Genomic DNA, 143,181 nt, shown 5'->3' on the forward strand with positions numbered 1-143,181 from the left:
GAAGCCTGCTGCCAGTAGATTGTAATGACTCCTGCCCTGAAGTACGGAGTCTTCTTAGACTTCTCATAAGGCTCCTGTCCTTCAGAATGACCTATACTCTGGCTTTCCATTCTTCACCTAGTCTGCACCAACACCTTTCAGAACAGCCAGGGGTTGGTACAGACCTGGCTTCTACATGCAAATTGCATGCCTTCTATGTCTAATATTAATAAGACATTGATCTTTGCTGTAGTTGGAATTCCTTTGTTGCCCTGATTACTGCCCTCCTATGATAACACCCTGGCGTGAAGGTTTCCCTGGGTGGAGTGGGTGTTTCTGCTCCTGGGAGGAAGCACGTGAGCCACAAAGGAGATGCAGGTACTTGCTCCTTATAATTCAAGCTTGGTATGTTGAAGACTTTCTCAGAAGCACAAGGCAAAGCTGGCTTCTGACAAATGGAACCCGGCCAGCAGCTTCTCAGGGGGGCTCAGTAAACAAACCTGCTCATTCTAAAGTCCTAACTCTATTTTCTTCGTCTCTTCTAGTGAAGAGATAAGGAGACTCTGATAGTCCCGCTACAGCATTCCAAGCTTATCTTAGCTGCTGTCAGTAGGACAGTAGCTTGGTCAGGAGCTACAATTAAAGGATGAGAAAGGTACTCTGGCCTCCTCCCCTCCTCCCCTCAGGCTACCAAGGTGGTGGTTACAATCTTTAATAATAATTCCCAAAGGAATCAGGCTTTTTGCCCACAGGTTCAAGCATTCTTCCCCCTACATTCCATTGCAATTCTTTGGTTTGGTTTTGTTTTTGTTTTTCCAAGGCAGTGCCCCTCTACGTAGCCCCAGCTGTCCTGGAACTCACTGTGTAGACCAGGCTGGGCCAGAACTGATAGAGATCACCCAGCTCTATCTCCTGAGAGCTGGGAGGAAAGGCATGCGCCACCACACTCAGATCATCTCAGTCCTTCTGAGGACATTTTCGTAGCAAAAGATATCAATGATCAGTGACCGTCTCAACAAGAGTCCAGCCTCCACCACTTAAACTTCCTGAGCCTCCTAACTTCTTTTGATTTCATCAGAGCATTTATTTTCTCGAGGTCTGACCGACTACTCCTTTGCTACTCTTGCTTTTTCCGAACTCAGAAGGACAGAAGCTCTCAGCAAGGACAGCTTATGTCTTTTGGCAATCTGTCTCTTCCATCATTCTCTTGGCCCAGATTTTAGCGTGTTCTTCCCTTTTCCTAGTGTGCCGTTTCTTCAGAAGAACGCGTTGGTGTTTGGGTTGCAGAACACGTGGAGTGACAAGATGCTGGATCTAGGTTCTTCATTCCTGGGAAGCAGCTCTTTCTTCCTCCTCTTCCTCCTCCTCCTCCTCTTCTTCTTCTTCTTGTGTGTGTGTAATTTTTTTTTCTTTTTCTTTTTTTTCTTTTCAAGACAGGGTTTCTCTGTGGAGCCCTGGCTGTTCTGAAACTCATTCTATAGACCAGGCTAGCCTCAAACTTACAGAGATCCGCCTGCTCTCCCTCTAAGTTCGGGGATTAAAGCCTTGTTCCACTACCACTCAGCTGGTCATTTTCTTTTAGAGAGACTGCTAGCTCTTTGGGGCCCCAACTGCAGAGGCACAGTAATATCTGTCAGTACAGGAATATCCCTCTTCTCCCCTCTTCTTTTTTGCACAATACCAAGTAGAAAACACTCAGATTGGAATTCACAGTGCATCCTCGGGCCACTTACACGCCTTCTCTCCAGCTCTCCTTGGTCTATAGCAAGCACGCACCAACAGCGGGCGCACTCTGCCACGAGTCTTGCTTCAGGGAAGGACTTGCTTGTCATTCCCTCCACAGACTCAGACCACACAGCCCTTTCCTTCCTCACCTGGAGCATCAGCAGCTTCTTCTGCAGCCATGAGTTTCTCATGGAATGTGCCGAGCTTGTGTTCACCATCCACTCCAGTGAGTTTCTGACAGTTGGTGGCTGGGAAGGGAATATTCAACTTCATCTTGTGTGTGTGTTTTATTTTTTGAGACAGGGTCTCTCTACGTATCGTAAGCTAACTGGCCACATGTAGCATGGGCTCACCTCAAATTCTTTTTTTTTTTTTTTTTTTGGATTTTCGAGACAGGGTTTCTCCGTAGCTTTTGGTTCCTGTCCTGGAACTAGCTCTTGTAGACCAGGCTGGCCTCGAACTCACAGAGATCTGCCTGCCTCTGCCTCCCAAGTGCTGGGAATAAAGACGTGTGCCACCACTGTCTGGCTAGACAAGAGTTCTATACTGAGCTATGTTCCTAGACCTGTGTGTATATGTGTGTGTACTTTTAAAAAAATCCTAAGATCTATCCTTTATCTTATAGCCTCAATTAACAGCGATTAACTTACAGACTTGCTTTCTTTTCCCAGTCTATTCCATCTAATTATCATTTCTAGGTTCCCTTCTAAAATTCAATTTTTTTCCTAAGCCATTAGGTAGTATGTGCTAAAGGGTGAAATCTGAAACTTGTGTAATTTTGGTGTACACAAAATTAAAACTTCCTATTATGATTAAAATTTTTCATTACTATAAAATTTTTTAAAAATAAAAATCCTGGGGCTGAGCTGGGAGGTGGTGGCACACGACTTTAATTCCAGCACTCAGGAGGCACAGGCAGGCAGATCTCTCAGTTTGAGGCCAGCCTGGTCTACAGAGTGAGTTCCAGGACAGCCAGGGCTACACAGAGAAACCTTGTCTCAAGAAAACAAGACAAAAAATAAAAAATAAAAAAATCTAGGGGCTGGAGAGATGGCTCAGTGGTTAAGATCACTGACTATTCTTCCAGAGGATCCAAATTCAATTCCCAGGACCCATATGGCAGCTCACAGCTGTCTAGCTCCAGTTTCAAGGGATCTGACACCTTTACACAGACATACATACAGGCAAATACCAATCAATATAAAATAAGTTTTAAAAAATCTGGCAAAATGTGGGCAACCAATATGACAAATATTCAATTATTATATACATATATTATACACATACAAATAGAAAAAGGAGGAGGAAGAGATTTAGATATTTCGGAGACTGGGGAAATAGCTCAGTGGATAGTGTTCATTATACAAGCGTGAGGATCAAGTCCTCAGCATCCGTAATTGCCAGGCAGGCATGACGGCCCACCTGTAATCCCGGCGTCCAAGAGACAGAGACAGGAGATTCCTAGCGCACACTGGCTAGCTAGACTAGCTGAATCAGTGGACTCTGGGCTCAGCTAGAAATCCTGCCTCAATATATAAGATAAAGAACAATCAATGAGCCCCCTTTGTCAACCTCTGGCCTTCACATACACACACAAACATGTGCTCAGGTACCTGTATACATACACGCACAGCCCCACACATATGAACCCACATGCATATATACGTGTACTGCACATATATGTATACTCTCACATATGTGAACACATTTACACGCACACCACACACACATGCAAAACACGATTTATATTTTCATGTTTTAACCACAGTTTCCATAAAATATTGCCATAATACACAGAGACAAAAGTACTTAGTCACCACACCATAATGTCACAGAGGAAATCTGGAAACACCTAAAGGTTGAGCGGGATCTGTTTTCAAAGGATTATTTATATTTCCCCTTGCACATCTATCTCACTTCCTCTTCTTTTACTTCCCTATAAACACGCAATGGTAGTTTTCAGTTCTGAGGGCTCACCAAGCTCTTGGGCACTAGGGCCCCATTTATGTTTCCTCTGTCCAGAAAGCCCCTTTCTCCAGAAGCCAGCTGCATGTCAGCGTGGAGACAGACCTTCCTACTTGTTCCGAGGTCTCTGTTAATCTGATACAAAGTGATTACTGTCTCCTTCAATACCCTGTATTGTGCCTGAGAGAAAGCAGCCTCTCAGAAGGGGCAGCCATGTACAGAACAAGATGGGCCCATTAAACAATGAAGGTGATTACGTACTGCTTTAAAGGTATGTCCAGCTCATGTTTCTTCACTGTGTGTTTTCTTAAGATTATAAGAACAGTTACAAGAGGTGGAAAGTCCACTCACTGCATATTTTAAAATAACAAGGATATTATGGGATGTGTAGTATACTAGCTTAACACTCCATGGTTAACCATGGTTAACGCTCTGGGTTCATCCAGGGTCCCTGCCTCGGCATACAAGGTCGAGAACAATTGAGAAATGCCCCATTTGTCAGCCTCTGACTTTAGACACAGGCATGCGCAGGTGCTCATGTATCTGTGTCCACACAATTGAAAAGGTGATACATTCTCTCTAACTGGCTCTGCGGAACACTGGAGGATGCAAAGAGGAATAACATAGGCACACAGGAGGATTATGGTCAGTCCTCCAATAGAGCTGTGGGCAGTGTCCCTGAGGGGCAGAGAGGAGAACGCAGAACCTTTGAGTTGTGTCTGATAGGTTGTACCATCAGGCAAGAACATACACAACAGTCTGCTACAGTGACACCCATCTATAATCCCCATACCTGGGTGGTAGAGGCAGGAGAATAGAGAGTTCAAGACAAGTTAGACTAGCCTGTGCTACATGAGATCCTGTATCAAAAAGAACGAGCAATGGACTACTGAGGGAAGGTGTTTGCCACCAAGCCTGACAACCTGAGTTCAATCCCTGGAACCCATATGGTGGAAGGAGAGAACCAGAAAAAAAAAAAAAAAGCATATTTCCAGCTGGGAAAGCCGTTCACACAAGTAAACAGAGGGCAGGGGTAGTGTGTGTTACCAGGTTAAATACACGGGGGTAAGGAGGGAGATTAGACAAACTATATTATTTCCTTTGTTGGCTTCTGTGTGAGGTCAGAGGACAGCTCGTGGGAGCGGATTCTCTTCCTCCGCGTGGGTCCGAGAGCTCCCGTGCAGGTTTGTTGTCCTGCTTAGCAGCAAGACCTTTCCTGTGGAGCCATCTTGCCAGCTCTCTATTATTTTCACTATAAAGCCAAGCACACTTGGTTTTCATTGTTTCCATGGGAGATTTATACAACAAATAAACTAATTTGAAGACACCAAATAATAGGGCTGCAGCCTGTTCGAGTGTGAACACAAGGGAGCTCATGGATGATACCCCTGGAGCTGAACAGGACCAAATCCTTGCAGTTCAGCATGGCAGGCGGGAAGGGAAGGCAAGAGGGGGTGGTGAGTGGTGAGTGTTTCCAGACCAGCTTTCCAGGGAGGGATGTTGCAACAGCCCTGCAGGCTCAGCAGTAGTTACTCTGACAGTGGGCAGAGAGTGGAAAACAGCTTCCTGGGTTGCAGGGGCAGCGGTGGAAAGAGCTCACTGGACTGAACAGGGTGCTGTGCTTTCTGATCCAGTACAAAAGGCAGAGAGATACGAAGGGGAGATTTATCACCAATGGCTGGCCAGGCCAGGTACAGCAGGTGGAGGGAGCATTTGGGCTTTGTCAGAGCACTAAGCTATCCAGAAGGTTCACACAGCGAGAGTGTGTGCAGATTTCAGTTTTAGAAAGGCATGGTGGCAGAGGCCTGGAAGCCAAGTACTAGGACAGCAGGGACTAGAATGAGCATCAAGCCAGTCTGGGCTATATAACAAGACCCTGTCTCAGATCCCCTGAGTGAATTGGGAGCATTGGGACCTTGAGGGAGGGTTGAAGCAGGAGAGGAGAGGCAGGGATGGGAGCAGAGAAAAATGTAGAGCTCAATAAATATCAATAAAAAAATTAAAACTTAAAAAAAAAACCTAGAGCCTGTCTCAAAATGACAAAAAAAATTTCACTGATTGTGGTAAAAACCAGATGATGATGACAGACTTAAATATTTGACAGGCAATTCAGAATATTGGCTCTCAAAAGTAATTTAAAAGTTTATCTTAGTGACAGACCTGGTAGTACATGTCTTAAGCACTCCTGAGGCAAAGGCAGATGGATCTCTGTGAGTTAGACAGTAACCTGGTCTCCATGAGTTCCAGGCCAGCTATGACTACATAGTGAGACCTGGCCTCTAGAAATAAAATATAAAATAACAGTATATCAGCTGGGCAGTGGTGGCAGTGCATGTCTTTAACCCTAGCACTTGGGAGTTAGAGCCAGGCAAATCTCTGGGTTCGAAGCCAAACCTGGTCTATAGAGCGAGTTCCAAGACAGCCAGGGCAATAGAGAAATCTGGTCCAAAAAAAAAAAAAAAAAAAAACCAAAAAAAAAAAACCCCAAAAAACCAAAAAAAGTATATCCAATTGCAAATCTATTTTTCAAGCAAGCTTTTTTGAGAAGATTACATGATGTATTTCATTTTCCTCATTATAGATGGGAAACAAAAGACATGGGAACAGCCATGACAGAGCAGAAGAAACAGAACCTGCTACTGGGGTATTTGCTCAATAGACAGTTATCCATCAACTACTATATACAAGACTCTATTCACTGTGGAATTTAAGAGCAAGACCCAGAGAGACAGCAACAGAGGCAGAGATAGCACATTCTTAAGGCTTAAAGATACTGATTGCTAGGCTCCTAAACTATGCTGTGTGCTCCTGGAAACGCCGCAGTTGAGGGCTGCTGGCCTCCTGTCTGAACAAACCTGTGGAAAACATCTCGCAGATCTGCTTGCTGGGCTGTTCCCTATCGCTTCTCTCTTGCCGACCTTTACCTCAGCCAGGTTGGAGCCACAGATAAGACCTTGAAAGAGATTTGGAATGTCTGTGTACTCAGAGGAGGGTGTCGGGAGAGTGCGGGAGAGGGCATAGTCAGAAGAGGGGAAAGCAGTGGGAACAGATGAGACATCATAACCACGACCTCCAGTACACTGCAGAAACTGGCCTCCCATGGAGCAGCTTCAAATGCCAGAAAGAACTCACTGGACAAAGTCAAAGTCTACTCCAAACTGCATGACCGCGGCCAAGCTGTCCTTAAGGGTTATATCTATAAAAGGACGCAGAAGGCATTGCATTAACGGGGGAGTTAAGGGCTGTATGTGAAAGTGTTTTGCAGAGTAAAGTATGAGGTTGTCATTGCTCTGAATCTCACAAGGTACCCAAGTCTGAAGTCATGAAATAACATCCTATGGGCAGACTTCCCCCAAGCCTAGCTCTGGAAAATCAACGGAGCAAACATTTAACTAGTAAGACGACAGCATCTCTTTGACGGGGAACCCCTTTGACTCCCAGATGCCTGGCAGTCCAGCTCGACATTGTTTTGCAGATATTTATGTCAACTTTAGTTTTTGTTTGCTTTGTTGATGCCTGCTCCCTTTGCTCCCTCAGGAGCTGGCTCAGCAATACTGGGAATTGAAAAAGAAAACTAAGCCAAGGCATCACTGCAAAGGGTGGTGCTACACACTGGTGCCAAAGTCAATCCTAGCCTCTTGGAAGTTTGGGGCTAGAGAATCTCAAATTTAAGGCTAACCTAGGCTACATAATGAGTTCAAGGTTAGTCTGGGCAACTTAGGGATCCCCTATCTCAATACGAGAAAGGGAGGCTAGCTTAAGTCTCTGGGGTAGCAGGCTTGACTGGCAGGCACAAAGTAAAGTTTAATTCCCAGTACAAAGCAGGGGAAAGGAGTTCAAATCAGCCATGCAGTATACTGGTCAGGCCGTGATGAGTCCTTAATGCTAAACAGCCATCACTGCCCTTCTAGCCCACAAATGTTATTTTTTGTTGTTTTTTGAGACATGGTTTCTCTGTGTAGCCCTGGTTGTCCTGGAACTCACTCTGTAGACCAGGCTGGCCTCACACAGAGATCCACCTGCCTCTGCCTCCTGAGTGCTGGGATTGAAGGCGTGTGTCACCACTGCCCAGATCAAATGCTACTTCTTAAGGACCTGCCTCATAATGTGAAAGATTTACAGATCCTCAAACTATAACTAGCCATACCACATTACCCAAAATATTATCTATTACTAGCCATACCATATTACCCAAAATATTATCTATAACTAGCCATACCACATTACCCAAAGTATTATCTATAACTAGCCATACCATATTACCCAAAATATTACCTTGATTTCTTCTTTTTGTTTTTTTTTTAATATTTATTTATTTGTTATGTATACAATATTCTGTCTGTGTGTATGCCTGCAGGCCAGAAGAGGGCACCAGACCCCATTATAGATGGTTGTGAGCCACCATGTGGTTGCTGGGAATTGAACTCAGGACCTTTGAAAGAGCCGGCAATGCTCTTAACCTCTGAGCCATCTCTCCAGCCCCCCCTTGATTTCTTTTTAAGCACGGAGAATTAAGAATTTAAGCCCTAGTTGCCCCAGAACTCAACCCACACCAGGTTGGCTTCGAACTCAGAGAGCTACCTGCCTCCAGAGTGCTGGAATTAAAGGCATAAGATTTATACTGTTTATATTTAATTCATTTATGCATATGAATGTTTTACCTATGTGTATGTCTGTGTACTACATGTATTCCTGGTACCTGGAAGTCAGAAGAGGGTGTCAGATCCCCTGGAACTAGAGTTAAGGATGCTTGGGAGCCACTCTGTAGATGCTGGAAATAGAATCTGGGTCCCCCGAAAGAGCAACACGTGTTCCTAACTATTGGACCATCCCCCAGGACTTATTATTATTATTTTTGAAATAGTCACATTATTTGTGTGTGTGTGTTGGGGGGTGTGGGTGTGTGAGTGTGTAGGTGTGTATGTCTGTGTGTGCAGATGCACTCAGAGGCCAGAAGAAGGCACCTGATCTGTGGGAACTGGAGTTGCATGCAGTTATGAGACCCCTGAAGTGGGGTGCTGGAAACTGGACTGGGGTGCTCTGGAGGAGCAGCAAGTGCTCTTAAACACAGTCACACTATAGCTCAGTCTCTTTCTTTCTTTCTTTCTTTCTTTCTTTCTTTCTTTCTCCAAGCTTTCTCTGCCTCCCCAGTGCGGGGATTAAACTGTTTGCTGCCCAGCACCTTGTTTTAATTTATTCAGTGCTACTCATGGTGCCATCCTCCCTGTGACATCACCATCCCCAGCGTGCCTGTGAGACAGGCAAATGTTGACTTTTTACCCCGGATGGCCTGGCCTGGCTGAGAAGCCTTCACCGAGCCAAGCGTCTCTCAGGTGTACTTCAGGAGAATCACCTGGTAAACAAGCGTTAAGTGAGTGTTCCACACTTCTCTGTTTCACACTCAAGCAGGCGGTTGGGGACGGGAGAGATGGGTCCGCGGGGGAAGGTCTGCTGTGGAATCGCGGTGTCCTGAATTCCATTCCCAGACCCCACATAAAGTTAGGAGAGAATAGACTCATCACAGCTGTCCTCTAACCACCACATCTGCCCTGGAGCCTGCACACACAATACATACATATATGCAATATAAACCGACAAATAATTAAATGAATAAAAGTAAGATGGGTAGCATAAAAACATTTATTAAAAGTAATACTTGAAATAAGAAAGGACGTCGGGCTTTCCCCTGATGTGAGTCTACTTGGCTCATGGGCTTGCCCAGGACAATGGCTTTGTGTTTGTCGCTCTATAAACTGGAATGTGCCATCTCTGCTCCCAAGATAAAGATGTGCTCATCTTTATCTCCCCATCATCGTAAAAGTCTGCGAAGGCTTTTATGTATGACAGTTTAGTTTGGGGAACTAGTGGAGGCTGGAGACTTGGGGAGTTTCTTCAGCCCCAGCCAGAAGCTTCTTTGCACGGTGGTCGCCCTGGAAACCCTGCTCCCGGAAAAGCACCTTTTCCTACTTTGCACGAAGACATTGCACCCTCTTCTGGCTTCGTGGGCAACAAGCAAGCACTTGGTACGCAAACATACGTGTGGTCAAAACACCCATACACACAAAATGAATAAAAAGAAAACAGGTGTCAACTTCAAACTGTGTGAGGGGTTCTAAGACAAAGGCAAGCAGAAGCTTCACCGCCTCAGACGTCACCTGTTCCTATGTTTCCTTTCAGTGGCGCCTGCCCTGTGCAGCCTGAAAGTCTGAAAGTCTCCTGCTTTCATTTGGGTCCTCCCTTTAGCCACTGGGGCCACTTTACCTTCTTTTTAAACACCGATAATGAAATAAAACAGTTTATCTTAGTGTCTGTTGCGGTTTGGATATGACCTCAACCCCGAAGGCTCGTGTGTTTAAAGGTTTCGATTGAGAGCTAACAGGCTTTCGGGAAGAATCATGGGCGATCTGACCTCCTAAGTGGACTAATCCACAGATGGATTCAGAGCTTGACAGTGATATGAGTCATGAGGGGGGGGGGGGGGTGGATAGAAGGGAGGGCCAGTCGCAGGCATCCTTTGAAGGATATGTAATTTCCTGGACCCGTTTTCTCTCCTTCCTCCATCCCATGCTCCCGGCAGAGCAGCACGCCTTATGGCACCGTGGCCCCGTACCATGGCACCAGTGACAATGGACAGCAATCCTGAAGCCAGGAGAATAGAGCCTTCCTGCGGTCATGTGTCTGCTCAGATAGTGTGTCACGACAAGGGGTGACTAATCCAGCATGTGTGGTGTGATTTCAGCGCCAACCCTTGGCTCCGTTCTGATGGATATAATCTGCTGAACAACCTCGGAGGACGGAGTTGCCCACTGAGTCATCTGTTGTCCCTCATCTGCAAGGCATCCAAGCCGAAGAACCATTGCAGTATGTTTTCCTTAGTGGTGTCATTGGCACCTGAACTCAGGGTGCCTGAAGATTCCTCCTTCAGGTCTCTGATCAGGTGTCTGGTAAAGCCAGTTAGGTCAACCCTAATTATCAGTGCCCTGCCACCTCTGGTTTCACGGGTGTTTTTCCTTGTCTTTAAACCCCCAAACCAACTCACAAAAGTCAGAAGCCTTACAGACCTTGGCTTTCTAATTCTAAAGCCCATACCCCCCCCCCCCCACCGGCCCCCTCCATCTCCAGGCAGCTGCCTTTCCTTTCACTATCTCCCTCAACCTTTCCCTAAATATCCTCAAATAGATTCTCCTTCTCCCTAGAGCTTTGTCTTCTAGGCCTAATTAAAAACAGTTCACAGGGCATTGGGCTCGCCTCACTTAGGTGAATTCTGGGTCGGAAAAGCAGTCAGTACAGGGAGCTGCAGGGATCTACACCGCCATCTGGTGGCCTGCTGTCAAATAGGTCTTGTGATACCTAGGATGCTACTGGCATCCTAGCAACAGGCGCTGGAGGTGGATGGACGTGGGCGGAAGACAGCTCCCTCAAAACCAGCATTTCCCCTGCCTGTGATTATCTTATCCTTGCACGGGCTTTTTGCTTTCTGTTTTTTTTTTCCTTAGAATTCTTTGACTCCTTCCTTTTCCAGGGACTGAATCCACGGCCTCACGCATGCTAAGCGAGGGCGCACTCATCATCACGGAGCGGGCCCAGCCCGTTCACTCTTTGCTCTCTGCTAAATCTGCACCATCTCTTCTTCCTTTTCGACTCTCAGCTGATAACCTACTTATTAGTTCATTGAGAAAATAGAAGCAAAATAAGAGAAATCCTCCATATTCAGTACTAAATCTTCCGGTTCCAATTCCATGCACACTCTGAGCTTCTTGTCAAAAACAAATACGCTGTCGCCTATTCCAGCTAAGCTACACCTTCCCGAGACAGCGGGACTCTCTTCCTCCTATCTACCCAACAAGTCTGTCTGGAAACCAGCTCCTTTATGGAAGCAAAGGTTCTAAGACCTTTTAAGATCAACTCGTCTGAGGATGACCTTGAACTTCCAATCTTTCTGCCTCCACCTCCATTGTGCTGGGATTGCTGGTGTGGGCTGGCCTCGAACTCACAGAGATCTGCCTACCTCTGCCTTTCAAGTGCTGGGATTAACGGCGTGTGCCACCACCTCCCACTAAGGTATTTTACTCTGTACATGGTTCTTTTTTTTTTTTAAGATTTATTTATTATTTATACAGTGTTCTGTCTGCATGTATTCCTGCAGGCAGTTGTGAGCCACCAAGTAGGAATTGAACTCAGGACCTTTGGAAGAGCAGGCAGTGCTCTTGACCACTGAGCCACCTCTCCAGCCCTCACCACCCTCTGTTTACGTGGTACTAGGTATCAAACACAGGACTTGGTAAATGTTGTGCAAAGTATCACTTAGCTACTTCTTCAGTTCTTCTGCTTAGCTTTTAGACTACATTACCCAGCCTCCCTTAGCAACATACACATTTAGCCTACCAGGAAGGCCTTTTAATTTCTCTGCTTGGCCTTTTTCTTTGGGGTGAGCAAGGTATTACCATAGCCCAAGATAACCTGGAACTTACTCTGCAGGCCAGGCTGGCCTCAGTCTCATGGTGACCCTTCTCCCTCAGCCTCCTGAGTGCTGGGCTCACGGTGTGAGCTCCAGGTTCTGGCTTTGGGGCCATCACTCTGTCTGGGTGTCTGCATCGGCTCGTTGTCCTTTCTCAGCAGTGTAGACACTGGCATGTCCTTAAAGCTCGGGACTCACCTTTTTCTACCCCAACTCCCAGTGGCTTCCAGTAGCTCCACGGCTTTGAATATCAGAACCAAACTGGGTCTCTATTTGGGCCTCACCTCTGGGCTGAGGATCTGATACTTCTTTACCTAGAAGTCTGTCAGGAAGCAGACTGGAGCACTTCCGGGTCCTGCCCTAGTCTATTCAATGGTCCTTTCTACAATTTCCTCTCTGGGAACGGAGTCGGCAGTCCAACATCTGGATAACCTTTGCCCCCTTGTCCAGCCCATTAGCACATCCTTCCTATCGACTCTTACCACTTCCCCTAACCTAGCCACATTGGCTCAAGTAATTTTCTCTCTGCCCTGTGGGTCCTAGCGTAACTCATCTGTTTCCTTGTTTGCCTTCACATAGTCTGTTCAAACAACAGCCAAAATGATCCCTTAGAAACATAAATTTGATCTCATTTCTCCCATTGTCAGAACTCCTCCATGGACTGTCTATCATATTTGGATCAAAAACTTAAGAGCATCTTAGTGGGCTGCAGGTCTACGGAACTGGGTCAAGGTCACCTCTGTTTCCCACAGCTCTTCTCCTTGGTGCACCAGGGTAACCTTGCTGGTGTTTGTTTAGCCTAGGGCAGTGGTTCTCAACCTGTGGGTCCCGACCCCTTGAGGGTTGAATGACCTTTTTACAGGACTCGCTATCAGATATCCTACATATCAGATATTTACAATTCATAACAAACAAAAAAGTTCACATAGCAAAATCACAGTTATAAAGTAGCAACAGGGTAACCACACATGAGGAACTGCAGTAAAGGGTCACAGCATTAGCAAGGCTGAGAACCTGTGCCAGGCAAGCATTTTACCACTAAGCCATATCCATAGTCCTCCTTGTACTTTTAATTTTGACACAGGGTCTCAAATCTAACTCCAGGGCATCTGATGACCTCTTCTGGACTCCGAAGGTACCTGTATGTACATGACACACACACATACAGACATGACACACACATACAGACATGACACACAGACAGACATGTACACACACATACAGACATGACACACACATACAGACATGACACACACATACAGACATGACACACACATACAGACACGACACACACATACAGACATGTACACACACATACAGACATGACACACACATACAGACATGACACACACATACAGACATGACACACACACAGACAAGACATGTACACACACATACAGACATGACACACACATACAGACATGACACACACAGACAGACATGTACACACACATAAAGACATGACACACACATACAGACATGACACACACATACAGACATGACACACACACATACAGACATGCACACACACATACAGCCATGACACACACATACAGACATGACACACACATACAGCCATGACACACACAGACATGACACACACATACAGCCATGACACACACACATACAGACATGACACACACACATACAGACACGACACACACACATACAGACATGTACACACACATACAGACATGACACACACATACAGACATGACACACATACAGACATGTACACACACATAAAGACATGACACACACATACAGCCATGACACACACACATACAGACATGCACACACACATACAGACATGACACACACATACAGACATGACACACACATATACATACATGTACACACACAGCTCCACCAAAAGGCAGCTCACACATACACAGCGCACAGTGCAGTGGATTTTGGCATATTCAGAGTGGTGCAACCACCTTTCTTTTTTAAACATTTACTCGTGTTCTGTGCTCGAGAGCCTCAGCATGCATGTGGAGGTCAGAGGATAACTTTCTGGAATTGGGTCTGTCCTTCCACCATGTAGGCTCTGGAGATTGGTGGCTAGTATCCACACTGAGCCATCTTTGGGCACAACCTGTATCTTACTTATTTTTGAGACAAAGTTTTGTTCCATAGCCCTGGCTGGCCTGGTTGATGTCGCTTTTGCTATTCAGTCTTGCCTGTTTTGATAGATAAGGTTTCAGTGTACAGTAGCCAAGACCATTCATACACAATACGTCTGACTGCTTTGAGGCTGGAGCATTCAGAGCTGCGAACAGTGGTAGCCAAGAATATATGGTCCACAGAGCATACCATATCCACTCCCAGGATCCATCCAATAGAATATGCTAACTCGGGCTGTGTCTGTGAAGTGTTTATACCCCAGGACCTTTACACACTGTTTCTTTTATATGAATAACTCCAGATTGCCTCATAGCTGGCTCCCGGGCATTCTGTTTCTGCTCAAATTCTTCCTGAAGAGACTTTTCCCCACCAGACCACAGCACAGCACCAGAATGACCAAATGTCCCTCCCTCCCATTTTCTATATTATCTTGACTTATTTTCCACTTTAGACTTTCTTTTTTTCTCATTCTTTGGTTTTTTGAGACAGAGTTTCTCTGTAGCTTTGGAGCCTGTCCTGGAACTAGCTCTTGTAGACCAGGCTGGCCTCGAACTCACAGAGATCTGCCTGCCTTTGTGTCCTGAGTGCTGGGATTAAAGGTGTGCGCCACCACCACCCGGCTCATTTTAGACTTTTTTAGGCCCTGAACTGGAATGTACATTCTGTGAAGACAGTTACAGGCTTCAGTAGTGCCTGTCACATAAATGAATGGGGGGGGGGGAGAAGAAAAAGAAAAAAGAAAACAAAGTCATGTGAAAACAACTGGATGAGCAAAGGAGCCCTTGAAAGAAACAAGTCCGGGAAGAGAAAAGCTCTTTAGTACCCTCAGCGGTTTCATCAGAGGAAAGAGGCCTGAAGACAAGACCAGGGAGGGGCTGGGATGTGACTCACATGGTAGAACGCTGCCTGCAGCTCAGTGCCACCACCACATACACAGACCTGGAGGCTCTCACCTGGAATCCCAGCACTGGGGACAGATGAAGAGGCGGAAGGATCAGAAGCTCAAAGTCATTCTCAGCTCTACATAGAGTTTGAGGCCAGTCTGAGATTCATGAGACGTTATCTCAAGACAAAATAAGGGAGGAGTAGGGCCACAGAATGGCTCACGAGGTTAAAGCACCTGGTTGCCACTAAGTACGACAACCCAAGCTCCATTCCAGGGACCTTGTGGTGGAAGGACAGGACAAGATTACCACAAGTTGTCCTCAGACCTCTGTTAGTGAGCCATGGCACACGCCCCTACATGGTCACTTAAATAAGCACAATATAATAAAAATTTAAAAAGAACAAAGAGCAGTTCTGATTCCTACCATGATTTATATAAATGATGCTTCGGAGTGATTTCACTTCCATGTTATTCACCAATATCATTATAAGGAATTATAGAGGGTTGAGGAGCAAGGATGTTCCAGCTTCTTTGTTTTTAATTTTCTAAATTGGTATCTCTTTCTGAACAGCTTCTTTTCCTCCCTATGTGTTTGACCCATTACTCTTGGCTCATCTTGACTTCTGAGGTTTTGCCCATGATGATATTGGACACACTTTCAGCTAGTACCGGGCCTTGTGGGAAGTAAAACCAGGGTTGGTGAGATGGCTCGTCTGGTAAAAGTGACAGTCACTCAACCTGAGTTCAATCCTGAGACCCACATAGTAAGGGAGAACCAGCTTCTGAAAATGGCCCTCTAACCTCCATATGGTCACAGTGGTACATGGGCTCCTCTGTCTATAGTTGGGAATAAATACAGTAAAATTGCTGTTTTTTTTTTTTTTTAAATTTATTATGTATTCAGTGTTCTGCCTGCATGTATTCCTGCAGGCCAGAAGAGGGCACCAAATCACATTACAGATGGCTGTGAGCACATGTGGTTGCTGGGAATTGAACTCAGGACCTCTGAAAGAGCAGGCAAAACTCTTATCACTGAGCCATCTCTCCAGCCCAAATCGCTGTTTTTAATTGCTGGTAATACCACCAACAAACACTTTAACCTTTATTTAGCCTTAATTCCTACCAAACTTCTATATTAGTATAATTTGAACAGATATATATTTCTTTTAAAGTAAAACAAGAACAGAGAGGGTTTGGCGGCACACACTAGTAATCTCAGCATTGTGCAGTGGAGCAAGAGGCTGGCGAGTCTGAGGCCAGCCTGAGTTACATAGTGAGATCCCGACACAAGCACACACCAGTGATGCATCTTACCTTAAGACGAAGCCTCAAAATAAGAGAACAGGGAGTTTCTTTTTCTTTCCGACACTGGGTAGCATACGCTAGCCTTGGACTTGCTTTCTACCCATGGTAGGCTACAACTTCTTGAAATGGAAAACAGAGTAACCCCCTTATCTTAAATAGCAAAACCCGATTATTTGATAAACGGGAGGATGAGCCACAGCCAGGATGGGCAGGAGGGGAGCTTCTTGGTGGGGAATTGGGGCGGGCAGAGTGCGGAGCAGTTATGCTTTTGGTTAGTGACAGAAACAAACACTTTAAAAAAGGAATCTCCTACTGAAAGCCAACCTCCTGGCACCTCATGCCCCCCGCCCCCCGCCACTTGCCCTGGTAGAAGAGCCTAATGGTCACCCAACATCGACTCATGTCCGTGGTACTGCCTGACCAATTCACAAAGCACTCCGCCCTCTGGCACCACCCCCAACTTGTGGGGGGAACCCAAACTTAGTGATCGCCACGTGTCCTGCCAGCTCTTCTGAACCTCACTGGTACGAGCAAAGCCAGTTTCTCTTGCCAGAGAAATGGAGAATGGAGGTACTGTTTGTGCCATCAGTCCCGGGCACTGATTCTTCCTCCGGCCCTTGGCTTCTCAGGCTCTGTGAATGGATTTACTCTGTTTTCACCTCTCAGCTTCTGTAAACGAGCATTATCTGCTCACCTGCAACACTGGTTGTAGGGTAAATTCACCTGGATATGCACTGCACAGCTGTTTCTTCCAGTCTGAGGAATCCCTTTCCGGGAGGAGAGAGAGGGCTGAAAGCTTGCCCATAGGATGCTAAGAAAGCTTGTGAAACTTAAGACTCAGGAGGGCCTCCCTGAGGTCATTTAAGCAGTTGCTGGTGGGCTTAGGGGGCAGAGGCTGCCTGCAAGTTGTACAGGGAACTCCAATGTCGCGTCTTCCGTGAGAGTTCACCCATGCTGGTGTGCTTTTGATGATGCAGCCATACATGCAGGCAAAAACACCAATGCAAATGAAAGCAAATAAATTATTAAAAGAAAAAGAAAAACAAACCCAGGTTTCACAATCAGCATGCCCTGTTGCTCTTTGTGAGCTGGCTCCCCAAGGAAAACAACTTGACGACAGCATGCTATAAAGACACGGCAGAGCAAAGGGCCACTTACGGTCACGTCCGTAGCTCATATACTAAGTTGACTGAGATTGCCCGCTATGCAAGAACAACATACAAATCTGTGACGTATCCCATATTAAAAACAGTGTGAAAATAGAAGGGAGGGAGAAAATACAAGAGAGGGAGCAAAGGATGGGGGGGAGGCGACCATTGTGGAATGACCGAAGAACAGTATACATATGAAAACAATGAATCCTATTTTTTACAAATAATATATGCTAATAACAATACAAAAGAAATCACTGAGTTCCACGTCTTAGCTTGAAAAGCATACTAAAGGAGACAGCTGCTTTCCTAAGGATGACCATTGAGACTTCAGGAAAAACATCCGAGCCTGTAGCAGAAATAGTCTCTCCTACAGGCTAAAGCAGTGACGGCTCCTCTGTCATCACTTACACACCTTACATGATGATCAAGACAGGAAAAGTTCAGCCAGACGGTGAGCACTGAGGCTATCAACACCGGCACACCAGTTTGGTACCAACGGGACGGACATTAAACCTCTGTTACTCACGTTGTGTTTATTGGGCTCCATCTCTCTGGTGTAGTAAGACTTGACCCTTCTTCAAATTTCTCTTCAAGGCACAGCTTCCTGTAAATTGTAATTGGTTTGTCAGTTACTTATTCTGTCGAACTAGACTCCCCAAGAGGATATTCTGCAACTTAGCCCCTGGTCAACTGAGCACTATGACAGTGGGTGATGAATTTCCACACATTCTAATAGTGTCTTAGAATAACTCAGTTCTGGGGTCCTTGTTCAATGGCCAGGGGTGGGCTCCTGGAAAGAGGGAAAAGACGATGAGTATGGTAAAAACCTCTAGATACTGAGCCATTTCTATGTCTCCAACTAACAGTTTCCCCCATCTGCAGAGTGAGCAGGGAGTTAGCTGATCTTGCAGACACAAATTCTGTGATTTTTTTTGTCTTTATGTTATTTTTTATGTATATTAGTGTTTTGCCTGCATGTATTTAGTTTACTGTATATATGCTTGATGTCCAAGGAGGTCACAAGGAAGTGTCAGATCTCCTGGAACCCAGTTCCTCTGCAAGAGCATCAAGTTCTCTTAACCAATGAGCCATCTCTCCACCCTCGCCAATTCTGTGACTTAATCAGCTAATTTAGTCACATAAGAGTTTATTAATTTATTTATTTTTTAAAGGACAAATCTTTTTATTTATTATGTATACAATATTCTGTCTGTGACCAGAAGAGGGCAGTAGACCACCATGTGGTTGCTGGGAATTGAACTTATGACCTTTGGAAGAGCAGGCAATGCTCTTAACCACTGAGCCATCTCTCCAGCCCCTTCACATAAGAGTTAAAGTAAGAAGGGCGATGGTGGCGCACGCCTTTAATCTCAGGAGGCAGAGGCAGGTGGATCTCTGTGAGTTCGAGACTAGCCTGGTCTACAGAGCTAGTTCCAGGACAGGCTCCAAAGCCACAGAGAAACCCTGTCTCAAAAAACCAAAAAAAAAAAAAAAAAAAAAAGAGTTAAAGTAGCGGGGGCTGGAGAGATGGCTCAGCAGTTAAGGGCACTGGCTGTTCTTCCAGAAGACCCAGGTTCAAATCCCAGCACCCACATGGCAGCTCACAATTGTCTGTGACTCCAGTTCCAAGGGATCTGATACCTTCACACCAATGCACATAAAATAAAGTTAAAGAAAAAAAAAAAGAGGTAAAGTAGCCAGGTGGTGGTGGCTCATGCACTCGGGAGGCAGAGGCAGGCAGATCTCTGTGAGTTCTAGGCCAGCCTGGTCTACAAGAGCTAGTTCCAGGACAGGCTCCAAAGCTACAGAGAAACCCTGTCTCGAAAAAAAAAACAAAACAAAACAAAAAAGAGTTAAAGTATTTGGAGAACTACCCCCGCAGCTCCCGGTGTACTTAGAGATTTGGTTATGCTGTGGTCGGTGACTCTCCCTTGAGAAACATGCTTGTGCTTTCCGGTGTGTCTTCTTTCTCCTAACCCTATGCTTAGAAGCTTCTGAAATCTCTTCAAAATAAACACACAAAATACTGCTTCAATAGCCTCTTCTCTTGTATAGATGCTTCTATAGTATAGACTAGGTCTATAGTATTCTGTCATATGGATGTAATATGCTATTTATCCACCAACTTTTTGTTGTTGAAATTTGAGTTGTTTCCAGTTTTCATTTTTTTTTCTCCCAAGACAGGGTTTGTGTAGCCCTGGCTATCCTGGAACTAGCTCTGTAGCCCAGGCTGGCCTCAAACTCACAGAGCTCCACCCGCCTCTGCCTCCTGAGTGCTGGTATGAAAGGCGTGCGCCACCACTGCCTGACACAGTTTTCAATTGTTGCAATTAAAACTATGAACAACAACAGATTTAGAATGTTTGAAACAGCCCATGTCATACCCCTTTAACCCCACCACTCAAAAGGTGGACCTCTGTGAGTTCGAGGCCAGCCACGTCCACAGAGAGTTTCAGGACGGCCAGGGCTACACAGTGAGACTATCTCTGAAACAACAAAATGAAGTCTTTGAAAGCATCTGCCTCCTTTTACCCTCACCTGCGCTCAGATCATTTCCGGGAGTCGCAGCAGTTCGAAATCACGGCTCTGCTGAGCAAGCCGTCTGTTTCCTCCACCCCTCCTTCTCCTGACCTGGACAGCTGGCTTTGAAGGTCAGCTGAGATCAGTAAGTGAAAATGCTAGTTTGGTTGGAGCCTTAGGACATACTGTCCCTCTGACTGTCTCTCCCTCTCCATTCCTCCTCTTCTTCCTCCCTTTGCTTAGTGGGTGTGTATGACTAGTTATGCGGCCGGTCTGGCTTCAGACCTTTGACCTTCCTGCTTTAGCCTCCAGAGTGCTGGGACTGAAGGCATCTGTCACCACACTCGTGACTCAGCTTTCTTGCGTCTTCTTATCTTCTGCTGTCTTCCTCACGACACTCTCACTTCTTACCATCTGTGTCACTCTCAAAAAGCAAAGCAAAGAAACCTCACGCTGCCCTGGTAATTCAAATAAATAAGCTTTTCTTTAAAGGTGAGGTGCCAGACTGCACAGGGATGACTCATGCCTTTAATCCCAGCACTCGGGAGGCAGAGGCAGGCGGAGCTCTGTGAGTTCGAGTCCAGCCTGGTCTACACAGGCTCGTTCCAGGACAGGTTCCAAAGCTACAGAGAAACCCTGCCTTGAAATACAAGAAAAAAAAAAGGGGGGGGGGAGGTGTCAGGACCAGCAAGATAGTTTAGTGTTTAGTGGGTAAGGGTGCTTGCTGCCAAGCCTGACAATCTGAATTTGTTCTTTTTTTTTGTTTGTTTTGTTTTGTTTTGTTTTTCGAGACAGGGTTTCTCTGTGGTTTTGGAGCCTGTCCTGGAACTAGCTCTTGCAGACCAGGCTGGTCTCGAACTCACAGAGATCCGCCTGCCTCTGCCTCCCAAGTGCTGGGATTAAAGGCGTGCGCCACCACCGCCCGGCGACAATCTGAATTTGATCCCCGGAACCCAATAGTGGAAGAAGGAACCAATTCCTACAAGTTGTCCTTTGACTGACACATCCACAAGGTGGCAAGCACATGCTCGAACACACACTGAATAAATCAACCCTGAGATGTGAAAAATAAACACTTAAAGTTAAGGTCTGAGGATCATAGTGGTCAGGGACAGCCTGAGCAATGTGGTGAGTCCCTGTCTCAAAACTAAATGCAAAAGGTGGTATGGAGGTTGGGGTGGGGTGGGTGTATAGAGCTATAGCAAAGCAGGGGACACTGGCCCAGCAGGTGTTCAATCCCCAGTACTGCGTGACAAGGAAAAAAAGTGGTTAACTCAGAATAACTCCTCGCCTCTGTGCATTAAACCTGGAGGGAAACCAACACCATTTTGCCCAGGGCAGTTAGCTGGCTTTTCATCCTTTCTCAAACACTTGATGACTGGATAACCCATCGTTTGCTAAGAAAAAGCCAGTTTTCCTCTGGTTTCAGAGCCCCTGGCAGGTGTCTTTCATGCCTAACACAGTTCCCTCTCTGCAGTCCAGCTCTGCTTGGGTTCCCTTGAGGCTTGCTCTCAGTCAGATCTCTCTGGGAAGTTACTTTCAACAAGCTATTCTCAGACAAACCACTCTCTCTACCCCACAGTTGGCTTAACATACAAAGCTGTCCTGATTCCTTCACCTGATTACATTTCCCTTGAAAAGATTTACGGGGTCTGATGGCACCGGCCTGTAATTCTAGGTCCGGCCTGTAATTCTAGGTACTACCTGGAGCCCGATGCAGGTGGATCTAAAGTTCCAATCCAACCTGGGCTAGAAGGGAGTTCAAGGCCACAGAGAGCTTCTGTCTCAAAAATTAACAAGACTGGGGATATAGTTCAACGGTGTAGTTCCTTGCTGGCATAACCAAGGCTGTGGTTTCCATACTCTTACAAAGATTTCCCTCTATGATCTATGCTATACCCATTTAAGCTAGGATGCGGAGGTCCAGGAAGGCGGGCAGTTTGTCTGTGTGCTTGGCTGAAGACCCTGGGAAGCAGGAGGTGCTCACTAAACACTGATGGGGGCGACCCGGAGAGCAGCCTCCACCTTCCACCCACCGCCTCCCCCGCCTCTCACCCACCATCCCCGCAGTTGTCCGGGCCGAGCTCCGCCCAACCGCCTGCGGCAGTGACAGCGCAGCCGCCGCCACCGCCACCGCAGCCGTTAGCCCCGCGCAGTCGCCAGCCGACTTTCCGTTCTGAAGGGTCCGTTGACGAGGCAAACGTGCCCGGCGCCCGCTGCTCTACCCAGCACGCTCCAATTACCGGGGAGGCATGGGTCCCCTCAGGGACGGCGGCAGTGCCTGCTCCTCACCTGGCCACCAACCGGCCAGCCGCAGTCTGGAGTCCTCGGGAGAGCCCCGAACGTGCCAGCGCCCCGAACTTTCACGGGGTAACCGTCCTGGGCCCCGCCACCCTCCGCGCCACCGTTAGGAGTGTGGTGACATTGCTGCTTTAAGAGATGTCGGAGCCCCTCGCGCATCCACGCCCCCCCCCCCCCCCCCCCCCCGGGACCTCGCACAGACATCCCAGCGAAAAGAGCTCGGGGATCCTGCAAAACCAACGTGTTCGCCTTCGTCTCTGAAAGGACTCTGGTGTCGCAAAGGTCTGCTGCCCCGTTGGTGTGTCGGGCAGACCAAATGACTAGGTTTGGGATGACCAGGTTTGGAAGACCAGGGTCGCAATGACCCGGAGCCACGGAACAGGGGGCTCGCAGGAAATTTTATAAACATCGAAGTTGCACTTCTCACAAAGGGTATTGCAATGGACAAACCCACACTTGCAAAGGTGTGCAACTGAGGAAATCACTAGGAAACTTCAAATTAAAGCTATGTATGCTAGTAGGCCCGCTCCAAAGGCTGAAACAAGAAAAGGGGGCCCTGGGAGGGGAAAGAAAGGGATGTCAAGAAGCAGAGGTGAATAGAACGCTCATACATTATTTTGGCTTTTTTAAAGACAAGAACCTTATGTAGGGGCTGGAGAGATGGCTCAGAGGTTAAGAGCATTGCCTGCTCTTCCAAAGGTCCTGAGTTCAATTCCCAGCAACCACATGGTGGCTCACAACCATCTGTAATGAGGTCTTATGCCCTCTTCTGGCCTTTGGGCATACAGACAGAATATTGTATACATAATAAATAAATATTTAAAAAAAAAAAAGAACCTTATGTAGCCCAGGCTGGCTCCAAACTTATCGTGTAGTTGAGGCTGGCCTAAAATACCTGATCATCCTGCCCTCACTTCCTGAATACCAGGGTTACAGGTATGTGCTACCATGCTTAGCTTTGGTTTTGGCATTTAAAAAAAAAGATTTATTCTGTAAGCAGGCAGTGGTAGCACACTCCTTTAATCCCAGCACTCGGGAGGCAGAGGCAGAGGCAGAGGCAGGTGGATCCCTGTAAGTTTGAGGCCAGAACGGTCTACACAAGTTCAGGATAACCAGGGCTACACAGAGAAACTCTGTCTAAAAACAACAACAAAAATTTTATTCTGTGTGTGTGTGTGTGTGTGTGTGTGTGTATGAGAGAGAGCGAGAGAGAGGGCTCACTCTATATCATAGACTGGCCTTAAACTAGTAGTAGTCCTCCTGCCTCAGTGCTGAATTATAGGCATGAACCATCATATCTAGTTCATGTGTTGTTAATGGGTATATAAACCAATAAATGGTAAGCAAACAAACAAACAAAAGCCCACTTTGGAAAACTGACAGTATTTATCTGAGCAGAGCATAGGTCTACACCATATCACCCAGCGATCTGTCTCACATATATATTCAGCAGAAATTATACATATGCAAGCCAAAAAATAGGCGTTAGAAGGTTTGTGACAAGGTCTTTGACTCTTATTTAAAATTTTTCATTACATTTTGTGTATGGGGGGGGCTCTCAGAGGACAACTTGTGAGAATTGGTTTTATCCTCTCACCACGTGGGTTCTGAGGATTGAACTCAGATCACCAGGCAGGGAGGGCAATAGGTTCCATTTCTAATGAGTCATCAAACTAGCCTTAGTTCTTGAGTTCTTGAAAGAGACGTATGCAATCCTTCTTTCGAGACAGGGTTTCTCTGTGTTACAAACAGCTCTAGCTGTCCTTAGCACTCACTCTGTAAACCAGGCTGGCCTCAAACTCACAGAGCTGCCTGCCTCTGCCTCCTGAGTGCTGGGATCAAAGGTGTGTGCCACCACCAGCCGGCTATAGTTTAACAGACATTCACCTAGCCAAGCAAGCAAGTCTTCCAAAGAGAGACTGGGGTGGGCTGCCTCTAGGGAGAACTGGTGGCCTCATGGTAAATCTGCATCACGGATTTTTTTTTTAAGTTTTAATGAATATTTATGAAGTGAGTTGCCTGTTCACAGGCTGAGGTCATTTCCCTCAAGATTCCTAAGGAAGGTCACGAAGTAGGGTGAGTCAGAACCGCAGTGTAAAGGGCAGTCTGATGGAGCTGAGCTCTTTGAGGTTGGTGCACATGTGGTTGGAAACACTGCGGTTCCTTCGTTTTTGATATGGCGGTGCAGCCGTTCTGCAGCCGTTCTGCAGCCGTTCTGCAGCCCGAGGAGAATTAACCACAGACGGACAATGAACTTCAGGAGACACAGCTGAATAGCTGTGGCTATCTTGCCTTTTTTGCGACTTCTCAAGATCCATTCGTGATTGTATGGATGAACCATCGTATGGTTGTCAGTTAAGACATTTTGTTTTTTTTAAAAAACTGAACCTTTATCATAGAAAAATGGGACTAAGGGTACCAGGCTTTTCCTTTTGGGCCACCAACCAGCTCCCGAACCATGACACAGAGATTTATTAGTTCTGAATGCTTGGCCTAGCTTAGGCTTGTTTCTGGCTAGCTCTTTTAACTTAAATTAACCTGATTCTCTTTATCTACCTTTTGCCTTGGGGCTTCTGTATATCTTAACTTTCATGGCTTCTCTATGTCTGTCTGTCTATCTGTCATCTGCCTGGCTTCTTGTCCTGGGCATGGCCCTCATTTTCTTCTTCCCTTGCCACGCACCGCGCTCCCGTGTCTGCGCTCTGTGCGCTGGCACCCAATTCACGAGCTTCGGGAAAGGGGCTGGAGGTTAAAATACACAGACACACAGAGAGACAGCGACACGGGTCATCCTTGAATTCCCCAAGAATGCCCCCTTTATTGTGTTCAGGGGCAGATTATATAGAGATAGCCACGCCCCAGCCAAACCCACCAGAAACCACTCTCCTGCCATCAGGAACTCCTGAAGGTCTCCTGCTCAGAGCAGCTGTAGGCACTCAGATCAGGGGATTACAAGAAATTCAGGATCTGGGGGCTCACTGCTCCCAACATTCCCTCATTCTTCCTCTCTCTTCTTTTGAGCCTAGATTTCTCTTCCTATCTATTCTCTCTGCCTAGCTATTGGTTGTCCAGCTTTTTATTAGACCAATCAGGTGCCTTAGGCAGGCAAGGTGAAACAGATGCAACACATCTGTACACAATAAAACACAACTCCTTACACTGTAAACAAACACAGCATAGACAGATGTAAAGCATCTGGTTAAAGTAATACTCTACAACAGCTAAGTTTTTAAAGTTTATGCTTTTAAATTATTTTTGATTATGTGTACTGTGTGTCTGAGTGGGGTGTGTGCATGTGAGTGTGTGTGTGTGGAGTGTGTGCACATGAGTGTAGAGGTGTGTGTGCCTAAGTGGAATGGGAGGATGTGAGTATGTGTGTGTGTCTGAGTGGGTGCGTGCACGTGAGTGTATGTGTGTGTCTGAGTGGGTGTGTGCACGTGAATGTATGTGTGTGTGCAAAGTATGTGCATGTGAATCTATGTGTGTGTCTGAGTGGGTGTGTGCACGTGAGTGTATGTGTGTGTCTGAGTGGGTGTGTGCACGTGAGTGTATGTGTGTGTCTGAGTGGATGTGTGCACGTGAGTGTATGTGTGTGTCTGAGTGGGTGTGTGCACGTGAGTGTATGTGTGTGTCTGAGTGGGTGTGTGCACGTGAGTGTATGTGTGTCTCTGAGTGGGTGTGTGCACGTGAGTGTATGTGTGTGTCTGAGTGGGTGTGTGCACGTGAGTGTATGTGTGTGTCTGAGTGGGTGTGTGCACATGAGTGTATGTGTGTGTCTGAGTGGGTGTGTACACGTGAATGTATGTGTGTGTCTGAGTGGGTGTGTGCATGTGAATGTATGTGTGTGTCTGAGTGGGTATGTGCACATGAGTGTATGTGTGTGTCTAAGTGGGTGTGTACACGTGAATGTATGTGTGTGTCTGAGTGGGTGTGTATACGTGAATGTATGTGTGTGTCTGAGTGGGTGTGTGCATGTGAATGTATGTGTGTGTCTGAGTGGGTGTGTGCATGTGAATCTATGTGTGTGCCTGAGTGGGTGTGTGCACGTGAGTGTATGTGTGTGTCTAAGTGGGTGTGTGCACGTGAATCTATGTGTGTGTCTGAGTGGGTATGTGCATGTGAATCTATGTGTGTGTCTGAGTGGGTGTGTGCACGTGAATCTATGTGTGTGTCTGAGTGGGTATGTGCATGTGAATCTATGTGTGTGTCTGAGTGGGTGTGTGCATGTGAATCTATGTGTGTGTCTGAGTGGGTGTGTGCACGTGAATCTATGTGTGTGTGTCTGAGTGGGTGTGTGCATGTGAATCTATGTGTGTATCTGAGTGGGTGTGTGCACGGGACTGTAGGTGCCTTCAGAGGATAAAGGTGTCATCAGATCCTCAAGGAGCCAGAGCTAAAGGCAGTTGGGAGCTGACATACATGGATGCTAGGAGCTGCACTCTGGTTCTCTGCAAGAACAGGATGTGCTCGAAACTGTTGAGCCATCTCTCCAACTCCCCCACAGTTTATTTTCTAGACAGGGTTTCTCTGTGTAGCCCTGCCTGTCCTGGAACTTCCTTTGTGAACCAGGCTGGCCTCTTGCCCTCTGCAGCAGTACTGGGATTAAAATCATGCACCACCACCTGGCACTGTTTTTTTTTTTTTTTTTAATATGAACGTTTACTTGCCTGTGTATGTACCACATGCATGTCTGATGTCCAAGGCGGCCAGAAGAGGGTGTCAGGTCTCCTGGCACAGGGGTCACAGGTAGTCGTGAGTTGCTATGTGGGCTCTGGAAACTGTACTCCTGTCCTCTGCAAGAGCAGTGTGTGCTCTCCACCTCTGAGTCATCTCTCCAGTCCCCTAATTATTTTATTTTTGAGACAGGGTCTCTCTATGTGGTCCTCAATGGCCAGGAACTCTCTCTATAGATTATGCTAGCCTTAAACTCACAGCGATCTGCCTATGTCTGACTCCCAAGTGCTAGACTTAAAGGCATGTGTCACTATAGTCGACTCTTTCTTTCTCTTTTTGATCACACGTGTGTGTGTGTGTGTGTGTGTGTGTGTGTGTGAGTGAGTACCCGTGTGCATAGGTGGCATGACGAGGTCAGAGGACAACTTGCAGGAGTCATTTCTCTCCTTTCCTGTGGTCCTGGGGATTAAACTCGCTTGTCAGGCTTTGTGGCAAGCACCGCCATATAATGAGCCTGTTATTTTTAGTCTTTGATTAGCATATGGCTATGGGTTTTCCTAGGATATTTCAAACGTACATATCATTGTGCTTTGCTTATATTCATGCTCCCCGTTCACCCCTTCTTGGGCCCCTCCCCTTTCCTTAGTCTCCTTCCTGTTGGTTCCTTGTCATGAACAGGTTTTCAGGTAATCCCAGCATACTTGGGAGGCTACACAAAGAAGCCCTATCTCAAACACACACACACACACACACACACACACGCGCGCACACACACACACACACACACACACACACAGAGTCAGGCACTGGTGGCACACCTCTTTAATTGCAGCACTAGACAGGCAGAGGCAGGCAGATCTTCCTGAGTTCAAGGGCAGTCACTACAGAGTGAGCTTCAGGACAGTCAGGGCTACACAGAAAAACCCTGCCTAAGAAAAAAACAAAACAATCAGAAGTTTTTTTTAGGGAAATTGGAGAGATGGTTCAGTGATTAACAGTGTGTTCTGCCCTTGCAGAGGACCCAAATTTGATTCCCAACACCCAAACTGTGTGACTCAAAACTGTGTGAAACTCCAGCTACACAAGGCTCTGAGGGATTCAATGCTTCTGCCTCCATAGGCACCCGCACTCACGTGTACTTTGGGAGGTAGAGAGGCACGTCTCTGTGACTTTGAGGCTCCAAGCCAGTAAGGGCTGCACAGTGAAATCTTGCTTCAAAATAAATAATAAACAAAAGTTTTGTTTGTTTGTTTGTTTGAGATAGGGTTTCTCCATAGCTTTGGATCCTGCCCTGGAACTCTTATCTGTAGATCAGGCTGGCATGGAACTCACAACAGCCTCTGCCTCTGGAGTGCTGGGATTAAAGGTGTGTGTCATCACCACCCGGCAGGGCTGAATTACTAATTTGGATACATTCCTCTTGGCCTCAAGTCAGCAGATATTTACCTGAGAATCACTATTCTAAACCGCTCATAAACACTGTGGGGACTTTGAAAGGAATCTCTGCTTTCTGGGAGTGCATAGGTTAGGAGGTGATCCAAGAGTCATTGCTTGGGAGCAGTCTTTGATATGGCTAATTAAATATTTGTGTGTGTGTGTGTGTGTGTGTGTGTGTGTGTGTGTGTATGTGTACCTGAGTGTATTTATGTGTAACACATGCATGCAGAAACCTGAAGGTGTCAAAAGACAGCATTAGATCCCCTGGAACTGAAGTGAACAGCATCGTGGGTGCTGAGAACTGAATCAGAGTCCCTGCCTCCTTCAAGAGCACTAAGTGCGGGCTGGAGAGGTGGCGCAGTGGTTAGGAACACTGACTGCTCTTCCAGAGGACCTGAGCTCAATTCCCAACACCCACCTCTCCAGCCCATAATATGGCTAATTGTTAGAAAACCCGAGAATACCGACAGTCAGGTGTGGCTGCATACACCCAGGATCACAGGAGTTTTAGGTCATCCTTGCCTCTACCTCCCAAAACTGGGTTTTTGTCCAGTTTCTCTAGAACAGAGGAGTAGCTCTTCATTGCTAAGTACAGAAGAGTCCTGGCCACCTGGGTCAGGTGACTTTGGTAGTGGGGACTGAGCCTGAGGCAGAAGAGTCCTGGCCACCTGGGTCAGGTGGCTTTGGTAGTGGGGACTGAGCCTGAGGCAGAAGAGTCCTGGCCACCTGGGTCAGGTGACTTTGGTAGTGGGGACTGAGCCTGAGGCAGAAGAGTCCTGGCCACCTGGGTCAGGTGGCTTTGGTAGTGGGGACTGAGCCTGAGGCAGAAGAGTCCTGGCCACCTGGGTCAGGTGGCTTTGGTAGTGGGGACTGAGCCTGAGGTGTCTTCCAACTGCTGAAGTATCAGTTTGACACAAAGCAGGTGCTGAATGATGTCAATAACCGCTTATTGGAATTATTGGGGAAAATTATAACGGAAGCCAGGACTTTTAGCTACAATTTGTGATCGGCCAATAACTGGCATACTTAACAGACATGGAAAGTAAAAGAAGTCACCTTCGTCCAGCCAGCAGGTCCTGCAACAGTGCTGGCTTTGCCTAGCACCCAGGACCTAATCACTATTACTTCATGGGCATAGCTGGCTGGCAAGGCAGTGTTAGCCACAATAGTGGCTTTCTGATCCCTGGACCACAGTGCAGTGCAGTGTACTCACCAAGTCGATGATGCCACCAATACTTTCTAAGTTCCCCTGGTAAATGACTTTAGTAGTTGAATTCTTGGAGCCATTTTTTTTTTCTTTTCATCTCTTCAGTCCTTTATTTTTAAAAACAAACTATCTTTTTTCATTATACATACCAATCCAAGTTCCCACTCCTTCCATTCCCTCCACTTACCCCTCTTAGAACCATTTCTAAGATGCTGCAGGCTCTTCTGACAATTTTGTAAGCACCTAAGCCCCTGTATGAAAACTTTCCCTACGTAAAGCTCTCTCTGTTCACTGCAACTTGTGCCCAAAACCAACAAAAAGACTGAGTCCTGTATGTAAAAGAGCCTTTATTCTTATTCAAGTCTGAACTCAGGCTCTCCTTGAGAGAGCCTTGACCTCAGTTGGGGTGAGTTTTAATCTTAGCAGAAGTTGGGGTGAGGGATTTCTAAGGTTCAGGACCCCTGATAGGCTGACATTTGCCTAGGGGTATCTTGATGAAGGGAGATAGGTGTGCTGGGCTGAGGGACAGCAGGTGATCCTATCTACAACAGTTGGAATGTTAGGAATTTCCTTTGGAAGGTCTGTTCCTGGGTGGCACCAGGGCCCTCTCAGGTTGTGGTCTTTCTTGGAACCAGGTATTGCCTTAGGGTAAACAGTTACTGACACTCTTTTGAGCTTGTCACAGCTGGGTCCTATATTCCCCCCTTCACAAGTACCGATGACAGGACTTGGGACAGGCTTGCCCAGGGTTCTTCTTTTTTTCTTTTTTTTAAAAGAATTATTTATTATGAATACAGTGTTCTGCCTGCATGTTTACCTGCAAGCCAGAAGAGGGAGCTAGATCTCACTACAGATGGTTGTGAACCACCATGTGACTGCTGGGAATTGAACTCAGGACCTCTGGAAGAGCAGTCAGTGCTCTTAGCAGCGGAGCCATCTCTCCTGCCCTTGTCCAAGGGTTTAAGGGGATGGTATTGGAACCTAAGTACCATTAGCTAACAGATTTTTTTTTTAAGGGCAGTGACCATCCTCTGCTACCAGGCCTTGTAGCTTTGACCTCTGAGTACAACCAAGTTATAATCCTGAATGTCCTCTTTGGTTCTGTGTTTCGGCATAAAGTACCAAAGTGTCTTATTTTAGAACCATTTTAGTTATCAAATCCATTAATTAACAGTCCTGGGCCTGTTTTCTTGGTATGTCAATGGGCATTATAGGTAGTCATTTTGCACCCCATGCCAGGGAGTTCTCCCTTGTTTCAGCATTTCAATCCATTTTGGGCAGGGAGCGTGGGACGATGAGTTCTTTTCTGTAACTACTTTGAGCTGACATTGGGGTGTTCTTATCAGGGTTCAAGAAGGCTGAAAGGCTAGTCGAAGGTAAGGAGGGAATTCAGGCAATGGGTCATTCATGAGAAGCATCTGCCTGGCTGACTGCACTGAAGAGACAGGGAGCATTCACACGGGCTGGACTGGGCCACCTCAGCTTTCAGCACCGCCAGGGCTCGCAGTCATTTGGAACAGGTTGCAGTCAGCAGTTGATGCTTGGATGCATCTGTCAGCCAAGTGGAAACCTGCTGAGAAAAGTTTGAACTAGGAACAGAAGTTAACATTTATGAACTTAAAGGAAAATATTACATTTGAAACTTTCAGGCCCACAGTCTTAGTAAGTGGGAAGGGGAGGAGTCCCAAGACCAGGAGAGAAAAATAGCATCCTCAGGAAGAGACAGGTGGGGAAAACTCAGGCTGAACTTACCTGGAATCCTTTTCACCTGTGAGAAGTGGAACCAGTTCTTTTTCCTGAAGCCTATATGAATTTTATTTTACAAAAGGACATAAAAATTTTATATATTAGTATTGCCAATCTTTTTTTTTTTTTTTTTTTTTTTTTTTTTTTTTTTTTTCTTTTTCGAGGCAGGGTTTCTCTGTAGCTTTGGAGCCTGTCCTGGAACTAGCTCTTGTAGACCAAGCTGGCCTCTGTACTGAAATCTACACTGTAGAAAAAGCAGGTAATGGGTATCTGTCAAGCAGCAGGAACGTCTGTTCCTACCTTTGTATCCCAGCAAAAACAATAGACTTGGGTTAGAAGCATGTACATTTTTCTTCTGTCCTGAGAACCAGCTATAGATTGGACAGAGACATCTCTGGCCTGATGAGAAATATCTTTAAGTTTATATTTAGAAGGCCACTAAAATAAATCCAAAATCTTGAGCTTGTGACTGAGCAGTAAGTAGTCTCTGCTCTACCAGCCTTTCAGAACTCTTCAGTTTTACATCATAGAAGAGAAAAATAAGCAAAAACATTTTTATATCTTAAATTATCTCCATATTTTTACAACTTGTATTTATATCTGAAGTCATTTTCTGAGACCCTTACACTTCCGACACTTAGCACCTAAGTTCCTGTATTAAATTTTTTCTATATAAGGCCCTTTCTGTTCAATGCAACCCACTCTGCCAAATCTAACACACAGCCAAGCAGTCGTAAGTGCACTCATGTATGCTTACACCAACCTCCCTCACTTGTCTCCCCATAGACATCCAATGCACTGATATCTCTTGTATTGCTTTTCGAGACAGGGTTTCTTTGTGTAGCTCTGGCTGTCCTGGAACTCATTCTGTAGACCAGGCTGACCTCAAACTTTTCTTTCTTTCTTTCTTTCTTTCTTTTTTTCCCTTTTTTTCTTTCTTTTTGGCAGTGTTAATTTCATCTCTAGGCTTCTGAGGTCTTGTAGCTATTTTTTTTCATCTCCAGATATAAAAGAAATTGTCAATTATTGTTTCAGAAGGAGTGGGAGCCAGGCTTCACAGGACCAGGGACTTTCCTAGAGTCCAAGGGTCTGATTCAAGATCTCATGTTCTTCTTCTTCTTCTTCTTCTTCTTCTTCTTATTATTATTATTATTATTATTATTATTATTATTTTTTTTTTTTTTTTTTTGGTTTTTCGAGACAGGGTTTCTCTGTGATTTTGGAGCCTGTCCTGGAACTAGCTCTTGTAGACCAGGCTGGTCTCGAACTCACAGAGATCCGCCTGCCTCTGCCTCCCGAGTGCTGGGATTAAAGGCGTGCGCCACCACCGCCCGGCTTCTTCTTATTATTTTAAATTTAATTTATTTTATGTAAGTGTTTTGCCTGCCTGTATGTCTGTGCACCATAGGCATGCAGTGCCCAGACAAGCCAGAAGGGGGCATCAAATTCTCTGGAACTGGAGTTACTGGCAGTAGTCAGCTGCCATGTGGGTCTGGGAACTGAACTCAGCTCCTTTGGAAGAGCAGCCAGTGCTCTTAACCACTGAGCCATCTCCCAAGATCTCACGGGCTTATCAATCAAGGTCTTATCTGTTGGCTAGGGGAGGGACTCGGCAGAATGCTTGCTGAGGACCCTGGGGCTGGCTTCTCGGTGCCACGGGAGGATGAAAACAGTACTGCCCATGCTGGTAGACTTGGACTTGTGCTAAGGAACAATCCTTTCAGATTTGGTTCCTGACTCTGGCTTGCTAACATTGCTGCCCCTGAGATGCCAAAAATTTCTACTTTGGCTTATTGGATATAATCCAAGGGAAAGTAATTGTGCTTTTTTTTTTTTTTTTTTGCTTTTGCATGATTTATTTAACTATCATATGGACTAAAGTACATATTCTTTTTTAAAAAAATGTTTTTAACTTTATTTTATATGCATTGATATGAGATGCCCCGGAACTGGAGTTACAGACAGTTGTGAGCTGCCATGGAGGGGGCTGGGAGTTGAACCTGGGTCCTCTAGCAGTCAGGGCACGTAACTGCTGGGCCATCTTTCCAACCCCAAAGTATATATTCTTAAGAATTTCTTAAGATTTTTGAAAAATCTGACATTTTCCTCCCCTTTGTTATAAACACGTGCTATAACTATTTATAGCTTCATAATCATTTCCCCATGATAATTCTGCTACCACAAACCATGTTTTAAACTACTTCCACAATGATGCTAAAGAGAAGTGTGGTGTCCACTCCTGTCCTGGGCTGCACAGACATGCTCACGCAGGTGTTAGTGAGGGTGCCTGTTGTAGGAGTTAGCAGATTTGCTGTATCTGGGGTAGGTATTAGAATAAACAACCATATTTTTAGAAGTACTCTGACCTTGAGGAGTCCTTGTGGAAAAGAGTGACTGCTTGCTGAAGGGGCATTGCAGCCATTCTATGACTTTGGTCACACGATGCATCAGATGCTCCTGAGGCTCCTGTATTATTGCGTATTGCAAACGATACACAATAAAGGACTAGAGCCATGAGGACACGCGATGCTCTCCTTTAGTAAGATGTAAATTAGATTAGGGACCTTGGTATGAGGAAACACTTTGTGTATTTGTGTAATTTTCAATAAATACACTTTTTTTTTTTTTCGAGACAGGGTTTCTCTGTGGTTTTGGGCCTGTCCTGGAACTAGCTCTTGTAGACCAGGTTGGTCTCGAACTCACAGAGATCCGCCTGCCTCTGCCTCTCCCAAGTGCTGGGATTAAAGGCGTGCACCACCACTGCCCGGCTAATAAATACACTTTTGTATGGCTGTTTGGGGTTCAGTCCATCAGAAGCTGGACCTTCCATATAGGCCTTAAGATTTCATCTTGGAGAGCCTTCATTCTTCAACCTACCCTCACTACACGGTGCACCCCGTGTATAGGTGCACAAGTGCGTGCGTGTGTGTGGATGTGTGTGTGTGTGTGTGTATGTGCGTGCCCGGGGAAGCCAGAAAACACCCTGGGGTATCCTCAGAAATGCCATCCTCCTCTCCTTTAAAATGCGGTCTCTCGTTGGCCTGAGGGTCACTGATTTGGTAGATCGCCTGGTCAGCAAGTGGCAGGGATTTCCCTTCCTTTGCCTCACGGCACTGGGATTGCAGGTATTCACCATCTTGCCTGTTTTTTTTTTTTTGTTTGTTTGTTTTGTTGTTGTTGTTTTGATGTGTATTAGTGTTTTGCCATGGGAAGTTTGAGTCTCTTTAAACCGGAATTACAGACGGTTGTGAGCTCTCTCATGGGTGCTCTGAATTTGAACCCGGGTCCTCTGGAAGAGCAGTCAGTGCTCTCTAAGGGCTGAGTCATCTCTCCAGCCTCCTTGCCCGGTTTTTAATGTGGATTCTGGGTATCAAACTCAGACCTCAGGTTTTCGAGGCAAGCACTCTACTGACTGAGCTATCTTCCCCCAGTCCCAGTATCTAGTCTTGAAACTACCCGGGCTTAGAAAATTCTGGAAGAATCATGTAAATATGAGGTTTCTTTGGATAAGTAGAAAATGCCAGTTGTAGACTCTTAACCGATAGCCCTTGTAGTATTCTCTGGTGGAATGATGAAGCATGGTGCTGTAATATGCAGGCAATTATTCATTATTACTATTAGTATGTGGTGTTGGGGACTGGGACTGTCCGGGTCCTTTCCCAGTCTCCTCAAGCACTGTACCACTGAGCTACGCCCCTAGTTCTATTTTGAACATTGCAGTTTTTAGACAATGTTAAAGCATGCCTGAAATATAGTTCTATAAAAACCTGTGGACCAGGAAAAAAAAGTGGTCATTTGTGTTGGGAGGCGAATGACTCCACACTGCAGTGCGGGCACTTTTCTCAATATTCCAGACCGAAGCTCTGCTTAGCTTCTGTCCACACTCAGGCTGCAGGGTAAATGCGCTTAGATGTCAATTCCTTTATTTATTTATTTATTTATTTATTTATTTATTTATTTATTCGAGACAGGGTTTCTCTGTAGCTTTGGAACCTGTCCTGGAACTAGCTTTTGTAGACCAGGCTGGCCTCGAACTCACAGAGCTCTGCCTGTCTCTGCCTCCTGAGTGCTGGGATTAAAAGCATGCATCACCACTGCCCGGCGAGGTCAGCTTTTCATAAAAGTGTGATTTCCATTTTTCAGGAAAAGTAGCTGGAGGGGCAACCTCGTTCAAATTTTAAAGGCCTCTGGGTATTAAGGAAAACCCAAACCTTTCAAACTAGTAGAGACTGAATTGGTAAAGTGCTTGCCTAGCATGTGTGAACCTTGATGTCTATGCACAGCACTTCACAAACCAGGCTTGTAATCCCAGGCCTAGGGAGGCAGGGACCTGAGGAACGGGGTTCGTCCTTGATTTACACAACCTCCCCTACACAGTGAGATCAGACCAGTGGGTTACACAATACTGTTTCCATGGAAACTAATCAAGCCAGGAGCATTTTCGTAGGTTGACCGCTTCCCAGGAAGGCTTGGGAAGCAGACCCATTTCTGAAGCTGTGGTTGAATAGACCTGGATGGTTAAGTGAGTATTTAAAAAGAAGGGTGGGTCATAGCCAGGGGGTGGCACACGGATTTTCAGGACGCAGGGGCAGGGGGGAGTTTGAGTTTGAGGACAGCCTGATCTACAAAGCAGCTAGAGAAACCCTGACTCTGAAAACAAAAAATAAAACCTGGTAAGGACACCTTTAAAAACAATATTCTTTCCTTCGTTCTCTGTATTCACTTCAGCAGGTGTTCACCATCTGTGTATTCGCTGCCTGTCCCTGGACACAAGAGAGTAAAATACGGTGCCCATGCAGAAAAGCTTCGGAGTAACTTTTGTTTTTCAGACCAATTTTTTTTGTTGCTGTTATTTGTCTAACTTTGTGGCTTTGGCAGTCCTGGAACTCGCTATGTGGACCAGGCTAGTCTCATAGATTCGCCGCCTGTCTCCCAAGCGCCAGGACTAACGGCGTGAGTCATTTCGCTAGGTTGTTTCCACTTTCATCCATCACTAACTCGGTGCCAAATTTAGTTCAGGCTTGCTTCCCATTCTCTGGGTAGTCGAGAATGACTTTGAATTTCTGACCATCCTGCTTCCGCTTCCATCTATCCAAGCGCTAGGATCACAGGTGTGCGCTACCACGCCTAGTTTTGTTGGGGATCCATCTAAGGTCTTCTAGATCCAGCCCCACTCGATTTTCGTCCTTTTTCTACATATAGAGATAAATCTAATGTTTTTCTCTTTCTCCACTTCATTCTCATTCCTTTTAGAGAAAAGTAAAGTCTGGGCTCAAAAGTTGAGTCTGAATATCGAGTATATTCCAGGAAGCCAGCGTGCACTTTCCCTCCGGAGTAAACAGGAAACTATCGATCCCTTGCAGGAAATGACCTTGTGGGAGGGCAAAGTAGGTGCGCGGGTTTCCCTCGCTTTCCCTGAGTTCCCTTCCGAACTCATTTCCGGGTGTCAAACCATTTGGTCCTTCCCTACAAAAACAGTGCCGGCTGGCTCGTCCGTCCACCCTAGAATGCTTCCCCGAGAGCCGGGCCAATAGGCCCGTACCTTAAGTAGACATTTTTATGCCCTTTTTTACATCACGGCCAACATCTACCAATCAGTAGCTGGGGAAGGCGGTACCAAAATAATCTTCACTTCCTCCCCAAATGGCCACCCTTCACTGCGTCATCCTCTGATGGACTACCCACACGGCCAATCCTCCAGCACCCGGGGCCCAGCCCATTCTCAACCTCGCCAATCGGAACGAAGGCGAGGCACGGATCTTTTGCCCCTCTTTTGGAAATTCCTTGACGCGGTGCGTCTGGGACCAAGAAAGTTGACAACTTTCTCCAGTCCGTCTGTCCTGCCAGCCTCCAGGTCCGTCTCGGATCCAGTTCGGTTCCCTGGCGCCCACCCGGGATGGCCCCGCGGTCCCCGTCCCAGCCCGATCGCAGGGGTTCGCGGGCGCATCCCCGAGCCTGCTCCGCGCCCAGCCCGGGACGAGCGGCCCGCAGCCGGGGGCGCGGATCTTTCCATTCGCCGCCGCTCTCCTCCCTCCTCTCCTCCGCGTTCCGGGCCGGGCTGACACCGGGGTGGGCGGAGCCGAGAGCTGGCTGGCGCCTCTTAAGGTGGACTAGACGCGTGGCTGGGCCTCCCTGACCGTGCGGCTCCCGCCTCCGACCCCGCTCCACCCGCTCGCTCACGTCCCGGCTAGGAGCCTAGCTTCTCCACACTCCACATAGTTTAAGGAATTAGCCAGGAAATAAAATGAGTATTTAAACTGAAAAGGGGAAAAAAAAAGGTCAAGGAGATATGAACTACGCAGAGAACTTTTATTACTTAATCACTTGCTTTCTTTTTCCAGGGTCTTAAGTGCCAGGCTTTTTGTCCCCCCCCCCCCCCCCCCGCGCCCTGCTTTCTAATGTGCAAATAGGAGCTCAAATTTTGTCTGATGAACATACAGATGAATCATTTGTATGTTGGTTGTACGTCACGCCCCGGATGGCAGTCACTAAAGGAAGCAGGAACCCAGAGTCTAGTGGCTGCAGCCTACCCCTTGTGGTTGACCAAGGGTTCCTAGAGGGAGCTTAAGAGAGGAGGTGATACCTTTGTAAAATGGGAGAAAATCTGCTTTCTGGATTTTATTAAAAGACGTTGTGTAAATGAAAGGTGCAGATATTGGACAACAGTATATACACAAAACCTGACAACTCATCTTTAGTATTTCTTTCACGGTAGTTTTTAAAGCTCTGTTGTATAATTTCAAACACAAAAGTAGAGAGACTGAATTCTTAGTTTTATTAATATTTATTTATGTATATATGTGTATATTCACATTACATGCATACAGGAGCCAGAAAAAGTCAGAAGAGGGAATTAGGTCCCCTGGAACCAGGAGTTACAGGCAGTTGAGTCCCTGGATGTCAGTGCTGGACAAGAGCAGCAAATAACGGCTTAGCCATCTCGACAGACCTAACTTTATTTTTTAATTTATTTTTGGTTTTTCGAGACAGGGTCTTTTGGTAGATCTGGCTGTCCTGGAATTCGTTCTGCAGACCAGGCTGGCCTTGAACTCACAGAGATCTGCCTGCTTCTTCTGCTTTCTGAGTGCTGGGATTAAAGACGTGCGACACCACCACCACCCCACTTTACTTTTAATCTTGTTAATGTGCAGGGGGATAAGTACATGTGTGATTGTGTGCGCCTTCAACATGCAGAAGAGAAAGTCCAGATCTCCTGGAGCTAGAGTTATAGGTGGTTTGAGAGGCTGGACTTGGGTGCTTGGAACCCAATTTGGGTCTTCTGCAAGAACAATTATTTACTCTTAACCATCTCTCCAGCTCGAGGATAATGTATTTATATTGTTTTTTTTATTTTAAATATATTTTATGTGCATTGGGATTTTGCTATGGGTGTCGGGTCCCCTGGAACTGAAATTATAGATAGTTGTGAGCTGCTACGTAGGTGCTGGGAATTGAACCCAGGTCCTCCAGAAGAGCAGTCAGTGCTCTTAACCACTGAACCATCTTTCTAGCACTTAGGTTTTGTTTTTCAAGACAGGATTTCTCTGTAACTTTGGCTGTCCTGGAACTCACTAAGTAGCTCAGACTAGCCTTGAACTCATGGAGATCCACCCGTCTCTGCGTCCCTGGTGGTGGGATTAAAGGCGTGCGCTAGCACTGCCACGGCTATTTTTAAATTCAGTAAGCAATATTTGGCCAATGTGTTATATACTTTCCTCCTTTATCAAAATTATTTTCAGACAAATTTCAAGTATTTCATTGCCGGGCGGGAGGCAGAGGCAGGCGGATCTCTGTGAGTTCGAGACCAGCCTGGTCTACAAGAGCTAGTTCCAGGACAGGCTCCAAAACCACAGAGAAACCCTGTCTCGAAAAACCAAAAAGAAAAAAAAAAAATTTCAAGTATTTCATGCTTAAGTACTCTAATACACATTTTAAAAAATTCTTTAAAGATAATGGAATTCCATTAACCCATTATTTATTTTTAAGACCTATTTTATTTTAGATTATATGTATGCCAGTGTTTGTGTGTGAGTACTGGGGTCCACAGGGGGCAGAGGTGTCAGATGCCCTGGAGCTACACTAACGTGTGGTTCTGAGTTGGCCAGCCTGGGTAATGGGAAGGGAGCTTAGGTCCTCTGGAAAAGCATGTGCTCCTAACTGTGGAGCCATCACTCCAGCCCCACACAAAATTATTTATCTAGTTTTTTTGTTTTGTTTTTTTGACATATGCTGGTCCTGAGTTTACTACCTACCTACCTGAGGTTCATCTTAAACCCCAAGTCCTCTTGCCCTGCCTGACATTACCAGTATGTGCTACCAAGACTGGCTCCCTTAACACATCTCAAGTGTAAGAAATCCTGCCAGTAAGCAGCGTGCAATGGTACACGTCTCTCTACTGACTGCGTTTGGGAGTCAGGGATAGGTAGATACCTGTGAGTTCAAAGCTATGCAGTGAGAATCAAAAAGAGACAGAGTTTCTGTGTGCAATGGTTCTGGCTATCTTAGAACTTACTTTGTAGCCCAGGCTGGTCTCACAGAGATCCATCTACCTAGGCCTCCTGAGTGCTGGAATTAAAGGCATGTGTCACCTTTAACCAGCTGAAATTTGAATTCTTGATATTATCAATTGAAATTTTTTTTTTTTTTTTTTTGACACAGGGTTTCTCTGTAGTTTTGCAGCCTGTCTTGGAACTAGCACTTGTAGACCAGGCTCTCACAGAAATCTGCCCATCTCTGACTCCCAAGTGCTGGGATTAAAGGCCACCAACTGTCCTATTTCAATCAGAATTCCCCCCTAAAGGTTCACATCCTGTATTAATGGGCGTGTGTCTTGGTTCATATCCCTGTGGATGGCTGATCAGTCTTTTAAGCCCTTTACTCTCTGGTTCACACCTTATCACATAGAGGAAGTCATGTAAGGCTTCTGAACACTATGAAGTAAATTCTATTATCTTTTTCTCTGATGAGGAAACTGAGTCAAAAAGCAGTTACAAAAGTAGTGATTTACCTAAATTCTCAGTTAGCAAGCTTCAAAGCTGATGTATGAGTACATGAGCCTCATGTACCACGTTCCATACAATATATTAGTCTTTAAAAAACGTCTATTTGAGGCGGATGCTGGTGGTGCATGCCTTTAATCCCAGCACTTGGGAGACAGAGGCAGGCGGCTCTCTGTGAATTCGAGGTCAGCCTGGTCTAAAAGTGAGTCCAGAACAGCTATGACTGCTACACAGAGAAACCCTGTTTTGAAAAACAAAGACTATTTGATCAGAAGTTCAAAAACATCCTCTGCAGCCGGGCGGTGGTGGCGCACGCCTTTAATCCCAGCACTTGGGAGGCAGAGGCAGGTGGATCTCTGTGAGTTCGAGACCAGCCTGGTCTACAGAGCTAGTTCCAGGACAGGCTCCAAAGCCACAGAGAAACCCTGTCTCCGAAAACCAAAAAACAAAACAAAACAAAACAAAAAAAAACTCCTCTGCTATGTAATGACTCAGGACTAGCGTAGGCTACATGAAACCTCCTTTCAATAGGACAAAGAAAAAGCTTCTAAGGAAAGCGACATTAATTCCTCGTGGAGAACTGCAGGGCCTGGAGGGATGACTGCTTAGGAGGAAGTACCTCTCTCCCAGAGGACCTAGGCTTACTTCACAGCATCCAAGGAGGCTCATAACCCCCTGCACTATCTCCAGGGGTCCGGTGCTCTCTTCTGAACTCTGGAACACCTGACGTCACAGGTACACAAAATAAAACACATACACAAAATAAAAACTGAAAATCTTCATTTTTTATTTATTTTTTAGGTTTTTCAAGAGGGTTTCTCTGTAGCTTTGGAGCCTGTCCTGGAACTCACTCTGTAGGCCAGGCTGGCCTTGAACTCATAGAGAGCCACCCGCCTCTGTTTCCTTAGTTGTCACCACTGCCCAGCAAAAACTGGAAATCTTAAAAACCAACCACATGCGTCTTATTACGGAAGGATGGATCCTTACATTTTAATTTTGAAAAAAGCAAAACCAAACTGATGAGAGTGTGGACAGGGGCTTGGGTGCCACACGTGTGGTGGGCAGAGGACAACTTTGTTCTCTTTCCAGGGATCACACTCAGGTCACCAGGCTTTCATGACAAACGCCTAAACTGTTTGAGCCTTCTAAAAAGAGGCTCTTGATCCCCCGCTCCCCAATCAACACCATCCTTACCAGAAAGCAGAGGGGGAAGGAATGCAAGCGCCTCCTCCTGCTTTTGGTCTTAACAGAACCAAGCCAGGCTTGCTGTTCTTTTCCCCTTCTTTTTCTTCATGTATTTATTGGGCACGTGTGTCAACGCACGTGGTTCCCTACACGTGTGGAGGTCAGAGGACAGCGTGTTGGAGTTGGTTCTTCTACTGTGTGGGTTCCGGGAATCAACTCTGGTCAACATGCTTTTTGGCAGGTGCTTCTCACTGGCCCCTGAAAACTACAGATCATTACATTAGCAAAACCCACATAACCACTAATATACACAGTAAAAACTGAAGAAAATTAAAATAAAAACTACTTAGCGTATTTATAGCCATGCATGCATATACACACACAAATAAGTATCACACGTTTGTTTGTTTTTTGAGCAGCCAGTGTTCTTAATCACTGAGTAATCTCTCTACTCCTAGAAACATATTTTAAAAATGCCTATTTGATCATATTAGGCAAATTATTATATTGTAATTTTACTAAAAAACAGTTTATGTCTATATGCGTGTGCCTGAGTGTATGTTATGTGCATTGTGAGCATGTAGGGGCCCGAGAAAAGAAGAGGTCTCAGATCCCCAGATCTGGGGTTACAGAGTGTTGTGAGCTGCCACGTGTGTGCTGGGACCTGAATCCATATCCTCTGCCAGAGAAATGTTCTTAACTGCATCTCTCTAGCTCCTGAAATGTAATTTTCTTATTCAAATACAGACGTATAAAAGCAACTGAGCTGGGCGGTAGTGGCGCACGCCTTTAATCCCAGCACTTGGGAGGCAGTGGCAGTTGGGCGTCTGTGAGTTCAAGGCCAGGCTGGTCTACAAAGCTAGTTCCAATAAAATAAAATTATTTTTTGAAAGGATTTATTTTGGCTCACACGGAATGAAGTAAAATGACTCTTTGAAACGCCAAGCAATATTCTATTATGTAGAGTTACTATAAATTCTTTTTTATTTAGTTTGCTTCTATAAAGGTGCTACAACCAGCTGGGCAGTGGTGGTACACAACTTTAATCCCAGCACTTGGGAGGTAGAGGCAGGAGGATCTAAGGTGGGTTCAGTTTGTACACGTGTGGGCCCTGCACATGAGTGCCTGTGTCCTTAGAGGTGCTCGGTTCTTCTGGAGTTACAGGCAGTGAGTACTGGACATGGGAGCCTCTATGAGAGCCTACGCTTTGTATTTATCACGTCTATAGACCCTAGCCTTTCCATTGTATACTGCTTCTACCTCGAACCCCTGCCCTACAAATGGGATACACCAGAAGTGCTGAAACTTTAGAGAAACCATCCAACACAGACCCAGGAAGATATGCAGATGCAGGCTGGGCCTGGAATGGAGTTTAGGCTAGCCTCAAACTTGTGACAACCCTCCTGTCTCAGCCTCAGAAGTGTTGGGGATTATAGATGTGGGCCACTATGTGGAGCTCTTTTGGTCTGTCTCATGGAGCTCAGTTGGTGGAATGTTTGCCTCAGTGCTTAGTAACACTGGATGGATGGGTAACACTGTGTGCGGGTAACAGTGGACAAGTGGGGCTGGAGAGATGCCCCGCAGTTACAAGCGGTCCTGCTCTTGCCAAGGAGCCGAGTTCGGATCCCAGCAACCATAATCAGGCATCTCACAATCACCATCACTCCAGCTCTGACCTCCAAGAACACCTGCACCCCACACAGAGATACATAATTTAAAAAATAAAATATAAAAAGTTATCTTGAAACAAAAGCACCAACACCAGAGCAACTGTGCCCACAGGCCTGTAATCCCAGCACGTGGGCAGGTTGAGGCAGGATTAGAGCTTAAACATTTTTTTTTGTCTGCATGTATATGTATTGTATGTGTGCCTTGTAACTATGGAGGTCAGAAGAGGACATTAGTTCCCCTGGGACCGGCATCATAGATGGTTGTGAGTGCCTTATGCAGGAGCTAGGAATTGAACCTGGGTCCTCTGGAAGAGCAGGTGCTTTTAACTGCTGAACCAACAGACCAGCCAGGATCAGAAGCTTAAAGGTTTTTTTCTTTTCTTTTTTTTTGAGACAATGTTTCTCTGTCCCGGAACTCCACTCTGTAGACCAGGCTGGCCTCAAACTCAAGAGATTCCTCTGCCTTTGCCTCTACATAGTCAGTTTGAGGCCAGCCTGGACTACCTGTCTTATAACAACCTCCCCCTCCCCCAACTGACTAGTAGTATAGGCTGGCCTTGAACTCCTGATCTTCCTGGTTCCTTCTCCCCAGTATTGGGACTGTACTTGCCACAATATAGGGCTTGTGCTTCCTTGGACCAACTGAGCTATCGCTGTCACTTCCTCTTTCCTTTTAAAAACAGGGTCTCAGAAGGTAGTCTAGTTGGCCTTGAACTCCAGATCCTCCTCTGTAAACACAAGGAGTGCCCCCACGCTGGAGGAAATGCATCCTTAAAAACTGGACACTGGAGTGTGGGGAGGGAAACGGCTTCACCGGGCTTCACTCCTGGCAATTTGAGAACGGCTATGTTTTCACCATTCAAGCCAATGATGTTCTAGGGGTTCTGGAGCCATTTGCGTTTAACACCTGACTTAAAATAGTTCTAGTCTGAGTTATGTGAACTCAGACACAGACAGTATCTTCCAGCCATAGTTACGCTCCACAAGACACAATGACAGTGCTATGCGGAATTGCTAGAAGACTCAAAGGTGATAAGACATGCAGAAGTGTGAAGGTTTAGTGCCTGCACATTGCACGTGTGATGTAACCGTATGTACACAGAACTTAATGGAGCAGCATATATTTAGCCAGAAGACAAATGGCATGACTATCTAAAAGTAGTTATCAAACTGCAATCTTTTTGAGTAATTCAATTATTAAATAAGCAATTTTTTTGCCTTATCATTTTATATTAGAACACAACTGGAGAAAAGTAAGCCAGAGGCTGAAATATGTAGCGTGTGACTGGATGGGTAGAAGAGATAGGCTACCCTGGTGGTATTTCCTGTCCCAGAATGGAGATTATTCTGTAAGGAGTAGAAGGATGTGCTGAGAGAACATTCCGTCCCTCCTGTGGCAATCAGGATAAAATGTTTTCTAGAAATATGGCTTGACTTTAGCACAAAGGTCAAAAATGATAATTTATAGGCATGTCAAGGAAAAAAACAACCATACTTTGTACCCTTTGTATATGTACGGTTTTAAAGAGCATCTCCACATAAATCGTTTCCCTCGGTGACTGCGACATCCATATTAGTAGGCAGGTCAGAGTATCCAAGTCCCCTCCTGGGTGACTCTGACTCCAGAAACAAGGGCCTTGCACGAGTTAACGGAGCCAGAACTAACACAAGACTCCATCTCCCGATGCTTATTTCTCTACAAGCTCGTCTATCCTTTTATACATCCACTGACCCAAGAAACAACCACTGACCTCCAGGATAAGAGTAAACTTTAACTTCACGCTGGTCTCCATAACCCTTTATAAGCTGTCTGGAAGAGAAAGAGAAGCCATCAAAGACGTTTGAGAAAACCGGGAATGCTCATCTAGGAGGAGATCATAGTACAATGGGAGGTCTGCGTGGCCGTTAGCGTGGACGCTGGCACCGGCAGTGCCCGGGAGCCTAGGGTCAGCGACCCGCGGAGTGCGGGGATCCGCGCTCCTCCTTAACCCGCGCCGGGAGGCGGTGGCCGCGGCGGCGGGAGGGGGAGGGGCGCGAAGCGCGGCGCCGAGGCCGGGGAGGAGCCGGGGCCTGCAGCGGAGCCGAGCCGAGCCCGAGCCGAGCCCCGACGCGCTCCGTCCGCCTGCCGGCTCCCGGGAACCCCGACCCGCCGGCCGGAGCTTCATTGGTGGCAGCGCGGGGAGCCCCAAGCGCGGGGAAGCGCGGCGGACCGGGGACGCGACTTGGGAGGCGCTGCCGCCCTAGAGCTGGTGACGGGAGCCGGGACCGCGGCCTCCGGGACCCTGCTGCCCAGGCCGGCCGGGCGGGAGCGAGAGTGCGTGGACCCCACCCTCGAGACAACCGGCGCCCGGACCTGCTCCCTCTCCCGTGGGAGGGAAGACCCTCCCCACTGCCGGGACCGCCAGAAGAGATCGCCGCAGGGCACGCGCTGTCCCTCCCACGCTGGCTCTGGAGGAGACCCCCAGAAGTCGGGAAGGGTAGTGGGACTTGAAGGACCCGGAGTGAGACCGTCTCCACTCCTCACCGCACTCCAGACAGTTCGGGACTTTGGAGGCAGAGGGAAAGGGAGCCATGCCTGTGGAGTAGGCACCCCGCATCCCACCCAGTACTCACCGCCGAGAGGCGTCCTGACACGCACAAGCCAGGACTCTCCGGGGAACCGGCAGCAATCGGTTCCAGTTTGCTGGAGAGTGGAGGACCTCGCCCCTCAACTTCTGTGCACCTAGACAGTGGACCCGGGCAGAGCCCCTCCGCTCAGATCTCCAGCAGACGGAAAGAGCCTTCAGCCCCTGAAAGAGCCAGTTTGGGGGAGAGGGGGATTCCCCCAAGGGGGAGGAGACAACTCCTGGTTGGGAGAGGCTCCTCCCCTCCTCCCCAGGGTAGCAGGCAGGGTGTGGGGGGTGTGCCACCTTCCCCAGGTAGGTCCACCCTCTCCCCCTCCTCCTCCTCCGACTCCTCTTCCTCGGGGGACAGAGTTCCCCGCTCCTGCTTGGGAGGCTCCGCCAGGCGCTGGAAGAGTCACAGAGGATGAGCCCCGTCACCTGCCTGTGAAGAGGGGAATCCCTGCAACCACAGACTTCTGTACCAGGTGGTTTCCTCCGGTGGCTGGGGGAACCTTGGAGGCAGGTTAGTGCTTTCTTGCATCTTGTCTCTGTGGTCTTTACGCACTAGTAGTATGGAGGGCTGAAATGGTGGATCTTGGGGTTCATGCCGGTGGAAGGTAGAGTCCCCTGGGGGATGTTTTCTGATGGACCTTCTGCACCGGAAGCCACATGTTGTTACAGAGACTCTGAGAAACGGGCTTTTTAGGTAGGTTTCGGAGACCAAAGGAATGGGCCATTTGCGGTCCCTAAAGAAGTGGATGCTCTCTCTGCACTGAGAACAGACAACAGGTGCGTTTCAAGGACGCCATGGTTACTGTGAGGAATGCAGGACACAGCACAGCCAGAATCCCACAGCACTCTGTTTGGGTCTTGTCCTCTACTGAGTGGACCTGCCCTTAAAGTCATGGGGCATCTCGTGTCTTGTCTAGGGCATGCCTACGTCAGCTTAATGGCCAACAGAGGTCTTTCAGTCTGTGACAATGACTGTTTGCCTGACTGTCTATCTGTCCCCACCTATCTCTATCTTGGGTACCAGGAGGCCCTTCTGACATCCCTGCTTCAGGTTGGATGTCTGCCCTCCATAAGAAGGGTGAATTCACATGCCCGAAGGTGAGAAAAAACTGTCAAGGGTAGTGCACACTGGTGGACTGAAGTCTTCCCCAGATACTGGTTCAGCCTCAAGTCCTATATTTGCTGACAGTTCCTCCGGAAAAATCGGATTGTGGTTTAGAGGCAGGGAGTGTTTCCTAGCGCCCCCCACCCCCCACCTTGTTTGCAAGAGTTGACCACCAGGGAGGTCTGACCTTCCGTGGAGTTTTTAAAGAGCTTCCTCCAAGGAAAACATCTACCGGTCTCATCCCCCACCCCCACACACCTTGTCTGCAGGAGTGGACCACCAGGGAGGTCTGACCTTCTGCGGAGTTTTTTTTAGAGTTTCCTCCCAGGAAAACTTCTACTGGTCTCATCATCTCTCTTCCTGTTCTCTTGTTTAGTTCTGGGTCCCAGGAACCTCGTGGTGAAAATTTTCACCCTACCTCAGGGAGTCATCAAAATCCAGAATCTTTAGAGAAAGCAGGACAAAAGACAACCAAGAAATTTTTTCTGGTTGAGCCTGGACTGTGTCTGGAGCGAGCTGAGTTTTTACCCGAGGTCACGACCTGCGGGCCTGCTCTCCCGTCTGGTCAGTGGACTGTGCCTCATCTTCTGTATGGGGCTTCCCCCTCTTGGGTTTTCAGTGTCTGCCTTCCTAGATGGGCCATGAGCAGATTGCCTAAGTCTCTATCCCGTCACTTGACCCTGGAGGTTTCTGTAGTGACGGTGTGTGATTCAGGGCTGGAGTTGACAGGTCATGCTGTACAATGATGTGCATGCTTCTCAGTGGAAATGAACGTAGCTCGGTGTCTGTTTTGAGTGTGTACATGGAGAAGGGTACATTGTTGTGTTCAGACTGCTCTCGGATCCCTTAGCATAGTCTCCCTCCCCCACCAGTGGGAATTCTCACGGCCCCCTCTTGGCAGCCATCCCTGGCAGCAGGGCAGCCCTTTCTCAGGTTGGGCCTGTTGCTTCCGGGACTGGTAGGAGAGCCTCATCATGGGTGCCTCCAGTTTTAAAAAGGATGAGGGTCCTTTACTTCCACGTCTAGCACCGCCTCGCCTCCTTTTGAAAAACAGATGTCTGGTGTAGCGGGGTTTGTTTCTTACACAGCACTTCACCAGACGCTGGGGTGCAGCTTCTGAACGGCTCAGTGTGACCGACTCAGCGCCAACTGTCCTGTAGCTGCTCCAGGCGGACCCACTCATTCAACTGGCTCTGCTGGGACAGGACTCCGTGTGGGGCTGGTCGGATTAACTGTGATGTGGACTGTTCTGTTTTCCAGACTGTATCTTAGGCTTGCACCTAAATCCCCTTGAAAGACAGTGATGATATTTCCCCATCCCTTCATCCTTGGAGGTTCCCCATCTTACATAGCCAGGACTGGATTGATAGGAACTTGAAGGAAGCTTGCGTTGGAAATTCAGACGTCCCTGCAGCCTGCAGCTTTGCTCCAGCTTTGCAATGCGACCACTGCACCTTTGATCTTTCTGATGCTGCCTCTACTTTCTGCTCTAATTTCTACGTTCTCTTTTCTTTTTCAAAAAAGACTTAATTATTTTATGTATATAAGTATTTTCTCTGCAAGTATGCACACCAGAGGGGAGGGAAGCATCCCATGGGACTACAGTTATAGATAAACAATTACAGATAGATGTGAGCCACCATGTGGGTGCTGGGAATTGAACTCAGGCCTTCTGGAAAAGCAGCCACTGCTCTTAACTGCTGAGCCATCTTTTCAGCCCATAGTATTCTAGACTTCGGTGCTTGGTACTGAACTTTGAGTCTTTTATTTTATTTTATTTTTTTAAAGATTTCTTTTTTTTTTTTGTTGTTGTTGTTGGTTTTTCGAGACAGGGTTTCTCTGTAGTTTTAGAGCCTAGCTGGGAACTAGCTCTTGTAGACCAGGCTGGCCTTGAACTCACAGAGATTCACTTGCCTCTCCCAAGTGCTGGGATTAAAGGCGTGTGCCCCCACTGCTTGGCTTTAAAGATTTTTATTTATTATGTATACAGTGTTCTGCCTGCCCGAATGCCTGCAGGCCAGAAGAAGGCTCCAGATCTTAGCACAGATGGCTGTGAGCCACCATGGGGTTGCTGGGAATTGACCTCAGGACCTCTGGAAGAGCCAGAGCTCTCACCACTGAGCCATCTCTCCAGACCCCCTAATATTCTTTGCTTTTTTCATTTAAAAGTAAAGGTTCACCTGATAAGTGCTTTAGGCATCTTAAGAAATATTATATAATCTCTACAACAACTGTTGTAGGAATAGTTAACCTTTATGTAAAAGAAATTTAAGCTGGTCAGTGTGGCACACACCTTTAATCCCAGCACTGGAGGTGAAGGCAGGCTGGTCTCTGAGTTTCAGGACAACGTGGGCTACAGAGTGAGTTCCAGGGCATCTGTGAAGCCAGCCAGTGTAGCTGGGGCTACCCAGGGAAACCCTGTCTTGAGAAACAAACAAAAATTTTTTTAAAAAAACTTTTCAGATTTGTGTGTGTGTGTGAGACAGTGTCTCACTGTATCGAAGTGGCTGGCCTTGAGTTTATTATGCAGCTCAGGATGACTTAAATAATAGCAATCCTCCTGCTTCAACCAGAGTGCTAGGAGTACAAGCTGAGTCACTATATCTAACTTATTAGAATTTTTATTTTATAGAGATAGAAATTAAGATACAGAGACATTAAATGACTCGTCTATAGGAGCTGGGCTGGAAAGGCAGGCAGCGTGGCTGATCATGAGATATACTCCGCCACTGCCCTGTTAGTTTTGGCACTAGGTACAGCCCAGGAAGTTATCCCTCTGGGATACCCAGCTTGAGTTCCACGGGGAGGACAGTTATTAGCTGTCTGGGTAAGACGGGCAGCAAACAGCTCAGGCTCTTGTGACGCTTACAGGTCCTGTACCTTCGGCCGTGGCTTCCCGAGAAGACGTTCTGTTTGCCTTTGTTTTGTTTTCTGCCTTTCCCCAGCACTGAAGTCTTCATTAGCTGTCCCGTGGATGTGATGGAGCCTGCCCTTTGGCTGCCTTTCCCAGATTCTCTATTTCCTTCCAGTCTTCCAGCATGCCGAGAAGAATGCTGCCCGACTCAGGTTCTGCCTCAGCCCAGTGGCACGAGGCCCACCTGGAGAGAGGTCTGGGTAACTAGGTTGGCCGGCCTGAGAAATGGAACCACCTCTTGTTTGCTGTTCTAATAATAGCCCTGGACATTAGCCTGGTGCCATTATTTTGGGGAGTGTGGAATGTGTGGCAGCTACGAGCGCCTTAGCGTCATTCCTGTCCCTCCAGGAATGAAGCTTGGTAGGGGCTATGACTTCATTTCTTTTACTGGAGGGGGAAACTGAGGCATGAAGACTACATCAGGGAGCAAGGGATGGCTAGGGGCAATTAGTGAGTCAGTGTTGGGGTTGGGAATAGGATGGAGGAAGCTCAGTCAATCTCCACTGCTCTTTACGAATGGGGAAGTGAGGGGGTAAGGAAGTGGGCCAGGCTAAAGAGCAGAGACCCGGAGGACCAGGCCCTGTGAGCTTTGTGGAGTTCATGCTGGAATGGATCCTGAGCGCTGAGGTTTGCGTCTGGAGGGAGGGTTGCCTGGGAGGGGAGTGGAGAAAGGTGTCTGACCTCAGGGAGGGAAGGGTACAGGATAACTAGAAAGAGCGGGGAGTGTTTCCCTCCCAGGAATTCCTGGTGGTTAGCATGTGTCAAGGGGGTTCTGGAAGGCCTCTATACACTTTGAATCCACCTTCATGCTCCAGATTGCGTTCGAGAGCAGTTAGAGGAAATAACTGAAATATGTTGGCTCTGAAGATGAAACTTCCCCGGGTTATTTAGCAGGAGATAATAGGTGCTAGGAACTGATGCCCTGTAGACCCAGGGAAGCTGATGCAGGAGGATTGCTTGAGTCCAGAAGTTTGAGACCAGTGTGGACAACAGACTCAATACTTACACGCACATAAGCGCACCCGCACAGATACACACACACATACACATACATACACCCCAGGTTGAAGAGGGTAGTGGCCGCCTGACTAGGGAATAGGGTAATAACCTTTCTAGGGATGAACTTGGTCCTTGAAAATTTACTAATTGGCATGTCACTGTTGATCTTAGAGTATCCAGCTGTGAAACAGATACTGTCAAGCTCCCTGCTGTAGTCCAGAGCCTGGGATGTTTTAACCCAGCAACAGGCTAGAAGGTGTGTGGCTTCCTGGAGTGGTGATGTGTCCCTGTTGTTTTTTAAGTTTCCAAGGTTTGGGGCAAGGTGATACCATTAGGAAGAAATGGTTGGCGCTGAAGGCCGAATGGGCAGGCTTTCTTGGTACAAGTTACAAACAAGGCCGCATTGTTGTTCTCTGCTCAAACAACTGTTGGGGTGCAGTTAGGTCTCTTGCTGATTGGGCTACCGAAGATGTTCCCTTCAGCTTTGTGGACTAGGTGTGTTGCTGGTGGGGAGCACCGGGCCAGGTGCATGTGAGTACAGGTTGATTTCCAGGGTGGGACCTGGTCAGGAGGGGAATGAATCAGAATTCTGACCTGTAGGGGAAAGGGCAAGTATCTATGGCAACACTACAGTTGAGAGTCTGAAAGGTATGTGGTGTGCTAGGGTTAAGAGAGAGGCTAAGGGGTCCTGTGTAAGACAGAGTTTGGGCCCACCAGGTGTGTGAGTCTGTACGTGCTTACCTATGTCTGGTCTGGTTGTGCACCTTTTGGCTTTGGATTGCCAGAGACATCACCCGAAGAACAGGGTTCTCACCAGCGGCCCAAGTTCTGAGGGGTAGCCGTGGCTGGTGCAGAGCACCGTCCGTCCTGCTACCACTGAGCAAGAAATGCTCGCTGGAATCCTGCAGCATCGCAGGCACAGACCTGTTAGACAGCAAGAGCTTAGGGGTTCCCTGGCTTCAGCTCCACGGAAGTGCCAAATGGCTACACAGAGGTTCCTGTCAGCCTTTCTAGACCGGGCCACACAGCTACGGTCCCCCGTTCCTCACCTTCCTCCACCAACTTGTCACTAGCTAGTTAGTGGTGAGAGCCTAGGCGGTTTGGTTGGCAGCTGGGCGGGAGGCAAACATCAGGCGTAGGCGGACTCTCTAGCTCTAGGAGTTTGCATGGAGGTGCAGCCAGTCTGCCTGCCTGGCTGGGAAGGAAGGAGGGAGCAGGGCGGGGAAGGGGAGCCAGCTCTTAGCCCCACGGAGGCTATTTTTAGCCAGGCTATCTGATTGTTACCGGTGTGCACACACATCTGGGTGGCTCCCTGGCTCGGTGAAGCCCAGCAGGCCTGGGAGGTGGGAGGTCCCCGCTGATGACTTCTTCCTGGTGGTGTCTGTGGGCGGGAGCCTGCCAGGGGCAGCTTTAAAGGTGGGAGGGTAGCTGTGGACTCAGAATCTGTTTCCTCTGTGTGACTTTGTTTGGTAATGTACGCCGTGTATATGCGGTGATCTCTGTGCCTGCGCCACTGTCCCTGGGGCAGTCTTGCATCCTGCTGTTGCCGGTTGTCATCATTTGGTTATTTCTTTATTTATTGTGGTGCTGGAGACAGAACCCAGGACCCCAAGCAGGTATTCTACACTGAGCTACACCTTCAGCCCCCCTCTTTTTTGTTTTTTGTTTTTTTTTTTTTTGGTTTTTCGAGACAGAGTTTCTCTGTGGCCCCCCTTTTGTTTTTTAATTTATTTTTTAAAGTTATTATGTTTTTTATGGATGAGTGTTTTGCCTACATGGATGTATGTATGTGTAGTGTGTGTGTGTGTGTGTGTGTGTGTGTGCATCATACTCGAGGAGGTCAGAAGAGGTTGTTGGATTCCCCAGAATTGGAGTTTATAGATGGTTGTACGCCTTGGGAATGGAACCTAAACCCTCTGCAAGAGCAACAAGTGTGCTAAACTGCTGAACAATCTCTTTCCCCTCTCTTTGCCTTCTTATTTTGAGACAGGCTCTCATTGCCTAGGCTGCCTGTGAATTCACTGTGTAGCCCAGGCAGGCCTTGAGTGTGTGATTCTGTTGCCTCAGTCTCTGGAGCAGTTGAGGATGCAGCCCTGTGCTCCCAGACCAGCTCAGGTGGAACCTGCCCTTGGGAAATGCTTAGCATGCCTTATGTTAGATGTGTGTAGCAAAAGATTGCGTGCTCTCGTTTAGTCTGGAACTCTTAAAAGAGTGTTGATGTGTGCTTCATTGGTGTATACTTGTGTTTGCTCAGACTGTCTTTATGTGCTATTGCTATGTACTTTTGGATGCTATATATAAACATACAAGTGTCATGTAATTGGAGAATGGACTTCAGCTAATTTTACTTGCTGCTTAAGTGGGGTTGATTTTTTTTTTTAAAAAAACTTAGTTTAAAAATACTGTGTTGTAGGGCTCTAAGGAGAATTGGAATATTTCAGCTTTTGTGGTGTATGCTATCTGGTCCTGCACAAAGGGGTCTTTTGTTTTGTTTTGTTTTGTTTTTGTTTCTCTGTAGCTTTGGTGCCTGTCCCGGAACTAGCTCTTGTAGACCAGGCTGGCCTCGAACTCACAGAGATCCGCCTGCCTCTGCCTCCCAAGTGCTGGGATTAAAGGCGTGTGCCACCACTGCCCGGCCACAAAGGGGTCTTGGTCTTGAGGCTGTTCTGGATGTAGAACTCAGAAGAAACTCCAAAAGAGGTCCTCTGAAATGTTGGATCATCTGGGTCATCCACTCTTATTGGAGATTTTTGAGGGGGGGGGGGGTCTTCCTTGATCAAATCTGATTTTTCTTAATCTGGAATACATCCACAGCCTCTCATTTCCTGTGGAAACAAAAGCAAAACCTCTTCTCAAAAGTCAATATCTTTTGACTTAAATTTTGAAGTCAAAATACCTAGGTTGAATTAATCCAGCAGCACTTATAATCAGATGTCTTTTAGCAGCTGCTCCTTCCTCAGCCATCAAGCAGTTCAAAGACAACACAACAATATACAGTATCCAGACTCTCTGTGTAGTTTCCATCTTTATTTTTTATTTATATATTTTTTAAGACAGGGCTTCTCTGTGTATCTTTGGCTGTCCTAGAACTTGCTCCGTAGACCAGGCTGTCCTTGAACTCATAGGAGTTCAGCTTCTATCCTGAGTGCTGGGATTAAAGGTGTGTCCCACCACACCCGTGCTGGGATTAAAGGTGTGTCCCACCACACCCGACTACTCTCTTGCTTTTTTTCTCTCACAAGTCTACATATATTTTTAAACACAGTTTAAACCGTTTAGAGTTTGTTGGTTTTTTTTTTTTTGTGTGTGTGTGTGTGTGTGTGTGTGTGTCTGAATCTGTCTTTACTGTATATCTCTTTTTTTCTGACCACATGAGTCTAATTTGCTAAGAGATATGGCTAGGATTAAAGCTGGCTTTGGTTGCTGGATCCACTCCATTCCTTAGCTTTCTGAGAGTCTAGCTTCACAGTGGAGGTACTAGCGGGAGCCATGTTTATTGCCACAACTCTGTGGAGTATCAAGGTCCTTGCCACCACCAAGAAGCATGCTGTCAGCTACTCATAAACACCATTTAATTGTTTTGTGGCAGGGCCTTTAAAAGACCTGCAAGGTTTTTGTAACTATAACTGAGTCAGGAAGCCTTGTCTTAAATGATAGGTGCTTGCCTCTAGCAAACAGAGTCCACCTGAGAAAATGCTACTACCAAGAAGCAGTGCTTAATGCTGTTCTTTTGTGTCTAGAATTATTTCCCAAGCTGTCTTACGTTTTAAGTGGATTTAGTTGTCCATGTTGGTACCATTTGTTGACATTTTTTTGTCCCTTCCAGTCCTACAGTCGTTCAGTCCCAAAAAAACACACAGAGGCCTATATTAATTATAAACTGGTTGGCCTATTAGCTCAGGCTTCTTATTAACTAACTCTTACATCTTAAACCATAATTCTTGTGGCCAATCAGCATTTTGTTAAACCAGTACAAGTGACAAACCTTTACAGGGTACAAGACCAAGGTTCGTCACTTGTATTATTTTAATAAAACATTGATTGGCCAGTAGCCAGGCAGGAAGTATAGGTGGGGCGACCAGAACAGGAGAATTCTGGGAAGAGGAAAGGCTCAGTCTGTAGTCGTCACACAGACACAGAGGAAGCGAGATGAGAATGCCTCACTGATAAAAGGTACCAAGCCATTTGGCTAACACAGACAAGAATTTTGGATTAAGATGTAAGAGGCCAACCAGTTTATAATTAATGTAGGCCTCTGTGTTTCTTTGGGACTGAACGTCTGTGGAACTGGGAGGGACAGAAAATTCTGTCAACAGCGGGCGAGGCCTTGTAGTGACACTCTCCATTAAGATGGGGTATGAAGCCCTCCGTCATCTGGGGGGAGACTTGTGGCACTTGCACTTGGGATCATGGGTTTCTCAGGAGAACGTTCTTGAGTAGGAATTAAAATGGGAAGAAACTGCTTGCCTTATGCATTGGACATGGGGTTTTTCTGGCTCCAATAAACAGGAAATTAATCTGCCTTCCTCCCCTCTTTGTCTTCTCTGCAGAACCCAGAAGCACAATGGCCTCTGACCTAGAGAGCAGCCTCACCTCCATAGACTGGCTGCCCCAGCTGACTCTCCGAGCTAGTATTGAGAAGCTGGGGAGCGCTTCTCAGGCTGTGCCTCCAGGGGGCAGCCGAAAGTGTTCCCCAGGCTCTCCCACGGATCCTAATGCCACCCTCAGCAAAGATGAAGCAGCAGTCCACCAAGATGGCAAGCCACGCTACAGCTACGCCACCCTCATCACCTATGCCATCAACTCCTCACCAGCCAAGAAGATGACCCTCAGTGAGATTTACCGCTGGATCTGCGATAACTTCCCCTATTACAAGAATGCTGGCATTGGCTGGAAGGTGGGATTGTTTCTATGGCCTGGGCTTGTACTTTGCCGTTAGCAATCTTTCCCCTACTTTTATTTCTTCCTATAACCTGGTCTGGTTCATTCTGACCTGTCTGAGGGATATATAAACTCAAGGTCTCTTATCTTCTACCCCTACTTTTATTTACTTGAGTCTAAATCAACCTCAGCAGCTTTATCATGGAAACACTAGTGATGCCAAGTAATTAAGTATAGTTATAGGATAGCAGGATGCTGTTGGTTACCACACCCTCTTATTGTCCTGTTCCCCCAAAAGGGCAGTCTTTGATTTCTTGTCTTTCTTGTGGCTCTGCAATGTTCGAGTCATTGAGCAATGCAAGGCATGACTCCTGCTTTGGTAGGAAACCCATCAAATTTCTATAGCTCCCTTGTCATCGTCTTTTGAAACATTGTATGTATATTAAGAATTGAATGTATATTACTACTCTCTAGTAACCAGGTCCTTTACCAATAGCTGGTTCACTAACCAAGCAACGATGTTGTTAGGGAGAGACAGTGGGAACCCTCCTTGCAAAAAGAAGGTTGATATTAAACTACATATTTTTTAGCCAGGTTTAGTCACACACACCTTTAATCCCAGCACTTTAGAAGTATACATAGGTGGATCTGAGTTCAAGACCAGCCTGGTCTACATAGCAAGTTCCAGTCCAGCTAGGGCTACATAGTGGGACCCTCCCCCAAATAAAAAAGAAGAAAAAGATGGAGGAGGAGGAAGAAGTAGAAGAACCCAAACAATAAATCCCCCAAAGATCTATATATTTTGGGACAATGTCTCATATGGCTTGGGCTGGTCTGGTCTGACCTGGAACTCACAAATGTAGCTGAAGCCGACCTTGAACTACTGATTCTCTTGTCTTGACTGCCCAATATTGGGATGACAGGCCTGCAGTACCAAGCCAGGCTTTCTTGTAGTCATTTGGAGCAGCAACTCATTTGCCAGATGTTGAGGAGGAGTGGGAATTAAATGTTGTTTTCCCATTTCTCACTCCATAAATCACCGTTGACTTACAAACCAGATGATGAGCTGAGGCTGTTGGAAGCATTCAGTCTTCCCTTGGTACTTGTGTTCCTCTAGGCGACATCTCTCGATATACCAACACATACGTACCACGGCTTTTCCTTTTGTCCAGATATGGTCATTCTGAGTGTTGTTGAGAAAACGGAGCTGGTCTGTGCTTTGGTTTCACTCCTGAGTTTTGTTTTTTTTTTTAAAGTCCTTGTCTCTGTGTGTGTGTGTGCACTTGCATGCGTTTTTTTATGTTAATGAGGGACAAGGGTGCCATGGTGTTGTGTACCACAGCATACGTGGAGCTCAGAAGACAACCTTGGGTGTTGGTCCTTGCCCTCATTTGAGACAATGTCTCTTTGTTGTTAACACGTATGTAGCAGGTGGAGTGGTCTGTGAACTTGTGGGCACTGTCTCTGCCTCCCGTTTGCTATAGGACAACATAGTGCTCCCAGTGTGTAACCCTGGGATTATAGAACACCCTACTGCTCCTGGCTTTACGTGGGTTCCAGGTATTTAAATTAGTCCTTGCACTTGGGAGCTTTAATCTCCCCTTCGGATTATTTTTCTCATTATAATATATGTAAACAGTATAAAAATACTGTTCTTTCGCTTTTTGTGGGGAATTGAGAAGAGAGGTAGAGGTAGATATGAATTTGAGGTGTTTATTTGTTGGTGTGGGTGTGTTCATGTGTGTACAGGTGAGTACATGCATACTGTGTAGTGTGATCTTCCAGGATGTTTTGTTGTTGTTGCTTGTTTCTTTTTTTCTTTCCCCAAGACTGGGTTTCTCTGTGTAGCCCTAACTTTCCTGAAACTCACTCTGTAGCCCAGGCTGGCCTTGAACTCAAAGAAATCCACCTACCTCTGCCTCCCCAAGTGCTGGGATTAAAGGTGTGTACCACCAATCCCTGTTTCTTCCAAGGATTCTTACGTCTCCACTTCACATCTAATCCTAAAACCTGTGGGAGTACAGCTGTGCCTGGTTACACCTAGTTAATGTGAATTCCAGAGATTTGAGTTTAGGTAACTTAGGTCTCTTGCTTGGGTGCCACACTCTTTATCCACTGAACTAGTTCCCAATCCCTACTTAAAATTTATTATTATTATTATTATTATTACTATGTGCATAGGGTGTGTGTGCACGTGCTCACGGGCCTGTGCCACGATGTGCATGTGGGGGGTCAGAGGATAACTTTGTAGAGTTGAGCCTCTCCCTTCTGTCTGGATATGGGTTTCAGGAATCAGGTGCCCCAGGGTTGTGTGGCAAGCACTTTGCCCCCGTACCCCATCTCATTGACTCATCAGCACCCCTTCTCCCATGGTCTCGCCATGTAGCTCTGGCTGTCCTGGAACTCTGTGTAAACCAGAGTGGTCTCAGACTCACAGAGATTCCCTGGTCTCTTCCTCCTGAGAGATGGGTTTATTAAGAACTACAAGAGCTAGTTCCAGGACAGAAACCAAAAGCTACGGAGAAACCCTGTCTCGAAAAATCAAAAAAGAACATGCAACTATCCCTGGCTGCTTTTTTGAAAGATGGTCTTTTCACGCAGTCCTGGTTGCCCTAGAACTCATGTGACTGTAGACCTGACTGGCTTCTAGCTTGTGGCCACTCTATTGCCTGTGTCTCCTAAGTGCTGGGCTTACAGATGTGGAGCACCATGTCTGGCTATTTTTGTTGTTGTTTTGTTTGTTTTTTGAGACAGCGTCTTCCCAATGTAACTCTTGGCTGTCCTGGAACTTGCTATCACCAGGCTAGGCATGACCTCAGCGATCCTCATGATTTGAGGCATAGAACCTGTTGTCAGTTTGGTAGGAAGGCTGAAAAACCATAAATTAACGTTCAGACCACCTGGTCGCCATTGCCTCTCTCCAGTTAATTCGGTGATTCTCTCTTCTCACCCGTTTTCTTTGTGGCTTCTGGGCCTTCCAGCAGTACAGTGAAGAGCTGCTGCGTGTGCCCTGGGACTCTGCTGTATGTTCTTCTGTGTCCCTTTGGACAATGCTCATACCTAACTTGCTTCTTTGCTTCCCCAGAATTCCATTCGACACAACCTTTCTCTTAACAAGTGCTTCCGGAAGGTGCCCAGACCTCGGGACGACCCTGGGAAGGTGAGATGCTGGGGAACGAGAGGGAGAAGGAAGGAGAGCGAAGTAGTTGACACTCAGTCCTGTGGCTGCTCTAATTACCTAGAAGAGGAAGCCATGTTAGTTTTAAAAGCATCGTTGTTTTTCCTCAAAGGAAGAACACAGTTGCCAAGCTTCTGGCTCCTCACTAGAACGGGTGACTAAGGAAGACAATGAAATCTTTTTGTTTTTAATAGGGATGTTTATGATAGAGTTGATTTTGAGGTTCTCCTTTCCTTCCTTCTTTCCTCCTTTCTCACCTCTTCCTTCCTGTCTCCTCCTCCCCTACTCAATCCTTCCTTCTTTTCTTTCTTCTTATTGTTGTAGTAAGAGCTGCGGGGCTGCGTCCCCGGCACCCAGCCGCCCACATGGCTAGCTCTAGCTTATGCCCCGAAATAATTACATGGAAACTGTATTCTTTTAAACACCGCTTGGCCTATTATATCTAGCCTTTTCTCGGTTAACTCTCGCACCTGGACTAGCCCATTTCTTATAATCTGTGTAGCCCACGAGCTGGCTTACCAGGAATGATCTTAACCTGCATCTGCCTGGAGTGGGAGAACCATGGCGACTCCTGACTCAGCTCCTCTCTCCCAACATTCTGTTCTGTTTACTCCTCCCACCTATGTTTTAACCTATGAGGGCCAAGCAGTTTCTTTATTGCTTAACCAATGAAATCAACAGATTGATATATGACACTCCCACATCATCTTATGTTTTAAGATAGAGTCTTACTGTGTAGGCCTGGAACTTAATAGCTAGCCCCCAACTCGGAGATTTGAGTCGGGGGGATTAAAGGCATATACCAAGGTGGGTATTGTGATGCACACCATTAATCCCAGCACTCAGGAGGCAGAGACAGGTGGATGTCTGAGTACAAGGCCAGCTTGGTCTACGTTGAGAGTTCCAGGATAGCGAAGGTCTTATAGAGAAATTCCATCTTAAAAAGCAAAAGCCAAATAATTAACAAAGGCATGTGCTGCTATGCCCAGCCTGTTTTATTTTTCTGAGATAATCTCACTCTGTAGCCCAGGCTGCTACTCCTTTGAGTGGCACTTGTTCCTAAATGTTAGCTCGTCACCTTTTTTTTTTTTTTTTTTTGAGATTAGCTCACTGTATAGCCCAGGCTGGCTTGAATTTACCATCCTCCTGCCTCAGTCCCTCCTGAGTGCTGGGATTACAGGTGTGTGCCAACATACCCAGTTTGCTTACTGTCTTTTTGGAAGCAAAGTCTTTTCTATGCAAAGTCTTCAGGTCTTACCTACCAAAGTGAGAAAGGAGGAGGGGGCATTCTTCCCATTTGACAGATGCTAAAGCCCACTGGACTTTTGCCTCAGCTCATAAGGGGAAAAGGTTGTTTTTTTCTGGCCATTTCCAGTTCTCTGACATAGCTACCATTGTTCTTCTGCCCCGTTGGAACACTTGAAGCTACTGTTTGCTCTGCTCAGTGACTTTGAGGACAGATCCGTTCCTCACTGGTCCTCCGCTCCCTCGGCTTCTGTCTGGATGTCCAGCACTGTGCTTTTCTCTCTTCTCTTTCTCTTGCTCCTCTTCCTTGCTTGATCTCACTTCCTTCTTCCTTCTTCTCTTCTCTGCTGGGGAATCCAATTTGAGGCGTTGTCCATGCTAGGCAAGCTTTCTGGCACTGAGTTACATTTCCCAGCCCCGCCCCATTCCCAGCACGACTGTGAGAAGCTTCCTGAGCACCTGTTTCCACAGGAACTTCTGTAGGTAATACGTTTCTTCTTGGTGGGCTTGGGTTCTCCTTCCAGGGCTCTTATTGGACAATTGACACCTGCCCTGACATTTCCCGGAAGAGAAGGCACCCTCCAGATGATGACGTAAGTGCTTCCCTCTTTGGGACATCCCTTTCTTGGATGTTAGTCATTTCTGTGGTAGGTGTGGGTTAATAGCAAAGGGGAGACAAAGGCGTGGACAAAGGTAGGTGTTTCACCCCTGCATATAGATTTATCTCTCTCTTTCTCTCTCTTTTTTTTATAATTCTCAGCTGCCCCAAGACTCCCCAGAACAGGAGGCCAGCAAAAGCCCCCGGGGAGGTGTTCCAGGGAGTGGAGAAACCTCACTGCCTCATGAGGGGACTCCTCAGATGGCACTGCAGAGTCCCTCTTCCATGGCCAGCTACAGCCAGGTAGGAATCGGGCCACGGGCACAGGGCAGTTGATGGATGGCTGAGTAGGTTCAGATACTGCCCTGTTCACAGCTCTGTGCTAAGGACCCATGATATACTAGGCAGGGAAACTGAGAAAGAAGGAAGGGGAGGGAACCAGATGGACGGATGAAGAATGGCAGAATTCTGAGCAAATCAGGAAAATAGGTGGTGAAAAGAACAAGAGCCAGGAAAGCTGCAGCTGGGATAGGAAGGCAAGGGGACCCTGGGGAAGGGTCATAGAGCTGGGAAAGCTGCAGCCGGGATAGGAAGGCAAGGGGACCCTGGGGAAGGGTCATAGAGCCAGGAAAGCTGCAGCCGGGATAGGAAGGCAAGGGGACCCTGGGGAAGGGTCATAGAGCCAGGCAAGCTGCAGCTGGGACAGGAAGGCAAGGGGACCCTGGGGAAGGGTCATAGAGCCAGGCAAGCTGCAGCTGGGACAGGAAGGCAAGGGGACCCTGGGGAAGGGTCATAGAGAAGAAATGGGTAGTGACAATAAAGAGGTCAGATTCAAGACATGAGCCCACCAGAGCAGGAAGAGCAGGTGAGAAACTGGTCAGCTGGAGAAGGTGACAGGGATGGGCCTGAGAGCCTGGTGGCTGGTGGCCTTTGGAGGGTTGTACTGCTTCAGAAGGGACTTAGATCATCATCCTTACCTGTTTCTGTAGGGCCCGGGGTCTGTGGATGGTGGAGCAGTGGCAGCAGGGGCTCCAGGCCGCGAAAGCACAGAGGGCGCCCCTCCCCTCTACAACACCAACCCTGACTTCAAATTCTCCTACTCAGAGATCAACTTTCAGGACCTCAGCTGGTCCTTCCGCAACCTCTACAAGTCCATGCTGGAGAGGTCCTCCTCCTCTTCCTCACAGCACGGTGAGTCTGCAGCCAGGACAGGCGTGTGACGGCCTTAGGTTTCTTTTCTGTCTTTCCTATTTTTCTTTGACACCAGGTCTCTCTATGTATTCCTGGCTTGTCTGGAGCTCACTGTGTAGATCAGGCTGGCCTCAAACTCACAGAGATCTGCCTGGCTTTGCTTCTGAGTTCTGGGATTAAAGGCTCCTTATATTGTCAAATAAGCGGTAACATTCTCTCCTCTTCTGGTTTCTGTCTTTTGGTTGTTTTTTAAAATTGCATTTTCAGCCGGGCGTTGGTGGCGCACGCCTTTAATCCCAGCACTCGGGAGGCAGAGGCAGGCGGATCTCTGAGTTCGAGACTAGCCTGGTCTACAGAGCTAGTTCCAGGACAGGCTCCAAAGCCGCAGAAAAACCCTGTCTTGAAAAACCAAAAAAAAAAAAAATGCATTTTAGTGTGTGTGTGTGCGCGCACACGCGCACATGCCTGCACGTGAATTGTACATGCCATGGCACATGTTGTCAGGACAGACGTGTGGGACTCAGTTCTCTTCTACCATATATGTCCCAGGGATCAAACTTGGGTTGTGCTTGGCAGCAGATACATTTAGCGGAATATACCATCTTGCCAGCCCCCAGTTTCTTGTTTTAATATATGAAACTGGTCACTGGTCAGAGGAAACATAAGGACTAAAACTCTTTGGTGCCAGACAGCTGATTGGGTTATTATCTTCAGAAAATAAACTAGATGATCATCCAAAGGCAGCGATCTCCCTCACCCCCCTCCCTCAGCACTGGGGATCCGACCTCGGGTCCTCTGTGTGTGTGTGTGTGTGTGTGTGTGTGTGTGTGTGTGTGTGTGTGTGTGTGTGTTGCACCACTGTGCCACAGCTCTAGTTCTGGGATAGCAATGGGCTGTGAGCCAGTCATTCAGAGTATGACCACTAGGGGGCAGTGGTAGTGTTCTTGCCCAAAGAATTCTTACGCTTTATTAAAATAAATAACTTGCTTTTCTTTCTAGTTAGTTAGTGAGATTGAGACATAATGGCAGATGTCTCAGGCTGGTCTTGAGTTTGAGACAGTCTAGCCAAGGATGACTTTGAATTTCTGATCCTTCTCTCTCCTGAGTGCTGGGATTACAGGTGTGTTCTGTTACATGTCTGGTTTAAGTGCTAGGATGAGAACCAGGACTGAATACAATCAGAGCAAACACTGAGCTATGGCTGGGGCAGCCAACTGAACCTCACCTTCAGCCCCTAGCACTTCATTATTATGGTTATTTCCTTTGAGACATGGCCCCACTATGAACATTTTTGTCCTGAACCCCTTTCTGTAGACTAGCCTGGCCTTGAACTCAGGGAGATCCCCCTGCCTCTGCCTCCTGAGTGCCAGGATTAAAGCTAGTGTGTTTTTTATTTGTTAATTTTCATTTTAAAATATTTCAGATACCAGAGCAGAGTGGATAAATAACAAACCCCTGGCTTCCGTCACTTAACTTTATTTTGTTAAGATTACTGTATTTGCCGCGGAGCTTGTTTCAAAGTGGGAATAGCTGAGTGAATTTCCCAGACAGCCTATCATTCCCTGTGAATTCTGTTTCTGCATACATCGCTCAGCGCTGAGCCCCTCTCCTTTAATCTCCACCACACTTTACCATTCCCAGCACGATGAATACCTAGTAATTTCTCAACAGCAGCTGATATCCTGCCCATTTGCAAATTTCCACAGTTGTTGAGTGAGAACTACTTAAAAGTCCTTATTGGGTGGCCTCCTGAGATGGTGTGGCCCGGCACTCTGCTGTGATTGTATCTGTACAGTATTCTGGTTTGCTTCCTGTGCTACAGACCAGGACTGAAAGATGGATACCTCGAGAGGTCAGGCAGGAACTGAAGCAGAGGCCGTGGGCAGTGCCACTTACAGACTTCCCATGGCTTGCTCAGCCTACTTTCTTTCTTTTTCTTTTTGAGACAGGGCTTCTTTATGTAGCCCTGACTGTCCTAGAACTTACTATGTAGATCAGGCTGGCCTGGAATTCAAAGAGGTCTGACTGCCTCCATCTCTTGAGTGCTGGAATTAAAGGTGTGTGCTGCCGTGCCCAGCTTCAGCCTGCTTTCTTAACCCCTTGCCCAGGGATGGCGCTACCCACTGTGGTCAGGGCCCTCCCATTTCAATCATTAATTAAGAAAATGACCCACAGAAATGCCTGCATACCCAATCTGATGGAGGCATTTCCTCATTGATATTCCTTCTTTTCAAATGACCCTAGCTTATGTAAAGTTGACCAAAAAAGCAACCACACACACAGATATACACAATTGCACGCTCATGCACATGTTTTTGCATTTGAATATTCAAATGTGTCTGTGTCTGTGTGTCTGTGTAAATGTGTAAAATGTGTATGCTTGTGGAGTTCTGAGATCAACATCAGGTGAACCAAGGGCTAGTCACCTTGCTCTGGGACCCTCCTCTCTCTGCCCCCTGAGTACTGGGATTACAGTGTCTGTACACCCTCCCAGCATTCACATAGGTGTTGGGGATCCGAACACTGCATCTCACAAGTGCACAGCAAGCACGTTACCCCACTGAGCCATCTTTCCAGCCCCAGTTCATATATTCCTAAAGAAGAAGATGTATTGGTAGAGTTGGGGGTTCAAGGGAGGTGTCAGGTCTTCCTGTATATTGCGTCGTCCATTGTAGGCAGCGTGGACTAGGCATAATGATGAGGGGCACAAGGGCCTCCATCACATTAACTCTTCCGTTTGAGGTCTGTCATCTCAGCAGAGAGAAAATGTAAACTTGGGTTGAGCCCCTTTCAGGACCTGCTGTTGTGTTGTGAGTTTCTTGTCCTCTCCGCTCCTCTCTCCTTCCAGGCCTCCTCTGCCATTCTCCTTCCCTGTTCCCTTCTCTCCCTTCTCTTTTCATCTCAGCAGGGTCTTGAACTCACAGAGATCCTCCTGCTCCTGCCTCCAGGGTGCTGGAGTGCCACCACTTCCCACCCAGAAAACACAATTTAAGAAAAATACCTGCTAATGTTTCAGGAACTTAATGATTCTGAGAGCTGGTTGAGTGGTGGAGACTGTAGAGTTATGTGCTGCTGTGTTCGCCACTGTCCAGGTTAGCTCTTCCTTGCCCAGTCGCTGGAGAGGTTAACCAGTACGGATGCTGCTTCCCACCCAAACTGCATTACCTGATCGTGAATACGAGAAAGCAGAGCCACAGAGGCCTGCAGAGCCGATCGGGCAGAGCAAGCCATTATAATTTATTTAATTTCATCTGCCATGTGACTTCCTTTGAAACTGATCCCAGCCCTATACCTAAGTCCCCCCCCCCCCCAAAAGTAGCATTAAAGGTCACCAATGGAGGTTTTTTAAAAATTCTTATTAATATTTCTGTGGTCACCAGTGCGTCAAAGCTTTCCCATAACCTAACTGATTTTCTGGTCTGTTAACCTTCTAGGAGGGACACAGGGTCCTCATGGTCACAGATTATGCTCTTGTCCTTTCAACTCTTCTGCCCGAGCTCTCTTCCTGAGAGAAGATGCTATTTAGTGAAACTGTCCAGCTCAAATCACTTCTCTATTTCCTCCTCCCCGGCAGGGTTTTCCTCACTCCTGGGAGACATGCCGCCTTCTAACAACTACTACATGTACCAGCAACCTCCACCTCAGCAGCAGCAGCAACAGCAGCAGCCGCCCCAACAGTCTCAGCCACAGCAGCCACAAGCACCCGCACAGGGCCCCTCAACTGTAGGGGGTGCCCCTCCACTGCACACCCCAAGCACTGATGGTTGTACTACCCCAGGGGGAAAACAAGCCGGAGCCGAAGGCTATGGCCCCCCCGCTGTGATGGCCATGCATCCCCCGCCACTGCAGCACGGTGGCTACCACCCTCATCAGCACCATTCCCACCCTGCCCAGCAGCCACCGCAGCAGCAAGCACAGAGCCAGGCGCCCATCAACAGCACTGGCTTTGGTGAGCACGGAGGGGACAGAGGAAGCTGGGAGGAGGGTGAGTGAACTCTGTCCTGCTGGCGTGGAGGAGCCATGGGTGGAAAACCTAGCAGCTGGTCTTTTAGGTTCAGTCTCTTACCCTCTTCCCTCATCTCAGCCAATGGAAGTCGCTTCATTAAGCCCTGTACTGTGGGGGATTGAGGTGTGGGGGGGGTCTCACTGTTTCCTGTTCGTAGTCATTGATGAATTAGCATTGGTTTGCATATTTGCCTGTGAACTGGCTTGCTAAAGGGACAGGTCACTACCATTCCTGAATCCCCAGTGAGGGAGTGGCCTCAGCTCTCTAGGTGGTGCAGCTGTTAAGCCGGGTGGGTCGCGTTGAGAGACTTGCACGTTTTGACTGCTCTCTCCCGCCCTAGCTCACTGCCGCCTTTCTCTCCCGTAGCCTTCCCTCCAGACTGGTGCTCCAATATCGACTCCTTAAAGGAAAGCTTCAAAATGGTGAACCGGCTCAACTGGTCCAGCATTGAGCAGTCCCAGTTCTCAGGTTAGCACTTTAAGGACCACTTCCGGAGTGGGAAGAGGGATATACCAGGACCCAAGTGATGCCCAGTTGGGTGTGGGACTGAGAATTTCATCACTTCTGCATGTTATACAAGACGGATATAAGTCTTTTCAGGTTGACTCAGATGTTTGCCTTTGTTCTAATACCACAATGCTTTGTGCCTGTCATCTTTGTCTTGAGGAGGAGGAGAGGCTCCTGGGAGTCAGATGCCACCGTTTTGTAGTTTTGCTTCCTGACAGAGAAATGATAGGGAATTCATCAAGTCACTTGGAATTTTTTTAAAAGATTTATTTAGTATGAATACAGTGTTCTGTCTGCATGTACTCCTACACACCAGAAGAGGGCACCAGATCTCTTTATAGATGGGAGCCACCATGTGGTTGCTGGGAATTGAACTCATGTTCTCTGAAAGAGTAGCCAGGTTAAGAATAGCTCTTAACCTCTGAGCCATCTCTCCAGTTCCAAACATTTTTAAAATAATATATTTACATATTTTATATACATTGGTGTTTTGTCTGCATGTATGTCTGTGTAAGAGGGTCAAGTCTTGGAGTTACAGACAGCTGTTAGCTGCCATGTGGATGCTGGGAATTGAACCTGGGTCCTCTGGAAGAGCAGACAGTGTTCTAAATTATTGAGCAATCTCTCCAGCCCCACTTTGAATATTTTTATTTATCAATGAGATGCAAATTAAAATAAGAATTTGGCAAGTAATAAATAGAATGGAAAGTTGAAAAGATGTAAATCATGGCCTCTGGATGGTCACTTTGGGATTCCCCTTGGAGAAAAAAAAGTAGTTTCAAATTTTGCAAGAAGCATCCTTAGCTAGACTGAAGTGAGTAGGATTATTTCTAGTCTTTTTTTATTCTAAAATTGTGAGTACAGAATAAGGTTAATGCAGTCCTAGAGAAAAAAAATTCTCATTAAAAAAAACCTGCCACATTTAATGATACTTGCTGACACACTGCATTTCAATATATACTGACCACACAAGAAAGAAAGAGGTAGAAGTCACTATTAGTACACAGTATTGGTGGTACAGATGGGAGGAACTGCACCAGGGGTGAGGTGGGGGGGCTTTGGCAGCTCCTCAGGGTTGGCCTGGCTGGTGTTCTCATGGTGGTAGCTCCTCAGGGTTGGCCTGGCTGGTGTTCTCGTGGTGGTAGCTCCTCAGGGTTGGCATAGCTGGTGTTCTCGTGGTGGTAGCTTCTCAGGGTTGGCCTGGTGGTGTTCTCATGGTGGCAGTTCCTCAGGGTTGGCCTGGCTGGTGTTCTCGTGGTGGTAGCTCCTCAGGGTTGGCATGGCCAGTGTTCTCTCGTTTGCAGAGCTGATGGAGAGTCTACGGCAGGCAGAGCAGAAGAACTGGACCCTCGACCAGCATCACATCGCCAACCTGTGTGACTCGCTCAACCACTTCCTCACCCAGACTGGTCACATGCCCCCACAAGGGGGCTCCCACCGACCACCTGCCCCTGCCCGCATCACTGACTCCTGTGCTCTTACCAGCGGTAAACCGGAGCCATCCATGAACCAAGGTATTATGCAAAGTTGCCAAAGAAGTGGACTGTGAAGGAAATGAAGGGTGAAGGGAAGAGAAAGGAGGAGCCAGTTTGATAGGCAGCGACCAGGCTGAGCCCTGGGACTGGTTTATTGATGGAACATCTGTTGACCAGTGAAATCCGGCAGGAGGTACTAAGGAACTGCAGAAGCAGCAGACCTGGTTCCTTTTCGTACTGTGGTTTCGGAGATCAAAATTACTTCTTAGAAAGGGAGGAAATTTGGCAAAGAAAGTTCTTATTCCAAATTGTCCCAGGAATAATCTTCACCTGACTCACACAGGGGGTTCAAGCCAGTGAAAAGGGATCTGATGATGATGTTTCTGGTTATTCTCAGATCTTTTGATATTTCACACTGCCAGGATCCATCCCTTCTCACCCTAAGAACTGAGGATTGGTAGCTTCTGCAGAATGCTTCCTGCTTGCAGGATCCATGAACCAAGGCAGGAAGAGAGACAGAGGCTGCTGGGACAAGGGAATGTGGTTTTTTTGTTGGTTTGTTTTTGGTTTTTGAGTCCTAGCTTAGCTCTGTAGACCAGGCTGGCCTCGAACTCACAGAGATCCGCCTGCCTCTGCCTCCTGAGTGCTGGGATTAAAGGCATGTGCCACCACTGCCCAGCTGGGAATGTGCTTTTTTTTTTTTTCTTGCTTTGTTGACTACAATAAGCCCTTAGTCAAATAACTCTTGTTTTGCTTTGGCAGTGAACTCTTATGGGCATCCACAAGCCTCCCATCTCTACCCTGGCCCAGCACCAATGTACCCAATCCCCACCCAGGACACAACAGGATACAGTCGCCCAGGTAAGAGCTGGGGAGTGTTTCATTGACAGACAAGCATGCTCATCTCTCAGTGTTGTTTCTTTCTTCCCGAGCCCTCTTGCTGTTCTGGCTACACCTGCTAGGATGGGTGAGGGGCGTGGTTCCCAAGGCTGAAGGATGAGAAGAGCCACCCTCTAGGGAGGGGTAGTCTTTTTTTTTTTCTTGTTTTTTTCTTTTTGGAGACAGGGTTTCTCTGTAGCTTTGGAGCCTATCCTAGAACTCACTCTGTAGACCAGGCTGGTCTCGAACTCATAGAGATCCGCCTGCCTCTGCCTCCCGAGTGCTGGGATTAAAGGTGGTGCACCGCCACTGCCCGTCTAAGAAGAAAGACAGTTTATTTAATTAAATTTGATCTATTTATAGTTCTGGGAGTGGAGCTAGACCCTGCACATATTAGACAGGCTTTACTTCTGAGCTACAGAGCTTGGGATTGCTTTAAAATTGCCTTATGTGGCAAGAGAGATGGCTCAGTGGTCAAGAGCACTAGCTTTTTCTTCCAGAGGACCTGGGTTTGATTCCCAGCATCCACATGGTTGGTACAGCTTACAGTAGTCTGAAGCTCCAGTTCCTGGGGATCTCATCCCTCTTCTGGCTTCTGTTGGCTCTGCATGAATGCGATACACAGACATACATGCAGGCAAAACACACATACAATAGTACGATTTTTAAAAATTAAAAAGATTGCCTTGTAATCGCAATACTGAAAGGAAGTAAAATTATAAACGTGAGAGATAGCTCTGAAGGGTGTTCATGTCCTGTTGGGGAGTCAGGATGGGAGACAGGCAAATGGAATGCATGCTTTATGTAAACATTTTACCCACATCTGGATTCCTGTCACCTGACCATTAGTATCAGGGATCAGGGATCTAGCTACCATTTTTTTTTTTTATATTTGTTTTTTGGCAGTGTTAGGGTTAAACTTAGGGTCTCTTAGTGTTGTACCACTGACTGAGTTGCTTTCTCAGCGTGGGATTGAACTGTCTTTGGGGCGGGCAGAGTACAGGGAGACACGGGACCAGTGCAGACAGCACATACGAGCAGATTGTTTGTGTTTAAATGTATTGTAGGCACATTCCTGTTGCCATCTCACGTGGGCACTAGTTCAGTTTTTAGGGTGACGCCTGTTTTCTTTGTCCATGCACTACAAATAGGACTTTCTATGCTGCTGTTTCATATAATATCACCTTCTTAATAACTTAAGAAGGTGTCAGATAGTCTTCAAAAATAGAGTGTATGACGTGTGCTTTGGTGTGTCTCCTGAGCTGTCGCTGAATTAATAGTCTGTCACAGAAAGAACCGCAGGCTGATGAGTGTGGTGCGTCTCTGTTTCTTCACGGTGTCATTGGGCAGGACACGCCCCATCTAGACGATGGGCTTGTGCTCTCCAGTTTCCCTTATGGCCTGTCTTTCTCCTCGACAGCACACCACATGGTTCCTCGGCCACCTGTCCCACCTCCTGGTGCCAGTGAGGAGATCGCCGATGACTTCGACTGGGACCTGATCACTTAATGAATCAGAGTGGACATCAGCCCACGGCCTGGTGGTGATTCTCACCGTGGGGGAAGAACAGTCCCCGCCCACCCTCCCCAAACCTGTATATAGATATATAGCTTCTTCCCATTCTCTCTGTCAGAGAAGCCACCGCAAGATGCTGCCGAAGATAATCCCATTTCCTTCCGCATTCTCTGTTCCCTCCTAGTTCTTTTATTATTATTCTAATTATATTATTATTATTATTGGTTATATGCTGCCCAGTCTACTGCCCCTCACCATGGGCTATGCCCTCCTCTTTCCTATTTGAAATTTTCAAGCTGCAAATCTTGGCCATGGTAGCCGTAGAGAAAGGTTTCAAATTCTTGTTCACCTTTCTCTGAGAAATGCAATGCCACTCCCACTTTTCATCTCTAGATTGTGTTCTGTTCCTGTCTGTTTCAGGCTGGCCTGAAGAGGCCTCGGCAAGGGGAGGGGGTCTAAGACACTGTTTGGCAGCCATGACTTTGCAGGTTTTATTCAATGGTGCTAATTGTGTCCTCTGAACTCTTCCTTTATGTACCCAGTCTTTTCTTCTGGTAGTCCTCATTCCCCTTGGAGGGTAGGCTTGGACAGTGGAGTTGAGTAGAAAGCCGTGGAGAAGTGATGGGCTGTAAATCAGCATGAGGTTAGGTGGCACTGCCATGTCAAGGGATCTCTGGTTTTCTCCTGCCATGTCAGGACATCCCTGGTTTCTTTCTGCCATGTCAGGGCATCCCTGGCTTCCTCCTGCCATGTCAGGACATCCCTGGTTTCTTTCTGCCATGTCAGGGCATCCCTGGCTTCCTCCTGCCATGTCAGGGCATCCCTGGTTTCTTTCCGCCATGTCAGGGCATCCCTGCCTTTCTCCTGCCATGTCAGGTCATCCCTGGTTTCTTTCTGCCATGTCAGGGCATCCCTGGCTTTCTCCTGCCATGTCAGGGCATCCCTGGTTTCTTTCTGCCATGTCAGGTCATCCCTGGTTTCTTTCTGCCATGTCAGGTCATCCCTGGTTTCTTTCTGCCATGTCAGGGCATCCCTGGCTTTCTCCTGCCATGTCAGGTCATCCCTGGTTTCTTTCTGCCATGTCAGGGCATCCCTGGCTTTCTCCTGCCATGTCAGGGCATCCCTGGTTTCTTTCTGCCATGTCAGGACATCCCTGGCTTTCTCCTGCCTTGTCTAGGTATCCCTGACTTCCTCCTAGATCACGCTCTCAGGTTAGCTTATATGGGAGGGCATGAGGACCACTGTTCATTATAGGTTCAGCATCTTGGGAACACTTTCAACTTAAAGCATTTGACTTTGGAAAATAATTCTTTCTGAGAATTAACTGTGGCTATTACTGCATATGTAAATTATCTTCCATCTTTTCCCCTTCAGCAAATACTGTTTTGTCTTCCTATAGCTATTTGTCCAAATAATCCACCTGTCTTATTTTTGTCTCCCATTTTCTGGGAGCCTCAAATAACAAAAGGAAGCCATCCTCATTCTGGGTTTCCTCATGCCCTGGACGTGCTCCGGAAACCTCTCACGCCTGTCTTGGCAGACCCGTATCCGTAATATTGCTGATAGGAGGGAGGGGAGAAAGGAAGTTGGCATAGACGCAGGTCAGGAATGTGTTGTCTGTTTAACAGCACAGGGAGTGCTTCTCCCGAAATCCCTATCAATGGGGTTGAAGCTTTTGCTTTTGACGGGCAGTGGAAATTATAAGAGAGAAATTAATATAGAGACAGGATCCAGGAAGGGCAGGTCACTCCTAGGCGTAGGATGAGTAATCTCCATTAACAGTAAGTGGCCAGGGCTTACTGCTCTGAGTTCTCAGTGAATGTGTTTATCGGATTTGGCTTAAGAGAGGGAAGACCAAGTTTACTTACATTTTTCTGAAATGGACAAAACGCATAAACTAGACAAGGTCGATCTCTTTGTGGTTTCTGATTTTTGCTCATTTTCTTTTGTTTATCCATGATTTCCAGACAGTGTGCTTTCCATTCTGATTTCCCCTTCGCCAGCCCCTTTCCTTTCTTTAGAAGGGGTTCATGTATGAGATTGTCGCAGTCCGGTGAGGTGAGGTGAAGGGGCAAGCTAGGGCAGTTCACTGAAGAGCACTTTATCTCTTGAAGCCTTCGTAAGGAAAGAAGGGGGATAAGAAAAAGCCAGCGACCTCCAGCATGATGGGAGATTATATTGGGGAGCGTCTGGTAGGGTTGAACTATGATGCAGTGTTTCCCACTGGGGAAGGGAATGTTTCTCTAGTTCTCTAGTGGGCGGCCCATGCCTTTGCTCGGTACCCAATTGGGCATCTCCTTGTTCCTTCCATCCAGGTTTATTCTCCGTAGCTTCCCTTTGGTTTTTCCCCAACCTCTTGCCTTTGCAGAGCAACACTCCTTTTCTAAAGCTTTCCTGGTCAGATCTCTATGAGGTTGGGAAGGGCAGGCTGAACCACACTCCTAAAGGCCCCTGGCTCCTCCGTGTCCTGAGAACCAGTCTTGTGAAGAGCCCCAGTGGGCAGTCAGAGCAGCTGAAGTATGGGCTGGGCCTGGAGATGGCCTGAGGCCTCCTGGGCTTCCAGCTCTCCTCCACCAGGCTCATGCTTCCAAAATGGCACAGGACAAACTTGATTCCCTTTGAGCCTCAGTTTCCCTCCCCTCCGTGAAGTGGAAAGAAAACTACTTTATTTTGTTGGTCCAGTGTTGCTGGACATGAAGTTTTGTCATTGTTGTTGTCTTGGGTGATGTGTGCAAAATCGTAGGAGTCACTGCCTATAAGAGGAAATAAGGGAAAAAGCAGAGGAGGAGGACGGAAGGAGAGATCATTGGGTATTGGCCTGCCTATCCTAGGTTTCCTCTCCTCAACTCCCATGTTTCTGGTTTGGTGAGTTCTTTATACCACCCATAATGCTTTGCATTGGTGCAGGCTGGGAAGATGGTGTATAGGCTCACAACTTGATTTTTTTTTTTTTTGCATGCTTTCTTAATAAAAAAACAAAAAGGAATGTTTTCAGTTTTTATCTTATTGGTAGTTCTCTCTAACTTCTTTTAGCCAGGGTAAGAGAGGAGGGCTGTGAGAGGACTTGGCTCCTGCTGGTACCGTGCTACCCTCGTCCATCCTTGCCACCGGGTTGATTATCTGACCGTGACTGTCTGCAGGAGTGGTGGGCAAGAAAGAATGAGACATGATTTCATAGTTGGTCTTTAAAATGCTACTAAGTGTAGTGAAATCTTGTTGGAGGTTGCTGGGTAGAGGAGGCCTGTCGCGCATCGTGCCCCCCCCCCCCTTTGCACTCTATGCGCTAGAACCCAGTTCGAGCTTCGGGCAAGGGGCTGGAGGTTGAGGAAACACACAGAGACAGACACACGGCCCTCCAATCACTGGTACAAAACCCTCTTTTAATAGCACCATGGAGGCTTAAATACCCTGTAGTCAATGGCCAACAGGTGAAAAATCCCATCCTCTGATCCTCTAGGCAAAGCACAGCTCTTAGTCACTTCAATTAGAAGGCTCTAGCAGGGAAGAGCAGCTGAAGGCCAGGACTCAATTGGTCCCAACAGAGGCATGTTAGCTTAGAGAGTGGACGCAAAGTCCCCCTAACCAACTCTTTGCAGCTGATACCTGCTGAGAAAGGACAAACCACTTTTCTCTAGTGGAGTGCCACTTGGTCTATAAACTCCACTCCAGGGCCGTCCCCATGTCCGGGAGCAGCCAACACAGAACAGACATCATGTTTCTTTGTGCTTTTGTTGTTGTTGTTTTTGTTTCTCCATGACAAGGTTTCTTTGTGTAGCCCTGGCCATTCTGGAACTCACTCTGTAGGTCAGACTGGCCTTAGTCTCCCAGAGATCCACCTGTCTCTGCCTCCCAAGTGGCATTAAAGGTGTGTGCCACCACCTCCTGGTGTTTTTTTTTTTTTTTTGTCTCATTAATTTTCCTTTTACAGTCTGAATGTTTTTTGATTTTTTTTAAAAAATCTATTTAGTATACTGTATTCTGTCTGCTTGTATGCCTGCAGGCCAGAAGATGGCGCCAGACCTCATTACTGATGGTTGTGAGCCACCATGTGGTTGCTGGGAATTGAACTCAGGACCTTTGGAAGAGCAGGCAATGCTCTTAACCACTGAGCCATCTCTCCAGCCCGTTTTTTGATTTTTGTCTTTTGTTGTTTTTCCTTTTTTTTTTTTTTTTTTGAGAGAAAACATGAAGTTGGGTAGGTAGGTTGGGGGAAGAGAGAATATGATCAAAATATGTTGTCTATTTTTATGTGTATTATAATTTTTAAAAAGGTTCAGGATACTAGACTGTAAGGGAGAGGTTGGGTCCTTGTTTCAGACTTTCTAGGGACGAGAGTATCAAATAGGTAAAGATTCTCTTCAGAGTTGTAAAATCAGAAATGAGAATATCTAATTGTAGAACTTTCTTCAGAGTACAACCCCAAAGTAAGCAGATCTCTCAGGAGAAGTCAGTTATTGCCAGAATTACTTACTATACTTCCAGTCTTCACAATATGCCAAAATTATTCACCCTCTGCCCTTTGCAGTAACCCAGGACCTTAGGGGACTGGAAGCCCGGCCTTGCTGTCACAGTGGTCAGCAGTCACATGAGCTCCATTTGCTGCGTAGTTAGCGGTTGTAGTCCAGGTCAAGTGTCACACCAGTTGTTAGGAGCACTCTGCTCTTGCAGAGGACCACATGAGGCTTCCCAACTGCCTGTAACTCCAGCTCTAAGGGATAAGACACCTGTTGTAACCTCCGTGGGCACCAGGCCTGCAGGTGGTGCACAGGCATACATGCAGGCAAAACACTCATACACATAGGATAAAATCTAAAAAGAGAATGAACAGGATCTGTGAGTCCCAGAGCCTTGCGGATAAAAGTGTTTATTCATATGGAATATATAAGCTTACATTAGAAAGGTAAAAGTGCAATCTTCTCCCCTAAATTACCTCGTGACAATAAAAGATTCTTAGTAATTTGAAATGTTTCTGTGCAGTAGTTTATAAAACAGTTGTAACCTAAGACTCTTCCCTCGACAACTGAACAAATGTTTTTACAGGACTAACATGTTCAGTTTCCTGCCTCTAGGTGAACGCATCTATCATAGGTCAGCCTATTTGTGCAAACAAGCTTGAGGTTCAGTGATTTAACACGTGAGTATAGACATAAGAATAGAAATACCAGGCACTGGAGAGATGGCTCAGCAGTCAAGAGCACTGGCTGCTTTTCCAGAGGACCCAGGCTCAACTCCCAGTCCCTACACAGCAGCTCACTACTGTCTGTAGCTCTAGTTCCAGGGTACCCGACACCCTCATGCAGGCGAAACACCAATGTACATTAAAAAAAAAAAAAGAATAGAAGATGGTGGGAGTTGCTAATTTTTATTAAGTTAATTTAAAGGTTTAGTGTAGTATTATGTATAATGGGTAAGATGTAGAACCTGGTGTCTGTTACCAGGTGAGTGGATGGTGCAATGTGCTACGTACACACAATGTGTGTTATTCTGCCATAAAGATAAGAGAAACCCTGTTATTTTTAACACAAATGACATTATAAGAAGACGATGAAGTGAACACAGAAGTACCACATAGTCTCCTATAGGAGAGCCGAAACTGTCAACCCGAGCAGGCTGGGGGAACACCTTAGTTGGTAGGATGCTTAGTTAGCATGCACGAAGCCCTGGTTTTGATTCCCAGCACCACATATAAGATGATATAGTGGTCCATGCCTTTAATCCCTGCATGTGGAGGTGGAGGCAAGAAGATTGGAAGCTCAAAATTCTCTTTGCATAGCAATTTTGAGGCCATCTGGGATTCTTGAGACCTTGTCTAAGAAAACCAAGTCAACTAGAAAGGGGAATAACGATGAGGCAGAGTCTGGGCTGGGGGCGTGAGTGCTGTGTGCAGGTATCAGGTATCGGTCAGTCACGTGAATCGTCTGTGGAGGGTTAATGTGCGTTAATATAAAAACGGAAAGGACAAGAAAAGTGGTGCTATTGAAACGTGTTGAAAAGAAAATTGTGTAGTCAGCTGGGGGAGTGTGTGTAACAAGAGACCTGTGAGTCTGGGGCTAGCCTGGGCTACACAGAAAGACCTTGGCTCAAAGGCAATAAGACCTAACAATAAAAAGTAAAAGAAAAACGGATGGTCATGAACAAAATAAAGTATAATACTAATCAACACTGGGATGTTGGATGAAAATATGGAAACCATTTTATCCTATCTACAAAAATCGGCGGTGTAAGCGCATTGTGACTTAGGCACATCACTGTAAATGTCAGGATGCTCTCTTGAGATAAGAGGGAGAGGCAGGAATTACTGGGCATTGGAGAAAGAGGCCTCTTGTATTCCATCTTTCATCAGTTCCTTTAAAATTGGGAGCATATATTTCTAATACCATGGTCCAGGTAAATACTGAGTTGAAAAGAATTTCACAGAGTGTGTGCCTGGCCCTTTTGGCACGTGAGGTACCTAGACTCATGTTTCAAACCTTTCTGCGGTGTTGCCGTCAGAGTGCAGGGACCTGGGAGCGAGATGAAGAATGGCAGTCCGAACTTTCGTTAGACTTGGGTTTGGAAGGAGGAGAAAAGCATCTGTTTTATTCTACGTGAGGCACGAAGTCTAATGTGGAAGACTAAGAAGTGGGCCAGGCAGGGTGCTGCATACCCCATCCCCAGCAGGAGATGGTAAGACCCTGTGTGGAAAACAAAAAGGGACTTCAGGAACTTAAGCAATGGGACATCGCCTTTAATCTCTGCACTCGGGGAAGCAGAAGCAGGCGGGTCTTTGAGTTCGAGGCCAGCCTGGTCTACATAGTTCCAGGACAGCCAGGGCCACACAGAGAAACCCTGTCTTGAAAAACAAAACAAAAAAGAAAAAACAAAACAAAAAGAGAGATAGTTGGTTCTATGAACAAGAGGGATGCTCAGGGAAGAGAGCGCTCCAAACCACAGCTTCCAGAACACTGCACGATAGGAAAGTGTTCACGCATACCTGTGTTCCTTTAGGGTAGTCATGGGCACCTGGAATTATCCGAGGATGTTTCGAGTTGCAGACGTGGTGCTTTTCTACTCTGTCCCAGTCTCTAGCTCATCACTCTTTGCTTTTGTAGGCTTTTTCTTTTTTGTGTCTTATTTTCCCCCCACGAAAACCACCACCACCACCACCACTATAAAGCTATACAATAAAGGAATATCTTTCACTCAGGACAATAAAAGCAGCTTTTCGTGCAAACTAAAAGATGATTTAGATGAAGCTAAAAAAAGAGATTAATACTGAAAATGGATGATTAAGTTATCCGTCTCACACAACTTAGGGATAGGAGTAGACCAAACCAAATGATGGTACAACTTAACGTTAATCAGAAGCAAGAGGGCCTGTTAAAACACTGGTCCCCATGGACCAGGGATTCTGAGTCAACAAGTCTGGAATGGGGCTTGAAAATTCGCATCTTTAATGTTTCCAAATGATACTGATGTCAATAATCAGAGCCCTCTCTCTGAGAGCCACCAGACTGTCAGTGTCCTGCTCACCATGTCTTCCTTCATCAGTATTCACCTGGGAGCATCTGCTTAGGTCCCCACTCCACATCACACATCTGTACTCAAATTGTTTCTTCTTGAAGAGGCCTTGTCCTGGGTGCAGCTGGTAGAGTGCGTGAGCTCTTCACTAAAGGCCGCCTCCAGAACGCCCTTTATGGACTGTTTTGCTTTCTTCCTAAAGTCCTTCCCCAAAAGGGCATAAAGGAAAGGGTTGAAGCAACTATTGGCATATGCTAAAGCGATGGAAATGTGGTCCCAGGATAACGCGGCTTCCATCAAATGAGTTTCTGGGTCCGCAATCAGCAATAGGACTCCAACAATATGGTACGGAGTCCAGCAGACAAAAAAGACAGTCACCACCACGAGGGCCACCCGCAAGGTTTTGCTCCGAGACTTGGTGAAGTTGGATTTTCGCATTCGGAAGACAATGAGGCTGTAACAAGCCACCATGATGAAAAGGGGCACCAGAAAACCCACCACCAGCCTTGTGACATTTATTGCCACCAGAGGTATTGGCTTGTGATTGCGGTGTGTGAACTGAGTGGAATAGTCATCCCGGAAATCAGGGTGGTGTACGTCACTGCTAGAAGCAGTAGTGGAAAGCCCTGTATGAGCAGAGAGAAAAGTGTCGTTGTTGTGTGTGTCGGTTCTGTGATCTTCCATAGGAAGCCCACTGGGGATGGTGGGTAAGAGCACACGGGGCTGTTTTACAGTGTTGTGACCTTGTTCACTAGACAGTCTTGCTGAATCTAGAGGGAATGGATCTTCAGTAGGTTTTTGGAATATTTGTGACTGGAGGGCCATGACAGCTGTCTGACGGTCATCACTTTTTTGGAAAGAGGAAGGCTCTGATCTGTCGTCGGTTTGTCCTATTAGCTGAGCGGTGGCGTTGTCAGTAGTATTGCTTTCTGGTAGATCTTTATACATGTAGTCCCAATAATCAAAATTCTCGTGGGAATCAAAATTATAGGTACATATACTGTGATTGTCTATAGTGAGTAGATCACGGTATATAAATACTGGTACACACATCACAAAGGCCACCGCCCAAACACATCCACAGACGGTGAAGGCTGTTCTCACATTCCGATGATTCTGGCACCAGATTGGCTTGTATACCATCAGACAGCGGTCCAGGCTAATGGCCGTAAGCAGGAAGACACTGGCAAACATGTTGAGGATGATGATAGACGGGATAAGTTTGCATAGGAACAAGCCATAGGGCCAGTAGCCTCTGAGAATCAGGTTAGCCAGGGAGAGGGGCAAGGAAAGGCAGCAGATGAAATCGGCCAGCGTGAGATGGAGAAACCAAACCGTGTTCACCGTCCGCTTCATCTTTAGGCCAGCCACCCAGAGCACCAGCCCGTTGCCTGGCAGCCCCAGTAGACAAGTGAGGCAGAGAATGACCATGGAGAGGATTTGTTCGGCTTTAAGTGGAGGCGGTGCGTGTGGGTCAGTTGAATTGGTGTCAGCAGAGAAAGACTCCATTGTCAAATCTGCAAAAAAAGATGAAGAACATGTTAAAGCTTATAGAAACTTTGTAAAAATAGGTATTCTTAGGAAGCCTTATGTGGTGATACACCCCCCTCAATGCTAGAGGCTCTCAGTAGTCTTGTTTGCAATCCTTCACCAAAATAGACACTCAACAGCATTCTCTGATAGGCAATTTCAAATCTATGATATTGAATTAAATGTGTATCAAAAAGATAACTTCGGGCTGGAGAGATGGCTCAGTGGTTAAGAGCATTGCCTGCTCTTCCAAAGGTCCTGAGTTCAATTCCCAGCAACCACATGGTGGCTCATAACCATCTGTAAAGAGGTCTGGCGCCCTCTTCTGGCCTTCAGGCATACAGACAGACTATTGTATACATAATAAATAAATAAATATTTAAAAAAAAGATAACTTCATTTGGAAGTTCACATCAGCTAAAATCCCCCCCCCTTTTGTTATTTGTTGTTTTTAACCCAGTGCTGCAATTCAAGCCTAGGGCCTGCACACTCTGGGCAACGAGCTCTACTGAGCTACAGTCTCACCCCTTGACTTCCTGGCACACGATCCATGTTGCTCAAACTGACTGACTTGCCCAACTGACCGTACCGTAAACTGACTTGAACCCGTGGTCCTCCTGCCTCTGATTTGCTGGTGTGACAGGAATCGCTACCAAGCTTTGCCGTGAAGTGTTCTGTTCCTTATTTCCACAGCTGTGGAGGCCCAAAACTGTGAGGCTATTTCCACCTTGTCTGAAGGTCAGAGAGTTTGAAGTTGCTCAATTGTTAACAGCAATCAGGGTACATCCTGAGTCAGGATGTGGCTACTTGGTTCTCTGGCGGTAAGATGGCCCATACAGCTAGTTCCACTCCGTGCTGACCCATTGTCAGGAAATTCAAGCACACTTCTGCCCCTTCTTTTGAAACAGGAGGTTTGACCTTGGGAGTGGCTGCCTTCAGGTTACTTGGTCTAGTTTGGGTTCACTACCTAAACAACAGAATGCTAATAACTTGATGTCTCAAAGTATTGAAGCAAGTAACGGTTCTCGTTTGTATAACGTTAAAGCAGGTCTTTGTCTTCCCCCTGTGGTATTGGGGTACAGAAGTGTATGGAAAATTAAACTTGGGGATTTTCAGTATTCACTGGAACTCCCTCCTGGTACTATTCTATGGATTTCCTGTTTTATTATTTTCACACACATCTTCGTATTCTTTACTAATATTTCTCAATCCCCACACCCCTACCCTGGCAAGAGGTGATTTTGTTGACACTGGTCCCCGACACACAGCTTCTTTCTTCACTCAGTGCATAGTGATATTTCATTTGTATTTTAATAAATAAAACTTGCCTGAAGACCAGAATACAAAACAGCCACACTAGTCAGCCATACAGCCAGGCAGTGGTGACACACACCTCTAATCCCAGCAGCCACACTAGGCAGCCATAGAAACCGAGCAGTGGTGGTGCATGCCTTTAATCCCAGCACTAGAGAGGAATATAAGTCAGGATGAGACAGGAACAAGCTCTCTTTCAGTCTGAAGAGTTCATAGAGGTAAGGGCTCTCTAGTGGCTTGGCTGCTTTGCTCCTCTGATCTTCAGGTTGAATCCCAACATCTGTCTCTAGGTTTTTATTATTATTTTTATTTATTTATTTATTTATTTTTTTTTGGTTTTTCGAGACAGGGTTTCTCTGTGGCTTTGGAGCCTGTCCTGGAACTAGCTCTCTAGACCAGGCTGGTCTCGAACTCACAGAGATCCGCCTGCCTCTGCCTCCCGAGTGCTGGGATTAAAGGCGTGCGCCACCATCGCCCAGTGTCCACTACTAAAACGGAACAGATGTTTAAATGAGCAAATAAACAAAAACGTCTAGGTGGACTCTCTCTAATGTGAAGTCACCAAAGAACTTTAGAAAACTTCACTACACTGACAGCAGCGTGAAAAAGTTAAACTTTGCATATTGGGGACTGGAGAGATGGCTTAGAGGTTAAGAGCACTGCCTGCTCTTCCAAAGGTCATGAGTTCAATTCCCAACAACCACATGGTGGCTGACAACCATTATAATGAGATCTGGTACCCTCTTCTGGCATGCAGGCATACATACAGGCAGAACACTGTATATATAATAAATAAACCTAAAAAAAACCTTTGCATATTGTCATTTCATTTATTTAGTGTGTGTGTGTGTGTGTGTGTGTGTGTGTGCCATGTGTGTGCATGGAGGTCAGAGAACAACTTTGGGGGCTCAGTTCTAGCATACTCCACATAGCTTATACTCAAGCTTCTTTATATCTGTCTTTTTCATGCATATATAAATTTTAAAATCAAGGGGCTAGAGAGAGATGGGTCAGTGGTTAAGAGTACTGTCTGCTATTCGAGATGTCCGAAGTTCAATTCCCAGCAACCATATGGTGGCTCACAACAATCTGTAATGAGATCTGGTGTCCTCTTCTGGCCCCCAGGCATACATGTAGACAGAACACTGTATACATCATAAATAAATCTTTAAAATTATTTTTTCAAAACAAAATTTGATAAAATTTAGTTATATCATGCATATTTAAAAACCAATGCTGATGAAATACACATATAGCATAAAATTTACTATCTTAATTAACTACTTCAAATATGCAAGTCACCAGTAGCTTAGTTTCTTTGCAACTAATTTCCAGGATGTTTTCATTTAATAAAAAATAATTCTCGGGCTGGAGAGATGGCTCAGCGGTTAGGAGCATTGCCTGCTCTTCCAAAGGTCCTGAGTTCAATTCCCAGCAACCACATGGTGGCTCACAACCATCTGTAATGAGGTCTGGTGCCCTCTTCTGGCCTGCAGGCATACACACACAGATGGAATATTGTATATATAATATAAATAAATAAATAAATATTTAAAAAAAATTCTCTACTCATTAAACAACTTTTGACAGGCATGGTAGTTCACGCCTTTAGTCCCAGCACTCAGGAGGCAGAGGCCAGTGGATCTCTGTTGGTTTGAGGTCAGCCTAGTCTACATAATGAGTTCCAGGACAGCCAGGGCTATATTGAGAGACTCTGTCTATAGATAGATAGATAGATAGATAGATAGATAGATGATAGATAGATAACAAAACAAAACAAAAAAACCTCTCAGTTCTGGCAAACACCACACTTTGCTGCTATGAACTTGATTATATACTTAATTTAAGTGAAGTCATATGCTACCTGCTTTCCTTCCTTCCTTTCCTGTGTGTGTGTGTGTGTGTGTGTGTACCAGAGGGTCTTAGTCAATAACCTAGGCTTGCCTTGAACTAACAGCAATCCTGCCTAAACCTCTCAGGTAGTGGAATTACAGGCAAGCGCTAAAACGCTCAGCTCAGTCTTTTGCTTTTTATGTCCTTTCGCTTGTGATAACGTCCTCCTAGTATGAGATGTGTCAGGATTTTTGTTTAAAGGCAAAGGTGAATGCCTAGATTCTCAGTCACAAGGCATAAGTATCACCACCAGTTCAAAGCCAGTGTGGGCTACCTAGTAAGAGCCTGTCTCAAAACAAAACAATGAATTTGATGTTCCAGTGTGCATGTGTAGCGTATTTGTCTAATAGACATTTGGATTGCTTCTACCTCGAAGGCATCTAAACACTATAGCTGTTTTTCTCTGCTTTCTATTGCTGTAATAAAACACTGACCAAAAGCAACTTGGAGAGGAAAGGATTGATTTCTTATATATTCAAGGTCAGAGTCCAGTGAGGGAAGGCAAGGGGCCTGGAGGCAGAGACTGAAGCAGCCACGGAGGAACGCGGAGGAACACTGTCTACTGCTTGCTCCTCACAGCGGTTCACCCTGTTTTCTTATGTGTCCCAGGACCCGTCTATCTGGCCAGTGAGGACAGTGGGCTAGACCCTCCCACATCAGCGGCAATCAATAAAATGTCCCATAGAGTTGTCTGTGGGTCAATCTGATGGAGGCATTTCTCAACTGAGGTTCCTCTTTCCAGATTACACTAGCTTGTGTCAGGTTGAGAGAAAGCCACCCAGGACAGCAGCCACGGATGTAACACAGTACTTTCTAGACTTACTATTTCAGTGAAGTCCCCACACCACACAGGAAGATGTAATTTAAGGAACATCAAGTTTTTATCTAATTATTTTCCAACTTACTCCCTAAATATATTTTTTTAAACTTTTCATGTTTTTAATTATTTATTTCGTCTTATTGTGTGTGTGTGTGTGTGTGTGTGTGTGTGTGTGTGTGTGTGGTTGTGTGAACTTATGTACCCCACATGCATGCAGAATTTTATGGAGCAGAACAGGGTGTCGGATACCCTGGAACTGGAGGTACAGACAGTAGTAGCTGTCATGTGGGTGCTGGGAACTGAACCCGGGTCCTCTGGAAGAGCAGCTAGTGCTCTTAACCCCTGAGCCATCTCTCCAGACCCTAAATATCTTTCATAAGTGGTTTCTCCACAATGATCTAAGCCGTAACCATACCACTCATTAGGGCATTGATTCTGGAACTCACTCTGTAGACCCTAGCTGGCCTTGAACTCACAGAGATCTGCCTGTCTGTCTCCAAAGTGCTGGGATTAAAGGCCTGTGCCATCACCGCCCGGCCAGGGTGTTAGTTCGTAACTTTAACACAGCTTCTCTTTCAAGGCTGATGGCTTGTTTGAGGTTTATTTTTCTCAATGATCATTCTCGTTTGTTCGAGACGGTTTCTCTGTAGAGCAGTCCTGGCTGTCCGGGAACTCACTCTGTAGACCAGGCTGGCTTCAAACTCAAGGATCTACCTGCTTCTGCCTCCTGAGAGCTGGGATTAAAGGCATAGCCACAATGCCTGGCTTGAAAGATCATTCTTAACTGTCTTCTTCAGAGTTTGGGTTTATTTTGTTTTCTGTTCCTATTGCTCTGCTAAGATTGTATGGAGAACTCAAACCCGAACCAGTTTTTCTATCTTGCGCAATGCAGTTCTTATCTGTCTCTCCTCCTGGTCTGTGACGCCCTCCCGATCAACACCATTTCATTTTCCTAAATGGAGGCTAGTGATTTCTGTTTAGAATCATATCCCTTGTGTGGCTTTTTCCTTTCTCTATACTGCATTTCCAACTGTTAAAATGCTTACTCCTCAGGACTAAACTCTATGCATTCTATCTGAAATATTCTCTTCTAATCTCTTGAAGATTCTCCTGTCTCTTCCTTGCCTGGATGAGTGTGTGGTTGGATCTTTTCTGATATGCTCTATGAGGTGGCATATTTTATCTTGTGTTGTAATCTTTATCGTGACCCTAAACTGTGTGATGGTCATGATAAGACCTATCTATAAATGCCTGTTCGCCTGATTGTATAGCCCAGGCTGGCCTCCAGCTGGGGAACTTCTGCTTCAATCTACTAGGCGTTGGACTCCCAAGGCATGTACCACCATGACCGGGAGGACGCTTGCTTTCCAGGTTTCAACTTGTTCGCTTTCAATTGCATTTAAAATTTTAGTTCTGAGCCTTTTCATTTTTTACCCAGACCGCTTTCTTAATTCCTATGTTATCTCTTCTAATTTGTTTGTTTCTAAGTTCCCAATTATTGCTGGATGTAATAGCACTTTACTTTTTTTTTTTTTTAGCGGAAGTCCAGATATTTGGAAATTGTTCTGCTGAGCTTGACAAAGTTTGCCACAGAGTCTTACCCGATAAGCAGAAGTTAAAATAATGAGTCAACAAAATAAAAAAAAGGAGAAATGATTCCCATCTTCCTATCTGTCTTTTTCTATGCAGATCCCCAAATCCTTCTAGCCCCTGATGTGAATGGCAAGACTGCTGATCTATTGTCCCGTCCCAGCGTTAATGCACTGATTCATAAGATACCGAGAGAAAAACAGTCAGAGATTGCTAGGAACAAACGAGCACACAGAAATCATCCCTCTTCACTTTGCAGTTTTTGATGCTGAAACTCAGGGCACTGTGTGGCCCTCACAGGGTCAGGGTCACAACAGGAAAGGTCACAGGTGCAATAACTACAGGCCAATGTTCTTTTTACTGCAAGGATCACATCGCTGAGAAACCGCGGTCTTGATGAGAAAGTGGGCAGTGCTCTTAAAAGAACAGGAGTTGAAAACAGCAAGGTCCCGATATGAGAGAAAGTGAGCTCTATGCTGTGAGCTATCGTTTAAATAGCACAAGTTATCTGCTTTGAAAGTGGATGCAAGTCAGGCCTTAAAAAGTCATCACTGCAAAATCACAGTTCACAGTTACCCAAACCCCTCCCCAAACAAAAACACCCTCTATATTTAAGATTATTAGTTATTTTTTTCAAGATTTTAGTATTGAGTTAGCCAGCAGTAATTATAAAGATATCTAAAATCCTGAGCCTAAAATTTACCTGAGATGAGTAAAGAGAAGCAGATTCCCAAATCAATTGCTAATTATAGGATGATAGAGCCAGCAGCACCAGGGAAGGGCTCAAAGAACTGAAGGGAAATTTAGCGAGAGAGACAGAACGGGAATCCTTATACAGGTATATTCATATGCATTTCCATATACATGATGTGTGGACCTGTGAACAGTGGGTGGAGAAACAAGACTAATGGGAACAGAGTCAGAGGCCAGAAGAAACAGTCATTTTATGGAAGGGAGTGAATGACAAATATTCATTATTTTTGGAATAAAAATCTTAAAAGCAAAGACAAACAGAATGAATAGGATTTAGTAAAAGAAAGTAGTCATGGGGATAAGACAGGAGAAATAAAAGCTAGGGCAAGAGTCGGGTATGATGGTCCACATCTTTAATCCCAGGACTCAGGAGGCAGAGACAGGATCGACATCTCCGTGAGTTTAAGGCTAGCCTTGTCTGTGTAGTGAGTTTCAGATCAGCCAAGACTACACGGTTAAGACTCCCTAAAAATATAAATCTTAGGACAAGAATAGAAGGAAACAGAAGATAATGAACTTGGAACCACTGTACATAAGTAGTATAGCAGGCTGAACAAAGCCCAAGGCGGCAGGGTCATCTAGGTTTTCTTACCAAACACACCAAGATGGAATCCGAGGGCTCCAGTACTGATCTGCCGGTCACCAACAAATCCTGTCTGGTCCCCACACTTGGCTGAAATGAAGTCATGAAGTACATCGGGCCAGTGGCTGAGCACTTTCTTCCCCCCGTGGTAAAGGGAACTCAGGAGCAGATAGACTGCTATCTATCTGACTTCACAGGAAGGGCTGTGAGTCATGTCTTAAACGGTTCAGATAAGAAAAGCAGAAGGACAGAAACGGGGAGTGGACTCAGACGGTCTCTGCAGGAGCCTGGCATCCTAGCTTCTCAATGCTGAGGCTGGAGGCGAGAAATTTCCAGGCAGGCCTGCCTGGGCTACGAAGTGAGGTGTTTTTATTTATTTTTATTTTTTTCCTTTTAAATTAGTTTTATTTTATTCTTGTGTATGTGTGTGCCACATGTATATGGGTGCTCACAGAAGCCAGAAGAGGACACTAGATCCCGTGGAACTGGAGCATCATGTGCTCGGTCCAGAGTAAAAAGTGTTTTTAACCTCTGAGCCATTTCTCCAGTCCCACAGAGTGAGGGGTTTAAAAGATTTATTTGTTTTATGTGTAAGAGTTTTCTCTTCGTGTGTGTGTGTGTATACACAGGCGTGTGTGAGCACACGTGTACACACACACACACACACCTGTAATATGAACAGACTTTGCATACAAGTAGAAATAAAATGGAATGCAATGGGCATGGATATGTTCATGAGGGTGGGGCAATCTGGGAAAAGTGAGACGTAAACAAGCCCTAAATGATTACAGGGCTTGAGTGCACAGGCAGGTGACAGGTGCTGAGTATGGAGAAGCTGTGCCGGAGGCAGGGGTAAGTGAGACCGCAGCCGGCTCTGGTGGCCTAGCCTGCAGGCACCAGGTTGTTTTCACCAGGTGACAGCAGAGTCCCAAGAGCATTCCTGCTGCAAAGAATCCTTTCCCGCAGGGCGATGGTGGCGCACACCTTTAATCCCAGCACTCGGGAGGCAGAGGCAGGTGGATCTCTGTGAGTTCGAGACCAGCCTGGTCTACAGAGCTAGTTCCAGGACAGGCTCCAAAGCCACAGAGAAACCCTGTCTCGAAAAACCAAAAAAAAAAAAAAAAAAGAATCCTTTCCCATCCATCCGGCATGGCGGCCACATCTGAAAAGCAGGCACTTGGGGTGCTGAGGCAGGAGGATCACACGTTCCAGACAGCACGAGCTACAAAGGGAGGTACCTACTCAGCCAGGCAGACAAAGACGTCCCCGTATCATTCTTGTATATGCGACCGAAGCCGATTTTGGTTCTCTATATGGAGCGACATAGAATGTATTTCAATACATATGCTCTACTGTGACAAAAGCTCCGGTCAGCACCGATCGACTCATCCACAGAACAGCTTTGCTCCATTCCTTGTTTGCCAGCAAATAATCTGGGATGACTGAGTCAGAAAATCTTTAAAAAAAAAAAAAGTGAGAGCTGTATAATATCCTTTAAGTTATTTCTATTGTTTTTTATATACGTGAAATAGTATGGACATATAAAAAAATTGAGATAATACTAAAATATGAAGAAAAAGGATGAAAATATGAAGTATTTTTATTTCCTACTTTGCTTCTAGAATAGCCACTTTTAATAGGTTAGTGTCCATATTGTTTTTTATATACTTGAAATAGTATGGACATATAAAAATAAATTGAGATAATACTAAAATACGAAGAAAAAGGTTGAAAATATGAAAGATTTTTATTTCCTACTTTGCTTCTAGAATAGCCACTTTTAATAGGTTAGTGTCCAATTCTTCTTGATGTTTTTCTGAAATGCAGCATATGTATAATAAATTATATATATGGATATATATTAGTTTTTATTATATATGGATATATTAGTTTTTATTATATATGTATACATATTAGTTTTTATTATATATGGATATATATTAGTTTTTATTATATATGGATATATTAGTTTTTATTATATATGTATACATATTAGTTTTTATTATATATGGATATATATTAGTTTTTATTATGTATGTATATATTAATTTTTATTATATATGGATATATTAGTTTTTATTATATATGTATATATTAATTTTTATTATATATGGATATATATTAGTTTTTATTATATATATGTGTATATATTAGTTTTTATTATATATATATATATATATATATATATATGGATATATATTAGTTTTTTGAAACAGGGTTTTTCTGTGTTGCTATGGCTGTCCTGAAACTAGCTCTGTAGACCAAGCTGGTCTCAAGCTCACAGAGATCTGCCTCCTGAGTGCTGGGGTTAAAAATGTGCACCACCACCACCTGGCACAAATACTTTTTTTTTTTTTTGGTTTTTCAAGACAAGGTTTCTCTGTAGCTTTGGAGCCTGTCCTGGAACTAGCTCTTGTAGACCAGGCTGGTCTCAAACTCACAGAGATCCGTCTGCCTCTGCCTCCCGAGTGCTGGGATTAAAGGGATGTGCCACCACTGCCCAGCACAAATACGATTTTTTTAAAAAGTAGTTTTGAACAAGATGTAACATAATTGCTGTGCGATTTTATGGCTTGACCTTCCTCTGAACAAATCAGAATTTATTTTAATGCCCACATACAATGTACACAGTTTCATTACATATTTTTTCATATGTGTGTGTATATTTTTCCCCCTCAGTATTTGAAAACATTGAAGAATGAAGGTATTCAGAAGGCATACAAAAATAGTATTACAATATGTTGGATATTCATACATGTACATATATATTCACATAAAATATATATTGTTGAGACAACTCGTTACCATGGTCAAACATTAAATTAGAAGGATTAAAGTGAAAACTAAAGTTTCTGGAACAGATTTGTTTCAAGATTTACTTTATTTAACCTTTTAAAATTTTATTTTATGTGTTTGATTGTTTCGTCTGTATGTATGTCTGTGCGCCACTTGTACACCTGGAGTCTACAGAGTACAGAGGGGGCATTGAATCCCATGGAGTTATAGACTATAGTTATAGTTATAATTCGACTTATAGAGCTGTGAGCTACCATGTAGATGCTGGGAATTGAACCCCAGTCTTCTGCAAGAGTAGCCAGAGCTCTTAGCTGCTAATACATCTTTCCAGATCCTAGATTTATCTAAATTATAATTCTGTATATTTGTGGACATCTGTGTGTTTGTGCATGTGAGTGCAAGTGCCCAAGGAGGCCAGAAGAGGGCACCAGATACCCATGGGAATGGAGTTACAAGTAGTTGTGAGCTGGGAAGTGAACTCAGGCCCTCTATAAGAGCAATGAATGTTCTTAACGCCCCAGCATCACTGATCTATTTTTTAAAATAATACAAATAAAATAAGCAAAATTTATATAAAATGCAAATGTAAACATGTACTTCCATTTCATGCTTTTTTTTCTTTTAAGTTTTTGTGTGGATGTATTTGTGTATTTGAGAGGGAGAGGTACATGTGTACCTGTGTGTATGTACAGCTATGTGTGCTTATGAGGGTGCTTGAAGAGACTGGGTGAAGATGTTGGGTGTCTGGTGTTTGGCTCTACCACTGGCTACTCACCCTGAGCGGGGGTCTGTCACGGAACCTGCATCTGGGCTGGCTATCTTCCAGGCCCCAGGATTCTATTCTCTGTCGACTTTCCAGGGCTAGGATTACAAGCATGCACCGGGCTATGCCCAGCTGTTTATATGGAGCTAGGATCCAAATTCTGGTCCTCATGATTGTGTAGAAAGTGCTCTTAGAACGCACTCAGCTGCTTCTCCAGCTTCTCATATGCTGTGGTGGTTTGAGGGGGGACGTCCCCTTTAAGTCCCAGGTGTTCAAGCTTCCTTGGTCCCCAATTAGTGGCTATTTGGGGAGGATTTAGGAGGTGTGACTTTGATGAAGGAAGTACGTCACTGGAAGATGGGCTTTGAAGTTTCATAAAGACCCCATTTTGAGTGCACTCTCTTGTGGGATATTTTGGTCACCCCCGGAGACACCCAAGACTACCAATAAAGTTTATTTTGAATTGAGGGAAGAGCTAGCTAGCTACTTGCTGACCAAAATTAGCACATAGAGGTTTTGGAGGACCCCAGGATATATACAGAGACACAGGAAGTAGTAGGGAGTGGCAGAGAGAAAGAAAAAGAGAGAGAGAGAGAGAGAGAGAGAGAGAGAAAGGGAGTCACTAGTTCCTTCTCTGCCACTTATCTGATCAATCAAGTTTTTACTTAGTAATTTTACCAACATCTTGGTATCCAGATTGGCCTCTTCAGGAACAAAATATTCAGCGTCTAGGGATTGGAACTTTGTGTCAGGTAAAACAAAGTACAAGGTTGGTCAAAGGTATAGTGCTAGAAGGACTGGTAGGAAAATTAAAGCCACATGTGGCTAACATAGCAATGAATTCATGGGGATGTGATTTGTTTCAACAGTGGAAAACACAGATTAACATTCCTCCAATCTCAGAAACAAACCATAAAATAAAGAATGCTTTTGAGAGAAATATTAAAAGGTGTTGTCAAGAACAGTCACAGACCATTCAGAGTGTACATAAACAGGGCACAATAGCTGGTGGTCTTTTAAAGGTACCAACAGCCTTACCTTCAAAACGGTTAACTGACTAACCAGTCTTTGGAATTCTCCTATATTTGTCAATAGAAAGAAATCTGGAAAATGGAGAATGGCAATGGATCTAAGAGCTATTAATAAGGTGATCCGGTGGTCCAGTCAATGGATTCTTTATAGCCTGAAATTCCTTTGCCTTCTTTATTACCTAGAGGATGGTCTATTATAGTGACTGATTTAAAAGTGCTTTTTTACTATACTTTTACAAGATCAGGATAGGGAAAAATTTGGCCTTCACAATGCCCCCTTAGACTAATTCTCAGCTTGTTAAGAGGTATCAGGGGAAAATTCTTCCACAATGGATGTTAAACAGCACAACCCTCTGCCAATATTTCGTAGAATAACCATTGGAAATAATTCATAAATGGTTCCATCAATCTATAATTTACCATTATAGAGATGATATCTTACTAGTTGATTCAGACTCAGATACCTTAGAAAAACTGTTTGGTGATGTAAAGAGAATTTTGCTTTTTGGGGGGTTACAAATTGTTCCTGAAAAAATACAGAAGAGATTTAAATTACCTAGGACATAAGATAGGTTTGTAAAGACCTACCGCTGCCCTTGGTCGTGGGTCGTGCTTGGCACCGGCTGCAGCAGCCACGATGACCTTGCTTCAGCTTGTACGTGAACACTGGGTTCATATACTTGTTCCTATGGGATTTGTCTTTGGATGCTATCTAGACAGGAGGGATGACGAAAAGCTAACTGCCTTCCGGAATAAGAGTATGCTATATCAGAGGGAACTGAGGCCCAATGAAGAAGTTACTTGGAAGTAAAGCCTGTGGCTAAATCTCAGAATGTTCACATTTTAAAAGTCATTGGAGAAATAAAACATTTATTATTTAAAAAAAAGATAGGTTTGTAAAAATTTCAATCAAGGAAAGTACAAATCAGGAGAGATCAATTAGGAACTCTTAATGATATTCAAAAATTTCTGGAAAATATTAACTCACAAAGGCCCACAATTGGATTAACAGCTCTAACCCTCTGGAACTATGATTCTAAAATAGACTGTTCCTTTGGTGAATTGTCATGGTCATAGTGTTTTTATCACAGTAATAAAAAAGTGACTAATACACTTGTTTTTTTTTTTTCTTTTCGAGACAGGGTTTCTCCGTAACTTTTGGTTCCTGTCCTGGAACTAGCTCTTGTAGACCAGGCTGGCCTCGAACTCACAGAGATCCACCTGCCTCTGCCTCCCGAGTGCTGGGATTAAAGGCATGCGCCACCACTGCCCGGCGAATACACTTGTTTATATATTTAATTTCTCCCATTTATTTTTTTCATACCAAGAAAAACCATACATAAATTGTTCTAGGACCTGGAGAGATGGCTCGGTGGTTAAGAGCACTGGCTTTTCTTGCGAAGGTTCCTGGATTCAGCTCACAACTCTCTGAACTCCTGTTCCAGGGGATCTGATGCCCTCTTCTTACTTTTACCAGCATTACATGCATCTGTTGTGATAGGAGCTGCATCATGCATCTGGTACATAGACATATGTGCAGGCAAAGCACCAATATACATAAAATAAAAGTAGAAATCATTAAAAATTGCTCTATATTATTTTTTATGATTATTCTTTTTATTAAGTCTTTCAGAATTTCAGAGGATGTATTTTGATGACATTCACCTCAATTTCTCCCTTCAACTTCTCCCGGATCCTTTTCCACCTCCTATCACTCTCCTAACTTTATCATTTTTATTTGTTTATTTGTTTTTAATTTAATAAGTCATCGACTTCAGTTTGTGCTCTCACTGTGTTTCTGGGTATGGAGCTGTCCACTGGAGTGTGATTGAGTGACATTCTTAAAGAAAACTGGCTCCCCTCCACCTTCCAAAAGCCATCAACTGTTCATAATTTCTTAGTTAGGGGTGGGGACTTGTGAACTCCTTCCACTCCATGTAGAATGTTGACTGGCTTGATCTTGTTCAGGTCTCCATTCAGCTCTGAGATCATGAGTCCAGTGGCTCTGTCCAGAAGACATTGTTTTGGTTTTCTCCCTCTTTTTTTTTTCTTCCAATACAGAGTTTCTTTCCCTGGCTGTCCTGGAACTCTATCTGTAGACTAGGCTGCCTTGAACTCACAGAGATCCACCTGTCTCTGCCTCCTGAGTACTGGGGTTAAAGGCAAGTGCCTGGCAGTCTTACCCTCTTAAACCCTTTCCACCCTGCCTTCGGAGGCAGTCCTTGAGTCTTGGGAGGGATGTTACAGAAATGTCACAATTTGAGACTTTTGTGAGTTTCTGCATTAACCTCTGTATATTGCACAATGCAACTTCTCTGAGGAGGACTGAGTGTTGCACTTATCTACAGATAGATAAGAATTTTGAGGTCAGCTTGATACTATGTATGTTTAATAAAATAATAGGCCCAATTCCAGAGGTTATGTGCTTCACAACTATGAATTCATCGGCATATTTGTAGTACTAGGCATGCATAAGCTATTACCATTGTGCTCAGTTGCTCACCAGTACCTTATGGGAAGACTCCTTTGTTGAAGATACTACACTGGTTACAGAACATGTAGAATTCAAATTGGTATTTGACCAGCAAGCTTCCTCTTTGCTGACTAGATTTCAGAGCACTGGAAGGTGTTATACAGATTGTGGAGTAGGGTGGAGAGAAAGTCATCAACAGTCTAACCCAGCTGTGAACCCTGTGAACTACAATGATGACCAGTGTGGCAAGATATGCCCATCAATGCAACAGTGGTGCAAATAATACGGAACTTGGTATGTAGACCAGGCTGACCCCATATTCACAGAGATCTGCTGTAAGACAATGGTCTTGTACCCTGTAAAGATTTGTCACTTGTATTGGTTTAATAATATGCTGATTGGCCAGTAGCCAGGCAGGAAGTGTAGGTGGAGCAACAAGAATAGGAGAATTTTGGGAAAAAGAAAGGCTCAGTCTGCAGTCGTCACCCAGATGCAGAGGAAGCAAGATGAGAATGCCTCACTGATAAAAGGTACTAAGTCACGTGGCTAACACAGACAAGAGTTATGGGTTAATTTAGAATGTAAGAGTTAGTTAATCAGAAAGCCTGAGCTAATAGGCCAACCAGTTTATGATTAATGTAAGCTTCTGTGTGTTTCTTTGGGACTGAACAGCTATGGGACTGGGTGGGACAGAAACCTCTGACATTAGAGATCTTCCTGCCTCTGCCTCTGGAGTACTGGGATTAAAGGCATGTGCCTTGTCTAGCATAATATTCTGCTTTTGTCAAATTTAAACTGTTATAAACTAGACATATTCTTAATATCTCACTCTCCTTTCCCTCTGACACAGGGTCTTGTGTGGCCCAAGCTGGCCTCAAACTTGGATGTAACTGAGGATGATCTTGAACTTCTGATCCTCCTGAGTCAGTCTCTCAAGTGCTGGAATTATGAGCATGCATCACCATATATGACTATGCCACTATTTCTGTAAAAAACAAAAACAGATTATTAGAATTGGAAGAGCTAAACCTGAATGTCTGCATGCATAAATTTAAAGGTTGATTTATTTTTTAGCTATGTGTGTAATAGTAAAATAAAAATGCTGCAGGATCTCTGGTGGCTGCAGCAGCAGAAATGCCTGCAGGTCCCTGAGCAGTGGCAGTGGGCAGTGGGTTCTGAGAGCAGCCAGTCCTAGGCAGGGAATGGCACAGTTCCCTGATTGGCTGTAGCAGGCCATGAGTTTCAGACAGGGAGCCAAGTAATGAGTAAGAGACCTCGGTGGGGCAGCCAGTCACACAAGAAGAGACAGATAGATGGGCACACCATGATACCACACCTCAGGTCTCCAAAGACTTCTGGTCCCAGGCAGGGAGTCACGCAGCAGGCGAGAGACAGAGACATGGATAGGCACACCATGCAGAGTGAGGTTGGATATTTATTTAGTGGGTTATGGAGGGGAAAGGGAGAAGGGGAGAAGAGCAGAGAGGGAGAGAGAGAGAGAGAAAGAGAGAGAGAGAGAGAGAGAGAGAGAGAAGAAGAAGAAGAAGAAGAAGAAGAAGAAAGACAGAAGAGAGAGAGGAAGATGGAAAAGGAAAGAGACTCAGGCTGCAAGCAGGAAGGAAGATCTGCCTGCCTCAGTGGACTGGGAAGTGAGTAGGTGGGACTTGTCTCTTAAAGGGACAGGACAGATTATTACAATGTGTACAAGTGTTTTGCTTGTATGTGTGTATGCACACCATGTCTGCATCTGCTGCCCTCAGAGTCCAGAAGAGGATGTTGGCTCCTCTGGGCCTGAAGTTACACATGGGTGCTAGAAACCCAATCTAGCTCCTTTGCAAGAGCAGCAAGTGCTGTTAAATGTTGAACCATCTCTCTAGCCCTATAATTTTTTTAAAGGTATGGAAATTTCCTTTAGAATGCCACCAGTTTTACTCCCACTTGCAGTGATGAGAATATCTTGCCTACTTATTAGTGATAAGGTATAGCCAGGGGTAGTGGGCACACCTGTAATCATGTTGTTTGGGAGGCTAGTACAGGAGGGCTATGAATTGGACTCCAGAATAGGTCGCATAACTAAACCACCAACAAACAAGAGGTATCCATGCTGTTGCTTCATTATCAAAACCTTGTTCTCTGATTTTGCTTTTGATATCCTCATCTTCATTGTGGGAGAGGCAGAAGCTCCAAGGGTTGTTTGTTGTAGAAGGATGCAGGCCTGCTTTTCATCCTGGCCACCTGGCTCCTGGCTGCTTGGCTAGCTTAACCCCTGAAATAATCACACAGAAATTGTATTAATTAAATTACTGCCTGGCCCATAGCTCTAGCTTCTTATTGGCTAACTCTCACATTTTGATAAACCTATTTCTATTAAATCTGTGTATCACCACATGACTGTGGCTTACCTGCAAGATTCTAACCTACATCCAACTCAGGCTGGAGATTCATGGCATCTGCCACACTTCCCTTCTTCCCAGCATTCTGTTCTGTCTACTCTGCCCACCTAAAGGCTGCCCTATCAAAAGGCCAAGGCAGTTTCTTTATTCAACGAATGAAAGCAATGCAAATACAGAAGGACTTCCTACAGTTGTTTAACTATCATATAGTAGGGGCTTCCATGGCTGTATAATACATGTTGGGGACATCAATGTGGGAAAGATTAGTTGTCCCTGAAACAAGCAGTAAGCAGATGCACTGAGGGATGGGCCTGGAGCCAAGTGTTAAGAATGGGTAGACGCTGACAGACATTAGCTGCTACAAATCCTGTAAATTAACAATTTAACTGCCTCCATCCCACTAAAACCTGAGTTTCTTTATATCCTGTCTGCCTTCTACAGTGCCCTGTAACTGTTTTGTTGCTAAAATATGAATGTTTGCCTAAAAATGACTTCTGAATATAATATAAAGAGTTAATAAAATGGCTCCTTAAAATTGTTCCTGGAGTGGAGACAGTTTTCTTGATTTATGTCTTTCTAAAGATTATGCGTCAGGGATTGGGGAGATGGCTTAGTGGTTGTATGAACTCAGCTGCTTTTGCAGAGGACCCAGTTTCAGTTTCTCGCTCCCACAAGGCAGCTCACAATCTCTGTAACTATTGTTCCAGGCATCTGTCTCCCTCTTCTGTCCTCTACCAGCAATGAACACACGTGACGCACATACATACATGCAGGCAAAGCACTCATACCCATAAAGCAAAGACAAATAAATCTGTGTTTTCAGATCATTAAGAAAACTATTAATTTATTATTATTATTACTGTTAATTATTATCAGTCTGGATCTCACTGTTTCCCAGGCTGGCCAGGAGTTCTCCATAAGGAACTGGAATCGTAAGTGCACATTATCATGCTCTGCTTAAGAAATTTTGCTCTGTTTTGCTTTGAGAGAAGATCTCTTGTTAGCCCAGGCTGGCCTCACACTTTCTGTGTAGCCAAGGATAACTGCAAATTCCAGATCTTTTTGCCTCGACCTCCCAAGTGATAGAAATTACTGCTTTTGTCTTTGTTGTGTTGGTGGTGGAACCCACAGTCTTGTGTGTGTTAGGCAAGCATTTCAACCACCCAGCTACACCCCCAGGCTCAGTAAGCAGATTATGGAAGACGTCTTCTGAAGTGTTCCTGTTTTTTTGATGACTTTTCTCTAGTCTGTTTCCTAAGTGGTGAACTGCGGATAAGCCCGGGGAATTTATGCTGTTGACTTCTGCTTTCTTCCCTTCTGAATCTCTAAATATAAATCCCAGAGCCGAGACCAGATGTTTTAGGAAGAAATGAAAATTTGTATATACATACAGACTACATCAAAAGCCTTTTATGAATTACCAATTAGTCCTATGCTGTCAATGCTAGACAGCTGTACTAAAGTTCGTTCACCAAAAATAAAAAAAAAATTAAATCATAGACTCTGTAGCTCATTTTCTCTGATAATTAAAAACAAAGATATGGCAAATTTTAGTGTGAGAAGTGAATAGATATATTAGCTCATATGGAGTAATCTATTTTCTAAATTAAATATAATAGTGCAAAGCTTTGGACGACACACATGCTGTGTCTGATTAACAGGCACAAGATGGAAAGAGATCAAAACTGGAAATTTTTCAAGGAAGTGAAGACTCTTGGCAGAGAAAAGAGCAGGATACTAGGAATTTGGAGATGGGATTTGACTTCCAGTTATGGTAATAGCTACCATATTAATATTGAGCTAGATGTATGCTTGAAATTTTTTTTTGCTATTTTTTAGGCAAAAAATTTAAACAGCTAGACTAGATGATGGTACCATATATATCATATACCATATACACACCACATGTGTGTATGTGTATATATATATACATATACATATATATATATACACACACACATATATATATATATATATTTCTGTTATTTGACCAGAGAAATAAACAATGAGGGAATATTTCAAATGTAAAGACACAAGCACTCGGATGAGCCAGACATCAGAATGCCACCAGTAAAGGGACCCAGCTGAAGCTGAGACAAGCTTTTCAGGATTCAGCATGGGTAAGGAGAAAAGCTAGGCTGGAAACGAATCTTTTCCACACAGAATCATGTGTTGCGTAGTTAATTCTCTTTCGTTTCTTCTGTTTTCATTTCCTCACTTGCAAAACAGGCATCTGTCCGACAGCTGATCACAGCCAGCCCATCATGTTCTCCCTTGTTGGCTGTGAAATCCCTAGTAGTGGGTCTCATCTTGCTTGTTTGATTTATCAAGACAGAGACTCAAATATCTAGTCCATGGCCTTGAACTTGTGATATTGCTTCTGCATAAATGGTAGATATTGGGATCTAATAGAGTGTGTTTGGAAAGTAAAGAAACAGAAATTCCTTTATTTCTCCCTTCTTTTAATTTTTTTCCCTTTGAGACAGGGACATGGTTTCTCTGTTCTGACTTGAACTTTTTTTCTGCTTTTTTGAGACAGGGTTTCTCCGTGTAGCCTTGACTGTCCTAGAACTCACTTTGTAGACCAGGTTAGCCTCGAACTCTTAGAGATCTGCCTGCCTCAAGTTCTGGGATTAAAGGTGTGCACCACCACCTGGCTCCTTCATTTAGTTTTATAAATTAGTTTGAGCAAAGAGATTGCTCATCTATTTATTTATTTATTTATTTTAGACAAGGTCTGGGTGTATCCCAAGGAGGGCTTGAATTATGTAGCCAAGGGTGGCTTTGACCTTCAGATCTCCTTTGCCTCTCTAAGCATGTGCCATTATGCCCAGTGATGGAGGTGGGTCATTTGTCTGTTGCTTTCATTGGTTTATTAATAAAGAAACTGCTTGGCCTTTGATAGGACAGAAAATTAGGTAGGCGGAGTAGACAGAACAGAATTCTGGGAGAAAGAAAGCTGAGTCAAGCAGATGCCATGCCTCTCCTCTCTGAGATGGAAGCAGGTTAAGAATCGTCCTGGTAAGCCACCAGCTTGTGGTGGTATACAGATTATTAGAAATGGGTTAATCTAGATGTGAGAGCTAGCCAGTAAGAGGCTAGAACTAATGGGCCAAGAAGTGTTTAAAAGAATACAGTTTCTGTGTAATTATTTTGGGTAAAGCTAGCTGGGTGGCAGGAAGTGGCCCGCCACTCCTCATACAACAGAGTGGCACCCAACGTGGTAATGAACTCCACGTAAAACCTGAGAGGGCTTAAAAAAAAAAGAGGGAGAGAGAGTTTAATGCAGCCTTTTGCTGTTTGTGGGTTGTGTGCCGCAAAGAAATTGTCCTGACTCAGCATCAGGAAAAAACTGGCTGTTTTAAAATGCCGGCTTTCTGGGCTGTGCCGCCATTTTGATCTCTGCCTGGCTTCTGTGGGAGACAGAGCTTTTGAATGGAACATTTGGAGCAAAGTGTTACAGCTTGCTTGATTGCAGTGTGGACTGCTATGTGCCTGGGACTGTGCGCAGCTCAGGGGTACCAAATGGATCTGAGGCAGGAGCGGCTGCTCCATGCTGAACTGTGCTGGTCTCAGGCAGGAACTATCGTAATTACTGTAATAACAGCGCAGTTAAGGTTTCGACTGGGCAGAAAACAAGTGGTAATGTATTACTTTTACATGGTCCAACTTAAGTTTTTAAGAATTGCTTAACATTTTAAGAAATGCTCCTGGATAGTACAAAATTATAGATTCACAATAAAACAAATTCAAACATAAAAGACCACAGTGTTGGATGAGTGTACGTAGGCTTGAGAGAGAGAAGAAAAAAATATAGAGAATAAAGTTAAAAGGGTAAAGTCTTTAAAGAGACAGAATAAAGTAAAGTGATAGAGTAAAAATAAGCCATGTAAAAATGGAAAATTCACAGAGAGTCTGGATTCTTTGTATTATTGTGTTTTCTTTAAAAATTTTGACTGTGAAGGAGCTAAGTACAGAGAGACATTTCATTATATGGGCTGCCAAGTGGAACCAAAATGGATATCATGAGGGTATGACTTCAGAATTTGGGTCTAAGGATATGATGCTTTGGAAAGGGTCTTCTTTTGTTTTCACAGAGGATGAGACCTTGTGGATTGCTTCTATCCCAATATGGTATGATAGACCACGCCCTCCCGAAAGGTTGCTGTGAACACCCTCAAAAAATTACTTTGCTCAACTGCCGACTGAGATGAAACTAGCACACAGGTTACACCATAAAAGACCTGAATAACAGCGCCCCCGTTCAGCAGGAAGCAGTTTGGAGAGAAAAAACTGTGCCCATGTTCCCAAATATTGTTTATAAATGTTCTTTTACATTTAAAGGGGGATATGATATAGATATGAATAATTTGCATTGGTATGGATTTTAAGGTCAATTTTGTTATATGTATTTCTGCTCTTTATTTAGGTATTGTGATTGTATAGTTCATTTTAAAAATGTAATGTATAATAGGAAATATAGGTTGTTGATGGATAATCATCAATAATAGTCAAGCTTGTAGTCAAGTTAGTTAGATTTTCTAAATATATAGAGATATATTTCAGTTAGATAGGCATTCTTCATATCTTTCAAAGACTGCAGAATATGGCATTTTATTTTATTTATTTATTTATTTATTTTTTGAATTTTTGAGACAGGGTTTCTCTGTAGATTTTTTTGGTTCCTGTCCTGAAACTAGCTCTTGTAGACCAGGCTGGCCTCGAACTCACAGAGATCCATCTGCCTCTGCCTCCCGAGTGCTGGGATTAAAGGTGTGCGCCACCACTGCCCGGCCAAGAATATGGCATTTTAAATCTTTTAATAACTTAGGGCTTTTCATGACAATGAGACACGTCTGCTCCTGGCAACACCAGCTACTTCAAGAGGAGGATGGGCATCGAAGAGGCTCCTTATGGAGTTTGATAGTCATTTGGGCAAGAAACTGCACTTGCCTGGGCTGTTGCATAAACTGCACCCGAAGAACCCACAGAGAGAGGACTACTGAACTTGCCAAAAGGTGAGATGGTCTTTTGGGGTTCCTGACTCATGAGAATCTATGAGACATTATGCAGGACACAGAAAAAAGTGACTGAATTGTCTTTGGAATTTCCTGCTTCATGGAAATATCTGCTGGATACTATGGGCCTGTAGACTGAAGATGGATGCCCCAACGGTACAGAGGAACTTTGGGTGACTGTACAGGCAGCGAGCTGTCTCTGTCATTTCTAGAGTTTTGGATTTCTTGTTTGCTTAGATAATATATCCTTCTGGAGTCTTTGATGGAGTTGAAGAATGAATAGATAGTTATAGTTTTCCTTAGTTATGATAAAGATAAAATAGATATAAATATTGTAACTGTAATTCTTGCTTTATAACTGTTTTGATATATGTAATTGTACTATGTTAAAATGAAAGCCTTCTTTTTTGTTTAAACAGAAAGAGGGGAAATGATGGAGGTGGGTCATTTGTCTGTTGCTTTCATTGGTTAATTAATAAAGAAACTGCTTGGCCTTTGATAGGACAGAAAATTAGGTAGGCGGAGTAGACAGAATTCTGGGAAAGAAAGCTGAGTTAAGCAGACGCCATGTCTCTCCTCTCTGAGATGGAGGCAGGTTAAGAATCTCCCTGGTAAGCCACCAGCTCATGGTGGTACACAGATGATTAGAAATGGGTTAATCTAGATGTGAGAGCTAGCCAGTAAGAGGCTAGAGCTAATGGGCCAAGCAGTGTTTAAAAGAATACAGTTTCTGTGTAATTATTTTGGGTAAAGCTAGCTGGGTGGCAGGAAGTGGCCCACCCTTCCTCATACAACAGCCCATATTGCCAATCTGTGTTAAATGTAAAAGGATGAACTGGCCAGAGAGATGGTTCAGCAGCTAAGAGCCCTGGTTTCTTTTCCAGAAGACACAGGTTCAATTCCCAGCACCCACATGGCTGCTCACAACCATCTGTATCTTCAGTTCCATGGAAATATGATGCTTTGTTCTGGTCTCTTTGGGTGCCAGGCAGGTATTGGTGCATAGATATACATGCAGGCAAAACACTCATAATGGAAAATAAAATAATTTAAAAAAGAAACACATAACAAATGGATAAAGACACAAAGACTATAAAGTAGAATGTTCAAATGGAAAGTATTACAACAAAAGCAAAATTCTTAAGATAGGGGAATCCTGTACCTTCCACTTCAGCCGGGCACCTCCGTGGGCTCCTGCAGTGAAGGGACAGCTGATGGCAACTGTGAGCGCCAACAGAATTACTGCTGTCTCTGTAAGTGCCCCCAGCCTACACAAGTTCATGCTAGCTCATTCTGGGTTTAGTTTTTCCCCTATTTCTCTCTTCCAATTCTAAAGACGCAGCTATTGATGCTCCAAAAACACCACCTCTTTCTATAACCATGTCCTCATATTAAATATCTCTCGCAAGTATCTGCAGTGGTTTCAAATATCCAGCGTGGATAATGATAGATTCAGTGAATATTTATTATGTAATAGGCTTTCTGTCCATCCCACCCCCATAATAAATTTCTCTGACAGATCAGTAAGCCAGATCAAGCTGAATTGAAAAAGTGGGTAATTGAGCAATCTTCCAGCAGGTTCACTGGTCTCAGAAAATGAGGCCCCAGAAGTGAGACAGGGTTTCTCAGTGTAACAACCTGGATGTCCTGGAACTAGCTGTGTAGACGAGGCTGCCTTGAACTCACAGAAATTCACCTGCCTCTACGTCTCAAGTGCCGGGATTAAAGGCGTGAGCCACCACAGCTCAGCTGAGACCTTGTATTTTAAAAACACGTCCCCCTTGGTTGAGCTGACACAGACTCTGACTCTCCTCCGCATTGTCTAGCCTCAGCGGCTCTCTGAAAACGGGAAGCAAGACTCCATTAGCTCCCAAACCAGTACTGTATAGATGATCTGCCATGTTTTGCTGCCAGTTGGAGGTGGAGGCTGGTCTCCTTGGACAGCAGCTACATCGGTGTCTGTGCCGATTCTGGGAAGTACTTTTCTAGGCAGTTGCTTTTGAGGAGCAGAGGGGTCCTTCAGCATCTTAGGGTTCATTCCTCTAAGTGAATCTGGATCTTCATGAGACAGAGCCTGGGCAGGGAGGGGGAGGTTTGCCCCCAGTACATCTTCCTTATTGTCCCAGTGCAGGAGACTTCTCTTTAGTGGTGCTGATCTCTTCAACAATTACAGCTTCTTTCTCAACACCAACCTGAAACCTCTATGGAACAAATTAGTACATTATCTTTAAATTCAAATTCACCCAAGTTCTCAGGGCATGGGCAGAATGAAGCCAGATTCCCCGCCACAAATCACACGAATGGCTCCTATTCTGATGACAGATAGAGTCCGTGTTCCCTCATGAGCCGGGCCTCCACTGTCCGTGTTTCTCATAACAGTACTGCCTTTTAAAGTCCCTCCAGAACAACCCATTATGTTCTACTTCCTGCCTTCCAGGGTTTTCTAGATCAAAGTACCATGCTCTTCTACATTCTAGCCCCAAAAACAGTTCTGGTGAATTAAGAAAGGCATACTTTGTCACAGTAGCAAACACATTTGCTTGTGTCTTTCTGTCTGCTTTCCTTTTGTAACAAAGTCACCTCTGATGAAAGTAAGATAAAGGGGACACTTGTATTTTAGCCCACAGTTCCAGGCCACAGTCTATCACTATGGGAGCCACACAGTCAGGTGTTGGAAACAGTTGCTCACATTCATCTATGGTCAAGAAATAACAATCAAGGAAGGAAATTATGCTGCCTTTTCCTGTTCCCTGAATCTACTGTTCAGGATCCAAGCCAGGGAACAGCCCTTTCCCATTTAAGGTGGTTCATCCCCTGGCAGTGAACACAATCAAGACAGCTCCCCAACACACACCTAGAACCCCTTCCTCAGAGATTCTTGCTTCTATCAAGTTGACACTAAACCATCATTGTGAACAGAAAGACAAGTCTTCAGTTTGTGTAGATTGAATCTTATGTGTTTTAGCTACATCCCAGCCATTAAAAATAAAAATCGGGGCCACGTCCATGGATTACAAAACTGTATCCAGTATATGTTCTTGATTCATTTATACTAAACTTCTTTTAAGAGATCTTTCAACTGGTTGATGGGGGCACACACCTTTAATTTCAGCACTCAGAAAGCAGAGGCAAGCAGGTCTCTGAGTTTAAGGCCAATCTGGCATACAGAGTGAGTTCCAGAACAGCCAAGGCTACACAGAGAGACCTTATCTTGATAAACCAAACCAAACCAAAACCAAAAAAAACCCTAAACATTTAAATATTTTATTTGATGTGTCTGTGCCTGCATATATGTATGTGTGTGCACCACATGTGTGCTTCATGCCAGAAGAGGCTGGAAGAGGGCATCAGTTTCCCTTGACCTGGAGTTACTGGCAGTTCTGAGGTGCCTGATGTAGGGGCTGGGAATTGAACTTGGGTGCTCAGCAAAAGTGCCAGTGATTTTAATTACAGAGCCACCTGTAGAGACTCTTTCTTGTTGGCCTTTCTTGGACTGCCACACTCCAAATAATGACACAGGGACTTATTATTAATTATGAAATCTTGGCTTTATCTTAGGCTTGTTCCCAACTAGCTCTTATAACTTGAATTAACCTTTTCCTATTAACTTACCTCCTGCCACATGACTTTTAACCTTTCCTCCATTTTATATGTCGGACTCCCTCTATGTCTCATTGGTGTCTCCTGCTGTGCCAGAGTCTAACTCCTGAGTTCCTCTCTCTGCCTGGAAGTCCCACCTATTCTTTCCTGTGTAGTTATTGGCCATTCAGCTCTTTAGTAAATCAATCAGGTGCCTTAGACAGGTGAGGCAAAATAGACACATCTTCATGCAGTGTAAATGAAAAATCCCAAAGCATTTCCCCTTCTCATTTAAATATAAAGGAAAGATTTTAGTTCTAACACAGTAAAACTATATACAATAAGAACAATTATTAGGTAAGGATTACATTCACAATGTCCAGTTTATTCAGATTTGGCAAATTCAGAGAAAATATTTTATTATCTATCATATTTTGATAAGTCCAAAGTTTTATTCCAAAAACCACTTTCTGTTATAACTTATATTACCATCTTGAAAATGCCTTTTTAGACCTTGAAACATTTTTTTAGATAAGCAACTTAAGCTTTTATGTTTTTCAACCTTATAAACTTTACATTTCTTATGTAAGGTTTTTTTTTTTTCTGATTTTGGTAACAAGGAAAACTGTAACTATAACTATCTAGTATTCAACCCCATCAAATATCCGAGAAAGGTATAATATTATCTGAGTAAATAGGAAGTACAGAACAAGCAACTTCCAAAACTATAGAAATGACAGAAATATCTGTCTGCCTAGACAGTAACCCAAGGTCCCTCTGCAATGGCAGGGTATTCATCTTTGGCCTACAGGCCTATAATATCTTTCAGACTTTTCTGTGAAGCAGGAATTTTGAAGGACTGTCTTCTCTTGTCTTGACAAACCTTAGCAGTTGCTTTCTTTTGTGTCCTGCTTGTCCAGTTTGGACAGCATACTGTCAGCAGTCAAGGCAATGGCCATTTCTTGCCCAATGGCTAGTTTTTTCCACAGTGAAAACAAACTCCTTATGGAGGATGGTTCTTCAATGCCCGTCTTCCTTTTTTTAAAAAATAGATTAAAGTAGACTGAAGTAGACATCTGTCAGGAGTAGATATCTCACTGTCATGAAACAAACTCCTTATGGAGGTTGGTTCTTCAATGCCCGTCTTCCTTTTTTTAAAAAATAGATTAAAGTAGACTGAAGTAGACATCTGTCAGGAGTAGATATCTCACTGTCATGAAAAACCTATGTCATTAAAACATCTTAAATACTATATTCTGTAGGTCTCTGAAGTATCTGAAGACCACCTATCAATCTAAAATATATCCCTGTTTGACCATGAAAGCATATCCAACATGGCCACAAATTTGATTGTTATAGATTAAAAACTACTAACCTGCATTTCTTATTATCTTAAATAACTTTCCAGAACTGGAACTTTTCATTACATTTTTATATCAGCTACATAGGTACAATACCTTAAACAAGAGTACACACACACACACATACACACACACACACACACACACAGTGTTCTAGTAAAAATAACTTTAAATTTAAATCAATATACAAAAAATATCTTAAACAAGAGTAGAAACACATATATGGTATGTTCTAATAAAAATATCTTAAATTGGGGGCTGGAGAGATGGCTTAGAGCAGCCAGTGCTCTAACAGAGGTCCTGAGTTCAATTCCCAGCAACCACATGGTGGCTCACAACCATCTGTAATAAGATCTGGTACCCTCTTCTGGCCTACAGGCATACATGCGAACAGAACACTGTATACATAATAAAAAATATTTAAAAAATCTTAAATTTGTATCAATATATAAAAATCCATACCACTGTAAAATATTTGAGATTAATAGTTGCTTTTTCCTTTAAAAGGAGAGTCAGTAATCTACCCTTTTATCCTATCACTCCTATATCCCCCTTTTTCTTTTAGAAAGAGATTCCTGAATTTAATTTCTTTTGCTTAGTTTTTTTCCGTCTGATCAAAACCAATAACACCTTGTGACCAACCCCCCAAACAATAACAAATATCCATAATCCATCAAATGACCAAAAGCCACCCATCCCACCTCTTAGGATTGTGGGTGTCATGTTCTTAAGATTAGTTCCTGTTGTCTGGTGGTGTGTGACATCATCTTTAAGGGACCCTGAGAAAACTGATAATGCACAAGTCCTAGGGGAACTAGCTGTATCGTTTGTTGTCTTGTGTGATTGGAAAAGTACAGATCTTATCTGAAGTCTTGGCTAGACTAGTCTATGAGGCTGGATCATCTCAGCTAGGTGCTTTGAAATTGTTTTTGATGTAAATTTTTTATTTTAATTTATTTTAAAGAAAAACTATTTTTTTCTCATTTTACATGCCAAATTCATTTTCCACGCCCTATTTTCTTCTCCTCCCCAATCCTTCTCCCTACCCCATCCCCCATCCACTCTTCAGAATGGGTAAGGCTTCTCATGGGGAGTCCACAAAGTTGCTTTGCTTTGAGGCAGGACCAAGGCCATCCCCACTATATCTAGACTGAGCAAGAATCTCTCCAGAAAGAATAGGTTCCAAAAAACCCAGAACAAGCAGTAGGGATAAATCCTGGTCTCACTGCTCACAGTCTGCCCCAGTCATACAACTGTCACCAAAATTCAGAGGGCCTAGTTTGGTCCTATGCTGTTTCCCTCACTGACAGGCCAGAGTCAGAAGGCTTCCATTAGCTGAGGTAAGCTGTTTCAGTGGGTATCCCCATCATGGTCTTGACCTCTTTGCTCATATTCTCACTCCTCTTTCTCTTCAACTGGACTTTGGGAGCTCAGCCCAATGCTCCACTGTGGTTCTCTTCATCTGCTTCCATCAGTTACTAGATGTAGCTTCTATGATGACATTTAAGATAGTCGTCAATATGACTACCAGGCAAGGCTAGTTCAGGCACCCTCTCCACTATTGTTCAGGGGCTTAGCTGGGGTCATCCTTGTGGATTTCTGGGGATTTCTCTAGTGCCAGGTTTCTTGCTAGCCCTATAATGGATCCCTCAATCAAGATATCTCTTTCCTTGTTCTCCATCTCTGTCTTCCCATCTTGACTATCCAGTTCCCTTTAGTTCTCTCCTCCCCACTTCTCTCCTCCTCCTCCCTTCTGCCTTTCCTTCTCCCCCAACTCCCACCATCCCAACTTTCTCAGGAGATGTTATCTATTTCCCCTTCCCAGGGGTATCTATGTATGTTTCTCTTAAGGTTCTCCATGTTACTTAGCTTCTCTGGGGTTTGCTTTACAGATAATATTCACCTATGAGTGGGTACATACCATGCTCATCTTTTGAGTCTGGGTTACCTCACTCAGGATGTTTTTTTCTAGTTCCATCAATTTCCATGCAAATTTTAAAATGTCATTGTTTCTTACCACTGAGTAGTACTCCATTGTGTAAATGTACCACATTTTCTTTTCTCTATTCTTTGGTTGAAGGGCATCTAAGTTGTTTCTAGGTTCTGACTATTATGAATAATGCTGCTACAAACAGAGTTGAACAAATGTCCTTGTAGTATGATTGAGCATCCTTTGGGTATATACCCAAGAGTGGTATTGCTGGGTCCTAAAGTAGGTTGATTCCCAATTTTCTGAGAAACCACCATATTGGTTTCCAGGATGGTTGTACAAGTTTGCATTCCCACCAGTAATGGAGGAGTGTTCCCCTTACTCAGAATCCTCTATTTATTGGTGCTTTTGATCTTAGCCATTCTGACAGGTGTAAGATGATATCTCAGAGTTGTTTTGATTTGCAATTCCCTGATAGCTAAGGATGTTGAGCATTTACTTAAGTGTCTTTCAGTCATTTGAAATTCTTCTGTTGAGAATTCTCTATTTAGATCTGTACCACATTTTAAAGTTGGATGATCTGATATTTTGATGTCTAATTTCTTGAGTTATTTATATATTTTGGAGAGCAATCCTTTGTCTGATGTGGGGTTGGTGAAGATCTTTTCCCATTTAGTAGGCTGCCTTTTTGTCTTATTAACTGTGTTCTTTTCTTTATAGAAGCTTCTCAGTTTCAGGAGGTCCCATTTATTTATTGTTGCTGTCAGTGTCTGTGCTACTGGGGTTATATTTAGGAAGTGCCCATACATTGAAGACTACTTTCCACTTTCTCTTCTATCAGGTTCAGTGTGGTTGGATTTATATTGAGGTCTTTAATCCATTTTGACTTGAGTTTTGTGCATGGGGATAGATATGGATCTATTTGCATTCTTCTACATGCTGACATTCAGTTATGCCATCACCATTTTGAAGATGCTTTCTTTTTTTCCCCCATTGTATAATTTTAGCTTCTTTGTCAAAAATCAGGTGTTCATTGGTGTGTGGGTTAATATCTGGGTCTTTAATTCAATTCCATTCTTCAACCTGTCTGTTTTTATGCCAATACCAAGCTGTTTTTATTACTGTAGCTCTGTAATAGAGCTTGATGTTAGCGATGGTGATGCGTCTGGAAGTTTCTTTCTTATACAGAATTGTTTTCACTATCCTGGATATTTTGTTCTTCCATATAAAATTTCGAGGTCTGTGAAGAATTGTGTTGGGATTTGATGGGGATTGCATTGAATCTGTTGATTGCTTTTGATAGGATTGCCATTTTTATTATGTTGATCTTACCAATCCAAGAGCATGGGAGATCTTTTCATTTTCTGATATCTTCTTCAACTTCTTTCTTCAAAGACTTAAAGTTCTTGTTGAACAGGTCATTTACTTGTTTGATTAGTGTTACACCAAGATATTTTATGTTATTTGTGGCTATTGTGAATGATGATATTTCTCTGATTTCTTTCTCAGCTTCTTCATCATTTGTACATAGGAAGGTTACTGATGTTTTGAATTTATCTTGTATCCTGCCAAATTACTGAAGGTGTTTATCACCTGTAGGAGTTCTCTGGTAGAAATTTTGGGGTCACTTAGGTATATTATCATATCAGCAAATAACAAAGTTTGAAATTTTTCTTTCCAATTTATATCCCCTTGATCTTCTTTTGTTGTCTTATTTCTCTATCTAGAATTTCAAGAACTATATTGAACAGATATGGAAAGAGTGGACAGCCTTGTCTTATTCCTGATTTTAGTGGATTCTCTCCATTTAATTTGATATTGACTGTCAGCTTGCTGTATATTGATTTTATTATGTTTAGATATGTTCCTTGTATCACTGACCTCCAAGATCTTTATCATAAAGGGGTGTTGGATTTTGTCAAATGCTTTTTTAGCATCTAATGAGATGACCATATGGTTTTTTAATTTCAGTTTATTTATATAGCCAATTATATTGATAGATTTTCGTGTGGTGGACCAGCCCTGCATTTCTGGAATGAAGCCAATTTGATCATGGTAGATGTTTTTTTTTTTTTGATGTGTTCTTGGATTTAATTTGCCAGTATTTTATTGAGTATTTTTGCATCAACTTTCATGAGGGAGATTGGTCTGGAATTCTCTTTCTTGGTTGAGTCTTTATGTGGTTTTAATATCAGAATAACTATAGCCTTATAAAAACAGTTTGGCAATGTTCCTTCTGTTTCGATTATGTGGAACCATTTGAGGAGTATTGGTATTATCTCTTTTTTGTGACGTTCTGGTAGATTTCTGCTCTAAAACATTCCTGGCCTGGACTTTGGTTGTGAGGCTTTTGATGACAGTTTCTTTTTCCTTGCAGGTTATAGGTCTATTGTTCACTTGGTCTTCATTTAGTTTTGGTATGTGGTATCTCTCCAGAAAATTGTCCATTTCTTTAACATTTTCGAATTTTGTGGAGTACAGGTTTTTGTAGAATGACCTAATGAGTCTCTGTATTCCCTCCATGTCTGCTATTATGTCCCCCTTTTCATTCCTGATTTTGTTAATTTGGATATTCTCTCTCTGTCTTTTGATTAGTTTGGATATGGGTTTGTCTATCTTTTTTATTTTCTCAAAGAAATACAAAGAATCTTTGTTTCATAGATTCTTTGTATTGTTTTGTTTGTTTCTATTTTATTGATTTTGGCCCTCGATTTGATTATTTCCTGTTATCTACTCCTCCCAGGAGAGTCTGATTCTTTTTGTTCTAGAACTTTTAGATGTGCTGTTAAGTCACTTCTGTGAGCTTTCTTCTCTTTCTTAATGTAGGCACTTAGTGCTATGAACTTTCTTCTTAGGACTGTTTTCATAGTGTTCCATAGGGTTGGGTACATTTTGCCTTCATTTTTGTTGAATTCTTTGAAGTTTTTAATTTTTTTTTATTTCTTTCTTGACCCAGGAGTGATTTAATTGAGCATGAGTTTGCAGGTTTTCTACAATTAGTGTTGTTGTTGAATTATAACTTTAAACCATGGTGATCCAATAAAATACAGGAGGCTATTCCATTTTTTTAAATTTTTTTTAAAATTACATTTCTTTTATTTCAATTTATTTCATGTGCATTGGTGTGAGGGTATCAGTTCCCCTGGGAGTGGAGTTACAGACAGTTGTGACCTGTCATGTGGGTGCTGGGAATTGAACCTGGATCCTCTGGAAGAGCAACCAGTGCTCTTAACCACTGAGCCATCTCTCCAGCCCTTAAAATTTTTTTATGTGTGTGTGTCTGTCAAGGTTTGCTTTGTTACCAAGAATGCGGTCAGTTTTAGAGACGGTTCCATGAGGTGCTGAGAAGAAGATATATTCTTTTGTGTTTGGGTGAAATGTTCTATAGATGTCTGTTAAGTTCATTTGAGTCATGACGTCTGTTAGTTCTCTTATTTCCTTGTGAAGTTTCTGTCTGATTGACCTGTCCACTGGGTAGAGTTGGGTGTTGAAGTCTTGGTTGATTTTAGTTTGAAGTCTATTTTGTTAGATATTAAGATAGCTACACCTGCTTGTTTCTTGGGTCCATTTGAATTGAAAATCTTTTCCCATCGCTTTACTCTGAGGTAATGTCTATCTTTGAGGTTGAGGTGTGCTTCTTGCATGCAGCATAAGGATGGGCTTTGCTTTTCTATCCATTCTATTAGCCTGTTTTTTCTCTTATAGGTGAATTAAGTTCATTGGTATTAAGAGATATTAATGACCACTGATTGTTAATTCCTATTATTTATTTATTTGGTGGTAGTGTTTGTGTGTTTCTCTTCTTTGGGGTTTGCTGATTTGAGGTTGTTTGTTGCCTGTTTTTTTTGGGGTGGGGGGAGTGCAGTTAGATTCCTTGGGTTGGAGTTTTTCTTCTAGTACTTTCTGTAAGGCTGGGTTTCTGAGTAGGTGTTGTTTAAATTTGGTTTTGTCATGGAATATCTTGTTTTCTCCATCAAGAGTGATTGAAAGCTTTTCTGGGAGTAGTAGTCTGGGCTTACATTCATGGTCTCCTAGTGTCTGCAGCAAATCTGTCTAGGACTTTCTGGTTTTTATGGCTTCCATTGAGAGGTCGGGTATAATTCTAATAGGTCTGCCTTTATATGTTACTTGGCCTTTTTCTTTTGCAGCTCTTAATATTCTTTCTTTATTCTATATGTTTTGTGTTTTGATTATTATATGGCAAGGGGACTTTTTTCTTGGTCCAATCTATTTGGTGTTCTGTAATCTTTTTGTACCTTCATAGGGATATCCTTCTTTAGGTTGGGAAAGTTTTCTTCTAAGATTTTGATGAATATATTTTCTGTGCCTTTGAGTTGGAGTTCTTCTTCTATCCCTATTATTCTTAGGTTTGGTCTTTTCATGGTGTCCCAGATTTCCTGGATGTTTTGTGTTTAGAATTTGTTGGATTTATCATTTTCTTTGACCAATAAATCTATTTCCTTTATAGTATCTTCAATATTTGAGATTCTTTCTTCTGTCTCTTGTATTCTATTGGTTATACTTGCATCGGTAGTTCCTGTTAGTTTATCTAAAATTTTCCTTTCCAGAATTCCCTTGGATTGTGTTTTCTTTATTGCCTCTATTTCAGTTTTCAAGTCTTGAACTATTTTCTTCATCTGTTTGATTGCTTTTTCTCAAGTTTCTTTAAGAGGTTTATTGATTTCTTCCAACTTTTTGTTTGTCTTTTCTTCCATTTCTTTGAGGGAATTTTCTTTTCCTCTGTAAGGGTCTCTATCATCTTCATAAAGTTATATTTAAGACTATGTTCTTCTGCTTCTTCTGGGTTAGGATGATCAGGTCTTGAAGTTGTATGACCACTGGGTTCTGGCACTACCATGTTGCTTTTTAGGTTATTAAATGAATTTCTACTTTGGCACCTATCCATGTCTTCCTCCAGTTGATGCCAGCAGTGTCTTTGCCTTTTGGTCCAATCCTTGCAATTGCTGTCTGTGTCTTAGGAGCTGCTCTTAGTCTGCTCTGTGCAGTTGCTGTCGTGTCTCAGGGAGCCACTGAGGTCTGTCTTGGCCCATTCTCTTGATGTGCTCTGTGCAGTTGCAGCCTGTGCTTCAACGTTCCTCTGAGGTCACAGGGGATGTGTGGGTTTGGGGGCAGAGTGGGCCTTGTAGCTTACAGGGTCTGATGTATGGGGTTGGTGTGGGAGCAGCCTACCTGCAGGAAGCTTTCTTGCTGGCTGGCTAGTGAGTCTTGGGCAGGTGGAGGAGAGGCCCGGGGTTTTGCCCCAGTACTGAGGGACTAGAGCGTGGTGCCCAGCTGGCTGACTGATCACTCACCTCTTGGTTCACTGTGTGCAGTTGCAGCCTGCGCTTCAGAGTTCCTTTGAGGTTGCAGGAAATGGGTGGCTTTGGGGGTGGAGTGGGCCTTGTAGTTTACAGGGTCCAACTGATGCGGCGGGGGAAGGGTGTGTTGGAGCAGTCTACCTGCAAGACTTGGATGTAGATTTTCTGAGGAGACTGCAGCAGAGGAATTCTGAGAGGCTGGATCACCTGGGATATTTGTCTTTATTGTTATCTGCTTCTTTTTTTTCCCCTGAAAACACACAAACCTTTAAAGGCTACATACACATTTGTATTAACACAAATATGGAATGTGCAGTGTGTACAACTCAGCTAAAGATGATTCTCTGCTCTGTGTCTGAGTAGGTAAAAGGCATCTGTCAACTTTATGAGTTCGTTTGGACTGACTAACCAAACTGTAATATAAATAAATCTCTATCCATGTCCTATGAAAGGATGGCATGTAAAAATAAGTCATGAGGGCTCTGTGCCAACAAGATTTGTCATTACTCATCAGGTCTCAGAGCTGTTCTCACAGTAGAGGGACAGCATATATGTCATATATGTCATTTGTCTTGTGTTTTTTTTCTTTGCTTTTTTGTTTCTTCATGTCTGTAGCCAAGATTTTCAGGAGGTCTCCCCTGGCAAAATTTGACATTTAACCCTAAACCTAACCTGTGAATCTCAGCATAATTTTTTTTTCAAGACAGGGTATAGTGGTAAATAAAGCTTGCCTGAAGATCAGAACACAAAGCAGCCACACTAGTCAGTCATATAGGCCAGGCAGTGGTGGCACACACCTTTAATCCCAGCAGACACACTAACTTGCCATAGAGGCTGAGTGGTGGTGGTGCATGCCTTTAATCCCAACACTAGAGAGAAATGTAAAACAGGAGGAGACAGCTCTCACACTCAGTCTCAGTCTGAGGACATGTGGAGGCAGGTTGCCCATTTTGGTCTGAGGTAGAGGTAAGAGCCAGTGGCTGGCTGCTTTGCTTTTCTGATCTTCAGCTCGAACCCGAATATCTGTCTTTTTTTTTATGAATCATGCTACAACAGGGTTTCTCTGTGTAGCCCTGGCTGTTCTGGAATTCACTCTGTAGACCAGGCTGGTCTTGAACTCACAGAGATCTGCCTGTGTCTGGGATTAAAGGTGTGCGCCCCCTGGAGAGATGGCTCAAAGGTGGAGAGCGCTTGCTGCTCCTCCTGAGGATAGGAGTTTTATTCCCAGCCCCACGAACACCTGTAACTTCCTGTGTAGAGGCTCTGACCCTTTGTTCTCTGGGAGCTCTCACAGCCATCTGCACTCATACACACACACACACACACACACACACACACACACTCGGGGAGCGCTCACAGCCATCTGCACACACACTCACATACACACACTCACTCACATACACTCTGGGAGTACTCATAGCCATCTGCACGCATGCACACACATTCACAAACACTTGGGAAGCACTCACAGCTATCTGCACGCGCACACACACACTCACTCACATACACACACTCACTCACATACACACACTCACTCACACACACTCGGGGAGCACTCACAGCCATCTGCACACATGCACACTCATTTGCATAATTTGAAAATAAATAAGAATAAGATCTTTTAAAAAATGTTGGGGGTAGTGGTGCACTTCTTTAACCCCAGCATTCAGGAGACAGAGGCAGGTGGAGAGAGGCAGAAGGAGCTCTGTGAATTCTGGGCTAGCCTGGTCTACAAAGTGAGTTGCAGGACTGTCAAGCTGTGTAGAAAGAGACCCTTTCTCAAAAAACAAAGCAAACAAACAATACACGGAACAAACCAACAAAAGGTTAGTGTCACCATGACTGGCTTTAAAGTTTTAAACTTAAAAATTTAATTTAGCATAGTTTTTTTTAATTTGTTCTTTGTCAATTTCCCATTCCCTCTCATTTCCTGGCCCCTATATATCTGCCCTTCACCCCTGCAGCATCCCTTCCCAAAAGAAAATTAAAAAAATGAAAACAAATAAACAAAAAAACCACACACTTTACGCCTCTTGGTCCCGTTTTCCCACCCTTCATCACCTCTTCATTTGTTCTAGTGGTGTTGGGCACCGTGGTGTATCATACAGGGTACCCCTTTGTCCAGACAGCTTTACCTGTAAGCATTCATTGTAACTAGTTGTTGGTCTGGTTCAAAGTCTCTGACTTCTGGTACACTGTCAATACTGAACCCTCACTGAAACTCCGCTGGCACATCCTGCTGTTGCCCAGAGTCATGGCCATCCTGCAGCTATGGTTCCGCAGGACCAGTCCCTTCACACGCTCCAACAGGTCATGCATAGATGGGGTAGATGTTGGGGTGGGTTGGGCCAACTCAAAGCCCTGGATTTGGGATAAATTTTTATAATTTTTTATAAAAACTGTTTTCTGTGTATGGGTGTTTTCCCTTTGTCTGTGTACCACTGTGCACCTGGTGCCCACAGAGTCCTTAATAGACCATATGAGCCACCATATAGGTGCTAGGAATCAAGCCCAGATCCTCTGATAGAGCAGCCAGTGCTCTTCATCTCTTAGCCGTCTTTCCAGCCCCTCATCGTGTCTTTAAAAAGCTGCATTGCAGGGATGACTGATGGCTCAATGGTTAAGAACACTTGCTGCCAAGTGTGAGAGCTTGAGTTTGATCCCCAGCACCCACCCAGGAGAGAAGTAACTTTAGCAAGTTAACCTGTGACCGCCACACGCAAGCCCATCACACACATATGCGTATGTGTGCACACACAAACGCGTAAGCATAAGAAGACATTTAAAAAGATTGTTCCCCCCTGACCATCAAGGCTTTGAGATGCATCCCGTTCGCTGAGTAAGTATCACGCGGGAAAGAAACACTTTCTTAATGATTCACCCTGCAGTGTCTATGCTGACTCCACCAGCTTCGTGGCATAGTAAGGAATGGTTGTAGCGAGTGTGAAAAGCAAGTGCGAGTTTTAGGTTCGTATTCTTCTAATTATAGCTAGCACTTGTGACATGCCTCACGTCTGTGCAATGGGGATTCTTAAAGGGTGAATCATGGCTGCAAACCTCTGAGTCATCATCATCTCCCGCCGTTGCTGCTGCACAGCACGATGACGTTTTTTCTGGAATCATCAGGAAACAGAAACTTAACTTAAGGGTTCTCATTTGGGACATTAAGCCAGTGTCCCCAACTGGGACATAGTCTTTGCTCTTCAGAGGAGTAGGCCTTGATAATGTTTTCTCCAAAGACTGAGTTGGCTTTAATCTTACATTCCACAGGGCTAGGTCACAAGGTCAGTATGAGTCACGGGCTAAGGTTCCAGGTGCTGCTCTGGAGGTTGAGAATGGTAGACAAATCAGTTCAAATTTACTACTCCTCAGATTTAGAGAGGGTCAACTGACAGCTGCCGGCTGGGCCAGTTGTACCTGACTTAATAACTATAGCACAGTATTGGAGCGCAAGGGCTAGAAATGGCTACGTTTAGGTCAATGTTGACGTTATCCACTGTTTAATTAAGATACCATGGTATTAGGCTGGGCGGTGGTAATGCATGCCTTTAATCCCAGCACTTGGAAGGCAGAGGCAGACAGATTTCTGAGTTCAAAGCCAGGTTGGTCTACATCATGAGTTTCAGGACAGCCAGGGCTACACAGAGAAACCCTGTCTCAAACAAACAAACAAACAAACAAACAAACAAAAATTTCCAAAAACAAAACAAAGCAAAACAAAAGATACCATGGAATTATGCTATGACTGATACCATGTTTTCTACATTTATGCACTTATTTGTTTTTGTTTAGTTTTAGTGTGCATGTGTGAGGTGTGTGTGTATGTGTGTATATGTGTGTGTACATGTGTATGTGTGTGTATGTGTGCGCATGTGTGAGGTGTGTGCGTTTATGTGTGTGTATGTGTGTTTATGTGTGTGTGTATGAAGCTCAAAAGACAGCTTTCGAGAGTTGGTTCTCTGTCCACCTTCTTGACGCAGGGTCTCATTGTTTCTGCTGTTCTGGGAGGCACAGGGCCAGCTGACTCCTCACTGCGTGCAGCTGTCCTATGAGGGGGCTTAGGGTTTGAACTTAGGCAGTTGGACTTGGACGGCAAGTGCTTTTATCCACTCATCCATCTTGCAGGTCCTCTTCTCTACTGAAAGTGTCTTTCTTTTGAATCTAGCACATGTCTACTGTAAAGATCAAATGCAGGCGTGCTTAAAGAGGAGTTAGATTTCTTCCTCACTTCTTCCCTTCAAGTGCCTTTCCCTAGGTTGTGAAATGCTGGCCGTGTGACCTTTTCTAAGTTCTCGGTGCATAGTTAAGTCTATGAGTCTCATGTTAACACAGCTGTCAACTTCAGAGGGTCACCCAGGAGACAAACCCTACACTTTTTTTTTTTTACTTGAGAAATAACTTTTAGATTATATTAAATGAAAAGCTTGTCTATGTTATCATGTAACTAGTATCTTGGGTGCTCTTTGAATCGTGCAGTGTGGTGTGGTGGAAAGTGTTGCCTCAGAAATCATGAGATTGGAGATTTTCACCCTGGCTGCTGCATCAACTATGTTTTTAGACAATGAATCGTTGTGACCAGGATGTAAATCTCTTACATGTAAAGTGCAAGACTTTTACTTAATGTCACTCAGGGCCATTTGAACTAAGAAATATATACACACATTTATTCAAATCTCATTATAATTTTTATTATTACTGTGTAGCAGCATCAGGAGTTAAGGTTTTTTTTTTTCTTTTTCTCTTTCTATTTTTTGTTCGTTTGTTTGTTGGAGAAAGGGTTTCTATTGTAGCCTTGTCTGTCCTGGAAATGGCTCTGTAGACCAGGATGGTCTTAAACTCACAGAGATCAGCCGCCTACCTCTGCCTCCGGAGTGCTGGGATTAAAAGTGAGTGCCACCACTACCCCACAATAGTCTTGTGTCAGAAGCAGAATTTGAACCCATGGGTCCATAGGAGATCAGAATCCCCAAAGAGGGAAGCTGAGCTGGAGTCTGGTGTGTTAGATCACTCTGGTAGCCTAACATGTTCTTTTCTCTCTTTTTCTAAAAAAATGATTTCCTTTTTTTTTTATTTTACTGCTGTTTTACCTGAATTTATGTCTATATGAGGGTGTCAAATCCCATTACAGACATTTGTGAGCTGTCATGTAGGTGCTGGGAATTGAACCTGGGTCCTCAAAGAGTAGTCAGTGTGCATAACTTCTGAACCATCTCTCCAACCCCAAGAGTTAGGAATTTTATACCCTTATAAATACCAATGGTAACATTGTTCTGGACAAATCAAGTTAGAATTTATAAACTTGTTTAAAAAAATCACTTTTTGTGTTGGTAAAGGAGATTGGGAAAAGTCACTAAACTGTGACTCATTTTCATGTTTACATTTTATCTGAAAGTGATGACAGTTTGAAATGGGTAAGGTGACATTATTTCCAGGAAAAGTGCTTTTACGCAACTTGGTTAAATCATGTATACTTGGGAGGTCACACAAGAGAAGCTTATTTTGATTTTGGGCAGTTAATGTAAATCTGTGAGGTGTGTAGCTACTACCCTCCTGTGGGAGTTCCAGTCAGGGCACCCCACTTCTTGCTGAGACAGGTATGCACTGAATAGCCCAGGTTGGCCTTAAGCATAGCCCAGGCTGGCCCTAAACTCATAGAGATCTGCTGGCCTCTGCCTCCTGCCAAGGTGTTCTTTTAGTTATCTTGGTGGGCAAAGAACAAATGCCAGTCAGCTTGTAATGATAATATAATACAAATATGTCTAAAATTTGCAGTATAAGCCGGGCGGTGGTGGTGCACACCTTTAATCCCAGCACTCGGGAGGCAGAGGCAGGCGGATCTCTGTGAGTTTGAGGCCAGCCTGGTCTACAAAGGGAGTTCCAGGACAGGCTCCAAAGCTACAGAGAAACCCTGTCTCGAAAAAAAACAAAAAACAAAAAAATAATTTGCAGTATATACTAGAAATTGTGCTGAATGTTATTGATACAGGGGAAATTGGGGTCCCCTTTTGGATATCTCATCAATAAAAGAATTTAAAAATTGACTCAAATGGAATCACAAAGAAAATTTTATTAGTTTAAAAGAAAATATCAGGGCAGGAAAGCTGTAGAACCCCAGCAGCTGCTCAGAGGAGGGGGATGGAAGAGAGAAGGGAAAAGCCATGCTGTGTAACCTGGCTGCAGGTCAGACACACAGCAGAGAAGCAGTCTCATGGGTAGGGTGAAAGATTCAGAGCAAGAGTGAGGAAGCCAAAAATGTTGGGGTGGTGGGGAGCTCAGAGTGTTAAGGAAACTACGCTTCAAAAAAAGAGATAAAAAAGAGAAAAAGGAAAAGGTATATTTTTTTTCTGCATAATTCAGAAAAGTGAGCAGATTTATGACCCCCCCCCCCCCCCGAATGGATACAAGTCATAAATTATAGCACCAGGTGCAGGGATTCTGGGAAGGAAAAGTAAAAAAGTGCAGTATCTCACTAAAGGACTAATTATTCTGCCCATCTCTGTAGCATGGCTTAAGGTGAGCCCTCCTTCTCAGAGATGGTCCCTTAGCCAAAGTGATTGAACTAGCCCAACTGGAATGTTAAGTCTCCATGCAGATGCAGGCCAGAAATTCCATTCTATTGATCAGGTTTTTTTTTTTCTTCCTTTTTTCCCCTACTATAGTATTAGGAAATGATGGGGACCAGAGGCACTGATCAGTAGTTGAATGCATTATGACAAGGACTAGAACAGATATATAAAAACATGTAATCTCAGAGAAGAGACAAGTACCGATCCCATTTAAGACAGGTGAGAAGGGGATGAAGAGATGTTTGAGAGTGCTTGTTGCTGTTGTAGGTTTGGTTCCCAGCACCCACACGGTAGTGCATAGCCATCTGTAACTCCAGTTCCAAGGAATCCAATGCCTTCTTCTGATCTCCGTGGGTACTTGTAGGAAGACACTCATATATAAAGAAGAAAAAAAAATCTTAAAAAGTTGAGGAACATATTCCAGAGAAGTGGCATTTAGGCTAGAACTCAGAACAGAAGAGCAAGATCTGTGCCGTGGACACACATGTTCAGGAGCAGACATAAATCTGGAAGTGAGTGTGGTTGCTTGCACCTGTAACAGCACTCAGGAAGTGGAAACAGGAGGAGCAGCATGAGTTCAAGGCTAGCCTGGCTTAGGGGATGAGCTGCTGTCACAAACAAATCACCACCAACGACCACTGAAAAATTAGGTAACGTGGTCCTTTAAGCTAGAGAGCACAGTAATTAAGATTATGAAAAATGGTGTGCTCTTTATGCTGATATGGAGAAGATCTGTTTTGCTAATATGGTGTGTTATATTTGTTTATTTTAAAATAATAAACCAACTACAAATTCTTGGAGCTAGCTGCTGCTGGTTATAGTATATCATGTCTTACATATTGCAAGAAGGAATGCAAGATTAGGAAGAGTTAGCTATATGACACTGGCAGCCTCTAGGATAACCAGATTTGGAGAGAAAGAATGTAAAACACATACAAGGTGAACCAGGGCCCAGGCTCCTCAGTACGTGATTGTCAGCACTGTTGACATAGAAAGAGGAAATGAAAGAGTACAGTGTGGTGGAGTTGTCACATGACCTAGGCTTCAGCTGAGATCATAGGTTTAGAATTAGAAAACAAGTAATAGATCATTTTCCTGTCTTTTCTCTTTTTAAATTCTTCATCGAGGGTGCATGTATTCTCTTTATAAAATCTTAAAGCGTGGAGAAGTATATGAAATAGAAAATAATAGTTTGAGTTGGGGGGATGTAGCTAAGTTGATAAAATGCTGGCCGAGTTCTCATGAAACTGTGGATTTGATCCCAAACACTGAACAAAATTGAGTGTGGTAGCATGTCCTGTAATTCCAGCACTCTGGTGGCAGGCTGATTAGATCTTCAAAGTCTACTACATAGTGAGATCAAGGCCAGCCTGGACTACATTGAGACCCCATCCCCAAATAAACAAACATCAACAAGCAAGAAATAGTGCAGTTGTTAATTGTAGGTTACATACACTTAATATTTGGACCAGTTCTGCTAAATGTCCCTTCACAGCAGTGTTGGACCAATTTATATTCCTGGCAACAATATTTGAGAGTAGCAAGTCTCCATATCCTTACCAGCTGCTTCTAATTCTTGAGTTTTATTGAGTTTCCTAGGCAAAGTAGATAAACCAGGATAGGTGAACCAGTCAATAAAACGAAATGCTACTGGTGTTTCCTGCCACAAAATGAGCTCAGACTCGGTTTTTTCACCAGCTAAAAGGTTTCTCTAAGTTGTAGCGTTGTAAGTTTACATTTGTGGCGCACAAAGAACATGTTTGTAGACAGAACTGCTCAGACCTCACCATGTGTGGCACATCAGAGTCTTCTTATGCTGGGAAATGCTAGGTAGCTTTTAGCTTTTTTAGCACTGTAATTGGGGCCCATTCTAAATATGGTAGAGTCACTAACAAAATCTACAAAATTGAAAAAAAAAGTTACATTTATTAGATCATGCTTGGGACAATTGCTTATAGTATGAGAACAGACTGGGAAAGCAGAGATTCATTTTGTGCAACCTCTGGTCTACCTTCAGTGACGTTTTCTTTTTGTTTTGGCTAAAGGAGAATTGAATTTATATTTTTAATTTTCCGCTAGAGAGCGACCCTAAGGCCTGACAGGCAGGTACTCTACCACTGAGCATGCGTTTCCCATGACTCAAGATAGCTAGCCAAGCCGCAGAACGCAGAACGTTTCTACGTTTTAGCTGCACTCGGTCAACTAGCGCCGCCCAGAGGTTAAGCGCAAAGCCGAACTCGAGCGGAAGTGACGCAGCGGAAGCCCGTCGGGCAGCTCAGCCCGCCCCCGCCTGTGCCCCGCCCCCGCGGCGCTAGCGGAGCCAAGATGGCGACCGAGCTGGAATACGAGTCTGTGCTGTGTGTGAAGCCTGACGTCAGCGTCTACCGGATTCCGCCGCGGGCCTCGAACCGCGGCTACAGGTACTGAGCCGGGTCTGCGCCCGCCGGGGGGGACGGGTGTGTCCTTGGGCAGCACGCTTGGGCCCGCGCCGTTGCCTCCGAGCGGTCTCCTGCCTAGCCTGCCAGCTAGGCTGCCAGCGTCTCTCCCCACTTGTCTGTTTTGCTGGAACTGTTATTTTGTTTTACGTTCTTGCTGCCTTCATGCATCACTCCACCTGTCCTCCCCACCCCCCTTGGGACATCGTCTGCTCGTCGTCATCCATTCATGCCTGCTCCATCTGTTACACTTCCTGCGACCTTTGGCTTGTAATCCTCCACGCGCGTGTGCACACGCACACAGCACGCGCTCGCTCCTGCTCTCCTCCACCCCCCCCCCCCTTCTGATACTCCCAGCTCACGCAGTGATGATGACCGCTGTTTGTATGATATAAGGATCTAATTTAATTTACACTGTTGCCATTCTCGCCAAGTGTCATCCTCATTCACCGTTCGGATTTTCCTTGAGGTTTTGTGTGCGTGTGCGCGTGGGCTCTTGTGCGCGTTTGTGTGTGGGGTAAACGTTAAGATCCTGTTTTCCAATGATTAGCCATTGCGTTTCTTTTCATTTTGTGTGTGTGCGTGTGTCCACATTATAGCTTTTGATTATGTAGGGATTCCTGCCATCCTTCCTCCTGGTCATCTCTCCTATAGCTTTTTCAGAGTCAGGGGGGCATTTTTGCCTCATAGGGCCTGACACCCCTGTAATCCCGTGACTGAGGGTTTGAGGATGTAGGATGCTAATGGGGTTCAAAGAGAATTCATTGGGATTTTGTTGAAAACTGTTGAGTCTGTGCCCTGGATGGTAAATAGCTTTATAATTTATGAACCAATCTCTTCACTTCTCCAGGTCTTAGTTCTCTCATTTGTAAAGTAGGAAAAGTAATGTATCCTGTGCACGTATGTACTTCACAGGGTTTTGTTTCTTTTTCTTTGCTTTTTTTCTTTTCTCTTTCTCTCTGTTTTTGAGGCAGGATTTCTCTGAGTAGCCCTGGCTGCCCTGCAGCTCACTTTGTAGACCAGGCTGGCCTCAAACTCATCTGTCTGCCTCTGCCTCCCAAGTGCTGGGATAAACGCCACGCGCCACTGCCCAGCAACAGGGTTTTGTTTTCTTCATGATGTATTTATTTTATATATATGTATGGGTGTTTTGCCTGTATGTATGTATATATCTATATACCTTGTACTCATGGAGGTCAAAAGATTGCATCAGATTTCCTGGAACTGGAGTCATGGATGTTTATGAGCCACTACATGGGTGCTGGCAACTGAACCCTGATTGCCAGAGCAAGAGCAACAAGTGTTCTTAACCACGGAGCCATTCCCCAGCTCCCTCTCAGGGTCTCTCTCTCTTTCTCTCTCTTTCCTGACTGATTTACCATCATGGCTTTTCTCTTGGTGCTGGAAAGTTTTCTTCTCCACAGCTCCATTTGCTTCTTCCCCAGAGGTTCATTCATCAATAATCAGTAGTTGTGTTTGCAGACCTATGGGCCCATGGGTTGTATCCTTTGGCAGAGGTAGTTTTCAAGGCGCCGTCACTGAGACTTGACATGCTTCTTGATGGTAGTCACAGGTACTGTATCATGACCCCATCATACACATTGCCATCTGTGAGACGCTCTATCTGACCCATTTTGGTTTAGGGCAGCTCTGTGTGACCGTCCACAGCATTTTAGGCTTGCTTCCATCGCTGCTCTAATGGGTGGTTTAGTTTTCTGTTCTCCAACTTGAAGTCTGTTAAACTTTGCATCTGTGTGAACTAGCAGGACTAGCATAGTGTCTGGCACATAGTAGGTACTCAGGAAATGCTTACTGAAAGAAGAAATTGGGAGTCATCTCTCAGCAGATAAGGCTCTTATAACAGCCGAAAGACCCGAGTTTGATTGCCCCCAATCCAGGTAAAGGGAGAAGAGAAGTAACGTCGCAGACTGTCTTCTGACTGCCACATATGTGCTGTGGCATGCCTGTGCCCACACACATGCAACACCATACACACATGGATTAAAAAAGAAGAAATTGGGAGTATGTAACCAACACAATCACATATGCTAACAATGGCTGTACTGCTAAGTAAACTATCTCATGACTTCCTTTAGGGGTTAAGACTTCCAGAATGGTATCATATTCACTGACGTCCTCAATTTTCCTTTTACGTCAAGCCTTTTACACTCTCCTGCCTCTATCCCCTACCCCCGTACCCCACCCCTAGCCCCTGCTCCCCCACAGTCTCCTTTACTTCCTAGTTTATTCACAGCCTTTATCCTCTCAAAGGACACTACATTGTCCCATCAAAGCAGTTTCTTCATTTTTCTTTTTCCCCTTTATCTTTCTGTTTCCTATGCATATTTTGACATTTCTTATTATCTAAACATTCTGTCATTTCTTTTTCTTTGTTTTGTTTTATTTTTAGAGACAGGGTTTCTCTGTGGCTTTGGAGCCTGTCCTGGAACTAGCTCTTGTGGACCAGGCTGGCCTTCAAGTCACAGAGATCCCTCTGCCTCCCTAGTGCTGGGATTGAAGGCGTGCGCCACTGCCGCCTGGCCTTATTACTTTTATAGAACAGTGACTGAAAACAGAAAAATGAAATTCAAAGCTGGGAGTGGTGATATACATGTGTAATCCCAGCCCTTGAGGGGTAGAGGCACATGGGTCAGGAGTTTAAGGCTGTCCTTGGCTATAGGAGACTCACTCTGTTTTAATATCCGAAACAAAAACAAAACAGGTCTAGAGAAAAGACTCAGCGCTTAAGAGCTTTCTTTCTCTGTAGAGGACCTAGGTTCAGTTCCCAGCACATACAGTGGGCGGCTCAAAACTGCTTGTAACTCTGGTTCAGGGGATCTGAAACCTTCTGGCCTTCAGTCACCTGTACATAAAGAAAAAAAAAACCCAAACTTTTTACACCCCTCCCCCGAAAAAACCCACCACAAGTCAAAGTGAGTTTAACTTTATTTTGTGGGAAAGTCACATCTTGAACTTTGAAGATGAACATACTGATACTTAGCATTCAAGACGTGCTCACCTGGTTGTCATAAGAATGTGTGTAACATATGCGTGTAATGTATGTAATGGCATGGAGAAGACGCGTGATGGTTATTACCTTTCGTCATTCCCTCTCCTTTATAAATGCATTTTGATTGCTAAGGTAAATGAAAAACTGTGAGATTAGTTGTACTTATGTTTTACACAGGTTCTCCCAGTGAAATCCTCTGGCTCCAAACTCCCAGAGATTTGCCTGCCTCTGCCTCTCAGTTGGTGGGACTTAAGGCTTTTGTCCACACCTGGCCTATGAGGTTTGCGTATAGTATTGTTAGGAGACCAGCAGAACCAAGAATTCTTTAGGGATTTTAGAGAGGGAGAGGAATTAAGGATCAAAGATGAAGGAAATTGCTGGCGTGTATCTGTTTATTTATTGAGAATTTGTTAACTATTTAAAGGTACTATATATACAAGATAAAATTACAAGGTACCTGTCCAAAGAAATACATCTAATATGCTTGTTCCTAATATTTCCCGTTTATTTTATTTCTGACTGTCAGTGATATGACTGCAAAAATAATGATTTATTGAAAAAATTAATAGGAGCAAGCAAGATAGCTCAGTGGGTAAAGGTTCTCGTTGGCAAGCCTGATGACCCGAGTCTGATTCCTGGGACCCACGTGACAGGAGGCGAGAAGACTCGTGCAAATTGTCATCTAGTTTCCACTGCATTTCATGGCGTGTGTACACCTCCACCCCAAACAAACAGACAAACAAGAAAGCAAGGAAATGTAATTTTTAAAAAAGTGAACCCATGAGGACTTGTGGGATGTTCTAATCTGGATCCGACTCGGTGCTTAAGATTATCTTTGAAGGTAGAGCATCAAGGGATGACAGTGCTGACCTTTCAGTCCTGCTCAGAAGCTCTGCTGGGCTGGGGTCGTATGGTGGAGCGCTTACCTAACAAACTGAATCCTGGGTTTGATCCTTAACGCTGCAGTGATAATCCTCTAGTTTTTGTTAAGTTTTCCTTTTAACTTACTGTCTTACTAAACTTTCTCTTGTTCAGATATATGGTGTTCTGTCTTTTTTTCTTGTTTTATTTTGAGACAACGCTTTAGTTTTGTAGCTCAGGCAAGCCTCACACTCCTTGAGGTCACACTATTCCTGCTTTTAATTCCTCAAGGACGTTAGGCAGCGCACCATCCTTTTCAGTCTTCGGGTTCATAAGAGATAAATTATTAACATATTTCCCCTTTTCCACACCCTTAACAAAACATACCTGAATTCAGTGTTTTGTAGTCTTGGTTATAAGTAACATGTTATATTTTACATATAAACACATATAAATGATAACAAGTGTCGCTTGGGCTTTCAGATGGTTGGTAAACAGTGATTTACCTTGCAGATGTCTTTCCTGAACTGTGCTCTCATATACCCAGCTGTCTGCTCCTATACATCTCAGTGAAGCATATTGAAAATGCTAACTCCATTGGCCCAGAAGGGTCCACAAATAGCCTTCCTTATTTTAGTCATGTGGCCTGTTTGCTCAGGCAGGACAGTTTGGAGTTCTCCTCTACTTCTCTTTGTCCTGGTCCCCACACCTAAATTAGCTTCAGAAACTGCCCTTGCCTTTACAGCTGGTGGCTTCGGCTCCCGTCTCTCCCAGGCCCTCTCTGACTCATTGCAGCGTTCTTAACTAATTGCCTGCTTCAGCTGTCACAGCCCCACATCTCTTTCCCACACAGCAGACAAAGTAATCCCTGTAGGATCCCAAGAGGACTGGGTCACATATCTGTCTAGAACCTGGAGCTAATTTTCACTCAGTGTAAGAGTTGTAGTGCTTCTGATGGCTTGCAAGGTCCTGTATGGTTTGGCTTCTTTTTCTTCTCCCAGCAAGCATGTTTTCACCTTTCAGCACCTTTGCCTGAGCCCTGTGCGCACAGTGTTTCCCCTCAGGCACCCAGAGGGAACCTTCACCTATCCTACCTTTTTTAAGTGTCTCCTGAGCCACAGGCTTTGGAACAGGATTCAGTGTCAGGCCTGAACTCCTTGCTATGGAGCAGGCCTCAGATCCAATCTAAAAGCAGGTGGTTGTCTCCATGACCTATGTGCCACCTCTTAGTCCACATTTTTGCCCAGCATTTAACCTTCTTGGTGAGGCTACCAGGACTCCTCCTTTTTGATGGTGTTGGGAGTTGAACCCAGGACTTGGTGCATACTAAACAAGACTTGACCTCTGAGCTTTGTTCTCAGCTTCCTGTTCACTCTCTTGAATCCTGTAACCTGTCTCCATTGTCCTCCTAGGCTTTCTTATCTGCCTCTACGTTTCTTTCTCACCTTAACCTAAGATACTTATAGTATTATTTATTATGTTTCCTTTTTGTTGTTTGCCTTCTGTTCAAATGCAACTTTCTGAGGGGAAGAAGGTTTATTTGCTGTTATATTCTGCTGTTATATAGCCCCCCCCCCCCCCACTTAGTAAGTACCCTGTAAACACTGGTTGAAATCAATGAAAGATTATATGGTTAGTGATTTCGGAAGCTTCTGTTACTCAGACTATTTCATCTAGCAGATGGACCTTATTGTTCCCTGAGTAATGAAGCACCATTGGATAGAAAGTCATCTCTAGGTAGGAGAGTAGCATCATAAGAGAAACTGTATTTTTAGAATTTTTTTTTGAGATGGGCTTACTATGTAGAATAGGGTGGCCCTGAATCACAGAGGTCTGCCTGCCTCTGCTTCTTGAGTGCTGGGTTTAAAAGCATACACCTTGAAACCCAGCTTAATTTTTATTCTGGTGTTGGGGATCAAATTAAGGGTTTCATAGTGACCAAAGCAAGACTGGAAACCAGCTGGGCAGATTTCAGACTCTGCATTTCCATGTCTGATGGAAAATGCTCAAAACGCTCTTCATATCTCCAACTCAGTTCAGCATTGTTGACTGCAACACACTTTGTTCTCTTGGGCTGGCTCCAGTCCCTGTTAGCAGCTTTCTTCGGCAGGTGTCCCACGACTCTCCATCTCTCATCTTGGGTTCTCTAGGGCAATCACAGCTTCATGTAATGGCCTCTGTACTAGGTCTCCATTCAGTGACACCCTCATACATTCCTGGCCTGAGCGGCTTTCCTTAGGCATGGAGGCCAATTCCATGGCCCTGTTCTTCTATCCTTAACTCCAGAACCATGTGACTGAAGTAACCAAGTTCTGCTTTCTTTTCTGTCCTTCACTAAGCATGGCTGTCTTGAAACTCGCTCAGACTCAGGGATCTGCCAACCTTTGCCTTTCTAGTGCTGGGATTAAACGTGTTCCCTTGTAGAAGGAGCAGCGGGCTGCGTTTCTGCTGCCTGGCTAGCTTATGCCCTAAAATAACACACAAATAGTATTCATTTAAACACTGCTTGGCTCATTAGTTCCAGCCTCTTATTGGCTAATTCTCACATCTTGCTTTAACCCATATTTAGTAATCTGTGTAGCACCACAAGGTGGTGGCTTACTGGGAAAGATCTTAACTTGCATCCATCTCAGAGAGGAGAGCTATGGCATCTGCCTCACTTCCCTTCTTCCCAGCATTCTGTTCTGTCTTCCCCGCCTACCTATATTCTGACCTATCAGGCCAAGCAGTTTTCTTTATTAATTAACTAATGAAAGCAATAGATAGATAGAAGACCCACCTACATCAGTTCCCCACCACTCCTGGCTCTAAGCTTTTCTTCAGTTCCTTTTCACAAGCTGGGAATTTAGCTGGGTGGGATCTTGCCCTGAGATCACCATGCCTATATTCCATTTCTTAATCCATTTATCTCCTTGAACACAAGACTTAGCTCCATTCTACTTCCTGGGGCTTATTTTCCGCCTCAAAATTTACATTTTGTTATTTACCCTGGTCAGCTTGCTTCTTTTTATTATAAATCTTTATAAGCATGAAAACTAGTAACCGCACAACAGAGTCTATACGAGGCTGTTTTGAGATTTCTTCTGTCAGCGGAATTAATCCGAAATTCTTCACTTTAGCCTCAGGCAGATTCTTTGGACAAGGGCAAAAGGCAGCAACTTTCTTCACCAAAATATCACAAGAACAATTTCTAGACAACATACTAAAATTCTCCTCCTCTGAAGGCTCCTCTTGAGTGAGCCTCCAACAGTTCAAATCACTCTTGGGACCTCTGTCTTCCATGCCTATACTAATACGGCTCATTAAGCAGTATTAAGGCACTCCACTGCTTTCCAAACCCAAAGTACCAAAGTCAGGCCAATCACAGCAGTGTCCCAGTCTCTGTGGTACCAACTCCTGCCTTAGTTAGGGTTTATATTGCTGTGAAGAGACACCGTGACCATGGCAACTCTTATAAAGAAAACATTTAATTGAGGTGATTTGCTTACAGTTTCAGAGGTTTAGTTCATTATCATTGTGGTGGGGAGCATGACAGCATTCAGGTAGACCTGGTTACTGGAGAGGGAGCTGAGAGTCCTACATCTTACAGGTAGCAGGAAGTTGACTGAGACACGGGGTGGTATCCTGAATATAGGACACCTCAATGCCTGCCCTACAGAGACACACTTCCTCCAACAAGGCCATACCTAGTTCAACAAAGCCATATCTCTTAATAGTGTCTCCCTGTGAGATTATGGGGGCCAGTTACATTCAAACTACCACAGGGTTTCTCTGGCTAATCCTGGAAATTGATTTATAGACCAGTGTGGTCTTGAACTCACAGAGATTCACCTGTGCTGGGATTAAAGGCCTGTACCACCAGGCCTGCATTAGACAGTAACCACCAGGCCTGCATTAGACAGTAGAACATGAGGCCTCAGGTTAAGGGAGCTTGAGTCATTTCTCATGATTATTTAATTGACAGAAAGAATAGGCCCTCTAGCACAGGAAAACAGTGAAACCTCAGCACCCAAAAGGCAGAGGCGGGTGGGTTTCTGAATTCAAGGCCAGCCTGATCTACAGAGTGAGTTTCAGAATAGCCAGAGCTACACAGGAAACTAAAACAAACAAACAAACAACAACAACAACAACAAAACAAAGAATTGCCTTTTTCCTTTCACAGGGCGTCTGACTGGAAGTTAGACCAGCCTGATTGGACTGGTCGCCTCCGCATTACTTCAAAAGGGAAGATCGCCTACATCAAACTGGAAGATAAAGTTTCAGGTAAGCGCTGGGCGCCCTCAAACTGGGAGTGCTGGGCTGCTGTGCTTTTGTCAGTGACCGCAAATTGGGACTGGCATGGAGTTAATCGGAGTTAGCATTTCTGCTGCTGCTCAAGGAGCTCTCTTTCTTGCTGTTAGGGGAGCTCTTTGCTCAGGCGCCAGTAGAACAGTACCCTGGTATTGCTGTGGAGACAGTGACAGACTCCAGCCGCTACTTTGTGATCAGGATCCAGGATGGTACCGGTAAGGGCGCTGGGGTTTTCAGTGGGGTCAGGTCAGGAAATCGTGAGCACACGCTAATGAAATTGTGTCCCTTTACAGCTCTCGTCCTTTGGTACCTTTTCTTCCCTCATCAAAGTTACTATGGTTATCAGAGGAAAGACTAACATTTTATAGATGTGAGCATCAGTTCAATTGAGTTTAAGTTAAATTAATCACAACGCATATTTAGCAATAGAGAACATGTTATAATTGCTGTGGTGGCTTTTGATGGGGTTGTCTTGGATTTGAAGGGCAGTAGTTCTCAGCCCTCCCTCCCTCCCTCCCTCCCTCCCTCCCTCCCTCCCTCCCTCCCTGTCTATTTAGAGTCATTATGTAGGGCAGTAGTTCTCAGCCATTCATATTTATTTATTTATTTACTCACCCACTCACTTACTATTACCTTGCAGTGTATGCCAGACTGGCCTTGAATTGAGAGATTGGCCCACCTTTGCAGGGATTAAATATGGGTACCACCCACCATGCCCTGTCCCTTCATACTTTTTAATAGGTTGGCAATCAAAGACAATGAATACTTTTGGCTTTGTTGGTCAAGCTGTAACTGCTGCTCCCAGTTTGGTGGTTGCAGGGTGAAGTAGCCGCAGACATATCTTTCGGAGTCGATGTGGCTGTATTTCAGTGTAACTTCTTGTTCAGGCTTATGCTGTAAAAGTCTTACCTTTCGGCTGTGTGTTATCGCTGAGCAGATTTTAGCAGTTTGTGTGACATGATAGGCAGAAGTTGCCATAAGGAAGACGTTTTCTGAAATTCCTCCTTTTCACAGGCCGAAGTGCGTTTATTGGCATTGGCTTCACAGATCGGGGGGATGCCTTCGACTTCAATGTTTCGCTGCAAGATCACTTCAAGTGAGTGAAGCTTGTCCTTAGACTTCAGGGTAAATAATTATGGGGTGTGTGGGGGGGTGGTGGCTGGGTGCTGCTGCTGACCAGGTGGTCCTCTTGTCTGTCTTTACCTTTTCCCCGTGCTTGTTCCCGTCTTTCCGTGAGCATGTAATATATCTTGGATCCTTGTGCGGTGGTTTGTGTTGATGCTCATTCATAACTGTGGGGAGTTTGCCCTTGCTTTTAGAACGGTGGTGGTGGGGGCACACAGCAGCAGCAGGCCTGTGCATGAATAGGTGTGCCCGTGTGCCCGTTCTGTCAGTTCACAGCCCGTGTGCTCTGTGCGTGCATTTCTTCAGCCCAGCTGGGTTTGGCCTAGCTGTAGTGAGCAGCACTGAGCGCCACATCACTTCCCATCTCTAGGACAGGGTAGCTGTCTTTATTGTTCAGGACTCTGGAATTTAACGCCCAGAGATGGAACCTGCAAGAACATGGTAGCACACATGTCCTGTGGGGCAGTGCCCTGCCGCGGGGCTGCACCTACCATGCATTCTGTGTTGCTCCTCAGTCTGAACCCAGCTGGCCTCTCTGGGATATTTTTTCCCTTTTCTCTCATGTCTTATGGGTCCCCACTTTGGAATTCCAGTTCATCTGAGTGAGATAGAGTCAGATTTGTGTCAGATTCTGCTTCAGGGAATTCCAAACTGAGATAAATTATTTCCCCAAAGGTGGGTAAAGCAGGAAACTGAGATTTCCAAAGAATCTCAGGAGATGGATAATCGTCCCAAGTTGGATTTAGGCTTCAAGGAAGGACAGACCATCAAGTTGAGTATTGGGGTAAGTGTGATTTCTTTATTTTTATTTTATGCATATGAGTGCTTTCCTGCATATGTGTTCATGCATCATAGCCCAGAAGAGGGTGTTGAATCCTCTGAACTGCAGTTACAGATGGCTGTTAGCTGCTCTGGATGCTGTGGTGGTGCTGGGATTCAAACCTGTGTCTTCTGGAATAGCAGCCAGTGCTCTTTACTGCTGAGCCATCTCTCCAACCCTTGTTTTCTTTTGGGAGACAAAGTATCACTGTATAGCCCTGGTTGGCCTGAAACTTGCTGTGTAGCTCAGGCTAGCCTTGAATTCACATATTTGCCTGCTTCTGCTACCAGAGTGCCGGGACTAAGGTTGTCTGCTGACTCAGTACCAGCTTTGTTTTCAAAATCATTTTCCTATTATTCTTTAGGTCAGTGATCTCTCTTTCCTCTCTCTCTTTCTCTCTCCCTCTCTTTCAGAACATTACAACCAAGAAAGGAGGTGCTTCTAAGCCCCGGGCCACAGGGACTGGAGGCCTGAGCTTACTCCCACCTCCACCTGGAGGCAAAATCACTATTCCCCCACCATCCTCAGTTGCCATCAGCAACCACGTCACCCCACCACCTATTCCAAAATCTAACCATGGAGGTAGTGATGCAGGTAAATCTGATATAACTTCGAAAGTAACTTACTGAGTAAGGCAGTAATCCAATTATCCTTTTTTGTTTGTTTGTTTTTCTTTTTTCTTTTTTGTTTTTGGTTTCTCAAGACAGGATCTCTGTGTAAGTCCTGATGTCCTAGAGCTCACTCTGTAGATCAAGCTATCCTCACACTCAGAGATCTGCCTGCCCCTTCCTCCCAAGTGCTGGGATCAACTTAGTCATCAAAGCTTAAAAACTTGTGACTATAAAGCTGAAGATTAATTTTTTAATGAAACTTTATTTTGAGAATTAGAGATTCATACACAGTTATAAGAACTAATGAAAGGAAGTAGGTGTGATGGTACACACCTCAAATCCCAGCCCTTTGGAGGTAGAAGCAGATCTATGATTCAGAATGACATACTTCCATGTCAGCCTGAACTATTGGGACTTTGTCTCAAATTAAAAAAAGAGAGAGAGAGAGAGAAAGAAAGAAAAGAATCTTGTATGCTCTTTGTTCAGTATCCCTCACCATATCATCTTATAAAACTTGCTTTGATTGTCACAATCAGGGAATTGACATTATCTAATCTTATCAAGTTTCTCATTCTGTGTGCGTGTGTGCATAGGCCGGTGCCTGTGGTCTTGTGCAGCTTTGCCCTGTATAGGTTCATGGATCTGTTGTGATGGTTAGGCTGCAGAACAAGTCTGTATCACTTTGTCTTTTACTTTAAAAGATTTTAAATTTATTTATTTATTTATTTTAAAATATTTATTTATTTATTATGTATACAATATTCTGTCTGTGTGTATGTCTGCAGGCCAGAAGAGGGCACCAGACCTCATTACAGATGGTTGTGAGCCACCATGTGGTTGCCAGGAATCGAACTCAGGACCTTTAGAAGAGCAGGCAATGCTCTTAACCACTGAGCCATCTCTCCAGCCCCAAGATTTTAAATTTATTAATATTAGGGTTTTTTTTTTATTTTTTGAGACGAGGTTTCTTGTGTAGCCTTGGTATCCTGAAATTCACTCTGTAGACCAGGCTGGCCTCTAACTCAGAAATTCTCCTGCTGCCTTCTGAGTGCTGGGATTAAAGGTGTGTGTCACCACCATTCAGCTAAGATTTATTATTTTTAAAGTGAGCGCAGGTGCCTCAGAGGCATTGGGCCCGTGGAGCTGGAGTTAGAGATGGTTGTGAGCCATCTTTGGGGCTGGGAATAGAACTTGGGTCCTCTGGAAGAGCAACACTTAAGTGAGAGAGTACTCTTAACCAGTGAGCCATTTCTCTAGCCTCACTGTTAGGATCTTTGGTGTCACCCTTTTATAACCATACCCCTGTGAGCCTTCCTTCTCCCATCCCTGACTCTTGGCAATCTCTCATCTGCTTTGGGTTTATATAAAGTTTGTGTTTTAGGAGTGTGAGGTAAGTGGAGTCATACAGTATGTAAACTTTTGGGGATTGGCTATTTTCACTTAGTGTGTGTAAGTCTCTAGAGATGTACCCCCAAGTTGTCCTATATGTCGAGTTTTTTCCTTTTTATTGCTGAGAATGTTTTTACTGCAGTGTTTTTAGCCATCACCTAAGAGCATCTGAACGGTCTCTAGTGTGAGCGATTATAAAAAAAAGTTGCTGTGACCTTTGAGTATAGGTTTCACTGTGAACATATGATTAAACCACCCCCTGTTCAGATATCCTTCGGGTGTAGGTTTCCCTGAGAACATATGATTAAACCACCCCTTCTGTTCAGATATCCTTTTAGATTTGGATTCCCCTGCTCCTGTCATGACTTCAGCACCAGCGCCAGTTTCTACAAGCAGTGACTTGTGGGGAGACTTCAGCACTGCATCCAGGTAACGGGCACAGTGCACCCAACAGCCTCTCCCTTAGGGTGTAGGCCAGTGTGGTTCTCAGCCTTTCAAATGCAGTTTCTCAGGTTGTGGTGACCCCCAACCATAAAATTATTTTCATTGCTACTTCATGACTGTAATTTTGCTACTGCTAGGAAGCATATGTAAACATCCACTCTGTGACCCCTGTGAAGGTGTTGTTCAGCCCCCATAGGGGTCGTGACGCACAGGTTGAGAATGATGCTGTAGAGGAATATGTAGTCAGGGAAGCAAATGCCATCATGTGGGATTCAGTACGAGTTCCCGGGAGGAACTTGGGAAGTGGAGTTCATGTGAAGAGCTCTTTCAGACTTTCTCATGTAGTGTCTTGGCGACTCGGAAGTGACTGGACTCTCATACTGATGTGCTCTCTTGGCTTCTGTCTTTTCCCCTGTCCTGCAGCTCTGTTCCGAACCAGGCGCCACAGCCGTCCAACTGGGTCCAGTTCTGAGTATCATTGGCAAGATGTTAAGGACACACTTGAAGAATAAATGACCTGGAGGGCACCGTTCTATGAGGGAGTTGAGGGACCGCTTCATTTCCCAGAACCAAAATCAGTCGACAATCTTTTCCATAGCTTCTCTGTTGCTTTCAGGCTGGATTATTTTGTTACCTCTGTGTTACTTGCTGTATAAGCCAGGAGACCAACTGCTGTTTCCTGCTCACAACTGAGGCAGGGGAGTAGTGGAAATTATCACACTGACCGACTGTGCAGAGTTCAGAAAGCCACCTGTGAGAATAAGAGTGACCTCTGACATATGTAAATTCTTGAACTTATTTCAGAATCATCTCATGATTCCTGTGTATCTGTTTGTGATGCCCTAGTTAGCAGTTTCAGGAGAGACAATGCCTGTAATGGTCTTTCTCGTAACCCGAGACTATAAATGGGCAGACTGGCCTCCACACTTAACCATGTTAGGATTTTCATGAGAGTAGGTTTGTGGAAAGCCGTATCCGGCTCTCTTCTGTAAGGCCTCCTTCAGGCTTACCCTATTCAGTGAGCATCCGGTGAGCCGCAGCACCACCACCGCCTTGTGTGTTTACGTCTTTTCCTCTGATGAAAGGCTCGGGTTGGTGGCGCCCCACGGTTTTCTGCATGTTGGATAGTGCAGCATCTTTGACGGTGGCTGTTTCTGAGATGAAGGAGATGGAGGCTGTGCTTTCCAAGTTGTAGTCTGCAGAGGCGTTTCTGCTGCATTTGAAGCATAGCATTAACTTTATTCACCCCATGTTTGACCTAAGGTAAGCATTTTAACGTGATGTGTAGAGCAGAGAGGGGGAAGCACTTAGCTCTCATGCAGTACCACATGCCTTGCTGCCTGGTCTGGAGCCTTGTCGTTAGCATTTCCTTTAGTCCACTTAGCTGGTCCATGAAAGCTGCTATTAGATTATTGTCAGTGTGAAGGAGGCTGCGCCACAGCTTTATCTGTGACAGCCTCTGCCCCAGACTTTGATCCCCAGCTAGGATATCTTAAGCAAGTTTCCGTCCTATCACTTCCCCGTCCTCTGCCCACCATTCCTTTTACAATACTGTGAAGAGGGTCCTGTTCAGGTCAGTGGGTGCTGTCCGTTTGTGTGCTGGGCAGTTTGAGGATGAGGGTGGGATGGGAGGATTTACCTTCTGGGAGCACTGTTTGGATATGTACATTCTGGCTGAAGAGGGTTCTTACATTTAACTTCAAACACATTATTTCCTCTGGATATTTTTCTTAGCTTTTTCAGACTTGGGGTCCATTTGTTTGCATTGCCATCCCCTTTCCAGGCAGCTCTCTTTTCGCAGAGCCATGGCAGGACAATTAAGGTTCCAATAAGAACACTAAGAGGAAAATATAGAAAATATAGTGACTATTGGGAAACCTATTTTCTCAATCTTCCTCCATTTTGTGTTATTTGTATTCTTAAGATGATACTATATTATGTATTTGAATTACTGAAAATTGAAAATGAAGTTGAAGATATATGTATATAAAGCGTATGCTGTATTGGTGCAATAATGGTAATTAAAGATATGAAAAAAAAGGTGTTTTTTTCGTCTTTTGGTTTATGTCCTATCTCTCTCTACCAGTGGTAGGAATTAAACCCAGGGCTTTGTGCATGCTAGGCAAGCGATTTGCCGCTTAGATACATTTCCAGCCCTGTTTGTCTTTGTAATTTAACTGGCCCAGGACAAAAGGGCCAGTAATAAGAGGGCACATGCACTTGTCACTCTTAAGAAACAAGACTATGGCAGACATTTATCATTCAACCCCTCCCCTTTAATGCTCACTATCCAGGACCACTCAAGTAGAGGAATACAGAACAGGGCTTTGATGGTCACAGTACCAGATACTTTGGATATGGCATCAGAAGCACAGACACAGAAGTAGCTCAGTTGATAGGTGCTTCTGCATGTGCACAGAGCCTGGGTTCAGGCCTCAGCACCACGTGACACTGGGCATGCTGGTGCGTGCCTGTGATCCCAGCACTCGTGGAAACTGGAGCAGGAGGACCGGAAGTTCATCATCTTGGCTACATAGCGAGTCCAAGAAGCAAATAGGGAAAGTTTCCGTGTAGTGTTCGAAACACTCAGCAAAGAAGACAGCATGAGGAAAATTGCGAATTATGAGTAAGGGTGATCACATCCAAAAAGTATAAGGAATTCTTATCACTCAAGCAAAACAATAAAATAATCTGCCTTGAAAAATGGTCTAAGGATGGGGCTGGAGAGAAGGCTCAGTGGTTAAGAGCACTGGCTGTTCTTGCAGAGGTCCTGAGTTTAATTCCCAGCAACCATATGGTGGATCTCACAACCATCTGTAATGAGGTCTGGTGCCCTCTTCTGTCATGAAGGCATACGTGCAGGCAGAACACTGTATGTAATAAATCTTTAAAAAAAGTTGTTCTCTGACTCTCATATTAAAAAAAATGGTCTAAGGACCCATGATACATGGTTTTGAAATGATTCTAAATACCTGCTGTACCCGAGTGATGTGCTGGTATGGAATGTGACCCCTCGTGAGAGTGGCACACTTGTCTCTGCTGCTGAACCTGAAGACAAGCCCAAGGTTTTCCCAGAGATTAGGAGTTTAGACTGTAGCAGAGTTGTTGTCTGGCAGCCTTTAAAGGGTCCTGTATAATCTCAAGGTTTGGTAGAATCATGCACCCTTTGTGCTGGGTTTCCTCTGTTGGTCAGCCATACATGTCTTTGTTCCTTGTTGCAGGATATTTGATCATCCTGTGGAACCTGAGATTATTTATTGGAAAAACTTGTTTCTAGTTGTGTGGCTCAGCCGTAGCACACACCTTTAATCCAGAATTTTCTGCTTGAATATTGTAAACAGGATTAAATAAAATCAGTGATAGGTCAAGAGGTGGAACAAGCAACAGGAAGTGAAGATAGGATTGTTAAGAAAAAAACAGAGTAAGAGGGAGTCAGGATGGATAGAGAGATGCCCAGAAGTAGAAGGGAGGGACATTCAGTTTGAGGAGTTTGAGATGGTGTGGGAGGAGGAGGGGCAGCTGGGTGCTTCTCTACCTCTGAGCTAGGAGGCTTTGACCCCAAGTCTATCGGTAAAATCAAATGATTGAGATTTTGTTAAGAACAGTGCCTCAAACTTCAACCCAGCTTTCCATGCACAGAGCCCAGCTTCCATCCTGTCAAGGGGCTTAAACTTTAAGCACTGGAATTTAAACATTGAAATTGGCTCATTTTTAACCTCTGTGTTTAATTTCTCTGTCCAGTGTTCCCACACTCAAGGCATTATGAAAAGGAGAAAACATGTTCTTACTGTATGGACGTAAAGCATTGTTGAACCCTAGAATCCAATCACCGAGGAGGAGTCGCCCCCCCCCCCCCCAGAGACTGTCTCTCACCACCACAGCTGATGTAAAAGCATGAGGCTTTTATTAAGTCTGTCCTGACAGGGTCTTCCAGCATTAGGGAGGCTAGAAAGACCCCAAATGGCTGGTACAGGCTATTTTTTAAAGGGAAAAACCACAGAAGGAAGGGGTGTCTGGGGTGTACCCGTCCAGCAGGTCCAGTTACTCCAGGGTCTGAAGAGGCACTGCCTGAAAGAACGGGCGGGAGAAAGAAACGAGGCCAAGCAAAATTCACTTGTCAAGGCCTCTCTTTATTAGCGATGGTTGCGGCTTATATAGCCCTTGAATGAGGAATTGGGTTTGGGGTGGGGGGTAGGGGTAAGAAGGAATTTTGCCAGGGTAGCAAAGGTCACTAGTCAGCACACCTGGTAAGCGGAAACATTCTTTTTGTGGCTCCATTAACAAACAGCTCTCAAGGTAGTTGGGATGTGGGGGCTCTCTGCAAACATTCTTAGGACAATAGTCCCTGCTATCAAGATAGTTGGGATGTTAGCAAACAGCTCTCAAGGTAGTGGTGCTTTCTGCAAACATCCTTAGGACAATGGTCCCTGACACTGGGGGGGGGGGGTTGTTCTTTAACTATTATGATTGGCTTATTCAAAAGGGCTATTACCAATAATTGGCTGGAGAGTGGTTGCCAGATCAGATGAGGTAAGGGAAAACATCTGAGGGCCACTTGGCCCCTTTCCCAGGGACTGAGTCAAAACATCAGTCACTGAGTCAATACCTAAGGTTTATCTTGCCCCTATTCAATAACTGAGTTCTATTTGGAGAACATTCACAAGGACTCAGGGAGATGATGGAAAGTTCCCAACATTTCAGTACGTGTGTGGGCAATTGTTAGGTCCTTGGTTCTCATGGGGAAAGGGAGCATTACTGCAGAGACTGAGAGGGCTCAGAATTGTCATAAATGGCTTCAGAATTGTCTTAAAGTTTTAAAGCATGACTGGTATCAAAAAGCTAAAAAGAAGGCCAGTGAGATGACTCAACAGGTAAGTGCTTGCCATGAGGCCTGATGAGCTGACATTGGTCTTCAAGACAAGCAGTGTAGGAGAGAATTAACTCCTCTAAGTTTTCTTCTGGCCACGTGTGTGCCATGGACATTGGTCTGGCTGTCTTTTCTTTTCCTTTCTTTTTCTCTTTTTCTTTTCTTTTGTCAGCTTGACACAAGCTAGAGTCTTCAGAGAGGAAGGAACCTCTCTGAGGAAATGCTTCCATGAGACCCAGCTGTAAGGCATTTTCTCATTTAGTGATCAGTGGGGAAGGGCCCAGCCCATTTTGAATGGTACCATCACTGGGCTGTCGTCCTGGGTTCTTCTATAAGAAGGTGGGCTGAACAAGCCACGGGAAGCAAGCCAGTAAACAGTACTTCTCCATGGCTTCTGCATCCGCTTCTGCCTATTCTCCAAGTTCCAGTCCTATTGGAGTTCCTGTCTTGATTCCTTTGATGATGAACAGCGATGAAGTGTAAGCCACATAAATAAACCCTTTCCTCCCCAATTTGCTCTTTGGTCATTGTGTTTTGTTGCAGCAATAGAAACCCTAACGAAGACAGGCAAACACACGTACACACACACACACACACACACACACACACACACACGTGAATCTGTAAACAAAAATGAGCACGAGTGGGCCTGGCAAGATGGCTCAGTAGATGAAAGTGTTGGCCACCAAGCCTGAGTTCTTGAGCTCAATCCCTGAAACCTGCATGATGGAAGGAGAGAACCTAGTTTTATATCTTGTCCCCCGAGTTCCACTCCTGTGCTGGCATGTGTCCACACACATATGCAGACATGTACATAGTAAAGAAAATACTGGTGAAGTGTGCAAAAAAGAACTGCAAAAAATGTGTGTAGTTCTTCAATAAGTTTTAAAAAAGACTGAAGCAATGGCTCAGAGGTTTAGAGCATTCTTGCAGAGGACCTGGATGAACTCTTGGAGATTTGATGTCCTCTTCTTACCTCTGCAGTCACGTGTACACACGGGGTGCACATACATATACATAAATATAAAATTATATGGGTCTTTTTTTAAGATTTATTTATTTATTGTGTATACAACATTCTGCTTCCATGTGTGTTCACGCGCTAGAAGAGGGCACCAGATCTCATTACAGATGGTTGTGAGCCACCATGTGGTTGCTGGGAATTGAACTCACGACCTCTGGAAGAGCAGCCAGTGCTCTTAACCACTGAGCCATCTCTCCAGCCCCAATATATGGGTCTTAAAATATAAAAAAATACTGTATGATCCAGGAGTCTGTCTTCTAAGTAAATATCTTAGATTACCTACCTACCAGAAATATATATATATATAAAATATTCTTTATAATCTTATTTAAAGATTTATTATCGTTATTTATTATTTTGGGTGTGTCTCTGGTGGTCAGAAGACAGTGTCAGGTCTCTTGGAAGCGTACTAGTGCATGTGAGCCGCCTGACATGGGTACAGGGAGCTGATCTCAGGTCCTCTATGAAAGCAGTGAGCTCTGTAACTGTTGAGCCATCTTTCCAGCACCTTTTAAATCTAACTAAATAATATTCTCTTGCTGTGTGTTGTATACCTCTGTGTGTGACTGTGGGGTATCCACAGAGAACACTGCTCAGACATGGGTTTAAGCCAAATTAAGCCAATAGAATGTCTATTAGCTGGCCCGCGATTACACTGGGTGTTCAGGATTCCAGTTTAAACTTTCTCAGGGTGAGATTTTAAGTACAAAACCCACATTCTGGGTTAACATACTTCAGTTAACAAGAACAGTTAGCCAGAAGCGGAACTCCAGAAGCCAAAAAGCAAGGCCAGTACCTTAGAGACTTGCCCAGAACTGTGCACTTCCATGGCCTAGGTCTTGGTTTTCTTTGTGGCTCTCTGCATGCTAAGTCCCAAGGCTTGAATGGTACTTCCATCATGGAGTCAGTAGTGCTAAGGTCTGGGGACCTACAAAATCTGGGGGCCTGTTACATGAATGTGTGCATGTGGATGAGAGCGTAGAGGTCAGAGGAAGATTTGGGGTGCCCTGCTCTACTGCACTTAGGCTATCCCCTTGAGACAGGGTTGGTCAGTGAAAATGGAGCTAGCTATTCTTCAGCGAGACTGATGGGCAACAAGTTGCAGTCACCTTTCTGCCTCCTTTCCCTCTGCATGCTGGTTATCGGTGAGTGTCCAGCTCTTCTCTGTGGAGCTTGGTGCAGCCAGTGCTCCTACCCACTGAACCATGTCACCAGCCCTGAGATCATTAGGTTACAGAGAAAGAGGGTGGAGTTTATTTACTTATACTATTTGTTTGTTTTGTTTTGTTTTTTGAGACAGGGTCTCTCTAAATAAAAGCTGTCCTGGAACTCACTCTGTAGACCAGGCTAGCCTCTAACTCATAGAGTTCAAGGATTAAAGCCTGGGGTTGAAGGTTTATGCCACCACACCCTGATACTTGTTTGTTCTTGAAGCCTGGGATGTATATAGGCTGTGGTCTCTTCTTTCCTCCCTTCATCCCTCCCTCCCTCCCTCATTCCTTCTCTTCCTCCCTCTGTCCCTTCCTAGTTTCCTCCTGAAAGATACACTTTATGAGGACAGCATATATTCCTAAAGATGTCTAGTGTGCTTGTAATGTTTCATTTGAGTCACAAGTAAAGTGTTGTCTATTGTGAGCTCATGTTTTGTCCCATGAATCTAATAACAATATCACATTCTAACAGTCAGTGTAAAAAGGACTAATACTGATTTTTTGTTTGCTTTTCAGTAGGTTTATTTTTATTTATTATTACTTTTTTTTTTATTCCTGTATGTTCTGATGCTATGGCAGGAAAGAAATATTATGACACTTCTTGTGGGTGCCACACTGTGGGACCACCAGAGGGCACTCTTCCTCTAGCAACTGGAACAACTGTGGGCTGGACATCCCAGACTTGCTGGTGAAGGGGACGCTGTAGAAAGAGAGACAAGATCATCTGAGGTCTTTTCAGTTTATTAGTCTCCTATAGCCCTCACTGTCCTGGAACTCACTATGTAGCCTAGGCTGACCTTGAACTCAAGCCTTAGTTGTGTGTTTTGAGATAGGATCTCATGTTCAAGGATCGCCTTGAACTGGATGTATAGGCAAAGATGACCCCGCCCCCAAGACAGGGTTTCTCAGAATACCCCTCGTTGTACTGGAACTCAGTTTGTAGACTGGACTAGCCTTGAACTCACAGATACACTTGCTTCTACCTCCCAAGTTCTGGGATTAAAGGCGTGCGCCACCACCACCCAGCAGCCAAAGATGACTTTGAACTTCTGACCTTCCTGTCTCTACTTCCTGAATTCTGAAATTACAGGTATGTACCCCCATAGTGAACTGACTGGGGTCACTTTATGTAAAGAGTTGGAGCCTTTACCCAAGCCAGAGTAGGAAACTGTAGGAATAACAGATGTTTAGTCAGGCTGCAAGTAAGGCTCAGAGTGGTAGTTTTCAGATTAAACATTTGGTGGGAGATGCACTTACTAATGGCCTTCTCTGCCATAGCTCAGGAATAGTAGATGGCTAGTGGCCAGTAGAGACTAGTGTCTAGGAATGTGGATTTGGGATGACTATTGCCTTTGCACAATTTTTTTTCTCTGTCATTGTCTCGACAAATTATTAAAGTTTACTTTATTAAAGTACATCATAGCGTCATTGTGTCAG

General features: G+C 44.7%; 4 protein-coding genes and 1 long non-coding RNA gene across 6 annotated transcripts; 3 read left to right on the forward strand and 2 right to left on the reverse strand.

Annotated features, from left to right (window-relative positions):
- Nucleotides 1-41,289: 41,289 nt before the first annotated feature.
- On the reverse strand, nucleotides 41,290-46,080 carry LOC121437411. The gene is made up of 3 exons (XR_005972965.1): nucleotides 45,952-46,080; nucleotides 45,090-45,148; nucleotides 41,290-41,933 (listed from the first exon to the last, which is right to left on the reverse strand). It is a non-coding gene; the product is annotated as an uncharacterized LOC121437411 (long non-coding RNA).
- Nucleotides 46,081-46,149: 69 nt separating this feature from the next.
- Foxj2 (forkhead box J2) lies at nucleotides 46,150-73,451 on the forward strand. 2 transcript variants are annotated; one of them, XM_041637287.1, is made up of 11 exons: nucleotides 46,150-46,464; nucleotides 55,522-55,868; nucleotides 58,938-59,012; nucleotides 60,800-60,868; nucleotides 61,036-61,176; nucleotides 61,863-62,064; nucleotides 65,639-66,049; nucleotides 66,437-66,538; nucleotides 67,882-68,091; nucleotides 68,815-68,913; nucleotides 70,352-73,451. In XM_041637287.1, the coding sequence occupies exons 2-11, from the start codon at nucleotides 55,536-55,538 to the stop codon at nucleotides 70,438-70,440; spliced, it is 1,731 nt and encodes a 576-aa protein (XP_041493221.1). In that variant the 5' UTR covers nucleotides 46,150-46,464; nucleotides 55,522-55,535; the 3' UTR covers nucleotides 70,441-73,451. The 2 variants fall into 2 exon arrangements, with proteins under 2 accessions (XP_041493221.1, XP_041493229.1); XM_041637295.1 differs by having other exon boundaries at nucleotides 65,639-66,013.
- Nucleotides 73,452-77,806: 4,355 nt separating this feature from the next.
- On the reverse strand, nucleotides 77,807-86,566 carry C3ar1 (complement C3a receptor 1). The gene is made up of 2 exons (XM_041679511.1): nucleotides 86,439-86,566; nucleotides 77,807-79,463 (listed from the first exon to the last, which is right to left on the reverse strand). The coding sequence occupies exon 2, from the start codon at nucleotides 79,453-79,455 to the stop codon at nucleotides 78,016-78,018; it is 1,440 nt and encodes a 479-aa protein (XP_041535445.1). The 5' UTR covers nucleotides 79,456-79,463; nucleotides 86,439-86,566; the 3' UTR covers nucleotides 77,807-78,015.
- Nucleotides 86,567-91,640: 5,074 nt separating this feature from the next.
- On the forward strand, nucleotides 91,641-91,898 carry LOC121443386 (NADH dehydrogenase [ubiquinone] 1 beta subcomplex subunit 1). The gene has a single exon (XM_041645143.1). The coding sequence runs from the start codon at nucleotides 91,657-91,659 to the stop codon at nucleotides 91,828-91,830; it is 174 nt and encodes a 57-aa protein (XP_041501077.1). The 5' UTR covers nucleotides 91,641-91,656; the 3' UTR covers nucleotides 91,831-91,898.
- Nucleotides 91,899-121,952: 30,054 nt separating this feature from the next.
- Nucleotides 121,953-135,946, forward strand: Necap1 (NECAP endocytosis associated 1). The gene is made up of 8 exons (XM_041643584.1): nucleotides 121,953-122,077; nucleotides 130,126-130,226; nucleotides 130,364-130,468; nucleotides 131,268-131,349; nucleotides 132,054-132,162; nucleotides 132,612-132,792; nucleotides 134,525-134,627; nucleotides 135,066-135,946. The coding sequence occupies exons 1-8, from the start codon at nucleotides 121,983-121,985 to the stop codon at nucleotides 135,112-135,114; spliced, it is 825 nt and encodes a 274-aa protein (XP_041499518.1). The 5' UTR covers nucleotides 121,953-121,982; the 3' UTR covers nucleotides 135,115-135,946.
- The last annotated feature ends 7,235 nt before the right edge of the window (nucleotides 135,947-143,181 follow it).

This window comes from Microtus oregoni, unplaced genomic scaffold (genome assembly GCF_018167655.1).
Source record: "Microtus oregoni isolate MIOR12 unplaced genomic scaffold, Mior012 000002F_ref0000024, whole genome shotgun sequence".
Classification (NCBI taxonomy): Eukaryota; Metazoa; Chordata; class Mammalia; order Rodentia; family Cricetidae; genus Microtus; species Microtus oregoni.

Excerpts from the sequence above, each read along its gene's own strand:
- Foxj2 (XM_041637287.1), top strand. The coding sequence starts at position 55,536 with ATGGCCTCTGACCTAGAGAGCAGCCTCACCTCCATAGACTGGCTGCCC. Across the intron at positions 62,065-65,638 it reads CTCCTCTTCCTCACAGCACG|GGTTTTCCTCACTCCTGGGA; the intron begins GTGAGTCTGCAG and ends CCTCCCCGGCAG. Across the intron at positions 66,539-67,881 it reads TGAGCAGTCCCAGTTCTCAG|AGCTGATGGAGAGTCTACGG; the intron begins GTTAGCACTTTA and ends TCTCGTTTGCAG.
- C3ar1 (XM_041679511.1), bottom strand. The coding sequence starts at position 79,455 with ATGGAGTCTTTCTCTGCTGACACCAATTCAACTGACCCACACGCACCG.
- LOC121443386 (XM_041645143.1), top strand. The coding sequence starts at position 91,657 with ATGACCTTGCTTCAGCTTGTACGTGAACACTGGGTTCATATACTTGTT.
- Necap1 (XM_041643584.1), top strand. The coding sequence starts at position 121,983 with ATGGCGACCGAGCTGGAATACGAGTCTGTGCTGTGTGTGAAGCCTGAC. Across the intron at positions 122,078-130,125 it reads GCCTCGAACCGCGGCTACAG|GGCGTCTGACTGGAAGTTAG; the intron begins GTACTGAGCCGG and ends TTCCTTTCACAG. Across the intron at positions 134,628-135,065 it reads GACTTCAGCACTGCATCCAG|CTCTGTTCCGAACCAGGCGC; the intron begins GTAACGGGCACA and ends CCTGTCCTGCAG.